The 144,179-nt window shown below is 37.7% G+C and overlaps 3 protein-coding genes across 6 annotated transcripts; all 3 read right to left on the bottom strand.

Moving 5' to 3' along the window:
- Positions 1-33,332: 33,332 nt before the first annotated feature.
- fgf24 (fibroblast growth factor 24) lies at positions 33,333-48,986 on the bottom strand. Of its 2 annotated transcripts, none has more exons than XM_007247455.4 (5): positions 48,162-48,986; positions 47,586-47,622; positions 40,606-40,768; positions 35,763-35,869; positions 33,333-33,804 (listed from the first exon to the last, which is right to left on the bottom strand). In XM_007247455.4, the coding sequence occupies exons 1-5, from the start codon at positions 48,191-48,193 to the stop codon at positions 33,526-33,528; spliced, it is 618 nt and encodes a 205-aa protein (XP_007247517.1). In that variant the 5' UTR covers positions 48,194-48,986; the 3' UTR covers positions 33,333-33,525. The 2 variants fall into 2 exon arrangements, with proteins under 2 accessions (XP_007247517.1, XP_007247516.1); XM_007247454.4 differs by having other exon boundaries at positions 40,597-40,768; positions 48,162-48,984.
- A 27,371-nt stretch (positions 48,987-76,357) lies between these two features.
- Positions 76,358-112,715, bottom strand: npm1b (nucleophosmin 1b). 2 transcript variants are annotated; one of them, XM_022683548.2, is made up of 11 exons: positions 112,620-112,715; positions 111,474-111,556; positions 109,877-109,996; positions 106,536-106,629; positions 106,319-106,413; positions 105,380-105,462; positions 105,200-105,254; positions 99,084-99,167; positions 87,102-87,209; positions 84,873-84,947; positions 76,358-81,603 (listed from the first exon to the last, which is right to left on the bottom strand). In XM_022683548.2, exons 1-11 carry the CDS (start codon positions 112,669-112,671, stop codon positions 81,559-81,561), a joined length of 894 nt encoding a protein of 297 aa, XP_022539269.1. In that variant the 5' UTR covers positions 112,672-112,715; the 3' UTR covers positions 76,358-81,558. The 2 variants fall into 2 exon arrangements, with proteins under 2 accessions (XP_022539269.1, XP_049340007.1); XM_049484050.1 differs by lacking the exon at positions 76,358-81,603 and adding an exon at positions 82,436-83,602.
- Positions 112,716-123,203: 10,488 nt separating this feature from the next.
- On the bottom strand, positions 123,204-139,349 carry tlx2 (T cell leukemia homeobox 2). 2 transcript variants are annotated; one of them, XM_015605371.3, is made up of 5 exons: positions 138,271-139,349; positions 133,864-133,917; positions 131,017-131,254; positions 124,157-124,337; positions 123,204-123,557 (listed from the first exon to the last, which is right to left on the bottom strand). In XM_015605371.3, the coding sequence occupies exons 1-5, from the start codon at positions 138,737-138,739 to the stop codon at positions 123,546-123,548; spliced, it is 954 nt and encodes a 317-aa protein (XP_015460857.3). In that variant the 5' UTR covers positions 138,740-139,349; the 3' UTR covers positions 123,204-123,545. The 2 variants fall into 2 exon arrangements, with proteins under 2 accessions (XP_015460857.3, XP_007247514.3); XM_007247452.4 differs by lacking the exon at positions 133,864-133,917 and having other exon boundaries at positions 123,204-124,337.
- Positions 139,350-144,179: the final 4,830 nt, after the last annotated feature.

Genomic DNA, 144,179 nt, shown 5'->3' with positions numbered 1-144,179 from the left:
GTTTAATGGATTGTGATTGTCCATCTTCCTTGTGATTATGTTCCAGAGGTTTTTAATTTGGTAAAATCAAAGAAACTCGTATTTTTTTAAGTGGTCTCTTATTTTTTTCCAGAGCTGTATCTTTTAAGTTATGTCAATAAGAATATTTGTAATAATTTGTTCCAAAAATATGTGGTAAATATTGTTGTCTATTGAACTAAAAGTGATTTTTTATTTAACGTAGTTTGAAGATTTTTTTTTTTTTTTTAAGAGCAAACAATAGATTTTTTTAATGGTAATCTATGCCTTTTTTCTCTCTCTCTCTCTCTCTCTCTCTCTCTCTCTCTCTCTCTCTCTCTCAGTCTGCTCAGTGATGCAGGACACTGCACACAAAAGCTACTGTGCATCAGTGTGATGTGGCAGTGCGCCGAAGAGCAGCTGCCATATCGTGCGTTTATATGAGAAGTGTACAAACATACGTAGAACCAGTTCAATCACCAGCCATGTCCAGAAAAGGAGCTCTGAGGATCTGCTGAGTCCTCCAGGATTCCTCTCCTTTCTTCCTCTGTATGAAAAATGTCTGAGCTCTGGTCTAAGTGCCTCGTTCAGATCAAAGGGGCACTCTCAAATTTATGCTAATGGAGGTCTGAACATTACATTAAAAGGTGGCTTTGTTATGGAGGGCCTTTCACCTTTCATTTTTTTCCTTTCTTCTCCCCTCCCTCAACCTCCCCCATTCTCCTTCTCCTTTCTTCAAGAATAAACTTAATGCTACACTGTAAAATAAAAGGCTAAAAAAGGTTATTTTATAGCAGTAGGGGTACCAGAAATAAATATTTAAAATTGTACATTTTCTTAGGTTATTAAGAAAGGATTTTTTTTTCTTTTGTTGGTCAGAATTGTTGCAAATACATCAATTTTTTGTTTAAAACAACAACAAAAGCGTTATTCAATACATTATTGAAATACACAATTTTTACAATACTTTACAATAATTTTAAAAATAAGGCTACACTCGTACGCCTTATAAAACATTAATAAGCCGTTATAACAAATAGAAAAGGGCAACAGTAAATAATAATGAATATTAATTTAGTAATAGAATAGGTTAATGTATCATTACTGATAAAGAGTTAAACTTAGTAGTTAAATAGCAGGTGACTGATGAAAAGGAAAAAGTAAGAAGAGAATCCAGAACAATCAGAAGTTTGACTGTAACTGAATGTGGACTCACTATTTTGCAAACAACACATTACTTTTGCCCTTTTTTTATTGTTGTGTTATAACTGCTTATTAATGTTTTTAAAGGAATTTACAAACTAATTAATAGCACAAAATAAACTTCTTTATAAACCATTTATAAACCATTTTTAAATGTAATCTTAATTTGAAGTAGTTCAATTTAAAAAAGGGAAATATTACAGTATGTCTCTGTTTCGTGCAAGACAGAAAGTGTAAAATTACATCTTACAATCTTACATTTATAAAAAAAAAAATACTTCATTTCCATAAACTTGCCTTAAAGAGGTACTTTACAAATTTCACTTGTACAGAATTTTTTTCTAGTTTTTTTCTTATTTAAGTTTATTTTTCAGAGAAAAAATGCTGGAAAATTTACTGCAAATAGCCTGTAAATTTTATTTACAATGTAGTATTTTTTTCTCTATTACCTATTTTTTATAATGTTACACTCACAGCTTGCTAATTGTATGCCATCACAACATCAGCAGACGTGAACAAAGAAAACAGGTAATTTACATACGGCACTTATACATTTTAAGAAATGACTGTAAAATATACCTTTAACCCTTGTGTGGTGTTCGGGTCTGTGGGACCCGTTTTCATTTTTCATCAAATGATACTAAAAATATTTTTTTTAACTCAAACTCATTGGCATTGGCTCATTTTTTGTGAAAAACATATATCAAAACACATTTTCGATAAACACACACTGTACACCCCCCCCCCCCCCCCCCCACACACACACACACATTTATATTACATACAGTATGTTTGGCCAAGGGCTAATAAACATTGCTTCATTTGTAATTTTGAACCTAAACAAATGTTCTACTCATATCTTGAGTTAAATTCATTTTCTTTTACATTTTATTAAAAAACTAATAAAAAAAAGAGTAGCACTTTTTGAAAGAAATGTAACATAAGAAAGTTAAAGGGCAAATATTAACCATGTAAGCTGTTTATATTGATTGCAATTTAGGTGAAGCAAGCATGTGTAAATCATTTTAATGTAAAATTGCTTAATTTTGCTGAATTAAATACAAGTAACAAAGTAAACGAGTAACAAACTATGAACACCACACAAGGGTTAAAAAGACTATAAAAACAACATTTCTTTTACAGTTGAATTATCTTTTCCCCTGTACTTATCTTTAGCTTTTTTTCTACGCACAGTTTGCTACTACTTGCTAGTACATCATCAAAAACATCAGCAGATGATTATAAAAGATACACACAGAATTCTCGTAAGGGGTAATGGGTGTGTAAAATATATGGCTCTGTTCCACTGATGGGACTTGAGCGGTTGAGATGCACGGGATGTCCTCGAAGCCTTTGATATGTGCAGAGAACTGTTTTCTAATTGAACTGAATGTTCTGGAAAGTTTATGTTGCTTTTAGGGACCCATTACTCTTCTAATCTCCGACCATAATCAGACAGTGTTTACGCTAGACACACAAAATCTGCTCCGCACTTTGAAGGGTGAGGATCTTCTCATCATTCAAAGCATGGAAAGATTAGTCTTCAGGAGAAGGCCAACCGCACAGCTAATCCTAAATTATTCCTGACCTTGACCTCCGCCCAAAAATCCTTCCACTTTCCTAGAACACCAATCACTTCTTTAATTCGAGGACCGTGTAACAAATCAGACGTTCGTGTTCATTAACCAATCAGAGGCGTTTCTCAGCTGACAGTTTCAGGTCGGGACAGGGTGGTAATTGTTGAATTGAAGGTAAAAGCTTGTCTGGCACAGTTTCAGAGACTGAACAATCTTATCTCTGTGATGTTTTAGGCCTCCCACCTAATGTTAATCCTGTTTCATTTTTTTTTTTACTTTTTTTCTTTTATCTGTTCTTTTGTTACTTATTGTTTAGTAACCTCATTTGGGAGCAGTGGAAATGCATCACAGGAATTACAGTTGAGATTGTGTGATTTCTTCCAGAGACAATTCTAACTAATTCTAACTTTTTTTTTTCAAATTTTAATCGATTTTATCCATCCTACTAAAAAATCTAACTACAGATGACAAACAAATGGTTAAGAACTAGGTTTATCTGTAAAAAAAAAATGAGTCACAGAAAAAAAGCGATGGTGCTCCAGTTGGTGCTCCAGTTTTTAGAAACCGGTAGGATTTATTTCTAGCTAAATATATTCTTTATCCCACTGGGTGTTTGTGTTGCAAGTGCTGGAACAGGGCTACTGAGCGGACTGTTATGTGCACGTTCGTCTGTGGGAGGCGTTGGGAACCAAGGTACAAAGGATAAACACATTAGAAATGAGTAGTGTTTCCGGATATTTTAGATTAAAAAGAAAAAATGTCTGTATGTAAAATCTTGATTACTTCATTTTGAAAATTGCATTAAAACTGTAATCCGAATTAACAGAATTAATCGTGAAAATCGTTCAGCACTACTACGATGTATTCCCACGTGATCCTGTGGATTGGTGAATGTTAAATATCTGCACAAATTTGGAAATAGAATGTCTTGGAAATAGGAATACATGAATACATTTGAATTTCTCCAGCAGCTCTTGTGCCTGCTATGTGATTAAGTGTTTGATTGTTTTTTTAATACTACACATCATTATTTAGATTTTATTATGGGGAAAGTGAGACAAAATATTCTACTGTATTTAACTAAGACTATAGTATTTAACAAGTGTAAATACATAATCTGTAATGCCTGTATTTAATTCATTTGTAACAATGCATAATTAACCAGTTGTTACACTGTTATTACATGCTTTATTAATGTGTAACTATACAGTTACTAGAGACTTTTATTATAAAGTTGGAAGCAGATCATTTCTGACCTAAAACACGTGTTGGCGGAATTGAGTGCATCGGGATACGTTAAGTACTAAACCAGGTTAATTTGGTTTGTTGCCAAGACTTCATATCGAAGCACATTTGTAAACCCAGAGCTTTTTGTACTTTAGCTTAAGTAGAAGTTTGAAAATAGCAGAAGCTTAAACAGGTGGCTTCTACTATTACTTGGGAAATATTTTACAACGGGCATCTGTAATTTCACTCAAGTACAGGATTTGTCCGACGCTGGTGAAATCGGACAAGCAATTCTTTGAAAGGCTTTATCTGCGTGAAATCCTAATACAAGTCCCTTTCAATTATTGCTCAGGTGAGTGAGTTTGCTGTTACCTCCAGCAGCCCACATGAGAGTTTATTTGTAGAGCAGGGATTAGACCTGTTGACGTGTGCTTTTTCTAGGAAAAAAAAAAATTAACGCACTGGAGCTGTCGGACCTGTGTGGCAAACACCACTCTAATTGTGAAACACATAATTTAGCCTCCTTACTGTGAATGCCACTCAACATCCTGCCATGTTCTCAACCAGCTCAGTCAACAAGCTACATGAGCTACATGGAGGTCAGTAGTTAAAAGCCTGGGTGACACTAGCCGTGCTAAGCCCTATCTTTTTACACTTGCTCACAAAATGCCCAGAAGGCAGCAGATCCTTTCCACAATGCGCCATTAATTTCATCTCGTATGGTGCCTTATCAAAATATTTTGCTCCAGCTTCCATCAAAATACCTCAGTAACCTTGGAATCTGTCAAAACATTGGGGTATTTTGCAGTTTACCTGACGGCGGCCGCCGATTTCCATCAGAAATGCTGCGAAATATTCTCCACATCACAGATTAGAGAGCTGTTTGCTTTGAACAAAGGCGGGTTTGATTGTGAGCAGAGCAGGCATGCGCTCCACCTCGCAGTGTTACATAAAGCATGAGCTTTCCACTTGGCATGGAGGAGCTGGAGCTGGAGAGGGTTGGGTGAGAACATGACAGAGCAACACTGGAGCCTCTGACCCGCCTCTTTCTTGTTTCTCTGATACGCTGTCACTCACGAAGGTTGATGGAAAATGCTTACAACATATCAGCTTAAGATAATACCGTGTTTTAATGCCATGGCTCTGGCATTTCCTTGAGTATACTCTCAGCAAAAAAAGTTTTGAGGTTTGAATTTAGACCAGAATAAGGTATCTGGGTTGTATACTTGGTGGTGCTACATATATTTATTTAAGTCATTTCCATACCTGTCAAGTCTCCCGTTTTGGCCGGGAAACTACCGTATTTTACTCCTCTTTCCCGCCGTCCTCCCGTATTAGTATTTTCCCGTAAATTTCCCGTATTATACTAAATAAAAAAATATATAGGCCACAGGCGACAATGCACTGACCGCTGTGTGTCTCTTAACCAATCGTGGTGCCGGTTCAAGTAGAAAGTCCCGCCTTTCAGGAGAAACAGCCAATCAGCTAGCGGGTTTTGCGGAGCGCAGTTTAGTGTGCGGGAAGCCCCGCCCCTCCCCTCGCTGTGAGTTCAGGCAGCTAGTCGGAGCAGCTGTCGTTAAAACTAATCTGGATATACGGAGATTTTTCTAAAAGAAAGGTAATTAACCATGTAAACTGTGATGAGATTGTTTCTGATAGCTGGTTAAAAAGACTCTTCTCTGAATCAAAACATAAATTAAACCCACTGTGTGTTTAATAAAATACAGCTTGTGACTCAGTTAGCTTAACTTTAGAATTAGCTAGATAGATATTCAGGGTTTGAGAAAAATCTACATATATATATATATAATGCCCTGCCCTGATGTGCCTGATCAGCCAATAACTATCATTTCCAAACTCTATTAGTTCAGGGCTAGTTTTAGGGTTTGTTAGAATTTGTTTAAATCTCAAGTATTGTGGTAATGTATTATAATGTAATGTAATGTATTATTTAGAAGGGGTAGAAGAGATGGTTGATCTGGAGAGAGAGAAAATGTGGAGAGGGCTGAAAGTAACTGAACTGATTAGGAGTGGGCTGAACGATAGAAAGAAGTATTAATGAAAGATTATTAATTGTGTAGGCCCCTTAGGACTATTATTTACTTATGGAATATATCTGATCCATGTCATTTTTGTAAATTTGTGCACCCTTCAATTTCAATTTTAAATCTATTAAATAAAAAAAAAAAATATATATATATATATATATATTTTTTTCCCTCGTTTGGGCTGTTGGGGCGGCGGAAAAAATCCCTTATTTTTAAGTCCAAAACTTGACAGGTATGGTCATTTCAGATTAATTTTCTTTGTCCATCTTATCAGCTCAACTGATCATACTATCGGAGCACTTTGTAGCTAATAATAATTATAGATAATTTAATATTTTAACACTCTCCTTTACACTGTTCTTTAAAGGTCAAGACCCCATAGGACCACCACAGATCTGACATTATTTGGGTGATGGCTCATTATTCTCAGCACTGCACACAGTAACACTGCCATGGTGGAGGTCAGTGGCGTGCACAGACATTTTGGGGGGCAAGTGCTCGGGGGTGGGGGGCTTGGTGGTTGCGCGCAGGTTGTCTTCATTTGTTGACGGGGCACGCAGTTCTTATTCAGTTCTTTAGGGCACTTTCGGTTTCAAAAGGGCACTTTGGTAATAAAGGGCAGAGTTGGTGGTGCTTTAGTGTCTATGTCTGCACGCCACTGGTGGAGGTGCGTTAGTGTGTTAGGGTGCTTTGCCATCTAGCCTGTTGGGTCCGAACTTTCAGATTCTTCAGTTTGGGTCCGAACCAAAGTAGCAGGTGGGAAAGGGGCAGCAAACTACATTTGATCCAACCAAATAAGGTGGTCTCAATATAGATCTACTTAATCATAATCCGGTTCATCTGAAGTGTGAAAGCACTTTTCTTGATAGTTTGGACTTTTAGACCAATTACAGGAAATTGAGTCTTTAAACAAACCAGAGAAAAAAAAAATAAATGTTGCGCTGAAATCGGACTTCCCATGGTGTGCAGTGCATCACGCAACAGTATGAACACAACTGGGAATTCATTTATTTCCTGTAACAGTAGATTAATCCTTATTTATAAACAGAAATGAAAGGAATCTGAGGAGAATATTTTACACTCATTCTGCTGCAGGACGAAAGTGTGTACGCATACCAGCACAATACTCACAAACACACTAATCACCACCATGTCAGTGTCACTGGAGTGCTAAGAATGATCCACCAATATCTGCTTTGTTTTGCTTAGTTTTGCTTAGTTTTTTGTTGGTCCTTCAAAATAACCAGTCATTTTTACAGTTCACATTATACCAAGGCTGTATACACTCTTTATGAAAAGCTTTATGTTCATCTGATTTACAGGGGTTGGGCAATGAAACGGAAAGACCTGTCATTTTAGTGCGGGAGGTTTCATGGCTAAATTGGAGCAGCCTGGTGGCCAATCTTCATTAATTGCACATTGCGCCAGTAAGAGCAGAGTGTGAAGGTTCAATTAGCAGGGTAAGAGCACAGTTCTGCTCTAAATATTGCAATTCACACAACATTATGGGTGACATAATAGAGTTCAAAAGAGGACAAATTGTTGGTGCACGTCTTGCTGGAGCATCTGTGACCAAGACAGCAAGTCTTTTTTTCTATGTATAAAGAGCCACGGTATCCAGGGTAATGTCAGCATACCACCAAGAAGGAGGAGCCACATCCAACAGGATTAACTGTGGACGCTGTAAGAGGAAGCTGTCTGAAAGGGATGTTCGGGTGCTAACCAGGATTGCATCCAAAAAACATAAAACCACGGCTGATCAAATCACGGCAGAATTCAATGTGCACCTCAACGCTCCTGTTTCCACCAGAACAGTACAATAAATTATTGTGGTCTAAAACCAGGTGTTTCAGTTTCGTTGTCCAACCCATGTGCATCTAATTTTTTTTTTATATTTTTTTTTGTTCCAGCAAAAAGTGCTTTTTCATTGTCCTTGTCACTGTCCAAAAACCACAGAGGGTTGATTTACATACTGTACATTAGGTAGTTAGAGCCAATAGAGTCAATAGAGTAGTTTGATTTGAATGTTCTATTGTTTAACAATCTCAATGTCTTTGATATAGCATGCAATTCCAAAGGGGCATGAGTTCAAACTTCTTGTTTTCTACCTCATGTCACTCCTCTATAGTAGCTTATCCTGCACTTCATCATTTCTCCGGCCACCTTGGTCAGTGAGCTTTGCCTTAGCACGCTTGTGTTTGGCTCTGAAGCAGCTGGTCCTTCTTAAACGTCGGAGAGGGATTTTCTTACAGTCCAGCTCTCCTGCGGGAACACCTCCGATCAATTTAAGATGGCCACACATCGAGCCAAAGCCACGAGCTCTCGTTTCAGCTTAGGATCTGACCGGGGAGGATTTTGCACTCTCCGCTCTTGAACTGCAGCCAGCGCAGCCGTTTCTTAGCTTAGGGCTGGCCGGTTCACTTAGGCCCTAAACCCGGCATCTCGCTACCTCCCCACCCTCCCCTCGGCTGCAGAGCGATCGCTGTCTGCAACTCAACTCAAGCTGCAGGGATTCTTTAGGGATAGAATAACCACAGGTGAGTTAGCAGTCTGACAGCAAAGTGAAATATCCCTATATTGTAAAAACATTACATCACTGGCCCTATAAGCTGCGCCTGGCAACGGGCCACGTGTTATTAGTTTTCCTGGTGTGCGAGAGAATGGGAATCAGCTTTTAACCTTAACGCTGACACTGTTCTCCTTCCTCTACAACAGCTGGCCATCACGAACAATGTACATGTACACGGTGTCCAACTGTAAACCGTGTGGGAAATCCGAAGGGGCTTGAGAATATGTTAAAGGAATAATTCCAGCGTTTTACAAGCTTAACTCTATCTGTCAGATTCGTATGGTCAAGTGTGGTCAAGCACCTGCCCTTTGGCTTCTGTTATGGAAGTCTGGTTTGGTGTCAGTAAGTTTTCTGATTTTTTACAAAGTAGAGACAAATGCATCCCCACAACCTCAAATCCGAAAAAGTTGGGAATATGATAGTGTGGAAAACTGGAAAAGAATAAAACAAACATTTTGTTAATTTGGAGATTTATTTCACTGTGGACATTAAGAACAGTATGAGCATTACGAAAGATATTTTATATTTTGTCCGCTTAACTTAAAAGCCTGCAGCACACTCCAAGACGTATTCCAAGAAGTAATGCTGCCATTCCTTCTCACAACACATAGAACATTGTTTGCATGTTTGGGCACAGATGATACCAAGTGATGATCTGTTGTTTAAGTGTTACTGTGTCCCCTTTGTCCAAGAAAAATCCATCTTAAGGTGTGCAACAGTACATCATTGTCACAATTTTTTGTTTATTCTTTATAAATTCTCTTTTGGGGACAGGTCAGAACAGTAGACAGGCCAGTCCGGTTCCCATACCCTGTTCTTTCACAGCCATGGATTTGTAATACAGTATGTGCAGCATAAGGTTTTGTATTGTCTTGTTAAAAACCCATAGCAAGACATTCAATGCTGCTTTTGATCTAAAACATGATTACAATCACCTGTTGATGTCACCTGTTTGAAATATACTGTATATGAAATATATATAAATATATATATATATATTTATATATATATATATAAATATTATATATATATATAATTACTATTGCTAAATTGCCCCTGTCCCAATGTATTTTGAAATGTGTTGCAGGGCTAAAATATAGGAATAGATGTATATTAATACTTGAAATGAATGAAAAAAAGTTGATCAGACAAAACATGAAACTTTTTTTTTATTTCTTTTTGTGATTTTGTGATTTTGTGATTGTTTTAAATACAGGTTTTGATTTTTTTTACTGTCATCTCAAACATTTATGAAATTATGAGATCACTTCATTCTAATAATTTGTGTCTAAATAGTCCATATAATATTATAGCACATTCATTTTCACTCTATACGCATGAACAGATCACCAGTGTACTCTGACTTTATATTTCCTTCAAAACTAGGTCAGCAGTAAAGAACACACAGCCCGAGAAAAATTCGGTAGACAGACGAGTTAATTTAACGACAGTCTGGGTGGTGACGTTTAGGATCTGTGAAATCAGGCCTGACGAATAACAGTTCAGCTCTGCTCTATTTTCACAGCCCAGAGCAAAGTGGTTTACTTTTCTTCTTTTGTTTTCTTTGTTGTCTGTTTCTTTACTGTATATGTCTCTTCTGTGACTAGACAATATTTTTTTTTATTGTAAAGGTGCCAAAAGATGCATTAATTCTGTATTTCAAGTTGTTCTTAAATAAGTAACTAACCAGTATGTGACAGTAGTTGGCATGAAAAAAATGGCAGAGTTGTGGAATAAAAACTGCTCTTATTGGCTGTTTACTTCAACGTTAAAACTTAAAGTTGCAATAGCATACACTAGCTTAGCGTACCCTTGCATTTGTTCCTATTCCTATATTTATAATTACATTTTACAGGATACTGTGCTGTTGCTGATTGGCTATGTTAGCTTTTAGTCTAGCATTTTATTCTAGCTTATTTTTACTGGACACCCCTTCTGTAATTACACTAGCATTAGCTTTTAGCACTATACAGCATTTTAAGCTTGTGATACAATGATTAGTTTCCCAAAGTAGCCCTTGTGTCAGTTGGCACAATTGACAGGTTGAAATTGGCACATTATGCCAACAAAAATATTGTGTAAAACCTTAAAACAACTTACTTAATCACTTACTTCTTTACTTTAAAACTTTAAGACCAAATGACCAGAGAAAGAAGCAGAAAAATGCCAGTGTAATTTGGTCTTCAGGTCGTTCAGACTGCAGCTGAGAAATAGCACATTTTTTGTTTATTCAGTGCATATGAATATAATCCAGACTTTATTAAATTGTGAACGTGGTGGGAAGTGAATCTGGAACAAAAGGCCTCGAGTTTCATGTTATGTCTTGGTTACAAATGACGCGGCTTAACCTAGACTGGAAGACAAAGGCATAAATTTCGTCCTGCCCCGAGCCCACCCCCCTCCCCCCCCTCGGCTCCCACCTCCTTAAGTGAAAGAAGAACACATCTGCAACACTCTTTTGACACGGTGAAATGATACTGCCTTACATCGTTACGGCTAGACTGACGCTCTAAGCCCGGGAACGGCCAAGAATTGATTTCAACTCTCCAGCTTCTCCTGCTTTGTTCACCGCGCTGCTCGAAAGGATATTACATCCTTGAGATGTTTTCTGTCATCCTTCAAGTCTATTACAACAGGCATCCGTGGTAATGTTTTGGAATGTGCATCATATAATGAAAAGGCATTAATATCTCAAGTTCCACCAATTCTGTTCCCACGCAAAGAGAGAGAGGAGTGATGTAACCTATCCGTCACCTTAAAACGCTAAGCTTTGTGTGCGTCTTATCGTTTAATTCATTAATAATTCTTACGCGTGATCTCACGTTGATATAAAAATGCATACGATAACAATTCCCAGATGTTGCTTCTTATCATGTCTGCCACTCCTATACAGAACATCTCTCTGCTTCAGGATCTCGGCAGCAAAAACCACAGCCCTGTATAAAATAAACAAAACCCAGAAATGTGTCATCATTAATCATTTCAGGCATAGCTACATGACGAAGCAACACCTACAAATTGGCTCCGGATTTCTAAATAGTGAAATCAGCGTTTTGGAGGGGGGCTGGGCAGTTTTGGGTCTTTTTTTTTTTTTTGCTTTTTGTGTTTTTTTTATCTCCGCAGGGCAAATCTGACGGCAGTCTTTTTGATGATGAGTTTAGCTTTGATTAATGAGTGTTGCTGCTAGAGTGGAAAGTCCCGATCGCGCGGAGGGGAGCAGCCTGCCTTTCAAAACACAATGCTCATCTAATCAAGCTAGAACTGAAAGAAAGCCTTCAGTCATTCAGCTTTTGCACAATTAGTTAACAAGGCTGTGTGAGTACTGAGAAAATATCTGTCTTTTTTCTCCGTCTGTTGCATAACCTGTATGGCATGTGCGCATTTAGATACGAACTGTAGATAGAAGAGCATATGGGAATTCTTTCTTTCACACACGGACATGTCAAGTCATGGGATACTAGTGTAAAAAAAAAATTGATCAGGAAGTCTTACCTCAGGGAAAGGCTAGGGAACACCCACACCTGTATGTGTTGTGAGATGTTATCATGTGAATGAGGCTCAACACTTGCCACTGTGCTCATGGCAAGACAGTTGGGAATTATTGGAGTCTGAGCGAGGCCTGATTGATAGTGGGTGCCAAATGGATGTGACGTTCCATTAAATTTAACCTACATTGATCCACAGCGTCAGTGTCAAGTACTGGGAAAACGTCATAGAATGAAAATTGTCATATTACCAGCCAGTGGTGGTAATGATTGTGACAGGCAACGTCTGGCTAGGATTGTCCATGTAAAATTCGTGATTCTGGTATAAAAAAAAAAAAAAAAAGAAAACACATCCACATTAAATGTAAGATGACCTGCACACATATCACACAGGTCAGAGTTTCCATGTTCTTTCATTGGACAGCGATTATATGCATATGGCCAAATATAATAGACAACTGATCACAATTGGCTGCAGCTTAGAAATTAGCATTCACCACCCCCCCCCCCCCCCCCTCCTTCCTTTAACATACACACAGCATTTTAACCGGAATAATTAAATGGCATTCTGTCAATTCTACCACTTATTTATACAACTGATATTTACAGTAAAATTTGCTTGGGAGATTTAATTTACTCAACTAAGTAAAGAAAAAATACATTAAGAAATCAAGGTCAGTCACTACAAAGTATCCTCAAGTGCATCAGGAAAAAAGAGCAAGGAAAGAAAGAGCAAGAGTTGTCTCTGTTGCATGATACAATTTCACCAGACTTACCAGCCTCAGAAACCACAAGTGTGTGTCCAAACTTTTGCCTGGTACTGTATATGCATATCGGACTGATAGTGTATACCGTCGCTGTCCTATGAAAAACACAAACAGACAAACTGTCCCTTACCCTGTGCCAAAATTTCTTGATGAACGGACCATTAGAAACTCTTCAAAATGACCTGAAATAAACTCTTTTTACATTGACTTCCATTGAACGTTTACAAAGTTTTTTTTCTCTCTCCTGTAAAGTTGCTGTTTTGGATATAAGAGTTTTTCATTGGACAGCGACGATAGGCATAATGTTGTACTATATGTATGATTTATGGTAGAGTGTATTGAGTAATTTTTCATGATGCACTATATATATTTTTTAGCAGTGCAGATATAATATTTAAAGTTTGTATTTCTCAGTACTTACTTAACTTACTCACTAAGTGCTGCTGTTATTCATTCCCATTCTGAACTGGCTTCCCTGGGCCTGATTTACTGGTGTGTAATTCACACAGAAACCCATTTCCAGCTTCTTCACCGAGGCAGCACAGGTGCTACTGATGAGTGACTTTGCTAAGTCACCTAGTTCAAAACGAGACAAAGACCTTGATCATCCTGGCAGGTGATACGCAGATCACTTGATCGTACGATAAAGATCGGAATTTCATTGTTTGTTATTATTTCATCTGAATCATCCACAAATCGACTGTTCCCACTCCAGGCTGGGCTCGATCATGCACGTCTGTGGTCTGATCACTTCAGAGCATTGAGTGTGATGATATTTGTACAGCAACACCTGTGGGTACTTCCCCAGACAGCACAAAAAAATCCTGCATTTTTCATTTTAGCTTATGATGAATGGGCCAAATGTGGACACCATAGTACTGTACACTGTAAGACTGGATTTTTTTTATATAGTCTTAAATATAAAAAATCTAAAATATTTACTTAAGTTGTTTTTTTAATACATATCAATTTCAATTTGCAAGATAATTCTATTTCAAATGGTATGTTCAGGTGAATAAAACTGATTTGTATTTAGTTTTTGATTTAATCTAAATCAAATTATGGTTTGAAAGAGTCAAGAAAAAAATTAAAGAACAGTTATATTTACAGTCTGTTTTATTACAGTTGAGAATTAAAATGCCATTTAATGCCATAAAATTCAATAGAACATTTAAATCCAGTTTCATCCTTTAATTGAATAATATTCACTATAGTATATGCCAAATACTAACAGAATAATTATGCTGTAAGAAATACAATGCGATAGAGAGTAAACATTATATTACACTACCAGCTCAAATTTGGCAGCTCAGAAAATGATAACGTGCTTTTATAGCAGTTCAATATTATACAGCTCTGAAAAAAAATAAGAGACAACTTAAAACAATGAGTTTCTTTGATTTTACCAAATTGAAAACCTCTGAATTATAATCAAGAGGAAGATTGATGATCACAAGCCATCAAACCAAACTGAACTGCTTAAATTTTTGCACCAGGAGTAAAGGCACACAGTTATCCAAAAGCAGTGTGTAAGACTGGTGGAGGAGAACATGCCAAGATGCATGAATACTGTGATTAAAAACCAGGGTTATTTCACCAAATACTGATTTCTGAACTCTTAAAACTTTATGAATATGAACTTGTTTTCTATGCATTATTTAAGGTCTGAAAGCTCTGCAAGCTCTTGTTATTTCAGCCATTTCTCATTTTCTGCAAATAAATGCTCTAAATGACAATATTTTTATTTGGAATTTGAAAGAAATGTTGCCAGAGTTTATAGAATAAAACAGCGATGATCATTTTATTAAAATATATACCTATAAAAAGCAAAATCGGAAAAAACTGATTTAGAAACTTGAGTGGTCTCTTAATTTTTTCCAGAGCTGTATATCACCCAAGAGTTTACATAAGATATCATGTGGAAATGACTTTACATGGACTGTACATGAAGTGTTAATGATTGAAGCCCACGCCCAGTATTCAAATAGATGATACCAGTAGCCAATAGAACAGAGGTTTCCAATGGAAATAAATTAAACTTAGTTATTATAAGTTAATTCATCTCATATCTAATTTGAGTATATAAAGCAACCACAAAATATCCTCTAACTCTTTACTGAAGTAGTTGAGTAATGTTTGGCAACATTTACATTTACATTCAACTGATTTAATGTATTTATTTGAGCTCAAACAAACTTGGGGTTTACGGTGTACAGTGGACTGTGGTAGATGGATTTTAGGCAGTTTTATGCAGGTTCCTCTGCTATCTGGAGAAGCTCTTGGTGTCCTAGCTGCCCTGATGCAGCAGATAATATCCGGAACAGCACACAGTGTCTGAATGCTATCTGCATCTCTCTGTACCAGCTGGAGGAATAGGGCTGTGTGGAGGATCATACCAGAGAAGTGAAGAAGAAGAAGGGGTAATCAAATCATTGATGGTGGTGGTGGTAGAGCTCAGCACTATCGTCACTGTCTGTAAATCAGTGTTAAATTCTGGTGCTGGTGGTCAATGGCCTGCTGATGAAAAGGGGCCCTTACTGTACTTCTGCAGAGTGATTCCAAAGAGGTTTACAATCTTCAGCGCTGAAGACGTCTAATTACATCTACGATAAGAACAGATTCTGATTTATGGTTCTGAAATGTTAAAATATTGCACATTTAAAGTGAAAGCTGAACATGATTTCAAATGGAATTTATGGGGACAGAATAAGCGCATTTAACTGTGGCAGTTAAATAAATATAACAATACAATTTAAAAAGTGCAAATTAAAAGTGCAAAAAAATTACATTTAAAGTGCACACGCACTTACTTTCATTTTTCGTTGTTTTTGTGTTTGTTTGTCACTCTTTTTGCATTAAACTTTACTGGAAGTTATTGTGTGTTTTGTAATTGTGTGTTTTGTAATTGTGTGTATTGTAATTGTGTGTATTGGGTATATTGTAAGGTTATCTGTATATTCTATTTTATTTTACTTTACTATCCTACTTGTTGTAAATACTGTTCTCTTCACACTAGTGGGAACCTGCACCCAAGTTTTTTTACTCACATGTACACCTGTACTCTGTGACGTACATAATATATTTATTCTTTCATTCTCTTATCACAGCTGTCTTCTTCATCTTGTCCTGATTCTGATTCAAATATCAAATTTGACCCTCAATTTTTGACACAAATTTTAAATCACAGATTGTACTTTTTACATACTCTTTCTGTACCTCCACCTCTCTCCCTCTCTCCCCCCTGCCCCCACCCCCCCTCTCCTCCAGCCCCCTCGCCGTCAACCCTGTAACCCAACCCAGCGTTTAAAACAAAAAGACAGACACTCTTCAACAAGCAAAGGGCCTTTATCGTCCTCCAGAGTGGTTTTGGGTATCAGCTTGTTGAGATAGCATCTCCCCTCCACTATTCACCAGTGTCACGGCTTCTTTCATTTGATCTTTATTTACACCGGCCATTGTGTGGCGGCGGCCATTTAAGGGAAGGTGGCCTGAATGGATGGGAAGCTGAGCAGAATGCCTCCGTCCTCCATTCACTCTCCTTCATTAGCGAGCTGTCCGCCGGTCGTGACGGATGAGCGAGGAGATGGAGAGAGAGAGAGAGAGAGGGAAGGATGAGACGGAGAGAAGAGGAGGACTGGGAGAGGCACAGCGAGGCAAGAAGGACGACACACCTCATCGAATACCATTCAAATCAAGACTTGAAGGCGAAGTCAAGCTCTGTTTCCCTCAGACAGAGACGGAGATGGCACAGCTCCATGTGGGGGAATGAAGTGTGTGTGTGTGTGTGTGTGTGTGTGTGTGTGTGTGTGTGTGTGTGTGTGTGTGTGTGTGTGTGTGTGTGTGTGTCTGTCTGAATGTGCACTTATGCTGGCCTTTCTACAAATTGCACGGGCTGTGGGAATTTCCCCCCTACTGTGATCTGTCTGTCAAAGTGTGACTCTGTGTGTAGTGTATGTGTGTGTGTGTGTGTGTGTGTGTGTGTGTGTGTGTGTGTGTGTGTGTGTGTGTGTGTGTGTGTGTGTGTGTGTGCAGCTGCTTCTTCAGTCTACTGATGTTGTTCAGCGTTTGCAAGTGATCATCATCTACAAATAATCACAAAATCCAGACCACTCTGTCCAGGTTGCCGCTAAATTGTTAGCATAACCCTCTGATGTCTACAGGTGTTATAAGGTGATTAGTGTTTTGCTAAACTCTTCAAGTCTTAGACACAAAAAATGTCTAAAACATTCAGCTTTTTCTTTAATAATATAACCAGGAAAAAAATCTGAATCATTGATATATTGAATTAAAATATTGTCATTCAAAGCAGAAAATGAGAAATAGCTGAAATAACAAAATGATGCAGATGTTTTCCTCCACCAGTCTTACACACTGCTTTTGGATAACTTTGTGCCACTTGATGGCTTGTGAACATTGCAATGAACTAATTTATTAAAAAGAAAAAAAAACACTGCAGCTGCATTAAACACAGCAACAAATAAGCATGACAGTGTGTTAACAGTGTGACACATAACAGTGTCATATAAAGATATAAATTCATGCATTCAACACAAAAAACCCCACATGCCACAACTACCCAGAATCCCTCCCCTTGCTCCAACTCTAAAAAAAACTGTCCAGTATTCAGCCTCACAAGATAACACCTCAAAACTTACCATACAGGTATGAGAATTCCCAATCATCTCCTTGTGATTTTTTTTTTACTGTAACTGTAGATAAGCTTTTATTTATAAACAGAATTAAAAGGAACCTGATTATAATCTGTTACACTCATTTTGATGTGTGCTGCTGAAATGACAACAAACTGCATTTTTTCATTTCATTTGTTTTAGTGTAATTTATTTAATCCCCCTTGTAACCTCATGTATCTTGGCATGTTCTCCTCCACCAGTCTTACACACTGCTTTTGAATAACTTTATGACATTCCTGGTGCAAAAATTCAAGCAGTTCAGTTTGGTTTGAAGGCTTGTGATCATCCATCTTCCTCTTGATTATATTTGAGAGGTTTTCAATTGGGTAAAATTACATAATATAGAAACTCATCGTTTTTAAGTGGTCTCTTATTTTTATTTCCAGAGCTGCATCATACCTTCACACTATCATACCTACTTGACCTGACTCCCAACCTCCAGAACTCGGAAGACCCTCTTTCATACATAGGTAAAAAGTAAAAAGAAGGTATTGCGTCCTCTAATGTTTGACAGTTTAGGGGTTTGTATGGGTACAGTCTTAAAAAATATAAATATATTTATTTATTTATTTATTTATTTATTTTGCCATAGAAGACCATTCTTGTTTCCAGGGTAAACCATTATTGGTAAAAGAGATGTGATGTTTGAGTCTGAAGTAATTTTCAAGAGGTTTTATCAAACTTATCTTGATGTGAAGACTCTTTACCAGTGTAACGGTTACCAGTGTAACGGTTTGACCAAAAGTGGTCCTTTTATGGCATAATTTAGATAACATTTTGTGTGTGAGTGTGTGAGTGTCTGTGTGTGCTTTGGGTCTGAGAATGTCACAGTGTGGAATCCATATCTGACGTTTGTGAAATGTTGGATGTGTGGACTCCCCGTCTCTTGGAGCTCACAGCGAGTATGGGGTCGGACGGCGCTTTGGTTGCTGACACATTCCAGTGTAGCAGTTGATAAGAGGCAGGGCAGCGAGCGAGGAAGTCAGCCAGCGGTGGGGTCTACAGCAGGACAATGATTAATCAGGCTGAATCATTAATGGCCCTAACGCTCCCAAAGACACACACACACACGCACACATGCTCAAATATACACACATGTAGACAGACAGACACACTTAAATAGATGAACTCCAGCTCTGGTCCAACACTGTAATGAATGTAACAAAAGAAAACAATGGAGTTCTCACCCCTGTAATTGCAGAACAAGCAGGGCAGGCTTTCTTGTTAGTGTTATCCACTACGCAATCACACTACTGTTCTTTTTTAAGTTTTATTATTTGTCCTCTTATTATTATTCCTTAATTTTTTTCGTCTGGTTTCTTCAGGCAATAATTTCAATATTTTGGTTCCAACTTTGATTTATATGTCATATTATTGAGAGGTAGAATTGTATACAGCTTTTGGATAAGTGCAATATTATATGTACAGTAAGCTCCCAAAACAAAATGATGTGGCCAATTGGCCGCCAGAAGCTAGAAGAGAAAGGTAGGGCTCCTCCCCTTTCATGACCTGGAAAAACATTTTGCTCAGGCTAATCCAGCACTTTCAACTTGCAGTTTGTGTTCTATCGATTTTTATTCTATTTTATTATATATGTTTGGCAAAAGTAGAGGGTGAATGTAATTTTGTTCCAGCTAACAAATAACATTATATGAATCTTAAGCAGCATTTTGAAACCATTAGCAAGAAGGTTAGCCTATAATATTGCAGAAATAATGTTCTCAATGCTTTCTGAAAACAAGACATTTTAATGGTTTGCGTCATTAAGTTATAATGTCATTAAGTTATAATGTTTCTTTTCAATAAATTCATACTGGTTTATACATTTAAACAGTGTCCAGTGTGACCGTAGACTGGGTCATAACATCATCCTATTTTTACTAAAATTTAACTCCTTCTCCACAGGTCATGCTTTTTTTTAGCTATGGACACCCAACAAAATTGGCACAATTATAGAACTATAGAATAGCATAGTTTCTGCTTTATGCTTTATAAACGGATCTGAAACACCAGCTAAGTACATACATGGCCACTGTTCTCTTCATTCTCAACCAGTTTTTGGGGTAAAGTATGGTATCCCGCATAGTAGCCAAGAGTTTGTGAACACAGCTCTATCAGCCAAATGCATTGGTATTCCACCATTTACCCAATTTTTATTTTTGGACCCTTTGTAAACCCTTTGGATCCACAGATGTAGAAGACAATTATAATTGTATTCCATCATTTTTTATCATTTTAAAAATTTTAAAAACTTTTAATATCTAACCACCTTCAGACAGTCTGTAGTTGTTTTAGTTAAGTTTTTCTTTTACCTTGTTATTTATTTTAATTATTTTGTCTTTTTATTAATCTATTTTTGTTTTATCCTTTAGCCTATTTATTTTATTTATTTTATTCATTTTACCATTTTATTTGTTTTATGACTGCTTTTACTTTTGGCCCTTTACCATTTTATTTCATTTATTTCTTCCTTTTATTTTTTACAATTATTTTTACTTATTATTGGTATTATTATTTATTTTAGTTTCATTATTTACTTTTTTATAGTTGTGGTTATTTTAGTCCTTTATTTCTTTAATTGTGTTTATATTTTATTATTCTACGTATTCATCGCTTTGTTTTATTGCTCTACATTTTAGCCTGTCTGCGTGTCCTTTTATTTGGATTTTTTAATTAAATCTTACATTGTTTGCTTGTTTTTATGATTTAAAGTTAATTTTCAATCCCTTTAATTTTGTGTGTGCTCAGCTGCATTGAAAATGAAGGTTACCCTCAATGTATTTACAGAGTGGAAATAAAGATTGATTGGTTGATTGATTTATTCATTTAAATGTTTCTGGACTTCAGAACTTAAACAAAAGTTTTAGCACAAAGCAAGTGCTTAGCAATGCCTAAGCAACCAACACTTGTACCACAGCAACACTGCTGAGTTGCGGTCATACGTGTGTAATTCTAGGTTACACCACTGATCTTTTCGATGGGGTTTTTCTACATTACTTTATTTATGAGCTTGAAATAATTTCTTCGTTCATCTGCAGGGTGTGTTAAATGCATTAAATGCAGTGTCTCAGTAATAAAGGTAGGGCTGAGCTGCAGATGAGGTTTGGAGGTTTGGAGCTTTTCCAGCGCACTGCCTGCAGGTTTGAGGGAAGGCAGCTGTAGAGGTACAGCAGGTCTCTGGTGGCGTCCTGCGCTGATGTGCTTTGATTAGCGCATGTTGATCGGTTTCATTAAGAGGAAACCTAATCTGAGCTATCGGTGAGCCGCTGATGGATTCCCCCGAGCGAACCGCTGCTGCCCGCAGGGGAAGCATGAGGTGGGTTGGTGTGTGGGCGGGGGGGAGATGGGGATTCCGGCTCAACATGAGAGGCCTGGTACCGTTTACTATAAACAGACATGGGCAGGAGTGTTTGCAAGGTCACACAGAGTGTGTGCTCGTGTGTGTGTCTGTGTGTGTGTGTGCATGTATGTGGGTGAGTGGTGGTCATGTGTGCATGCACACGCATATGGTACGGTATCCCAGACAGTCATTTGCAGTGCATGTGATAATTAGGGCCTCCCCTGTGTAAATGTCACATTCTGTTTACATAGAATAAACTTAAAATAAAAAAGCTGATACATTAGCTTTTTTAGCTATTACATTGGGGACTATATATTTTAATATACAGCTCTGAAAAAAATGTAACCAGACCACTTAAAAATGGTGATGTTTTTTGATTTTACCAAATTGAAAACCTCTGGAATATAATCAAAAAGAAGATGGATGATCACAAGCCATCAAACCAAACTGAACTGCTTAATGTTTTTTTTTTTTGCATCAGTAGTGAAATAAAGTTATCCAAAAGCAGTGTGTAAGACTGGTGGAGGAAAACATGGCAAGATGCATGAAAACTGTGATTAAAAACCAGGGTTATTGCACCAAATATTGATTTCTGAACTCTTTAAACTTTATCAATATGAACTTGTTTTCTTTGCATTATTTGAGGTCTGAAAGCTTTGGATCTTTTTTGGTATTTCAACCATTTCTCATTTTCTCCAAATAAATTTTCTAAATGACAATTTAGAAATCTAGAGAAATATAATATAAAAGAAATATAGAGAAATATAAATCAAGAAAATAAGTTACTGGTGCATTGCTGCTAAACTGAAAGCTCCGCGCAGGTTCTAGTGGAAAACTCGAAACCACGCCACTTTTCTCAGCCAATCACCAACTCCCACCTGTCCTTATAAGACCTCCCTCAGACCTGTTCTCCCCTGCTTGCAGACGCTGACATACGTTTCCACCCTCCTCCTTCCCCACCGCCTCCAGTTCGGTCCCAGCGGTTGCCCAGGAGATAGGCTCCGCCCCCGCCGTACCCGTACGGCAGGATCTGCGAGGTTCCAGACGCTGCGGACCTGGGCTTCGACGGGGCTTTGCCAAAGACTCTATATACACTATATTCACTATTACTAATTGTCATGCGTGTTTATTGGGATTAAATCTTTCTTGCTGCACTTTGTCTCTAGAGTTTTCCTACTAGAACTTTCTTTCTTTCCTTCTTCAGTGGGATAAATGTGTTGTATGTGGAAAAATCTACTATACTCAGCAAGGTGTGTGTGTGGCGTGAAGGTTTATTAAATGGGTGTGGACAGGTGAATTCAATATTCCGGCGACTGACTTCTTAGAGATGCAGGTGACGTGATTGTGTGAGGAAGTGATGTCAGTGTGTGGTGCTTTCTAGGTAACATAGTCCAGAGGCTGGAGATCAGCACCAGGCGTGACACTTGCTATGTTAACTTTAAAAAATATACTTTTTTTTTCAGATTTTGCAAATGTAATGAATTGCCATCCATAAATTCAGCGTTGGTAAGGCCAGTAGTACCACACAGCTCCAGGGGTCTGGGATTGTGGGTTCCATCCTCCATCCTTTGGGTGCTGCCTTTAAGGACTTTGGTGTGTTCTCCTTGTAACTGTGTGGGTTTCCTCTTGGTCTCCAATTTCCTTTCATAACCACACATGGTAGGTGAATTGGTTGCATTAAACTGCCTTTTAAAGTGATACTCTGTGATGGACTGAAGCCTCATCCAGAGGGTTTTTCTGCAATGTGCTCCAGGCCTATCACAACCCTGACCTGGAAGATGAATAGGTGGAAAAATATCGTATAGATGGTTGAATGAGAAACCTATTGACAGTGTTCTAATCATTAACATTCAGAACTGGGTCAGGACTGTTATTTCAGAAGGTGTAATTGAGCCAAACTCTGCTAAACTGCCAAACTATAAAACTCTAAGACCAGAGTTGGAGACATATTGTCATTAGAAGGACCTGTAGTAGAGTTTCATGAATCTGTAGGTTGGAAATGGAGCATGATGGGAACACCTGATCCTGTTACGAAACGTGTTCAGGTGGGTGTGGTGGAACCAAACTCTCCCGAGAGATAGAACTCCAACCAAGACCAGAGTTTGTGGCATCTGGTCTTTAGAAAAACCTGTAATTTGAAGTGGATGTTGAATCTGTAGATTGGAACTGGACAATACTGGGAACACCTAATCCATTTAGACAAGGATTTCAGAAGCATCCAAATATTACAACCAGGTGTGTTGGAACCAGTTTCTCCAGAACAGTAGATCTCCAAAACCAGAGGTGGACACACATGGTATTGGGTGTATTCTGTAGGGTGTAACTGGACTGTATTAGGAACGCCTGATTCATTTAAGCAGTGGAAGCAAATGGAGGTTTGAGGCAGGTGTTTTGGAACCAAACTCACTGAGAAGTGGTCTGCAGAAAAACCTGTAGTCCTGTAGTTGTTAGAGAGTTTTGGATCTCTATTTTGAATCTTAATTGAACTGGGAACACCTGATCCAGATAAGCAAGACATTCAGAAACATCTGGATATTACAGGCAAGTTGGGTTGGAACCAAATTCTCTAGAGAAGCAAAACTCCAAGACAAGAATTGAACAAATGTAGTCTTTAGAAAGGTCTGTAGATGGTAGAGTAAGTTGAATATTTAGTTTGTAACTGGACTATACTGATTACAACTGATCCAATAAAGCAAGACCTTCGTAAGCATCTAGATATTACAGACATTTGTGCTTAAAACAATTGTCCAGACAAGGTGAACTCCAGGACCAGAAGTGGACACAAGCAGTTTTTAGAAAGTTCTGTAGACAATGTCCAGACAAGGGGGACCAGACTTGGACACATACAGTCTTTACAAAAGCTTGTAATTGGTAGAAAGCATTGGATCTCTAGTTTTAAACTGTATTGAACTGGGAACACCTAATCTATTTAAGCAAGACCTTTGAAAGCATCTGGATTTTACAAGCAGGTGTGTTGGAACCAGATTGTTTAGAGAAGCAAAACCCCAAGAGGTGAATTATACACATGCAGACATTAGAATGGCCTGTAGTTGGTAGAAAGTGTTGCATGTCTAAACTGGATTCAACTGGGAACACCTGATCCATTTAAGCAAGACTTTGGAAGAATCTGGATAGATAACTCCAAGGCCTGTAGTTGATAATGTGTGGTTGGTCTATAGGTCTGAACCGGTTGACCTTGCTGGGCAGATCATGGGCGTGGGTCTGTATAGGAAGACTCGGGGCTACGTTGGGCTCTGCCGGGACTCCCTGCTGGTTTGTGCGGCATGCTGAGCAGTGGGGGGTTGTGCTGTGTTTGTTTAAAACTCACAGGAGTCCCATTAAGCCCTGATTCCTCTCATTTAGGACTTCCACTGGGACATGGAGCAGAGCCCCTGGGAAGCGGCACGTTGCAAGGGACACCAATTATCATCCCGAGGACACTGGCCCGCCTGTTCGTGTTCAGGGCAGCTGTCACGTCGCAGGACAGCCCTCCCCGTCAAACCCATTCAGCCGAGCGCACCAAGGGCCATCCTAATTGGTGTTGGGCAAACAGATTTTGTCACAAAGTTGCAAAGGAAGCTAAGTAGCTGAATGTTCACATTGTCCAACCCCTGACCTGCAGTTAGGGCCTGTTCCGAGACCTTCATTATGCTCCATTACGTTGATTAATCGCCTCTGACTCGTCCTTACAGGCGCGGGAAATCCAGGGCAGCAATTAAAAGCAATATTCTGGCAATAAGCAGTGGCGTAAATAAGAAGTGAGCCCTTTTCTCCCTGTGGAGTGATATGATAGTGGCGAGGGGTAGGACTTGGCATGGGCGGTAAAACCCGCCGGGGTCTTCGGGAGCACATCAAGTTCAGTTTGTCTTTGGCCTTTGTCTCCCCATTTGCGCTCCTCTTTTTTCTCAGCCGCCCACCCGCCCAGACCACCGAGCGCCCCTCCCTCCGTTCTCCTTCATCCCTCGCTCTCTCGCTGCCTCCCTCACACCACCCCCTCCCTCCACTTCCAGAGCTCTTTCATTCTTCTTTTTAAAAAGGGGATTTTGTTAGGGAATCACTTGACATCATTAGTTTTGGAGAGCGGCCACAATGACTGAATGCTTGTCTTGGCTTACGAAAACATATGTCGGATCAGCAGTCCTGAGGCTGTCTCTCGACCTCAGGTGAAAGGTCTGCCTGCCTTTGCACTTGCTTCTGTTCGGTTCGCCCCCTCTCTCTTGCTCTACGTATTGCTTTCGTGTTCTCGCTATATCTCTTTCTTCTTTTCTCAATGCCTCTTGCTCTCTTCTTAAGCACAACATTATGCTATCACCCATATTTTTGCAGTTCCATTAAAGCATGTACACACTAATACAATAAACACCACTACACCCATCCGTGTCACTACAGAGCTGAGAATGAATGAATGACGCACCACCCAAATAATACCTGCAAATGTCCGTATATATACTGTAAAACTGCTAAGTGCCCTATAGGCTCAGTGGAGCTAAAACAATGGATTATATGTGTAGAAACAAGGAGGTGTTCATAAAGTTGTGCTTGATCTGTGTACCGTATATCGAGAGAACTCCAGGAAGGCGAAATGTAGGGTGAAAGTGGATGCATAAGCAGTAGCTCAGTAATGCCATGAAAGCCTTGTTTTATGCCATTGTCAGCTCTTTATACTGCTCTTGTTGTATTATTTGGAATCCCAGAAAAGACATTCAAGCAATCTTTAACCACAACTACGCAACCGGACAATACATAATGCCTCGAAAATAGCCTAAACACAGCACTTTCACGTTAACAATGGGAACTCTAGATGCTCGATAAAACAAGCAGCTCATTGTTGGCCTTTTTAAACCCAGATTGAGATGATGAATGAAGTGTGTGTGCTGTGAAATGGAACCCTGTAATAAGAACTCACCGTAAAAACTCACAGTACCTCAAGTTTCATTGTCCAATTTGTTTTGCTTTTTCCCCTGTTTCGATTACACAAGTGATAAATGCCTACGACGTACGTGGCCCTTGTTCAAGCCCCTTTGATGGCGGCCCTCTTCTCCAGACCTTCCACGAAACGTCCGTCAAGACCCAAATGCTGACTGACGCAATGACATTTTTTGAACAAACAAAAGAAATTCCCTCAAAGGCTGTGTGGCCACTGCAGGGTGGTTATTAGAGGGGGCGGGGATGGGACCAGGCTCCTGAGAGGGGAGAGTCAAGGGGCTTTGGCCATCAGTGGGAAAAGGCTGATTAATTGTGAAGAGGCTCTGTGAGAAAAAACGCCCAACACACAGTCCACTAATTACAGGCCTGCACAACGCACAACAAAGAACCATCTCATATCTCAAGACAATGAGGAACCCACAGCGAGAGAGAGAGAGAGAGAGAGAGAGAGAGAGAGAGAGAGAGAGAGAGAGAGAGAGAGAGAGAGAGAGAATGAAATGAAAGCAAGAAAGAAAGAAAAAAAAACAGAGAGGGATTTTTTAAGTAAAAGTGATAAAAATAAGAATACATAATAGTGAGTTATTAATTTAAGCCATTTAGTGTAACCCAAATGAAGGGAATGCAGTTCAATTCATTTTGACTATTATTTCTTCATTTCATTCATTTCAACTCTGACCTCCATGTTCTTAAAAAGTGGTTGTTGCATTAATAATTACTTGTAATTTGACTTTTGAATCATTATTAAAAAAAAATACAATTTGGCCCTCATAACTTCAAAACAAAGACTAAAACTTAGACTATTTATCAAATCTTGAAAATGTCTCAATTGTTAAAAACCAGGCAGCACTGCTGACTTGCCAACAAAACAACCCCCATGTAAAAAGAAAACACTATATAAAATGTAAAAGCGGCTAAGCGGATATTATCCCTCAATATTCAGAGTTAATTACCATTTGCATAACATTGGTTAAACCCTTTTTAGTGCTGCATGAAACCTTTCACAAAAATGTCCCCAAAATCCTACATGATCTTACATAGAATGTCCACGTGTTGAAGCTGGATTGTACAATCCAAAATGTGACCTATTTGTTTGGTTTTGATTCATCCCATGGGAATGCAGTTAAGTGAATTACACAAAAACACTTACACAAGTGTCATGTACTCGAAGAAGAACTGATAATACAGCACTAACAAATAGCCAAATAGAGTAATTTTTTTTTTACATTTTAACAAATCCTTTAAGCATCCAAATATTTTGGAGTTTTAAATAGAACAACTTACTTGCACCCAAACCCTTGAGAAGCCTTTTGTTGAAAAAACAATGTTGCATACTAAATTTAATGTGCAGAAAAACTAATTTGGATTACAAGATAAAGAAGCATGAACACACTGTTGGTGAACTTAGGTGAACTTTCCCTAAAAAGATAAAAAATCAATCATGAGGAAAAATTGTTTAAAAGATTGAGAACTCACTTTTTTTTTAAACACAGATACATCAAAGACTGTAAAGAGAAACGATTTGCCAACATGATGTCAGATGGTTGAAGAACTCCTAAAGAAGTTAACCACTGACGTTTAAAAATGAATGAAAATCTTGGAGAACTTGTATCCACAGTGAAGGAATTATGAAAAGGGAAGTGTTGGTGATCCAAATTTCACCATGTCATCTGTGAAACATAATGGCAGGGGTGCCAGCAGAACCATCTCACTTTAGAATGGTTTTCTGTGACAAACAATTGAGGCTGTCTGGGAGCAAAATAGATGATTTCCAAGATTAAAAAAAAACTGAGTTAAATGCGATTTCCACTTGCTGAAGAAAGAGGGACCAAGAATACGTAGCCGCTTTATGGACCTGGCAGACCATCACCAAAGGACGACTTCGGTATCTGGCAAATAATTTAGGTTGAATTTACAACCTGATGCAAAACATCGTAAATGTTGTATGTTTATTAGATAACTTACAGTTTATTGAAATGGGACAAATATACACTATAAATAGCTCTTTGGTTATTTTATGACACAGTTGACATTCTGTCCTTTAACCTCAAGATTATTGTTTTATTTCAGATCCAATATGCTTGAGCGCAAAGCCAGAAGTTCTCCAGTCCAAGAGATATACATGAAGATCCAGAGCTTCTCTCCATCATCTCCTTCCAGAGGAGTCAAATTCTGTGGCTGCTGTTTGTTTTCTGTGCCTACATTCAGTCAGTCAGTCAGTCGTTCACATTTACTATGGAAAGTATCGGTTTAGGCCGTGGTAAATGTCAACCTATGCAAGACCAGAAAGACATTTAAGGCTCAAATTATCTTGCATTGAAAGTTGACAGCATAGTAAAGTAACTGAAGATAAAGTAACACAAACATCTAAGCCTTCATACCATCCATTATTTTCCCTCTATTCCCTCTGTTGTTCATATCTCTGTTCGGTCTCCTTGGGTGAACCCAAATCACATTTTGAATAGCTTTCAAACGCGACATTTAAACAGTTCTGTCATAATAATAATCGTCTGCTGGAACATAATGCAGTCCTCTAAAAACAGCCCTCAGCTAGTCGTAAAAAAGCAGGCGTGAATCACAAGCCAGCCTCTGTAGGTCCCGGAGTAAAAGCGTAGCAGCCCGGTGCGGTCGCACTTTTCACTGGGGAGACGAAAGCTTGCGGTTTGAGGGGGAAAAAAACATGGCGCACCGAGCTGTGACAGTCAGGATTATATTAGAGGTCAACCATTATTTTGGTTTTGCATGTTTCGTCTCCCTCAGAACCCCAAGGAGAAGTTAAGTAATATTTAAGGAGACAAAGGTTGTTCTGTGTGAGCAGCGGCTGGGCCACCAAATATCTGTTGACACGGCCCTTTCATTAAGTATGTGGTTGCTGAAGAGAGCACTCTGAGGGACTTTCTGGGCCCGAGTCCCTGCGCCACTCGCCCGGGCTGCTGACGGAGCCACCGAACCGACGAACGAACGCTTCGCGAACAAGACAGCGAACCGCCGTGCTATTACATACATGCGTGCACCTTATTTTCTGCCTGTCATTCAGCAGAAAAAACAAGTGATAACTGGTGTACTTTGGAGGAGGTCGGTGGAAAACTTTCCCTACGTTTTTTTTTTCTTTCTTTCTTTTTTTTTACGAGCTTTCCCAAACGCTGCCCTGGACGTTCGCATTGTTCTAAAAATACACCCGATACACAAGAGCGGCCTGCTTTAAGATAGCAAAGCTCAGGGTCCCCGCGCAACCTTTCAGTCCACTCCAACCTCCCGCCGTGGAGTCAGGGCCTCCTTTGCCTATGAATAGCCGTCCGTCGGCAGCGGTGAGTTCACAGAGGCTCGTCCTGAAAGGGAGGAGTGCCACGGAGGGATTTTATGTTTCATTTCAGCATACTGGGCCCGTTCCAGGGCCATCCTCCACTGATCAAAGGTTAAGCCAAAGGAGAGGAGCTGGCGGGAGCCCCGCGCTAAACGCTCTCTGTTCTTTAATTTTCAGATGTCTGGACTCTTAAAAGTCTGTTTATTCAAGTTTTTTAAGAGCTATCATTGTGGAATGGTTCCATCGACGTGGATATCAAACGCTTTCAGGGCTGCTCGTTACTCTCGGGACAAAGAACATTACTCTAAAACGAAGCTTGTTACGAAGCCGTTCTCCGTGAGTGCTCCGCGAGTCCAGTTTTGGAAGCATGAGGCATGGGTTTTATCTGATCCTGATCTAGAATGCGCGGTGCCACGAGGTCACACTGATGTGTACATATTTTGCAGAGATATTAGCAAATTTTTTTGTCTTATCAGCGCTCGCATCGGCCCTCCTTCTCACCCCCTACCGCCAAAAATGTGTTAAACCCGGTCACCCCCCCCCCCCTCTTTTCCAAAGATCTGCTGGAAAGAACAACTTTTGGACTTTTTTTCTAATGTTCTACTGAAAATAAAAAAAAATAAAAAAAAATTACACTTATACGGCTGTCTGTGCTTTGTGATCTGTGTGCTGTATCAAAAAGTGACAGGACTTGAATCACATTATTATTTTTATTTCAGTCTTTTCTGAGAAGAAAAAAAGAAAAAGAAAGATTGAACTGAATAATGGTCTCAATAATGAAGATATAATCTAAGGCCTAATCTGACCTCTACTTCGCTCTACCTCCACTGTATGTAAGGATAAAAAATAAAAAATAAAAAAAAGGCTGGGATGAACGAGGAAAAGACAGCCAGATCACAGACAGACAGATCACAGACAGACAGATCACAGACAAAGGGACAGACGTTTAACCTCAACCAGGTCCCGTACCCCAGCCCCAGTTATTGCCCGCTGTAGGTGGCTGTATAGAGCAAGGCCTGATAACATCAGTGGGAATTTAAACAAAAGGCATTTTTTCCTCAAAACGACCATCTTTCAGTCTGACTGCTACTGTAAACACCATTCCTGAACACAACATTATAAGACATGCTACCCTGCATTCCTCATCCTCCTCCTTTAAAGAGGGAGAAACAGCTTGACCAGGGCTGCCAAAAAGAAGTCGGGAAAGGAACAAAATACAGAGAAAGTGAGAGAAAGAGAGAGAGAATAAAAAAGAAAAGGCTTGACAACATTCCAAACGTTTGGTTGAGAGGTTTAAGTTTCGCACTTCAGTGGCAACCCAGATGTGTAAAGCGCGGCGGCGAGCATGCATCTGCGCTAATGCGCTAATGTCAGTTATTGACACATTGAAAAGCGGAATGAAGGTGCCTCTGGTGGCCAATGCAGTCGGTCTAATGAGCGCACTGTCATCCGCAAAAGTAATGTCTCCCAGAACAAGATTTCATACCAGAAGTTTTGGAAATCCATTTGGAAAAGGAATAGTTCCATTGACCTTAATACCTTTCCGAACATTCTCTTTGAACATTCTTCTACTCCCTCCGGTTCTAATTGATTTCATGAAAGAGGCAATATGTAAAAGCGAGGAGGGAATCTGTTGACATAACCTTGAGTCTAAACGATCCTCAAATTCTCTTGTTGTCTGAGAATCTCTTAGCTGTCTTTAAGCGCCTCATAACTTAATGATGACACATTTCCTGGACCTTGTTTCTCATTTCTAAAGTGCAATTCACCTTTTCATAGCCTGTCGGCAGTTGGGATGACAAAACGTGTCGGCCCTATCTAAACACATCCATTCCAGCGGCCGCCTCCTCGTAGGACGGGACTCGCGATGCACTTTGAGGTTTGAAATTTACCACGGCCGTCTACGAAAATCCACATTCTTCCTTTTGTCTCCTGACGGGTGGAAGATGTGTGGTTGGGAAAATAGTGGCGCGTAAATCAGGGACGTCTACACATGGGTGCCTGTTAAACCTTTAACTGCAGGGAGATTTTTTTTTTTAGTTCAGAACTGGGGCTCTTTAACACTTCTTACAAATAATACAAATAATAATCCTTCAGAAAGAATAAGATTCCCTCCTTTGGCACGGAGAAAGAAATAAATTAGAGAACCGTAGAAACTGGATTGAGTTCCATCCATTCAGAATTCCATTCCATTTCATTCAAAAACACAAGCATTTCTCTTCCTTTTTGTTTTTTAATATAGTCCTCATTTTTATTAAGAGGTCAAATAAATTCATCAGGTTGTATTTACAGAGAAAGGCAATAAATATTTTATAATAGTCATAAAATTATTATTACTTTTTTTTGCATACATTTCTTTTCCTTAAATCCATACATGTGTCATGTTTGTTAGTAGCATCTCATACAAAACCTGTCGTGTGACAAAGGAGTATATAGATTTGTTTACACTACAGCTTCACCCATTTGATTGATAGATATGGAGGGCGGACCTCGACAGGTGGGGGGGGTGGGAGTGGGAGTGGAAGCGGGAGTGGAAGGCCTTCTGCAGGAACTGTGCAGCAGAGCTCAGCAGCTCGGTTCAGAACGGTCCTGGATCTGTACGTAAAGCTTAAGTGAACGTATGCCATCGTGTGCAGACTAAATGTCTAAACCAACAGAGAGAGAGAGAAGAAGAAGAAGAAGAAGAAGAAGAAGAAGAAGAAGAAGAAGAAGGAGGAGGAGTTTATAAATAAAAATCTGCTGTAGACTGGCTGATCTGATTGGCCTGAGGGGTGGATGAGTCAAATTTACACCAAATTAGTTAAGTAAGGTAAATTGGCTGCAAAGTAGAGCTGGGCGATATGATGAAAATATTGTATCACAATATATAAAGAGTTTAAGTTTTCACGATACACAGTATTTATTGCTTTATGTTTTAAGCAATAAAATGCTCAAAAAAGTTGAAATGCTCTTTAATGCATAGCCCAGTAATTTTCATTCTGTTTTTAGCTGCATATCATCAAACTTAAACTGACTAATTACACTCTCTGTAATGAAATGCACATTTTTTTTTAAGCCTTGATATGTTTAAAAAAAAAAAAAAAAATCATGATATGATAAAACTTGATCATATTGCCCAGCTCTCCTGCAAATTTCCTTTTTAGGACACTTTTAGCACAGATCTTCAACTCTATAAACTACAATCTGGTGTGACATCTTGCAAACAAAAGCTGTAGAATTGTGTGAGTGTGTGTGTGTGTGTTAAGTGGGTGTTTGACAAAAGATCTGACATCAAGCCCACTGTCATCACAGAGCACTGTCGTAACCTTTGCACTATATTACAGCAAGAAGGGTCACAAGGTTCTTATCCAATCAACACGCTACGCTCTTCCAGTGCCTTCAACTCCAGGCTTCTCTTTTGTTTGTTTTAACAAGAACTAGCGCCACAGTCGATGTCGAGGCCTGGCTAGTCAAAGCATGTTGTGCTCTGCTGAATCACAGGTTGCACAAAAATGCAAAAGCAACCGTACAGTGCTCTGTGTAGTTTACGCACATTTTACACAGCCTGTGGGACCACAGGACTACAGGACTTCAGGACACGCTCTGAGCGAGGGCTGCTGAGAGAGAAGGGGAAAAGCATCCAGTGGCAAGAAGAAGGGAGCAAGAAAAAGATACAGAGAGAAAGAAATTAAGCAAAAGAAAGAAATAGAAAATAAAAAATGAAAGGGCCTTCAAAATATTGCACTCGAAGCTTCAAACGTTAAACCTGCAAAGGCCTGTGAGGGTGAAGTGATGGCTGTGATATCACTCTGTCGTTGCTCCCACCATCTCCCACCATGACCATGCCCATTCCAGTGGAAAATATTTAAAAAATATTGGAATATTAAAATTGCAACAAATAAAAAAGTTTTTCCTTATTTTTACGTTTTTCCTCAGTCGGTGTGGTCGAATCTCTCTTCGTTTCTTTTTTTTTTATCGTTTTCAACAGGATGCTTGCTGCTGTAAACTTGTCGCTGCAGGAGACAAAAGTTCCTTTTTTTGTCGTCCTTAGTTTATCCAGTATAAATAAAGTAACAGACACAAAATGACATAATAATAATAATGATAACCCAAAAACATTCAACACTTGGGAGATACTCAGAGCTCCTGAAATATAAAAATAAAACATCTTTGAACTTTCTTTTTTAAAAAAAGTCTTTTTTTTTCATATATATATGTCAAGTCTCTTTTTTTTTTTAAAGTCTCTCCTGTAGTCATCGTTGTTTCCTCCCCTTACTGCTGCTGCTGCTTTTCAGTTGCAATAAAAGTCTTTAGTCTTTTAAACGCTAGTTTAAGGCGAGAAGCTCAAGATGTCCATGAGAAAAAAAAAAATAAATAATAAAACAGTGCATGCCCAGTCTGCCGTCCCGTCCACCTCAGTTCGTTTTTGGGTTGGGCCTTAATCGGCGCGCCCTACGTGTCCGTTTTGTTACGGTGGTGAAACGGAACTCCTCCTGAGGGTCCACCTTCCCCTTGGGGTCTCTCTTCATGAAATGTACTTCCTGCTGCGTCTGTGTGGTCCGAGATCCTTTCTTGGGCCGGCCCTTGCGGTTGAAGCCCAGGTACCAGCCTTTGTACTTGGCAGACATTAACGCCGTATAGTTGTTTTCCAAGAACTCCTCCACGAACACACACTCCGGGTTACTCCCGTTGGGCTGCAGGGGAGAGAAAATAACATGTCAGACGAGGCCCACCTGTTGAGCAATTCTCCCCAGCTCTCGCCGGCTGAGGTACTTACAAGGTACTAAAGCCAAGCACAATAGAAAGGTGTTGGGAGGAAAGGTAAGAAAAATCTTCCCATAAGATCTTATTTGCAGCTCCTTGTTATCAGGGCAATTTGAGTGAACAATGGCATACCAGCTGGGTTGCAAAGGGGTGAGAAGGGATCCTCCTTCAGCTTGTACGTCTCAACAAATTTGCGAGCAGCGCAAGCCAAAAAAACATGGGCCTGCAGGGTAGAGCTGCCAAAAATATGGAAATCCCTCAAAGCAGCTCAAACTATGGTGGCCTTTGGCCTGGAGCCCCAGCTCACAGTCTGAACGTCTGGATTTGTCTTTTTTTAGTGCTTGATTTCAAATGAAAGTGGACAGTAAACTGTAACCAACGTGCTTTTTTTACGACTGGCTTCTCGCTCTACTGTACTGTACACACAAATCAGCAATAACCAACCAGAAAATACCATCAAACCAGCAGATCTCTCTCTGCCAAGATAAAACTGGCCCCGTGCCACGGCTGATGCATATGGTCGGTATCGAACAAGCCCCAAAGTAAGACAGAATGGAATGTCCTATTTCTGACTACATACAGTATATAAGGGCTGTGTTGCTCTTTCCATCTCCAACGTGTTTGCGGTATGGCAGCCACCAGAACGTGGAAAGCAAACAACGCATTTTCACCTTGACGCCAGACTGAAGCAAGGCATCTGCTTTGATTGTATCGGACATCGGTGAAACATTTGCTGAATCTGAATGGGGGGGAGAGGGGGCGGCAGTTGAGGTGGACTGGAAAGACTTGGTTCGTTACTCTGCCAGCGATGCAGCTGCAGCAGTGGTTTTTACAAAATGCATCGCAAAGCATGTCACTCAACAGCTTAAGTCAGCAACGTGACACGAAGTTTCTACACAAGATTCTACACAAAGTTCTAAACAACTTTCAGAATTTTAGAAACGATAATAAAAATCAGGAGTCCATGCCCTAATCCCTAAATTTATTTATTCAATCATTAATCCTTAAGTGTGGAGTGCCTCAGGGCTCTATTTTAGGGCCTATATCAAAGTGAATAACTTTTATATAAACTACTATTATTTTACACACTGTACTGTAGTGTAAAATTCCACAAAACTCTCAAAACCTAGACTGTTACATCCAGTCTATACAACATTAAGCTACTGTATGTGACACCTCCTAGTGATCACACAGCCAAAATGCTCCTGGCCTGTCTAAAAGTTTGCCTAATTGACACGGTAATGAGTTGCACTGATGAGTTAAGCTGCAAATGACGAGCGCACTGGTGGTCTGAGGTTCTTATGTAACAGCTTGCAGACAAAACATCAAAGCTGCTTTTTTTCTTTTAAGAGAATATCTGTCTTTCATTTTTAATGTATTATTATTATCATTTCAATCATTAACTCAATCAATTAACTTAATCTTTTAATGCACCATGACGTTTTAAACACCTTAAAGATGGATTATTCTGTAATTATTCTGAGTTTAGGAAGAAGTGTGTGGGTGGGTCTGTGGTAGACAGGAGCCAATCAGAATCAGCTTTTTCTGCTTTATAAATCGCCACAGTGAATATTTTGAGCTTCATTATTTGGAAAGCTACGATCTAACAGTGATAAAAATTCCCTCTATTTCATCATCGATTGAGGCGAAATTACAAAAGCAACAAAAATTGTTGTTTAACCAATAGGGGGCGCACAAACCAGGACAAAATTTTAGTTGTTAGTAGTTACGCAATTATGTAGTTATGCAGCGTTTACTCACACTTTAAATTGACACATTTTGTGATAAACCATGATGGACACAGTGATGGAGTTTTAGCTGCTAAATAACTGAGTAAGACATGATGATGGTAATGATTTTGTCTGCTTGTAATAATTCTTATTCTCACCTTGCCAACAATTTTGCCGTTTCTGTTCATGCAGATGTAGTAGCCACTCTCTTTTCCTTTAATTCGAACCTGACTGCCGAATGACTCCGTCTCCACCACGAGGAGAGCTGCAAAAAAGCAGAAGATACACTTAGTTAGTTTTGACTGAATGTGTAAACGCACAGATTTGAGAGTTTAATATCTACAATATGTATAACTGACTGAGCCTGTTTGATAAATCAATTAATGGTTAATGATGTTTGATCAGGTGAGCTGATGACGGAATAGAACAAATGTACACACTTGACGGGTGTCCGCTGATGTACAGTAGAACTTCTAAATATTTTGTGTGAATTTCATTTGTATTGTGTTTTTCTGAGAAAAAAAACTTTTGTTTTCTTATGGAGGGTTTCTATTTATTAAATATATGATGATAATACCAAACCACCATTGGAATAAAATGTAAATTTTATTCATTTATGAAATTCTACCACACGCAAAAACATTCAATGTTGAGAAGGTCCAGCATCACCACCCCCCTTGCACACCTCTCTCTCTCTCTCTCTCTCTCTCTCTCTCTCTCTCTTTCTCTGTGTTTAGCCACCTTTGTTCAGGCTCACCCCTCCCAGGGGGAGCTATCTGCCAAACCTCTTGGAGCAGTTAAGATCCCTGGGGATTGAGTTTCCAGTCGCCTTTAGTCCCTGCTCACTCAATCAAAAAGTTAAGATGATCCATTTGCTTAACACACAGAGCTATTCAGTGCAGCTCAAAGGCAGGGGGCTCTGAGGGCAATGCCGAAATTGTCCCCCCTTTAAAAACAGCTCCGAGTGCAACGAGCGGGGGAACCAGTTCAGGCAGAGCACTCTGTGAAGGAGCGAGAGAGAAATATCCCACTCCTTAGCTTAGACCAGCGGATAAGGAGGTGACGTTTTAAAAAGGGGGATCGTTGAAAAAAGCAGAGGAGAAGAAAACAACCAGGGGCAGATGGAATGTATGGAGGGTGGAGGGTGGAGAGTGGGGGGGGTGTAGGCGGTGTTTGGGGTAGAGTACACAAGAGTACACCTGTTTCCCTTGAACTGGATGATCTATACTTTTTTCTGCAGTGATAGATACAGCGTTTATTCCTAGACTGCTTAAGCAGGTCCTCCTGTATAATAGGCGTACGCTTGCTCAAGGCATTTTTGAAAAGCTGTCTGACATACTTCTTGTTTCTGAGGTCCATACATCTGTTGCACATGCTTGCCAGACCAGAACCAAACAGCAAAGGCTCAGAAGAAAAAAAAAAAAAAAACAGCACTCGCACATCTGTTACAGTTGTGCAATGTGTTCTGAAGCCGGTCGGTGCGCACAATCACCTATAATGTATAACGACAGAGAATTTAACCCGCCTGAAGACTTAATAATATTCACTTAACATGAGTTAACATTCAGTAACTACACTCTTAAAAATGGTTCTTTAAGAGAAAACATACTTTTGGTTTCATGAAGACCAAAAACTAATAGAGATGCAAAAAAAAAAAATTATAAAATCTAATGAATCTAAAGAGACGGCTCTATAGATCTTTAATATGATCCTCACACTCTCACCTGTATTTATGAGAAGCTGCTATGAATTATTCATTAACTACAATTAAAAAAAACTAAAGGTACTCTACTTTTTTTTACAGATCTGAAAGTGTTGAACTGAAGTCAAAACAGAATCTGTCATATACAGCATTAGATACCTGTACGAAAAAAACAGGTGTATATTTATGCTATGTTGTGAATATAAGTGAATATTCGTTTAGCTCCGGTGCTCATATATTCTTGTCAGATATATTAACCAACATGTAACCAAAATACTTTCATTTACATTTAGATTTACATTTATGGCTCTTAGCTATAGCTTTTATTCAGAGTGACTCACTTATTTCTGTCACAGAGGAAGGGCTGATGTAGTGTTAGGAGTCTTGCCCAAGGACTCGTATTTGTGTATCACAGCATTCAGTCACCCATATCTGGAACTGAACCCCTGTCTCACACATGGTAGCTCACTGGCAGGTGGTGGTGTTATCCACTGCACCACACAACACCACTTTTAGTAAGTGTACTTGCCTAATTGGCATATTCTGAATATTCTGCATACAGAAAACTCTACTTAATCTTTTTCTCTCTATATAATACAGAACATTAAAGTTCTTGTGTAGTTTTTTTAGCTTTTGGTTTATGGTGAGATACAGAGAGACTGCATGACACAAATTTAATAAACCTTTTAAGACTGAAATCACTTAGTCGTTATGGGCTGTGCTAATAAATATTATTAATATCAGTTAATAGTTTTCAAACTTTTAAGAAATATTATGTCAGTGTACCAGTTGGTCTCCCAAAAAGTACTGAAGTACTACACTACGTTATACTACACTATACTCTATAAATGTATAAACTGTATACTTTTTATACTCTATAAGTATACTTTTATAAAATACAATGTGGGTCAATTTAGTGTTAAAAGAATTTAAAAAGCACATTTACAGATACACACTTACTAAGTATATCACTGTTATACCTACAGTATATCAGTATAGTTACTACATAGAGTATACTTTAAAAATATACTTGAACTCAAGTTGGGTTAAATCAATAAACTAAAACTTTAAGAGGCAGGTAGCCAAATAGGAACTAAGCCTAGTCTAGGACTATACAGGATTCTGAATGAAGGGGGAGTTCTCATTAAAAGGCAAATGTAGTTTATGACTAGGCTTTAACACTTGTTTGGGAATTTGACCTTAATGTACTTTTTTGGTGATGGTTTAAAAAAAGGCCTTATTTTTTGATGTACCAAAAAATAATGCATTTACAAAAAGACTGTAATCTATAAATTTGGCCTATGGAGGTTCAGCTGTGCTTGTTTACTCCGAATTTATAAAAAAAAAAAGAATTTTGATTATTTTTCAATACATTTTAAGGCAAGAAAAAAACCCAGAACAGCTGCTTATAACAAACCACACAAATATCAGCTGTTAATAAGTGTCAAAAGACAAATACAATTATTATCTTTTATAAAATGATCTAATATAGGCCCTTTAAAGTTAAAGCTCTGACAAGTTTCTGCCTTCCTTGAGAACTTCATACTACAACCCCAAGCACTGCTAGTGAATTAGTGCGGTGTCTTTGTGTTTCTTTGAGAGGAAGAAAGCTCCCAGGTGTGGGGATTTACCTGGATCTGCCGTCTCACTCCTGCTCACACAAACACTAGTGAACCTGCATGACTTCCCCGTGCAGCACAATGCTCAATGCACAACTCACACTCTAAATAACAACAAATACTCTGAACTATATTCCCGTTTTTTTTTTTTCCCCTAATCACAGAGAAAACCCCTGCTCTGTTCCATCTATTTGCAGTGCAGCACACAAACTGCAGACGTGTAGCGCTCGATAACAACCCAACACTAGCATTTAGCCCTGCTGCACACACTCATCAAAGCATTTTGGCAATAAAACTCCCCAGTCTGACCCAAAACAGCAATCAGCGTTCACCTGATCGCCCAGACCCAGCACAGGCCGATTCCCCACCGTAATAAGGCATCGGCGCGCAGGCCCGGCTAAGCCCGACGAAGCTGGATCTGCTCGGGAGTTTCTGCTCTCGCACAACAGAGCAAGACTCTGGCTGACACGGTTGAAAACGAGGTCGGATGTAAACACACTTGTATCACTCAGCGCAGCTCAGTCTAGCGTTTACCGTGCTTATCTCTAGCCGCAAATCCCCCCTCCGAGACACTTGCTCGCAGTGGATGCTGCACTTTCCACTGACCTCAGAGCAGATCTGGCCTGGACATGGAATCAGCAATTAGACAGTAGCTTCCACTTTCATTTAGAACTAAGTAGCTGAGATTATGGCTTTTGGTTTTATTAGAACACCTGATCGCATTTTAAGCCAATCACAGCCTGTCCTAACACCTGTGGGTGGCTGTGATGGCATTACTCTCAACAATTGCATGCTTTTCTGCATGTAAGAAACCCTTAAAGAAACCTTAAGGTGAGGTGCAAACATAAACAAGCTAAAGCTAAGCTAAACCTCACTCACATACAGAACTAGACTAGACTATATCATTCACACTTCATGATGAATGCATGTTGATACACTCATCGTCAGAGACGTAGCTGCATACAAATAGAAGGAAGTATTTGCACCTAGAAGCCAGTGGCAGCTTGCAGTGCTATAAGTGCTTCATAAGAAAGAAGTAAGAAGTTACAAGGAACTATACATGATTAAAAATTTAAACCAAAATATGAGCAAATTTTGGTGATATTTAGTTAGCTACATGTATATACTGTACAGTAATTAGTGTGTAAGGCATGTGTAACAAAAAGTTGTAGAGGTTCCTAATAAAGTCCTGGGATAATCCACCCCATGTAGCTTGGGTATCCCAAACATTTTTAATCGAGTATAAGTCATGGCAATGCGGCAGTCTCCTTTTTTTTAAGGCAAATTTTCGAAATGTCAGCAGTTTGGTGGATGAGCCTTGCCAATAATGAATAATGAATAATGAACAAAATTGCACCAAACCCTGTGATACCAGGCCATGCTGGATATGTGACGTGTGACAGCAAACCTTCTCTCATCTTTGCACTGACCACAGTGTCTCCACACATGGATTTGTTGGTCATCTTCATCAATACAAAAGCAAGAGTCGTCACTGAAGACAACAAGCGACCACTAATGGCAGTCCGGTACAAATAATTCCTTCTGGGTGCAACTTTTTTTTCGTCTGACAATGAGTGCATGTGGTTGATACCCAGTATCGTTAGTTATTCTTCATGCATAATATCTCAGCATTGGCTAAAACAATGGAAAAGCACAGGAACACCCCCGTACCGTACTTGCCCCCATCGTCTCCATTGGCGTTGATCTTCTTGCCGAGGATCTGCACATGCTTCCCCGTGGTCCGGCTGTACAGCTGGTATATCCGCACCTGCTTCCGACTCACGTCGTCCCGAGTGTGGTTCTCGATGTAGAACCGGAAGTCTGCGGAACTCTGGTGAGCCTCCTGGATGCAGAAACAGAGGGAGAGAGTGATTGTCTATACGCACTTACTGTATAAAGCATGTACAATTACATATATGCAATATACTGTATGCATATTTTTGGGAATTTTATGAATATCAGTTCATCATTTGCTGCTCTTATCTCATAAAGTAACTAAAATGGAACTCAAAATCTAAATTTGACAGGCTAACACAAACAGCTGTATAAGTTGTGAGTGTTGTTGTGTTATCTTGTAAGTGAGGCTCAACAATAGCCATCAAGGCCTAATAGTGGGTTCCAAATGGATGGGACATTTCATTTCATTTCATTCCAAACTAATGACCAATGATATACCCAAAAGGGGGATGGTTTTCCAAACAGGGTTTTCGCCAAGTCATAGACTATATTTAACTTCTATAATGGAAAATCTCTTTTCTATTTAAAATGCAATAGGCTTAAACCATTCTTTGGAAAACTGCCACATAGAGTGCAACCTAATATTTCTCATCACATCTCATCCTAGCTTAGAGTGCAGGGTCAACCATATAGCTATAGCTATAGCACTCCTGAAGCAGAGATTTAGTTAGGTTAAAGGCTTTGTTCAAGGGACTGATGGCTGTAGCTTTACTGACCTTGTGATCACCAACCCAGCCCTGTAATCACTGTTCCACTTTTATGACAAATTGGCCATCCAGTCAATCAATGAACCAATGTATATCTGTGTATCAGAGTCTTACATGGCCAAATAAAATAAGACGTGATTGAGATGTCATCAATAACCAACAACCTAGTGATCAGTAACTCAGTAACCATTCTCCAATGTTTGAAACAACTGACCAAGCACCCAATAAACAAACCAATGTCTACATGTGCTCAAGAGTATTAGATTTCCAAATATGAACTGTATGGTATACAACTAATACATACACCAGGTTCTTAAACCAATAGCCATGTAATCAGTACTTCAGCCCTCTATTAATAATTTACCAACATTTTAACTATCAACCATTCAATCAACCAACCAACCAACCAATGTCTCCCTGTATTCCAGCGTATTAAACAAAACCATATTCTCAGCATTGAACCAAAAATTTTATAATCAATAACTTAGCTCTGACCATTCTCCAACATTTAAAATAATCTGACCAATCATTTAATTAGACAACCAATGTCTACCAGTGTTCAAGAGTATAACATTTCCAAAAATGAACTGCATGGTATATAGTTTAAATACAGACCAGGCACTTAAACCAACAACTATGTAATCAACACTTCAACCCTCTAACCATTCTCCAACATTTGAAATAAACTGATCAACCATTCAATCAACCAACCAATGTCTCCCTGTATTCCAGAGTATTAAATACAAGCATATTCTCTGTATTGAACCAACATCCTTGTGATCAATAACCCAGCCTTTTAAATGTAATCTAGTAAAATATACTATGCATGCCAATCAGCTATATACTTCAAATTCAAATGTGGAATACAGGATATAACCATTTTGATAGGAAATGTTGGTAAGGCAATCAGATGAAATCAGTTAGGAATCAATGTGTATTTTGTTCAAACCCATTTCAGAAGCCAAAACCAAAGACACATTTCAACAAGGCAAACTTACAGGCAGCTTGGGCTCAGTTCTCGTAAGCCTCCAGTAAGACAAAGCGTGATTCCAGCTTACTGTTCAGCCTCTCTGAGAAACGCAGATGAATACTATGCGCCTGGAGCGAAGCAGAAAGACCAAGTATTCCATTTCCACCAGTGAAGCAAGCCACTAGCAATTATCCACCTGAAGGATCGGGACCTGTTTCTCTGTCATCAAACAAATATCTGCCTGAGGTCAGAATTACTCTCATAAATCACACACACACACACACACACACACACCTGCAGACACGCTAACAGACATCCATGCTGACACATCTGCAGCGAGATATGAGTGTACACACCCACATACACTCATACACACACAGAGACGCACACAAAACAATACAATTTGACGGATCTTTCAATAAAGGCCATCCACAGGGTCAGTTATAGTTAAAGGCTTTGTTTAAAGGCACAGCATTGGCAGTTCAGCAGACCATGGGATTGAACCCACAACCTTGTGATCCTGAGATAACCTAGAACTCTCAGTGCTAGCGTCCAACTTTTGAAACAAACAAATATACTACATTTTAACCATATTAACTATTTGAAGTACAGTTTTAACACAGTCCTGGGTACTGAACCAACAAACATTTGACCAACAATAACTTAGTAATCTTACCACTGTCCCACAAAATGGACAAACAATCATCCAATGGCTTCTTGAGTTCCAATAAAACATATTTGCAATACAGTTTTAACCAAGACCTGGGTATTAAACCTTGTGATCAAACTGACCATCCAACCCATCAACCAAACAATGTCTACTACAGTTTTACACAGACATGAGAATTGAACCTACAATCTTGTGATCAACAACCTGTGACCTGTAACCAATGTCATTGTGTTCCAGACAACAAGACAACTTTGTACTGGGTATTGAACCAACAACCTTGTAATGAAAAACTATGTACCACAAATTCTAACACAAACCTTAGTATTGAACCAACAACCTTGTTTGTAATAACTCAGTTTTCTTACCACTGTCCTACTTACAAACTAATACAAACTGGCCAAACAATCACCCAATGTCTTCCAGAGTTTCAGAGTATAAAATGTCCATATACTGTAAAACATATTTGCAATATAGTATAACACATACCTGGGTATTAAACCCACAATCTTGTTATCAATAACCTGTGATTAATAACCAATGTCTACATGTGTTCCAAAGTATAAAATTCACAAATAAAACTACTGTATATGTAATAAACATTTTCACAGATGTGGGTATTGAACCAATAACCTTGTGATCAATAACCTGTAACCAATGTCTGTATGTGTTCCAGAGTATTAGATTCCCAAACAAAACTACTGTATATGTAATACAATTTTACACAGATGAGGGTATTGAACCAACAACCTTGTGATCAATAACCTGTAATTAATAACCAATGTCTACATGTGTTCCAGAGTATTATACAGTATTTCCAGATACAGTAAACACAAATGAAGTGGGTATTGGGTATTCAACCAACAAGCTTGTGATGAAAAACTATAGTGAGATATGAGTGTACACACCCACTCTCACATATACACAGACACACACAGACACACACACATACATATGTACACACACTCCACCTACAAAAAAAATCCAACCTGAGGGATCTTTCAATAAAGGGCGTTCATTTTCGTTCCCATAGTTTATACACTCTGCCAGTCACCTGAGGCTCAGAGCGCAAAAACAACACACACACACACACACACACACACACACACACACAAACACCCTATGAACAAACACCTTCACACACTCACACACACACACAAACTCATTCCTCTCTTCTCCAGCTTTCCTCTCTTGTGCTCTTCTGCTCTCATCTCCTGTCATTCGTCCATACGGGGGGGGGGGGGGGAAACGTATACTTTCGAAACCCCTGGAATCTCTCTGCCCCAGCCAAGCCTGCTCTCCCCAGCTGTATGAGTGGTAATTACCCAGTAATGGGCTTTTATGTGGCTGCTCTCAGGTGGCTAATTATATACACATTACATACTCCGACTCGCTGTTATTTTAACCTCAGCAAATTAATGACATTTAGAGCGTGCGAGGGGAAATGCACTCATGGCAGAACAAATCTTCGACGCTGAGATGAGAAACAAGGCACTTCCACTGGGCCGCGGGTGCACTCGACTGTGACATGCTTGGGAGCGAGCTCAGGGTTGAGTTTTTTGAGCAGGGGATGTAGGATATGCCATCACTTTTTAATGTTTGAGATCTTCTAAAAAAAAAAGCTGTTTTTTTTAGAAGCTGTTATGATCTGTTGATTGTATTAATCATTGAACAGTAAAATATATGTACTTACATACATTATACATATGCTTTGTTCTGTGATTTTTGGCCAGTCATTGTACTCGCTATATATAATACTCTGTATATTTTATATTTTATGCTATATAAGCATACAGCTTTTAAAATAAAACCTTTAAAAGCAGAAACAAATGTTTCTATGCCTATTTAAAACTGAAGAGTATAAAGTGTTTGTTGATATTGTATAAAATAATTTCTATAGGCAAGATCTTTTCATTCATAAAGAATAACTATATAAACAAGTTTTTTTTTTTGCTTATTTTGCTTATTATTGGCTTATAAAAGCAATGGCACAATATTATAGAAGGCATTACCACCTACAGTAGACAGTGCAGTATGTGTAGTTATGATAGTGAACAGCTGCATCTGGCTAGAATTGACCATTGCAAACGAAAAGACAAATGAAAATGAAAATAAAAAAATCATATCCACATTCAATGCAGAAGGTCCCACATGCAAATCCCACGGGTCAGTGCAGCATTCTTTAGCTTTACTGGGGGCATGGCAAATGTCATGGGACACAATATGATAAGATATGATTGATATGATTTTTGGCATGTATACTTAAGACTTAAACTATAACGTCTTAACAAGGTTTTATCTGAGTAAAACTTTTTGGTTCAGTTTTTGATTAAAAGGTGGGGAAAAACGTTTATACTATATAATTAGTTCTTTATAAAATCATTTAAATAAAGTATATAAGTGTATATATATATATATATATATATATATATATATATATATATATATATTAGATACAAAAGGTGTATTATTGTAGGTGGTTCTCTATATAGAATTGTCTTAAGCCCCAAACCTATACCCTGAGTTAATTAAAAGGTAGTAATCATTCTGTGTAAACTACAGATAGATAGGAAAAATTTGTACTATTTAGACTTTATGGAGTGCCTCAGAGGTCTATTTTAGGGCCTGTTTTAGGGCCTAAAAGTGATTTTAAAAAGTGATGAAGCATCAGTCTGCATACAGGCAACATTTACAGGTTAAAAAAAATCTGTGTTGCACCGAAAAAGTGATCTAAGAACCCTATGATTCCCTAAAGGTCTTCAATTTAAGGGTGTAATGCACAATATATAATATAACTGTATGCATGTGATTCCTAACTGTGTTATATAACCACATCATCAACATACTCACACAGCTTACGTGTCACAGAGTTTATCACAGAAAGAGGGTCGGACTCATCTACCAGAACAGTTCTGTAGTTCCTGACACAAAGCCCACACACACACCGTCCACATGAGGGAAAACATATACAAGCACACACACACACACACACACACACACACACACACACACACACTCCCACACTCATATACAGCCTATCCTTTGAGGGATTTGCTCTGAAATCTCTCCATCTCTAGTCAAACACTAAGGTGTGTTCTGCAGACAGTTGCATCTCAACGCGAGCAGGAAAGTGGGGCATGCCTCTACAGAGAGCCCGGGCTAAAGCCATGCAAAACTTTTCTTCTTTTTTTTTTTATCACGCTGCCTGTCTCCCTTCAAAGCCATCCTAGCGAAATGGATATCATTGAGACTTCAAAAGATCTGCACCATCCTCGCTAAGAAGCTGCGCACTCTTGCATGTCCAAAAGGCCGCTATCTACAGACACCATTCTCCACTGGAAGCTCAGGAAACAACGCATCAATGCACTGCCACTTCAGGCCTGCTCTTATAGACTCATCACTCCATTGATTTCACCAGCATTTCCGCAAAGACCAAGAAAAAAAAAAGGCACAACCCATTAAAAAACGCCACCCGACGGAATTAGAAAAGGAAAAGCAGGAAGCGTGCACACGCTCGCATGTGTCCAACCGTAGCCCGGCCTGCAATTAAAGCACTAGTATTGTAATTACTGACACAGAGGAATCAGACAGCCCTACACTATGGCCTTGTTTGCGCCAACTGCTTCGGAACAAAAACATGTAGGGTTATATAACCCACCAGGGTCTCTGATTCACATCAGTTGCTTTGGTTCACTTTTAGAAGGGCGTGTTTGTAGTGTAAAGGTTTATGATCGGAATCAGAATGCATTGGCCCATCCATTTGGAACTATCAAGACTTCCAGGGAATCTGCATATATATGTATATAGCTATTAACCCTATAAATAATAATAGTTCAATAATGATCAATAATGATTCAATCCTAAACTAAACATTTTTTGTAGTGTATAGCCATTTAGTATAGCAATTTTTTGGCATGCCACAAGGTTCTATTTTAGGGCCTATACAATGAGATCAATAAGGGCTGCACAAAATACTGTTTTAATATCACCATGACAACATGAACCTATGCAATGATCACAATCCAGGCAATTTCACTTAAAGCAAATAACAAATAAGATATGTAACGCTCTTTTATTCCAAAGGACATTTCTCCCAATATATATCGCAGAAAACAATATTGCAGTTTTTTTTTCCTCAATATCATGCAGCATTTTAATTATTTATAACATTAACAAACTATGGTCCAACATACAGGGTTTTAATAATATTTAAGGAGTTGAAATCAGCATGTATAGGCTATAAGCTATAACCTGGCTGGATTAGTTAAAGGACAGCATTTTTTAAAGATGTATGATATAACAATTAAGAAAGAACAATCCTTATATGCTCTAATGTTTCTGAGTGCGTCTGATAGATAGGGATTTTTAATTAAAGCATGAGAAAAATAACATTGACAAGAGAAGTGGCATTCCTACAGCAATCCTAATCCTGGCTCCTCTTGTGTGTCTGTGTTTTCTGCACTAATCTCACTTTTCAAACCGTATAAACTAAATTTGCGAATTTGTAGTAAATCCCTTTAATCCCTTACTTAATCCAGATTAACAGCCACCAACCACTGCAGCACAAAAAAACACTTACCTGTAGCTGGAAGTAGAGGACCAGAAAATTTAAACACCTGGAGAGAGAGAGAGAGAGAGAGAGAGAGAGAGAGAGAGAGAGAGAGAGAGAGAGAGAGAGAGAGAGAGAGAGAGAGAGACGGGTTTAAACAGCTGATTTTTAATACACACAGTAATGCTGCGGTTCTTTTTTTTTCAATGGAATTGTCAGTAGCGAGTGCATTAGTTTGAATTGACAGATATAAATATGTATATGATGTATGAATGTTTTAGAAACTTTATGTTAATTTCTGTCATTTTTACACTGAAATCGTTGCGTATTTTGCAATAATTGTTAGTTTTATTTCCCTGTATATATTTTGTTGTTATTGTTGCAATGATTAGACAACAAACTTCGACTCTTAAATATTGAGAGAGAGAGAGAGGGGAGAGAGAGAGAGGGAGAGAGAAAAGTACAGAAAATATATATCTAAAAGAAGCTCACTCTCAAGATCAATCTCAAAGACATTTACAATTCATTGCAATTAACCGGGTCTGAGATTGCGCGGCTCCGGTGCGGTAAGTATGTGAAGATCAAAGTGTAAAAAGAGCTTCTTACACGTAGAGGAACCGCGAGGGCAGTCCGGACATCTTGGTCAGATCCACCTGTTTCCACCGGTCGGCCGTCCCAGTAAAGCACGCGCGGCGGAGCCCCCCGCCACCTCAGCCAGCGAATCCCGGCGCAGAGCTGCGGTCCCGCTCAGAGAGACAGAGGGAGTGCGCGCGAGCCTCTGCGCGCACCATCAGGCTGGGTGAAAATGGACAGAATAATGGACAGTGCTCTCTTTTTTCCACAGAACCCTGCGCACCTTTTTCTCTCTCTTTCTTTCTGTCTCCTTCTTGATATCACTCAGTCAGTCTCTCTCTCTCTGACTCTCTCTCTCTCTGTCTGTCTCCCAAGTGCGGAAAGATTCACTTCACACTACGTGCGCGCCTTGACCGGGGTCGTCGTCTCTTCCTTCCGCGCGCACAAAAATCAACAAACCCAGCATCAGAAAGAAAAACTCCTTCCTTCAGATCTTCCTCCTGCTGCTCCTCACGCGCTGCTCCAGCACCGACCACCAGTTACATTCCGCTCGCGACTCGCGCGACTCATCCTAAACTCTCCGCGTGCGCGTGTTTCTCTGAGTGTATGATCGTGACCCCACCGCTCCAGTCCGTAACCGCGAGAAAAAATACAAATAATGATAAAAAAAAGACAAAAAAAGTGAAGACAAGAGACTGCACTGCTCTGTTATCCAGGAGGTGGCGGATCCGCGTGCGAGAGAGATTGCTGCGTGTGAGCGGTGCGCGTGGCGCGGAGGCTTTTTTTGCGCTCGCGCTGCGGCGGGGGCTTTTTGCTGGCGGTGGGTGGAAACCTGTCAGCGGTCTGCACCTGATAGGATGAGCTGAGCAGGCAGCAGGAGCGCGCGGGGGGAAAAAAGAGAGGGGGCTTGGCAGCGCGCGCTCCTGCCTGCCTGCCCATCTCAAAGCTCTGTAGCTGTGTGAGTGCTTTGGCGGTCTGTCTGTCTGCTTATCTGTCTGTCTGCTCGGAAACTCTTCACACTTTCCACAGATATGTGTGGGAATACAGCGCAGGTGCATTTCTGCACCAAATAAAAGCCAAGTACGCGCGCACACTCCCTCACACACACACACACACACACACACTGGTGATAGAGTGACAAGTGTGACTAAGCTATTTATCAAAGAAGTACAATAGTAAAAAGCTAATGATCTTCAAACAATGACAGCAAGAACAACAAAACAAGAGTATGAAATAAAATAATGTGCCTTTACAAGAATAATATTTCATATTAGTCACGATCATGATTATTATATTGATGATGTAAATGATATAAAGAGTAAATACTGTAAAATGTGTATTACTTAAAGCATAACATATTAATAACAATCATTCATGTATTATTCATCATAATATGCTTTATAATACATTACAACACTATAATACAATATGCAAGTAGCATAGCAAAAATATGTTGAAGCAATGTTAATTTTACCATGCATGACGTCAGAATTGATGCATTAGCGCACACTAATTTAAGGTTAATTGAACACTGATTCAGCGTTATGGTTTTATATGTATTGTTTGTATTATATTCTTATAGCTTGTACTGAGTCTTGTAGTGTATAATGGACATGACATTTAAATAGTAGCAATTCATATTATTATAATAACGAGTATTATTCTTATATGATGGGAAGCACCTTTCACATAAAAACGATTCAATGTCAACATTTCAACATTAACCGATGCATAGTACGCAATGCACATTTGACGGTTAATTTAACACAACAAAGTTACTGGATATATTATTTTGAACATAAATTAAAGTATAGTGTATATGCCTAATAAATATGTAATATTACCAGGTTGCATGCATTATTATTAAATATATTAAAAATGTATGTGTCTATTTTTTAGTTATTTTACTAATGTTGCGTAATTTCAAGTACTGGCCCAAAGTGTTGTGAAGTTCATCCAGTGCGTTTCTTCTACTGGGATGAAAAGCATTGAGCGTGCTGGTGTGAGCTGGCTGGCCCGCGCGCTTCCCCAGGACACTCGTTTTGTGGATTGCGCGCGGCGTTCTCAGACACTATTGACATGCAAGCGGCCCTCGAGCTGAGTTCTCCAATATCGCGCTATGAGTTATGTGGCATTGAAATGCGCGCGAGGTGTGAATGAGTGCGGCAGGCCTGTGAGCTCTGGCCCCCGCGTTTATTCCCTCATTACCCACTAAAGTGCTGGAGCTCAACAATGGAGCACATCTGAAAAGACAAACAGTTTACAGCTACAGATCTCTCTCTCTCTCTCTCTCTCTTTCTGAGAAAAAAAATGGTCAGTGACCACAGATGATCTGGGTCATTATCAGAACACTGTCCCTTTTTCACTTTCTCATACTTTTCATTGATTTCTTGTCATGCATGCATCCACCAGGTCACTTCAGTTTCTGATTCTCTGATTTTGCTATTTATAGGTATATGTTTGAGTAAAATGAACATTGTTGTTTTATTCTATAAACTACAGCCATTTCTACCAAATTCCAAATACAAATATTGTCATTTAGAGCATTTACTTGTAGAAAGTGAAATGCAAGAGAATTGTCTGAAATAAAAAATACCTCAAATAATGCAAAGAAAACATTTATATTCATAAAATTTAAGAGTTCAGAAATCAATATAAGGTGGAATAACCCTGGTGTTTAATCACAGTTTTAATGCATCTTGGCATGTTCTCCTCCACCAGTCTTACACACTGCTTTTGGATAACATTATGCCACTCCTAGACCAAAAATTCAAAAAGTTAATTGCTTGGTTTGACGGCTTGTGATCATCCAGCTTTCTCTTAATTATATTTCAGAGGTTTTCAGTGGTCTTTTATTTTCTTCCAGAACTGTATATTTGTATTTTCTTTTAAGAGAGTGATCAGTTTAAGCTTTATTTTGCAATTAAGTATGGAGAAAATAAAAGAAAATTATGTGATTTTGATATTATTAATTTCTGAATATACAGCAAGTGTCTTTAGTCTTTTAAAAAACACTTCTGAATATTAATACCACATAAAATATGTTTTCTGATAAATTCAGTGAGGAGCTTTTTTCTTTCTTTTTGAGGGCACATGCCTGTAAGCATTTTAAGGCTAAACTTCCTGATCTAAAACAAATGACAACTATTTTATAACCTGTATTTTAACATTTTGTTCTAGAAATTATGTCAGAACTACTTATTTAGAAAGCAAAACATTTAATTAAAGCGTTTGAATGGTTGAATCAGACCTGTAGAAGCTAAAATATACTTTTTAAAGGAGTTAGTTTTATCTCACTCACTAAACCAACAGACCTATACATTCTGTAAATAAGGTCAGATGAGCAAAAATAGATTCACACAGTGTCCTGTGATGCTCTGAGGATGTTCAGTAGCTATACTGTATGTTGCTTAGGGACTTCATGAGTTATAATGACATACAAAATGCTGTAGGGAACTTTCTACAACTTTAACATCACCATGGACTGTTTTAAAGGGTTAAATAGCTTGATTTTTTTATTTAAAAAAACTGCTAAGTGATTAATTTAAAATCATAAATGCATAAATGAAACTCACCCTCACATCAAAGGAAACTGTATAAAATGTACAAAAATACTATAAAGTGGAGGTTAACATAAATCCTCTATATTTGTATTCATGTATTAAATTTACTCACATACATCTTGACATAAAGTTTGCATGAAATTTAGCTATACTCCAAAAATGCATGTTATATTGATATTAAGCCATATACTTTAAATTCCCTTCAATAAAACCCCCTTTATTTCTGCATCTGTCAGCCTAATCCTTTACATAAGAGAAAGGGTAGGCTGTTGTTGGCTTATATAAACAAATACTGGGACATGTTCCTGACTGCTGTGTATGCCTACTCTCACCCAATGTCCCGGGGCCCCAGGCTTCTTCTCATCATCAGCCTAATGCAATTAAAGTGTAAGAGATGTGCGGCAGGACAGGAGAGGCCGTGCATCGGGCATTAAACATTAATTAAAGCAGTAATGATAGCGCAGTACAGTCTCTCAGCACTCACTCAGGTTTAAACCTCAGCGAGGGAGGTGAACCGTGCCCACACGTCTTTGATGTGTGCGCATCACCTGGTGCTTGTGGTCGGCCTCAGAGAACAGCCAAAACAAAAGCAGTGAAGATGTGACTTCACCGCACAAAGGCACGTCCCTCAACACTCCACTGAGATGAGGTCAGCTGTGGGCACTCAGAGCTGATATGTCTCAATAGGTTGAGCTGTTACTATATGCTACAATAGGTGCCCCTCGGCCATAGGGCTGCAACTAATGATTATTTTGTTAGTGACTAATCTGACGATTCTTTTTTTGATTAGTCGATAAGTCTATCTATCTATCTATCTATCTATCTATCTATCTATCTATCTATCTATCTATCTATCTATCTATCTATCTATCTATCTAATTACTGTTTTAACACCACACAGTACATTACTGCCTACTGCAGCATACAAAGTTCCTCTTAAACAGCATTTGTACATCAAGTTACATCAATAAAAGTGTAAATATTATTTATGAACTTAAATGCACATTTTCTTTTTTTTTTAGCTCTAAATAATTCCAAAGTCTGAGTAAATAATAAAAAGCTTTTTCGTTGTTGTGCAATCTAGTGTTTTAACAGTGTATGTAAAGTGATTGTAAGGTAATTAAAACAAGAAATAAACAAAGCAGTCTGTCCTTTTTTTTTTTTGCTGTAAATTGGCGGAGGTCATTTGCATAAACAGTAGTTACTTGGAAAAGAAAGCTTTAGGAAGTGATCAAAAGTGCTAGATTCCAAAGATGTTTGTCGGGAGAGGTCAAGGCTTTAGTTTAGGAGCTTTTGTTTGTTCAACACAGAACAATTAGCTTGTTATGTATATAGGTAAGCAAATAAATTAGCAGAAAAGAGAATAAACAAACGGAATAGAAAAAAGGGAAAACATCCGAAGTGTGAAAATGCTAAAAAAAGAATATATATATATATATATATATATATATATATATATATATATATATATATATATATATATATATATTATATATATATAGAGTACTGTGCAAAGTTTTAGGCACCAAAGCAAATTACACTAATCCATTTATCTCAGCAATAGGAGTGTTTCTACCTGAAAAAAGCACCTCACATGATTTGAACAGATTCAAATAAAAATAATTACAGTAAGATGTGACAAGGAATTCTTATTTTTAACTAAGTATGTTATATCCTGTGAGGCAAGCTGAAGAACAAAATGTAGTTCTAGATTTCTCCTGGATGCTCCTCAGCCAGCATGTGTATATTATGTTCAGTTCCATCAGCAGCTCACCTGATTTACCAAATTTACCAATTTACCAAACCAGGTGTTGATTAATATGATGAGAACTAGAAATAACTCTATTAAACTCAGATGAGGAGAGATTAGGAGATGTTTAAGGTAAACAGGGCTGTAAAAGCTGCACTGCTTTTTGTAAAATTGCTGTTTGTATTTATTGTAATACTAGTAGTGTTTTACTGAGCTAATAAACACTTAATTTACAGATAAGACATTTATTATTTACTGAAATTCCCACAGGTGCCTAAAACATTTATACAATACTGTATATAATATTATATATTAATATTTTTCTACTTTTTTTTTTCAATGAGGTGGAAAAGTTGTGGCTTGTTCTTCTTTGGGTCGCCTATTCTTCAGTGAATCGGTGTGCTGACCATCAGGAATGCTGTGAGATTGGCGCTTCTGAAGTTGAATGGAGGAGGAGGAGGAGGAGGAGGGAAAAAAGAGGTTAAAAAAAATCTTTGAGGGCGGTCACACACAGTTGTTCAAAGGGTTATAAGACCTTTTAAACCTGACAAAAGAACTTCACAGTTCTATAAGTAAAGCCCAATATACTATGTTAGTGTCAGAGCTCTCCCCCACCACACACATTGCTTCCCACCTATTTCCTCTTTCATCTCTGACACGAACATATCGAGTGCGAGGGGGGGGCCGGGCCGGGGGGGGGTGGCATCTGCATCTTATTGAATCGGAAGGTGAGGCAGAGGCCTTGCTGGATAGGCCACGTCCAGAAATCTGTTAGGGAGTCGGAGACGTCGACTTTTCTCTCCTCATTTTCTCCGGGTCTCGTCACACCCACTCTGCCGGGGCTGTGGGGCCGGACTCCCGGGGAGAGCTACACCTACTTACCTCGCTGTTAGTGGGGCTGGTAGTGCGGGACGCCCAAAGCGTCCACGTGTAGGTGATGTGATGGGTCACGCAGGGGTCGAGCTGGCTCTCTGGAGCGTGACAGAGAAGGTGTGCGAGAGGGAAGGTCATGCTACTTTATTTTCAGCTTCTTCTGAAGGCGATGTGTCTGAACTCTGTTCAAAAATCAGTGCTGATAAGGATTATTTGGAGCGATGCTTCAGAAGAGGCAAAGGCTAAGAGCCAGAGCATAACAACCACGGCAACAAACTCCTACAACCTGGGTGATTTAGTATAATAGCACACCTGTGTTGCACTGCAGGAAAAATAGATACTAGATAATTGTCTTCTATCCACTTTGGCTTTGGCTTTCTATCCACTTTGACAAACTTAAGAAAAAAAAAAGAATTTTAAAAGTTTTTTGAAAAGTTTTGCATAATTCAGGTGTTAACATGTTTTTTGTGTATTTTTTTTTCTATTTTTCTTTGCTTTTGTTTTATAGGTAAAACAATACAGTTATATTGTATGTAGTGCTGGTTTACCACCTTCTTAAAAAGCGGTAACACCTTACAATAAAAGTCACAAATAACAGTACTCATGACTTATTAGTAATAAACTTTGTTAAATGATTAAGTAATATCTGAATTAATTATAAATTGCTACTAGTTAAAACATTATTAAACATTTATATTTAATACACCTGAAAGCTTTAGAATGTTAATAATAATAATAAATTAATACATTTGTTAAATTATTTAAAAATGGTGAATAATGTCTTACCTAATGTCAATTAATAATTAGTTGAGATGTTCTGTAGTAAGTAAGTAAGTAAGTAAGTAAGTACTGTTAATTACTGTACCCTTATGGTACAGTGTTACCAAACAAAAAAACATCTAATGTGAACATTATAGGCTTATTTTTTTTTATTATTATTATTATTTTGCTTTAGGACTATGTCAGACATTTGTTTGTTTCATGATGATGACAATATTTCTGGTCTATTTTAGAATCATCATTGTTAGAGCCTAAAAGTGTAACACACATTACAATCTACATATGTAATACTCTTTTTTTATTAGATTAATTCAAGTAAAGGCAGCTTGATTGCTTTAATTACAGCCAACCTAAGCTTTTATGATTGTGTTGCTGGAGTTTTACTGTTAACGTGCAATTGTTTACAGCAAGTGCTTACACTAAAAAGATATGGATATGATCTGTTATCATCTGATAATGGTTAAGAATAAATGGTTTTGAAAGACACATTTTGGTCTTAAATGTATTAATAAGCGTAGGTGGTATTGGTAAAATATGTTCCTAAGTTGAGAAACTTGAGAAAAGTCTACATCGTATTGATGATACGTTCAAAAACTGTGGAAAAGGAAGACATTTAAGAAGACATTTATCTTTATTACTAAACTATTACCATCAGCATATCATCAAAATAGATTGATACAATCTTTTGGACAGTAGATAAAATACTACAAATAATCCAGATTTATAAAAATCGGAACTTTTCATTAAGCTTCAAAGAACAGAGAGCTCTTTTTGTAAAAAATAAGGTAATAAAATGTACAAAGAGCATTTTAAAAGACACAAAACACACCAGGTAAAGTTTCTGTATCAATTAAATCCTTTTTTTGTCTGAACCATTTACTTAAAAGTTAAAGCCTGAAAACTTTTTTTTTTAATCATTTATTTAAGAGCACAAGCCTAATCTGTCCCTGTCAGATGTCACCTGCATGGAATCACTTAGTGCTAAATGCAAGGGCTCTGCTTGGTGGGTGTAGATCTATGTGTGTGTGTGGGAATGGTTGAGTGTGTGGGGTTTAAGTGTGTGTGAAGGAGTAAGTAGGTGCGGGTGGGTGGGTGTAGTGGTGACTCTGTGGAGTGTTTGCATGGAATAGGTGAATGTGGAAGTGAGTGTGTGAGGAGGTACAAATAAGAGCAAAAAAGGGGTTGCCAGCGATCCAGATCTACCAGTGTGTGTGTGCATTTGTGTGTGTATGTGGGCCTGGGGGGGGGGGGGGGGATGGGGGTGAAGGTGGGGGTTCTATTCTGAGACTGCTTTGGCAGCTGACTTTGATAATTGTCCTGTCAGTCCAGTGCAAATACTGGCGTCCGTATAGAATGCATTAGCGGGGCTGCGCTGAGCGGGGAGCGCAGCATGCTGCTAATGATGATATTTCCCCTCCTGCTCTCCCAACGCCGTCCAACATCATAAACACTCGCTACGGCTCCCTCGCCGCTCACCGTTAACATGTGTTTTTATTTTCGGCCCTGCATCAATTTGCACGCCTCGCCGCACCTCTCGTTCCTTAATTATTCTGCAGCCGTTCGGGGAGAGCGGTTCTGCTGTGGAGGTTAATAGATTTTAAAGAGCCTGGCTGTCAGAGTCTGTCACAATAGAGGACAGGCCTGAAATCGAGGGCGAGTAATTGGTCGGGGAAAGGTTGCTTTGCTGGTGCGTTTGGCCGGTGTGACGGACCGGGGCCGGAGAGCCTGGGCTCCACAATCGTTCGTCTCATTGGACCTGCTGCTGAAAGATGAGGTCTGTGTTATAATTCAGATGTGGGTGGATCTGACCAGATGGCGGGGAGGGTTAATATGAGTGATGTAAGACTACCCGTGTCGATGTCTTAAACTTATGTCTGGTTCACATTACAAGATTTTATCCCAGTTTTTCAGTTGCCGAAAGTTTTTCGTTGATCACCGACAAAAACTCGGGAAAGCTCGGCGCTCGCACAGTCGCGCAGTGTGAACTACTGAAAGACGCTGGCCGAGCCGTCGCTAATCGATTGCCAACTAGTCGCAGATGCCCGGCAAATATTCAACATGTTTAACATCTGACTCAGTCAGCGACTGGGAGTCAGGAGCAGCGGCTACATACAGCCAATGAGATCGCAGAACACACCACAGCTGTTTATGGAGAGTCTGACCTCTTTCTGTCCCCCCTGTTATATCAGTAAATGACTGTTAAACTCAAGAGGGAGCCCATGAGTGAGTCCTATATGAATGGGGTTAATGTTGCTAAAAGCTAAAACTTGAAATTAAAAAATATTAATGAACTACTTGTTCTGAGTGTTTCATTAATGTTAGAAAGTAGAATAATGTACACTGCTCAAAAAAATAAAGGGAACACTCAAATAACACAATATAACTCCAAGTAAATCAAACTTCTGTGAAATTAAACTGTCCACTTAGGAAGCAACACTGATTGACAATCAATTTCACCTGCTGTTGTGCAAATGGAATAGACAACAGGTGGAAATTATTGGCAATTAGCAAGACACACTCAATAAAGGAGTGGTTCTGCAGGTGGGGACCACAGACCACTTCTCAGAACCTATGTTGTATGGCTGATGTTTTGGTCAGTTTTGAATGTTGGTGGTGCTTTCACACTCGTGGTAGCATAAGACGGACACTACAACACACACAAGTGGCTCAGGTAGTGCAGCTCATCCAGGATGGCACATCAATGCGAGCTGTGGCAAGAAGGTTTGCTGTGTCTGTCAGCGTAGTGTCCAGAGGCTGGAGGCGCTACCAGGGGACAGGCCAGTACACCAGGAGACGTGGAGGAGGCCGTAGGAGGGCAACAACCCAGCAGCAGGACCGCTACCTCCGCCTTTGTGCAAGAAGGAACAGGAGGAGCACTGCCAGAGCCCTGCAAAATGACCTCCAGCAGGCCACAAATGTGCATGTGTCTGCACAAATGGTTAGAAACCGACTCCATGAGGATGGTATGAGGGCCCGACGTCCACAGATGGGGGTTGTGCTCACAGCCCAACACCGTGCAGGACGCTTGGCATTTGCCAGAGAACACCAGGATTGGCAAATTCGCCACTGGCGCCTTGTGCTCTTCACAGATGAAAGCAGGTTCACACTGAGCACATGACAGACGTGACAGAGTCTGGAGACGCCGTGGAGAGCGGTCTGCTGCCTGCAACATCCTTCAGCATGACCGGTTTGGCAGTGGGTCAGTAATGGTGTGGGGTGGCATTTCTTTGGAGGGCCGCACAGCCCTCCATGTGCTCACCAGAGGTAGCCTGACTGCCATTAGGTACCGAGATGAGATCCTCAGACCCCTTGTGAGACCATATGCTGGTGCGGTTGGCCCTGGGTTCCTCCTAATGCAGGACAATGCTAGACCTCATATGGCTGGAGTGTGTCAGCAGTTCCTGCAAGATGAAGGCATTGAAGCTATGGACTGGCCCACCCGTTCCCCAGACCTGAATCCGATTGAGCACATCTGGGACATCATGTCTCGCTCCATCCACCAACGTCACGTTGCACCACAGACTGTCCAGGAGTTGGCGGATGCTTTAGTCCAGGTCTGGGAGGAGATCCCTCAGGAGACCATCCGCCACCTCATCAGGAGCATGCCCAGGCGTTGTAGGGAGGTCATACAGGCACGTGGAGGCCACACACAATACTGAGCCTCATTTTGACTTGTTTTAAGGACATTACATTAAAGTTGGATCAGCCTGTAGTGTGTTTTTTCACTTTAATTTTGTGTGTGGCTCCAAATCCAGGCCTCCATTGGTTAATAAATTTGATTTCCATTGATGATTTTTGTGTGATTTTGTTGTCAGCACATTCAACTTTGTACAGAACAAAGTATTCAATGAGAATATTTCATTCATTCAGATCTAGGATGTGTTATTTGAGTGTTCCCTTTATTTTTTTGAGCAGTGTATTTTACTAAAAGAGGGCAAACAAAGCGTGCCTGAATATTTAATTTTTTCACCAGAAATCAGGTTTTACACTGTAAAGCCATTAGCATTACTGCTACTGTGAGCTGATTGGTTGGCGAGCAGATCCTGGAGATACAGGTAGAGCATCTTTAAAAGGTTTAAAACTAGTGTTCAAAACGATAAAAATGATCTCTACAGTACTGAAACATTTGATATACAGTGCCCTCCATAATTATTGGCACCCCCTGGTTAAGATGTGTTCTTTAGCTTCTCATAAATTGAGTTTTGTTCAAAATAATATAGGACCACGATGGGAAAAAAAAGTAAAGTCCAACTCAAGTAAATTTTAAGGGGGAAATAAAATCCCTGACTAAGAAATAATTATTCTTCATAAAATCACCTGTTCCACAATTATTGGCACCCCTAACAATTCTTAGGAAATAAATTTAATAAAAGTAATTCTGTCACTTCTACAGTAGTTTACGAAGTTGATCAGAGTATGTAGGAACATTTAATTAGTAATTCACAACTTCCTGTTTCCCTGGGGTATAAATATGACGTGACACAGAGGCCATTTATCTTCAACATGGGAAAGACAAAGGAACATACCATTCAAGTGAGGCAGATGTGTGTTGACCTTCACAAGTCAGGCAATGGCTACAAGAAAATCTCTACTCGCCTACACCTGTCCATATCTACTGTCAGAGGAATTATTAAGAAGTTTAAAACAACTGGAACAGTGGTAAACAAGCCTGGACGAGGACGCAAGTTTATTTTGCCACCACGCACAGTGAGGAGGATGATAAGAGAAATAAAAAGTTCTCCAAAGCTCACTGTAACAGAATTGCAACAAATGGTAGCTTCTTGGGGTCACAAAGTCTCCAAAACAACCATCAGGCGCTATCTACATGCCAACAAGCTGTTTGGGAGGCATGCACGGAAGAAACCATTTCTCACTCACAATCATAAACGCAAACGTTTGGAGTTTGCTAAGCGGTACTGGGACTTCAACTGGGACCGTGTGCTTTGGTCAGATGAAACAAAGATAGAGCTTTTTGGCAACAAATGCTCTAAGTGGGTCTGGCGTAACACAAGAGCTGAGTATGCAGAAAAGCACCTCATGCCCACTGTGAAATACGGCGGGGGATCAGTGATGCTGTGGGCCTGTTTCTCTTCTAAAGGCCCTGGGAACCTTGTTAGGGTGCATGGCATCATGAATGCTCTAAAATACCAGGACATTTTAAAACAAAATCTGGTGGCTTCTGCCCGAAAGCTGAAGATGGGTCGTCACTGGGTCTTTCAGCAAGATAATGACCCTAAACATGTGGCCAAATCTACACAGAAATGGTTCACCGCACACAGAATCAAGCTCCTCCCATGGCCATCTCAGTCCCCAGACCTCAACCCCATTGAAAACCTGTGGGGTGAGCTGAAGAGGAGAGTGCAGAGGAGAGGACCCAGGTCGTTGGATGATTTAGAGAGAATGTGCAAAGAGGAATGGTCAAAGATCCCTCTTTCTGTATTCTCCCATCTTGTGAAACATTACAGGAGAAGATTAGGTGCTGTTTTGTTGGCAAAAGGGGGTTGTACAAAGTATTAACATCAGGGGTGCTAATAATTGTGGCACACATGATTTGATGTTAAATAATTATTTCTTAATGTGGGATTTTTTTCCTACTGAATAAATTCACTTGAGTTAAAGGTTGTATTTTACTCTTTTTTTCCATCGTGGTCCTATATTATTTTGAACAAAACTCAATTTATGAGAAGCTAAAGAACACATCTAAACCAGGGGTGCCAATAATTATGGAGGGCACTGTACAGTAGTTCTGTGTTGAGGACATAAGTACATATTTCAGTATAAAACTGAACAGACATTTATAAACTCTTTAAAATATTTTATTCAGTTGCTTCATATGAACACATTCATGTTGGATTCATTGCTAAAGTGCATATTCTCCTTATAGAGATTCTCTGGCATGGCATCACTAGTTCTCAAGTGTGTTTAGTTTTGGGGTGTTCTCCTGATGAAACATGTTTCAGATTTCCCTCGACGAGAAATCATGTAATTTGTGACCCCGTGTCGCTGATCAGTCGTGTAGTGTGAAAGTCTCAACAATGCAGCACAACCAGTCATGTAGAGTGAACAGCACAACGACTGATGACTGAAAAAGTCGTGTAGGGTGAACCTGGCATTAGGGTACGCTACATGATTTATAGAGCCGGAGCAGATTTTAAACAGATTTGGAATCTCACACTTGCCACCATGAGATTTTCAGATTTGGAGAATGGAGAATAAATTTGATTTAACTAAAATAAAATGCATTAATATAGAACGTTTCGCAATGAATGTTGTCATAAAGGAGCTTTACAAGGTTCTGGGTCCAAACTTTAGAAGGGTCCAAGCTGGGGAGCACGGCGAGTGATTAATGATTAGAACCTTCACATCTCAGCACTGGGGTCCTGGGTTCAAGTCCCTATCTGGGGGTTCTTCTGCCAGATACCTAGGGACTCGTAGGTGTTCCATGTTCTCCCCAAGTCCAGGTGGGGAGTTCCTCCACGAACTAAGGCTTCTGTCCACTCAGGCGTGACATACAGAATGACCGTATGACCACATATAAGGTAAAAGATGGACAGTTGTTTCTGGTTGAGAGTATGCTCAGTGTGATTTGCTAAAACCAGGGCTAAAATCAGTGCAAACAACCTATAGTGCAAGCACAGCTTTACAAAACACAGCTGCACTCAACTGATCAACTAAAAACAATATTTCTACACTCCTAAGCGATGAGCATACTGTACTTTAAAGAAGGTAGACAGCCAACAAATGCCAACACCAACAGCAAAAGCTCTGGCCAGTGCTCTTCAAAAGTACAGCTGCACAAAAAACGGCATAAATCCCAACCCCACCTTCTCCAGTCCTACACTTCTCAGTTTTTACCTGCTCCCAACACACCTGATCCAACTGATCAGCCAATTAACAAGCTCCTCCCAAGTTCAAAGGCTTAAGTTACAAGAGGAAACCACTAAAATGTGTAGGTGTAGAGCAGATAGTCCTCCAGGTCCAGGGTTGGGAACCACTGCCATAGAAGAGAATCTTCTCTTGACTTCCACACTTCCCCTGAACAACTTTTCTTAAAAACCTGTTAGACCACTGTAGACTAGACATGTTGTGCACACAAAAATTAGCACATCTTTGGAACCAATGGGTGCAACCTACGTGAGGTAGCTGAATGTATTCATTAGAAGGGACGGCAAAAGTAGTTTCTCTATGGAATCGCTAAAAGAACTATTTAAAGCACCATCATTTTGATCTGCCCTTAACTTCACCCCATTTACTTTATCTGTACACAATGGACACACACACACAGCAGTTTGAAAACTAAAACTAAGCATTTAAAAAATGATCCCATGGTATAAAATTCTCAAATAACAGTTAACACAATGCTGCCAAAACATTAGAGCCGTTCACGGTTCAGCTCCAATCATATTCTGCACTACAACAGACAAGCTTTGTTCCTACAGAAATCACCCTAGTCAGGATTGAATGGGTTCTGGTTCTCCAGTTGAATTTGATATGCTTTCTCTCTCTCGCCTTCTCTCACTCCCTCCCTCACACACACTCTCACACACACACAGACCGGTAAGCAGCCGTTCTTGCAGGTGGAGTGTGGTCGTGGTGTTAAATGCGTCCCTCCAGCTAGTTCCAACTTGTTGGCCCAACTCCGGCCCAGTGGGCTAATCCATTCCCCCTCTCTAACACCTAATGGCTCGGTCCAATCCATTCCCCTGTCTAACACCTCCTTAGAGCCTGCGCTTCCTTTGTTCTGACAATACACAAACTTCCATTCACATGGCCACTCTGTAATCAGTGAAATACTAGCCTCTGGGCCTTCTGGAAGGAGAGCGAGCGAGAGAGCGACAGAGAGAAAGAGAGAGAGAGAGAGAGAGAGAGAGAGAGAGAGAAAGAGATTCAGCCATGACCAATCCACCTTAACTACCTGTCTGGCTTCTAGCTGCAGATGTTATTTGAAAGAGAAAGACAAAAAGTGCCTCAACCAGCTGTAAAATTCAAATATCAAAGGAAGAGATGCTGGCAACGCCACTTGAGCAACTCGCACGGTTCCAAAACATCATACTTTGACTAGTAAAACCAGGACAAATCTCTAAAAACTGTGACATATTGTATTATACAGCTTTGATTTAGTTCAGACTACTGTTCCGGAACTTCTTGAGACTGGTGGCTGTACCTGAGCTGTGAAAATATTTGAAATTGTGAGTTTTTGTGATCAGATTATGAAGGTAGCTTGGGTTTCTATTTAATTATGTATAAAATTATATATTTTTTTCAACACTTCCAGGGAAAGATGATGAGTTTTGCTTATTTCTGCAGGAGCAGTGGTGACTCGGGGGTTAGAGCACCAGTGATGGTTATTGGTAACAAGGTTGTTGCTTTAATACTCTTTGAGCAAGGACCTTAACACTCACTGATGTCTACATAGATAGATAGATGGCTAGATAAGCATCCAGTAGAAGATTCACACTGCATAAGAAAATAGAACATTAATAACAATAAAAAAGGGGATAAAAAGAGAGCAAACTCTCTCTGTATTTATGTACATTTTACAGTGATGCATAAATATTATAGGCATAGTCATAAAAGTATATTAAAGTATGCATGACATATATAATATCATATACATAATGTACATATAAGTATATGCTTTTAAAATAAAATAAAAATAGTAACAGATAAACAAAATAATGAATAAAATAAAATCTAAATTCCCTAAATTTCCTTCAGGATAAATAAAGTATCTATCTATCTATCTATCTATCTATCTATCTATCTATCTATCTATCTATCTATCTATCTATCTATCTATCTATCTATCTAAAAAATGAATAAGTGTTTGAAAAATGTTTTCTGAAGTATACTGTGATGCATGGGACCTGGGTGTTGTGTTTAAAAAGAGCTCAAACATCATGACCATCAAGTCTTAGGCAGGCAGGTTAAAGATGATCACGTCATTAGAGTAGGGAAACAAGCTGTAAATTGGACTCTTACCTTGCCTCACTCTTCATCTGTTTCTTTCTGGGTGAACCTTTTGATCTGTCAATGTATTATATTTTGCTTTGACTTACTGATATAATCATTCTCTATTTTAATCCATGTTTTTATATGCTGTGTTAAAACAAATTATATAAAAATATTTATTTTACTATATTTTGAATTGTAGCCTTTTACTTATGGTAGTCATCAAGACTAGGATTTCTAGCATAGCTTTACCAAGTCTTGCTGTGGCAAATTTACCTAAAATGTTTATAAAAATAAATACATGCAAAAAAAGATTGGTCAACTTTCGCCTACAATTATAATTCCAAGCCACAAACTGCTAATATGACATTACTGCCCAATTCACATTTCTGAGCTTCTCCAGTACTGTACTGTTGCAAGTTTGGACAAACACACATCTGTTGTCTGAATCGGCCTGGCCGAGGCCAGACGATAGACAGAGGCGATCGCATTGGCACAAAAAGGCTGTAAATCACACGGCTTGTCACAGCCCATTTAGCCGCAAATGGGTCCAATTCATCTTGATAAGAAGCTCCAGAACACACTCACGAGTGCAGAGAAGAAGAAGAAGGAAAAAGAAATCACGGCCCACGCCCAATCATTCTCGCCGGGCTACAGGTGCCCCACGCCAGCCTGGCCGGAGAATGCGTTTGAAGTGCAGTACTGCAGTAAACCTCAGGGGTAACAATCTGCTCGAAAATCCTTTTTTTCCTCCACTCAGGGGATGTTTAGAAGTGACAAATTGTGCTTTTTAGCTTCTCCGTTTCATAAGAGGTACATTAGCTAAAGGTCTGTGTATGAAACACGACCCCGAAGCTGAGGCCACAATGCGGGGAGAGCTTCAGACAGCGGGGAGAGGAACTGGGGAGAACAAAAGGAGATCTTTAGAAGGTAAATAAGTGTTCTTTTCCCTCGTTTCCCAACCCCAATTACTGCTCATTATAGAGGCCGATTGCCCGCCTCTCCTGTGTTCATGAGGACCATGACTAACCCAGTCAGATTATTAGCATGATAATGTAGCTACTTTGCCGGTCAATGGTGGCTGAAGTGACATTGTGAGTTTAAATAACAGCTTCATAGAAGAACCCAGAGCTAAACACACAACCAGAACAAATAGAGGACAACTATCAAAACAGATAGAAAACTACAGTAACTAACAATTTAATAACTTTATGTTTGCTACGCTTTTCCAGATGAGGAATTGAACCGGAGTCTCCAGCAAAAAGGACAGCAGCAGTAGCTAGTTATCCTTCTTTCAGGACTTTGAGGACTTTTAAACATATATCAAAATGTTTTTGGCAAAGTTATCAGGAATAAATAGAGAGAAAAATATACCTCAAACTCCAAACCAAAAAAGTAAATAAGGTATAGAAAATGGGTACCACTTTAAAATAAGGCTCATTTATAAAGGGTTTATAAATAGTTTATAAAGAGGTTTGTTATTATTATAATTAATTAGGTTATAAACCATTAACAAGCAGTTTCAACACATAAATAGGAAGGTCAAACGTGGCCTGTCATTTGCCAAATAATAGTGCTTCCACATTTATTCATACTGTTAAACTTTAGATCTTACTAGATGCTTATCTTACTTTGTCATTTCTATCAGTCATTATTAACACTTCTGTTAATAAAATATTTCTGTTTATTCATTTAACTATAATAACATTAAACAACTAAACTGACTTTCAATATTATTTTATTAGATAGGTTAAAACAATTCACTGCTATACGTATATATACATATATATATAATGCTTGCCAAACAAAGGTTCTTGACGCAATGCTGTCTGAGGGATCTGAGCTTACTGGCTTTTTATGCATAAAACTTACTCCTGATTCCTTGAATTGTTTATAATAATAATACTGACGCTGTGCTAAGTATGGAGTGGGGGTGGTGGCTGCAGGATTAGGCGCTCACAGGGGAGCTCCCAGCATGCTCTGTGGTCCTCCTTTTTTGTGTATTGGGGTTGTGTTATGGATGTTTGTGTGTTTGTTTAAATAATTCTGTAAGTAGGATTTGTTTAGTTGTGTTATTTAATCCTCCTGGTGTTATAGTTGAGGGTGAATAAGGGTCTATGGGTTTATTGATCATTCACATTCTCTTCTGCTCTAAATAAAGTGTGTTCAGTGAGACTTTGGCCTTGGCTCATTACTTCACCCCATGGTGATGCTACAATGCTACACAATAGTAGGCAGTGTAGAAAAAGAAATATGAAAATGACTTTATTTTCTTTTGTGGAACTTTGCTTTTATAAAACAAATACTTTTGAGCCCGAGGACTATGTATGGGCCAAAAGTTTGGACACATTCAGTGTTTTTTCACTATTTTAAAATGTTCTGCATTGTAGATTATTACTAAAAGTCATCCTAACTATGAAGAAAAAATACATGAATAGCCCTATTTGAGTAATGTTTTAATCCATATTAAGCCAAAAAACTACTCAACTAAGTAAAGGAAAAAACACTATAATAAACAAAGGTCAGTCAATCTGAAAAAAAAAAAAAAAAAAAAACAAGAACTTTGAAAGTATACTAATTTGCAGCTGCAAAGACCCTCAAAAACATTATGATGAAACTCTCTCTCATCAGGACCGTCCCAAGAAAAGGAAGAGCAAGAGTTCCCTCTGTTGCACAGGGTATGTTCATCAGAGTTACCAGCCTCAGAAGTACAGAGTATTTTGGTTTATGTAACACTTTTAAGCTACTACATGATTCCTTATGTGTTTCTTCATATTCCGGATGACTTATTAATTAGTATTAATTTACAATGTAGAAAATAAATAAAAACATTAAATTGGTAGTGTAAAAGATATACTGGAAAAATTATTGTATAAGATTGCTGCACTTCAAATCTGCTGGAGTTCAGAACAGTGATGTAGAGACAAAAACCTGTTACTGTCCACATACTTCAGAAAGGTCAGAGGGTTTACTCTGCATCCCCTAACAGTCCTCTGTGTTCTGTCCCATTCCGTCAGTCGTAGAGCAGGACCTCTGCCTTATTCCGGTTGGGCTGGGCGGTGATAAGTTAGCCCAGGGAGTTTTGTGGGTCGTGGAATGCAGCACACATCTTTGCCATAGCCAGCCGCGGAGGTAATGTGCTCGCGTGTTGGCACATGTCGAGGGAAGCGCACCTTCTCTCATATTAATAGAGGCAGCAGTGGCGTACCAGCACTCGGTGCTTATCTGTTCCAGCAGTGTGAGAGAGGACACTGCACACCGCAACCTGCAATCACCGCTCTACAGCTGTCCTACACTGATGTTTAGCTGATGATGACAGGGGATCTTTCAAAATATATCTTTTAAAATCATGTTTTTTTTTTTGTCCCTGCCTCTTTCCTTCTTTCTTTCCTTCTCAGGCCCTGCTGCTTTAATGTGAAGGAAATCTCGAGCTGTGTGATTGACGGTCCTGTGCGTCTTCCTAACAGATTAGAACAGGCCGGGCTGCCAGAGAGCTGAGCCCTGAAAAAAAGAAGACGAAGGAGAAGAAGAAGAAATCCCTGACAATGACAATGATGGCTTCCTCTCCGACTAATATAAACATACCAGCGTGATCACTTCTTTCCCCCTCAGGCTGCAGTATTGTTCCACTTCCATTCGGAAAGCTCTAAACAAATGTTTGAAATGTTTCCTTGCTTTCTGTTACTGCGCCATGTCTAGGCAATGTGTTAACGTGTCTTTTCAGACGTTTTTGTCTGCTAACAACTAAACACACAGAGCACTTTGAGTCTAAAGAAAGAGAAACACCTCTACTGTTTACAGTGTCCAAACATAGAATAGAGTACACAGGTTTTTAAAAAGCTGCTGGTGAAAAGCTTGTATTCTGTATTCTTTACTAATATAACATACAGATTCTACATGGCAACCTGTAGCACATTTCCCCACATACTTTGCAGCTGGGTTTGTAGATCCTGCACAATGATTGGTTGCTAAAGCTGGTGGAGACATTCCCAGGAAACTCTTGCTGTGTGTGGATGAGCATTATCCTGCTGTCATACTTGGTGCTAAAAGCGCTCTTATCTCTCTTACACTCAGCTCTGCAAACTCTGGACTACATTGCCCATGATGCACCACACAATGATACACATCACACCCCAGGAAGCAGGTCACCTGAATACTAGCCCTAGTGTTCTTAATCTTCGCTGAGTATTGATGGTTTATCTTCGTACAACACGTTTTTATTTTGCCTGGGTAACTCACCTCTTTTGACCTTTTGACTTGGTTCGTATTATGAAGCTTGTTTTTCTGACCTCTGGATTGTTCATCTACCCTGGTATGTTATCTCCTTGTTGCTGCTGTTTACCGGTATCGACCTTGCTTTGTCTGACCATCCCTTTGTCTTATACTTTATTTAATAAAGCATATTTTGATTTGCATCTGAGAGGGGTGTCACAAGGGGTGTCCAACTGTGATATGTAGTGGCTCCCCAGATTTTTTACTAGAGGTGTGGCTAGTGTAACACTCTACAGTAAAGACAGAATGCAAAGGCAAAAATGTCTTTGAGTGTGTTATGTCCAGTAGTCAACAATTTCTCACTAAGAGGTACACTGCCCAAAAGTAGACTTCTGAGAACCTCTTTATATGTCTATGTAATAATTATGGGCAGTCTCTGAAAACCAACCAATTCGAGAACTTATGTTTTTATATCTCTACAAAGCCACCACCAAATGACAGGGTGGTAAATGAGCTTTTCATAGCTTTTCTGAGAATCTGAAAATTGTCCAAACAAAGTTGTATATTTGCTACTTATAAATAAAAGCGTACAATTGTAAGTTAACTAAATAGTAATTTCCATATTTAGACTGGTGTCTAAAAGTACATTTGCAATTTCAACCTCTACTATTCTTAGAAGAATGACTTTTTGTTCTTAATGCAAGTATTACACACATTCTAAAATTGAAACTCTACTGAAATACCAGTTTTTCCAAAACATTTCTCACAGAACTCCACACCCAAGCCAAATTCCTGTTAGAAACCTTCATTTCTAAGCATGCACTAAAGCCAGAAGCTTCAGTGGTACAGCTGCATGACTTTTTTGACAAATTTGTATTTATTACATGGCCCAACAAGTGCAAAACCACTATTTAGCGCAGTTGTGCCTGAACCACACACCTCCCTCAGGGTAATATATAGAACATTTGAAGTATTTCATTCATGCTTCGTCACTTAGACTTCGCTGAGGAAAAAAGGATTCTGGTAAAACCGTCAAACCCCAACAACAAGCCAACTAAGACCGAAACCAAGTCCTCTGCTAGCTCTTGATAGGTCGTGGTAGGGTGGGATGCACACAGACATGAAAGATTTGCTTCAGTGCATTCAGGGCCGGCTGCCCAGACTGTGAAGAAAAGTCTGAAAGCATATCCTACCTATGCCTCATATACTGCACGGCCTTCTCCAGAAGCAACAAACGGGACCTTCACTGGGTCCATCACCACAACGTCGTGTTAATACTGTCCAGCTGTTCGGCCAGTACTGGCTTTCCCACAGTCCTGTGCTGGTGTGAACTCTCTCAGGTAGCGTGGGGCTCTGGAGGAGGAGATTGCATAATCCTTTCCCCGCCAGCAAAAAAGAGAAAAAAAAAGAAAAGAAAGCCCAGAGAACGAGACGGATGGACTAATTATTCTGTACATATTGCACTGGAAGCGGCACAGAGGCAAAGTTGGGTCAAGCTCTGAATCAAAAGACTTGGAATCCAGACAGATTGTGGCACCGGTTCATCACTTCACAACCTATTTACAACTTAAAAATTAGTTCCAGAGTAATTCACATTCATTATCTTCACAGTTCACCTAGGCAACTATCTTGTTATGCATAGATCATACAAACTGCGGGATTTTCATTATCATTTGAGAAGTTACTTCAAAAGTAATAAAGCTCATGCTGTCGACAAAAGAATCTCTCTGGCCAGGTACAATTCCAACACGATTAAGGTGTATTAATGACTGTTTCCAAATGTTTCATGCAGGATAACATGGCCAGTGTTAAAACTACACTAAGAAAAATGTGGAACTATTTTTGGTGCCATATAGATTTTTTTTTTTAAAGGGATCATCTATAAAAGGATTTTCTTGTATTTGAGAACCATTTATCAAGTTAAAACTGTGTTAATAAGAGAGTCATCACAGTTTTAGTCAGTACTTCAGTCAGTAATCTCTTCTGTCATCGTCATGGCTTTGTAATGTGTGCAGCATTTGGTTTTGCACTGTCTTGTTAAAAAATGCATGGCTCTCCCTGAAAAAAAAAAAAAAACTGCATATGTTGCTCTAAGATCTGTACTGCAGTTTTTTCCACATCACAGAAGTGTGCTGACACAACTCCATAGCTTGTTGGTAGTACAGCACACAGTGTCAATTTCTTCCAAAAAAAGATCTGGAATACTGATTCTTCGGACCACAATACAAGCTTCCACTGTATGATGGTCAATTCCAAATGTCTTAGAGCCCAGTTGATACCATTTCTGGGTAGGGTTAACATAAGGCTTCTGTTTTGCACAGTAAGGTTTAGGTGCATTTCTGAACGCAATTCAGAATTAAAGAACCCTTTATATAGTTCAAAGAGTTCTTTTAAATGGTTCTGTACAGAACTGCTGCCTTCAAGAAGTTATACTAAGAGCAACTGCCATCAAACATTTCCCCTAAAACAAATTACCAAATTCTCCAGACCAATCCTAATCCTAAACTCCACATCAGTGCAACAGTGCAACACTCTGCCCAATCCTCCACTGTGTTAAAAAAATGACAGACTAGTAACACATCTTACTGACTGATGTCTACAGGCAGAAAATCTAGGAGACTAAACTGTATCTAAAGTCCTCGCAGGCTTTCTAGTCATTTCCGCATTCAGTACTCCAGCCAGCGTCTCATTGCTACACATAGCTCACATTTCACCCACATACTGCCTGTGGACAGGTAGCAGGTCAGAGCCCGGTGACCCAGACTCCTTTCTTTTCCTCTAGCACACTAGCAGAGAAGTGGGTCAGTGATGGAGGCCATCTTACATTCTTTGTGGTCTGATGGAGATTTTAAAGATACAGTTCAGGATCGATCCGGTTTGTAAGACAGGAGACCAACTAAGTTAACTTGTTTCTTTGGTTTTGCTCTTAAGCTACTGAGCACCAGTTAGCACTGTGTGAAATGAATCCTCAAACTTTCTAGTAGTAATGCACCAATTGTGCAAAACTGGCAACCAAAAATGGAACAATGGCAAAAAAAAGCTATTTAGGTGTTAGGCCAAATTAGATAAATGTTGTAAAAATGTATACTAAACAACTACAGATGGATGAAGGATTTTGCAGTAACAGCAGGCAGTGATCAAAGTGCTAATATATACAGAGTTTATGTTTTTATTCTTTACTCACATATATTAAATTAAATAAAATGTTCAGCATCACTTATGTTTAGTATCAGTTAATTACCCTTCAAGAAATTGTCTGTTTTCCAGGACTAGGATAGTAATATAGTAGTTGAGCTTCCCTTGCCTGAGCATTAGCACTGCTGCAAAATATTACTGATAAGAATTGCACTGCTGAGGTAAATGTATTGTGCTTTGTTTGTCTGCTAGGATATTAGAAAGCTTGTGTTCAATAAATATTTTTTATGCAAGAAATAGTTTTGAAAGTTTCAATTTTAGCCAAAAATCTTAATTTTTAAGGTTGTTAGGAAATTTCAGACTACTGCAACTCTAAAGCATATCTACAGTTGTGGTCAAAAGTTTACATACACTTGTAAAAAAACATAATGTTATGGCTGTCTTGAGTTTTCAATAAGTTCTACAACTCTTATTTTTCTGTGATAGAGTGATCGGAACACATACATGTTTGTCACAAAAAACAGTCATAAAATTTGGTTCTTTCATAAATTTATTATGGGTCTGCTGAAAATGTCACCAAATCTGCTGGGTCAAAAATATACATACAGCAACATTAGTATTTGGTTACATGTCCCTTGGCCATTTTCACGGCAACTAGGCGCTTTTGGTAGCCATCCACAAGCTCCTGGCAAGCTTCAGGTCGAATGTTTGACCACTCTTCTTGACAGAATTGGTGCAGTTCAGCTAAATGTGATGGTTTTCTTGCATGAACCCGTTTCTTTAGCACTGTCCACATGTTCTCAATGGGGTTTAAGTCAGGACTTTGGGAAGGCCATTCTAAAACCTTAATTCTAGCCTGGTTTAGCCATTCCTTTACCACTTTTGATGTGTGTTTTGGGTCATTGTCTTGTTGGAACACCCAACTGCGCCCAAGACCCAACCTTCGGGCTGATGGTTTTAAGTTTTCCTGCAGAATTTGGAGGTAATCCTCCTTCTTCATTATCCCATTTACTTTCTGCAAAGAACCAGTTCCACTGGCAGCAAAACATCCCCAGAGCATAATACTACCACCACCATGCTTGACAGTAGGCATGGTGTTCCTGGGATTAAAGGCCTCACCTTTTCTCCTCCAAACATATTGCTGGGTGTTGTGGCCAAACAGCTCAATTTTTGTTTCGTCTGACCAGAGAACTTTCCTCCAGAAGGCTTTATCTTTGTCCATGTGATCAGCAGCAAACTTCAGCCGAGTCTTAAGGTGCCTTTTCTGGAGCAAGGGCTTCTTTCTTGCACGGCAGCCTCTCAGTCCATGGCGATGTAAAACACGCTTGACTGTGGAGACTGACACCTGTGTTCCATCAGCTTCCAAATCCTTGCAGACCTGCTTCTTGGTGATTCTTGGTTGACTCTTGACCATCCTGACCAATCTCCTCTCGGCAGCATGTGATAGCTTGCGTTTTCTTCCTGATCGTGGCAGTGACACAACTGTTCCATGCACTTTATACTTGCGTATAATTGTCTGCACAGTTGCCCTTGGGACCTGTAGCTGCTTTGAAATGGCTCCAAGTGACTTCCCTGACTTGTTCAAGTCAATAATTCGCTTTTTCAGATCCACACTGAGTTCCTTTGACTTTCCCATTGTAGCTTTTGTAGCTGAGTCTAATCACTGGGTCAAATGAGCCCTATTTAAATGGGCTCATGAGAAGTCAACAGCTGTAGTCAATCAGAATCACTTACAAGAAGTGAAGAGGCCATGACATGAAGCTAATTTGATTGACACAACTCGCTACATCACCAAAATTGACAAATTTTGTTGCTGTATGTATATTTTTGACCCAGCAGATTTGGTGACATTTTCAGCAGACCCATAATAAATTTATGAAAGAACCAAATTTTATGACTGTTTTTTGTGACAAACATGTATGTGTTCCGATCACTCTATCACAGAAAAATAAGAGTTGTAGAACTTATTGAAAACTCAAGACAGCCATAACATTATGTTTTTTTACAAGTGTATGTAAACTTTTGACCACAACTGTAACAGGGGTACCAGCAGCCACCTGGATGCCGGAAAATCTTCCATACTTTTGGAAAATTGTGTTGGTGTTGATCTGGGAGATGCATCTCTCTTATCTCCAGCCAGTAGCTCTGACTTTCTACTATGCCAGTTATCAGACGTATCAATTAAACTCTCTCAAACTTAACTCTGTTCAATTCCCACAGAGTGCAAACCTGCAGCACCAGGTGAGTCAGACTTACTCCAGCTTTGATGTTTCCCAGAGCTCTGTTATACAGTCCCCCCGTCCCAGGAAAGAGGGGAAATTCCGCACACCTCGCGGCCTCATACAGAGTCATGTCCTTACACACAACCCAGTGCACCACCTGCTGAGCTCACTTCCTGTACTTTGAGATACAGGAAATGGGTGTGTAGGCCCTGTTAACAGAACATTAGGCATATTACAGAGGGGCAGAAGGTGCATTCAGGTAAAGGGTGATTAATTGACTTTAAGCTTTAATAGGAGAGTATAAATCATATCCCACCAACCTTTACAAGCTATTACCGCCATCATGTGGTGACTCCAAGATGGACCTCCAAGATGAGGTACTTGATCTCAATTAGCATGGTACCTCAATTTGTCCTATTTGAGGTTCATCTGAGGAAAAAAGCAACTAAATACTTTATTAATTTCCTCACTGAAAAAAATAAGTAGAGGTCTACAGAAACTGCGAATACAAAATAAACATCAGATTAATATTATGGTAGACATCATGGTTTGATACAAGTTCCGAACAGCGACGAAAAAGCAACAAAATCTAAACATTTATAAGTTTAGCTTTAGCTCAGCTTAGCATAGCATGTTGCTAACTTGCTAACAGCTTAAGGCATCTGTATCCACTTTCACTCAGTGTGCTGCTCTTTCTCTTAACAATAAATGATTACAAAACAATAAAGATTGATATTTTATCTATGTTTGACACTAAAATATATCAGTCATATTTACACACATTTTGCTTAAACAGTGCTAACAGACTGCTAATATATGCACTTTGGAAGTTTGGAAGGTTATCAAATTTTGTGGAACCATACTTACCTTATAATTTGGGAGATCCACCACCTTGTCCCAGACCAAAGTTTCCCTGGATACCAAGTTTGTATAACAGGAGAAGTGCAGTCAATCTAAGTCTTTCTAGCTACTCTTCAACTCCATTTCATGAACAGAAAGGATTCAATGCAGGTTTAACCTCACCTTGCTACAATATACTGTATCAGGACATAATACAGTATTTACAGGACATTTATAGATATAATAAATAATAAGTGTAAAAATGGGCAATTAACAAGACACAATGTCTTCGAGTTGTATATCTAGCAGTGAACAATCATTCACCAAGAGGTAGACTAAGCAAAATGCCTCTGAGAGCCTTTTGACATGGCAGTAATCTTTTTGGAGAGTCCAGGGGCTGGGGCTGGATTGAATCCAATTGCTTCTACGTCATGTTTTAATTGGTCTGAAGCAGACTGGACCCTATCCCTAACCCTAATTCAAATGCTAACCCCACCTCTCATATCCAGCCCCACCACCTGGACGAGTGGTATTTGGCCTTTTTGTGGCAAGATCAAACCTGTAATCGTTTAAATATCTGCCTGAGACTTCATGCTGCGTTCAGCGGCCATGTGTGGAGCACATCATTTGTTATTTTTCTATAAGCATACTTCTTAAAATAAGGTAGTACATTAAGAAAAGGCTTTTGAAGAAGATTTTTTAAATTATCTTTTTGCAAACTAAAGGGCTAGATTTTCACTGTGGACAGTGCAACTCCTGGTTCCCATCAATTCCAATAAAATGTGTAGTAAGCAGTTACGTTTCTTTAATAAGGGTGGGAATCACATGGCATCTCAAAATATATTATATCCCAATACATTGCCCACATTAACAATATCACAATACTGTGGTTCGATATATCGTAAGACAATTCTCAATGACACTTCACAGCATCTGTTTTAATGAAGAGGATTAAAAAAAACCCTCCTTATTAAGCAAATATATGGAATTATGGATTTATTGGTTTCAGTTTCAAAGAATTCGACAACAAAACGGCCGAAATGATATAGGACTATATAAGATGATAAAAGATTAGCACCACCAAATGGAGTAATGAAGCTGTAACGTAAATATTAAGGGTGAGTCTTATGGCGTTTCGAGTTTGAGTTCCTGTCTTTTAATAAAAATACTGATATTTTACGCCTTGCATTGTTTCGACACATGTAAGTGCAGCTCTGCAATTACACTGCAAAGGTGGAAATGTCAAGGCAGGAATACAATGCTCAGCAGACCGTCACTGCAACGCAGTTACTTTTTTGGACTATAACGTAGGCTAAAGTGTAAGCTATGCATTTCTACAAAATGCTTCACTAAAAAGCTCAAAATAACTGTTTATACAGTATCTTCACATTCAAATTCTACAGAAAAGTAACGCAGAAAAAGCAGGATACCTCTTAAAGAAGCGATTGAGACAGTCCTAACTGTGGAACTGAACGTCAGGCAGGTCACTTTTCTTCGGAACATCTACATGCGAACAAGAGTTGCACCTCTGTTTATCAATCTCCAGGAAGGCACATGAGAAATTGCTTAATAAAAATATACGTCGACCTAAACATAACTCAGGCTGGCCGAGTTCTGCTGCAGTATGTATTGCACGTTCATTGCTTCATTTGAGTAATGAACTGTATATTTAGGCAGGTATACGTAAAAGGAGTTTCAGCACATTAAGGAAGTAATCTTCATCCCAATCTGGATCCATCATCGTCATCCTGAATGAGGGTTTCTGTTGTGCGTGTGGTGCACATGGTGCGAGCCAGGTGCCAGGGCAGACAAGCCGAGGGTGGTGGTGCAGTGGCTGCGTCTGCTCTATAAAAACCCGCTTTGTGCAAGGCTAACATGTTGAAGACAAGGTACGGCACGAAGTCTGGGTCAGTTTCATTTTTATTCCTTTCGTTCCAGGGACATTAATATACAAAAATCAACAGGCATGGATACGCTGAACCAATTTAGCTCATGCAAAACTTCAAACTAAGTAGTTAATACTGTAATAGTAATAAAGAAAATAAACAAAACAAAACTCAACAGAACACAATGTATACTTTATGTGGAGGACTGGCTGTTGAGATGATTTCAGTCATTAATGAAATTTGCTTAGGCCATCTCTTAACTGGACTACCTACATCTGGACTCAGTCAGTAAACGCCGATTTATACTTTTGTGTTGAGTCAACGTAGAGTCTACACTAGCGGTGTGCCATATCATATCGTACACGATAATATTGCCAACATTTTTGAATATCGTGAACGTTATTATACTCTAAAAAATATCGTGCCATATCACCCACCCCCACTTATTACATCAGGGTAATACTTTTTTCCACTGTTTTCATTTTCCATTATATATCTACTAGAATAGTACTAGATTATGTCTGTCCAGTATCATTTATTTTACTTTAATACTGGTTACATGGAGATATTTAGAGTGCATTATAAGTCATCATGACATTTTGGATCCTTGACTTCTGTTACAAATCTGATCAAATTCTTGTATTTTTTAAATATCTCAGGTAAGGGTGTGGCATAAATCGTATGCAATAAAAAAAATAAAATTTCATTTTGTTGCAGTAGTGTATTCTTGAAAAAAAAAAAAATAATTTATATCGCCACGATAATACCATGAAATATCGTGATTTTATTTTGATGCCATATCGCCCACCTCTACTCTACACCGCTTTAAGCATTTGTACCTATGTAAAGATAGTAAGTGTATCTCTGCCGACCAAACAAACCTTCTGCGGTCTGCGCACAGGACACATTTATGCATTTAGGGTATATGTAGGCTATGGCGTAGATTTGACACAAAAGCATAAATCTGCTTTTAGGTTGTGTCCAGATGCTAAGTTCTGTGTGCACACTTTAAAGAGAAATGAGAACTTATCAGGTAACATATTAAATGTTATTTACCATTTTAGTGTCACAATTGAAAACATTAACTCTTCAGTTAGACACAGTAGCTATAGTTGGGTACATATGTTTTCCATGACTCTTATAGAATACAAGCTATTTCACTTGTTAACTCTTAAAAACACATTAAAACAAAGATCACTCATGTTTAAAATCTTCTTGAAACTTCCCGAGTAATGCTGCATTTCATTTTTTTCTGAAGTCAGATGTTGGAGCTGGGAATGACATCAAACCCAAATTTAATTCTTTACATTTCATCATTCAGCCAATTTTACCAAAAGTTAGAAAAATACTTCGGTGTTTCCCACAACTGATTTAGTAATTATTTATCTGTGTTTCAAGGCAAATCTATTCCACTTTAAGTCCCATATTGCCATTGTTAGCTTTGTACCAAGTTAGCATTGTTAGTGATACCAGTTAGCAGTAACATCCAATATTTTGGGCATCCAAACTCAATGAAATCATATCCACTTGGACCTGTTAATGTGCAAAGCAGCCATCTTGGATTTTGTACTATGGGTTGGTGAGTTTCTTCCAGTTATTTCTAAGCAGGAAATCTGATTTCCTGTTGAAATTTCCTAATTTTGATCATTCTGACATCAGAGTTAAAATGGAATGCAGCATTAGTACCACAACACTTATAATACAATACAATTACAGTTTGAACTGTAGAACTAAGAATTAAGAACTGAATGAACAAAATCAAACTTAAAAAAAAAAAAGGACAAAGTAAAAGATCAGCACATTAGCTAAACTGCTGCGAATCCAAGCACTACAGAAACAACTTAAACCAATATAACCATCATTCACTGTCACAGTGGGGTAACGGAACCATCTAAAATGATCACTTTTTATGACTCCAGTTTGTACGTAGAGAGAGGGGCTCAGCTTGCCGTCACTTCCAATTTTCAGCCTGTAAAAGACAGGGGAGCTATGGAAGCTCAGCCAGACGACATCCTCACAGCTACAAGGCCCACTGTGAGGCAGACGGAATCCTCAGTCAGACGGAACACTTTTCAAGCCAGACGGAATGCGCGGGACCAGACAGAATCTTCGGCAATCTTTCAGCTGCCATGTTTGCACATTAAAATGAATAGCACTATTTACAGAAAATGAGCATAACCTGAAAAAAAAAATCATTGGGGGTGGGGGGGTGGGGAAGAGAAAAACACCAAAACAAGCTGGCCAGAAACAGGTACTGTAGTGCAAAATGCTAACCTGCTTAGATACACCAGGACTTTTTTCCAGAACAAAATATAAGCACACTGGCCAGTAGGGGTGTAAGACAATATTGATATATCGAAGTATCGCAATATTCCGTTTTGTAATACTGTACTGATTCTCAAAAAAAAAAAACAAAAAAAAAACAACAGTATCTATTCTTAATTATTAGTTCACATGTAAAGATTGTTGTCAGACAGTTTTCCACCTTTATTGTGTTTAAACCCCGCCCACTACAGAGTCGCCTTACTATAATCGCCTTACGTACAGTATTAGAATATTTTGCAATATATTGCAAAATGTAGTTTCTTGTAAATGAACAGCTCTATTGGCCAGTCTCAAACTCAACTCAAGCTTACCTATCTCATGACCAATAACTGAACAGATGCCTTTTATTAATTAGAACTTATTTTCTACTCAGCATTTTTATATAGCTGTCTTACCACACAGACCAACACTGTGGAGAGCTTTAGCTGCAGAGATCAGGTTAATTGATGATTATTGTAATATCTAACATTTGATTAAGACAGTATCCCAATATATCATTACATATTGAATATCGCAATATACAGTTGAGGACGATATTATTAGCCCCCTTACAAAATAGTCCTTGTTTTCTAAGGATTTTCCAAGTGATGTTAACCAGAGCAAAATAAACTAAACACAGCTTTTTTAGACATCATAGTTTTATTTTGAATGCTTACACTATATTGTATTCCACTCAGAAATGAAGATATTACACAAAACACAAAAACTATCAGGGTCAAAATTATTAGCCCCCCACATCCTAATAGTTAATTGTGTATCCTTTTTGCTGGATTACTGCCTGCAGACGTTTGTTGTAGTTTACAACAAGTCTCTCACACTTCATTTGAGGAATCCTGGCCCATTCTTCTTTGGCAAATCTCTCAAGTTCCTCTAGATTCGATGGTTGTCTTGCATGGACATTTTTCTTTAGGTCACCCCACAGATTTTCTATTGGATTTAAGTCAGGGCTTTGTGCAGGCCATTCAATGACATTCACTTTGGTCATCTGGAGATAGTTCTTCACCAGAAGGGATGTGTGTTTAGGATCATTGTCATGTTGGAAAATGAAGTGACCTCTCAGACCCAGTTTCACAGCTGACTGCTTAAGGTTCTCTTTCAAAATAGTCACATATTTTTCTTTATTCATGATTCCATCCACCTTGACAAGATTTCCAGTTCCAGATGCACTGAAGCATCCCCATAGCATAATACTCCCACCACCATGCTTCACTGTGGGGATGGTGTTCTTTGGGTTGAATGCCTGTCCTTTTTTTCTCCAAACATAAGCAGTGTCCCTGTGGCCAAAGAGCTCTAGTTTAGTCTCATCAGACCATAAGACAAGCTTCCAGTATGAATAATTTTTCTCCAGGTTGTCCCGAGCATACTTAAGTCTTGCTTGAAGGTGCCTCTTCCTCAAAAGTGGAGTTTTTCTTGGTCTGCACGCTCACAGGTCATTCCTGTGCAGAGTTCTAGTGATGGTCTTCTTAGAGACTATGATTCCTGATGTGGCCAAGTCATTTGCCAGTGCCTTGGAAGTTAATCTGGGGTCTCTAGACACATTTCTCACTAGTATTCTTTCCAGTCTCTCTGAAATATTTCTCTTTCTACCTCTGCCAGGCTTGTTCTGCACTGTGTTGCTGTCTTTGAATCTCTGAATGATGCCTCTCACTCCAGTTCTTGACACTTGGAAACGCTTGGATATCTTTGTATATGCCTCTCCTGCTTTGTGTGCATCAGTAATTCTTTTTCTCAGGTCCAAACTGATTTCCTTTTTTTTTGGCATGTTGCTTCCTCAACTGCCAGCTCCATAATGAGGCTTTTATACCATGTTTTAACTTAAATAAGTTAATTAACTTAACTTAATTCAGTGCAGTCATCTGTTTCACCTGATCACCTTTATGCACATCACCTGAGAAGGTAAAGCACATCACTGCACAAAAGTGGCTTGTGTGATGACTTAATAAATGTTAATTTCTTAAAGGGGGCTAATAATAATGTCCCTGGTCATTTTAGCTTATTCTTACATAATAATATTTTGGTGCACAAATATAAATATTTTGGTCCTTCAAATGAAAAATTGTATGTTCAGAAATGCTCTGTTAGAACTGCCTTGCTCTGCTAAAAAGGATCTTGCCAGAATCTTGAGGAGACTTAAAATTTCATAGGGGGGCTAATAATATCGTCCTCAACTGTACCTCTGTATGGTCATACAGATTGTATTGTATTCTTGCCAATACACAGCCCTACTAGCCAGTTTCAATTTGATTCCTTTAGAAATACTATTCCTATTTCTAACTGAACAGATGCATTTAACATCAGATAACTCAACTCAAATCAAAAACTACCTCTAATAATTCTTACTATCTTGCTTACAACATTAACCACCAATGAATTACTTACAGTATCCCAACATATTGCGATATATTGAATCATAGTCACTTTATAGTGATACACATTATATTGTATCACCAAGTTCTTGGCAATACACAGCCCTACTGGCTGGTCTGGATTTGCCAGTGTTCTTATACTATACTATTCCTATAACTGGACAGATGCATTTCATTCATTTGAACTCAATTTCAACTCAGCACAAAAAAAAAAAAAAAAAAAATCACCCTTAATAATATTTTTATATAGCTGTCTTACCACACTGACCACCACTGTGGAGAGCTTCAGCTGCAGATCAGGTTAAACGATGATCATGATCTCCCTGTCACTAGTCTGTGTTTTTCTACTCTAAACTGTCTCATTATGCGCCGAGCAGAGTGGACGGATTCCATTCGAGTTGGAAGAGGCCAGAATTCACAGCTGAAGGCAGTCACTGGATATCCTTAGTCTTCTGGTACATCGGGGGGTGTGGGGGGGACTCGGAGAGGGGAGGGGGAAAGAAGGGAGAGCTGGAAAATGCTGCCATTACTTTTTCAGTGTTTGCACATAGTTCCAAAGGTCTTTGATCACCTGCAAGGAGAGAAATGGAGAGGGAAAGGGAGAGAAGGGGGCGAGGGAGAGAGAAAGAGGGAGAAAGAGGGGGATGGGGTAGAAAAAGAGAGAGCGAGAAAGAGAAAGAAAGGATGAGTTAGCGGGACTGGAAAAGAGTCCCTCTCATGTGGCGAGTCATTAAGATGCTTAATAATTAGAGCAGCATGACTCAGTTTTGACTAAAAAGATCCACATTAGCGCTGGCCTGGGGGATAGCAGGGGCCGCGCGAGAGCGAGGGAGAGAAGGGCGGGCGAGCGAGACTCGTACATACCAGAACGTATGACTAGTGCCTCTCTCTGAGAGACATGTCTCATATCTCTGCCTGCTGCCTGGACCAAAGTGCTTCCAGAGCTGGGTCCACACACATACACACACACACGCACACACACACACACACACAAATACAAATACACACTCTCTCTCTCTCGCGCACACACACACACCACCCGTTCTCCATCAGAGAGTACACCTGCTCGGCTCCGGGTTTGGAATGACACGGTCCTGCTGCACTAATCGATGCTCTGTTACACTGAGGCCGCAATGCATCATCACACGAACCTCATTATAGATGGAGCTGACACAGTGTGTGTGCCCCTCCTTAAACACGTGCATACACACACATTCACATTCAGATGCATGCAAACGTACAAATTGTACACACACACACACGGTTACATACATTACTGGTACAAGTCAATTTATGTATGCGTAGACATATACATATTTTAAATTCTGCACAATGTGTGAACAATGTGTGTTAAAGAATAGGATACAGAGGCAAGACAGACTAATAATGAATGACCTGAATGATGTTATTTCCTCAGGTTTAATGAAATCGTTAATAGTTTAACATCTAAATAACTCGAAGGGGGGTCAGGAATGAAGAAGTTTTTTTTGACTGAAATGAAGGCATGGTGGTCTGGTGGTGAGAAAGTTTGCCTCTTGGTTCTAGGGTCTTGGTTCAAGTCTCTATCTGAGTCAAGTTTCTTTGTTCTTCCCATGTCTTAGTGTCAAACAATTATTCAATAACTAAGATGCCATACAACCATTGTGGACTGCAGGAGGTAAAGAAAAAAGTAAATATTTCCATCTGGGAAAAACATAAGAGACCACTTAAAAGTGATGGTTTTCTCTGATTTGACCAAATTGAAAACCTCTGGAATATAATCAAGAGGAAGATGGATGATCACAAGCCATTAAAACCAGGAGTGGCATAAAGTTATCCAAAAGCAGTGTGTAAGACTGGAGGAGAACATGCCAAGATTAATGAAAACTGTTATTAAATCAAATATTGATTTCTGAACTCTTAAAACTTTATGAATATGAATATACTTTTTTCTTTGTATTATTTGAGGTCTGAAAGCTCTGCATCTTTGTTATTTCAGCCATTTCTCATTTTCTGCAAATAAATGCTCTAAATGACTATTTTTATTTGGCATTTGGGAGAAATTTTGTCCATAGTTCATAGAATAAAACAACAATGTTCATTTTGCTCAAACATATACCTATAAATAGCAAAATCAGAGAAACTAATTCAGAAACTGAAGTTGTCTCTTCATTTTTTTCCAAAGCTGTATGTAGTCCACAAAAAAGTGTTATTGTGACAAGCCTCAGCCAAGTAAACAAATGCAAAGTTTTAAATGGCTTGTTTTATTAATATAATTATTCAGTGAGAGCAAATGAAAAAAAAAAAAAAAACAAAACAAAAAACACAGCATGGGCTTCAATTATAACTCCTCTTGCGTAATACTAACCCCAACAAAACGAAAAAGATTAAAAGATTCTGGGGTTTTACTGCAGGTCTAGCTGCCAGCTTGGTGCAGTGCTTCAGTCTGCACTAAAGAAACTCATCTTCATTTTTCGCCCTGAAGTGGGAAAGCCCATCCAAATACTGATTATCTCTGATCTAGCAGTAAGTCGGAGAGGCCTTGAAGCTGCTGGAGTGCCTGGTACCAACAGCATACCTCCATCCAGTTCCTTCATTAGGGAGCACAAGAAACACTTTACAAAGTACAGAGAACAGAGAGAGAGAGACGGAGAGACAGACAGAGAGAGGGAGATAGAGAGAAAGAGAGAGGCCACTAAATCATGAATAGAGATGTTAGCCTTGGCAGCTCCCTCCTCCCTTCTCTCTGTGCTGTGAGAGGGGAAGCCTTGGGCATATTTCATCCACCGCTCTGCAGGCACTGAACTGCTCTGGAGAAATGAACAGACGAGGAGAACGGACAGAGGGAGGAACGGGCGCTGTCAGACGCTCTTTAGCGCGTGGCCCCACTGACTGCAAAAAGTCAAGATGCACTCTGGTCTGAGAGCCTACTCTCAACTTTAGTGCAGAAGGACGTGTGATCTTTCAAGTGGAGCGAGTTTGGTCGCTTCATCAATAGAGACATCTTTACTATGATGATGTCCAAAACTACAAGAGGTATGCACATAGCGCCATAGGATAATTCATCATCAATATACATCAGAATACATATCAATAATGGTGATGTGGTTTTTAAGCACCTATATCAATATGTTTGTTTCATTCATTACCTGGCTGAGACTCACACTGTATCAGCAGCTACAGGCTGGTGTAGCATATCAAACAGCAAAACTCATCCTATCTAATCAGTGCAGTTCAATCAATCTGCCATCAACTTTTAGGGAGTAACGCAGCTCAGAAAAAAGTTAGCAAAAAGTTAGCAAAAAAGTTAGCAAAAAAGTAGCAGCTAACACACTTCAAGCCTCCCGAGGCCAACTGTAAGCAACTTTAGCTAGAGTCCAGCTGTTGGCATTACGACTAACCCACTATTCCTGGCTTCATATTACGGGTTCACCAATCTGAGTTCGTCTGAATCGAACAAAAGTTCATATTTCAAAATAAAGAGTCCTCAGTATTAAATAATGACTGTATATTTCAATATGTATATATCTTTCCTCTTTATTTGGAAATACAAACTTTAGTTTGATGACATTTTTGTTTGGCTAAGTAAACCTTCAAAAAAAAAAAAAAAAGCCAGATTTGTAATTTTCTTGTATTTATGTCTTTAATTAAGATACATTTTGGTAGACCCCCTAGAAATAACATTCTACATGTGTGACTTCCTTATTAATACTTCACAATATGTATTACATTATAGACTATAACAAAATAAAATGCTGTAATTTACATGTTGGCCATATAATTCAGCTCTACACATATGTATCTCTACTACGAAATGGGAACAGATCAACCAGAAGAACCTGGGAGGAAGGTGATACTTACTTGTTTGTCTACGATCTTGAAAGAACTTCTAGCGAAGTTCTCAAACTTCTGTTCCGTCTTTGGAAGTGGCTTGCCCTGTTCATAAAAAAGGAAAGAAGCGTTAAATAGGTTAATTTTCAACACCTCTGTTCCGCCGCTGAGCTTTGAGATCTGGCTGAATTACAGCCAAGTCATCACTCTGCTGATGAATAGGGTCAACCGCGGGGTGCTGGACTGCCCGTACTGAGTTCATATTCTTGCTGTATCTAAAGTCTAATTCAGCTCCCTTATCTATGACTGCTGACGTAAACAACTTAAAACATCCGTATCTACATACACTTCCATCAGCCCAACTCAATCTAATGCTGAATTCCTAATCCAAACATCTTCATTGTTTATTACTGTTATGATGTACAGAAAGCAGCGCATGGTTGTGGGAACGAACACATTTTCAGCTCATGTTCAGATAATCAGCTCACGCTGTGATATTCTCCAGAGTAGCACTGCTGCTGGTAGATAAAATCAGTACGGTCCTTTAGAATCAGGATTCTCTAATGCCTAAAGAATCAGCCGCACTCCAGAGGATCAAGGTGGTGGATGACTGCCATGATTACAAGGATCTCCGTGTGCAGTTGTCATCGTCAACATCACTTTGATCCTCTCAGGAGATCCTCTCATTCGGCCAGGGGCATCAACGCCCAACTGCGTGTGTGCTTAGTGGTCAATGGAGGTCAGCGCTGATCAGTGTGTGGTGGGTTGATTGAGGAAGTGAGCTGGCTGGCCCACGCTGGTGGCTAATCCCGAAGCAGGCCCAACGGAATGATGCGATTTGGATAGCATGAGCACAAAACAGGACTGTGCTAATAGGAAGCATTATTTCCATTTGCTAACACTTTGAGAGAGAGATAACCTACTCACTAGGGAGGTCCCGGTCACTTTTTTTTTTTACCCTAAGTCCGAGTCATTTGATTTTGAGTATCTGCCGATACCGTGTCCCGATCGGATACTTTCCTTTAAGGTTATTGGTTTGTTTTTTATTTTTAATTATTATTAAAACAATGGTATCAAAACATACCATTTTTATCATAAATTACTAAATCATAAAGTACTAAAAATGTCACAACAGAAATTCTGTGGTTAATCATAATTAAAATATGATTTGTTTAGTTTTTTCATGCTGGTAGTTCCCTGTATTTTGACAAGGATATAGTATTAATAGTGTACTGTATTTTAAGGCGCACCATACTATAAGGCTCACCGGATTATAAGGCGCACTATCAATAAACGTATATTTTCTGGTCTATTTTCATAGATTAGGCGACCCGGTTAATAAGACACATTTTAACTAGAAGTAGGAACAGGGGTGTCACAATATTTTCCTTCTAATTCAGCAGGTCAGTTGTAAAGCTAAGCTAAGTTAAGTAAACAAAACTGTAAAAACAAATGAGCAATGGATGTTAATCTACACAGATTTCTCTCTTGAAAACTGTATATTTGGGTGAGTAAAGTGCTTTTGTTTATTTACAGTAAGCTCAGATTTACAGATTGCCACTAAAGCTGGAGTATTAGCATGTAAGCGGTTAGCCGCTACTTACCTCTGAATGGCCAAAGCGCTCAGTGCAGTTAGTGGCTAATGCTAATGCTGCTCCAGCAGTGCTAGATAGGGTAAGTAGGACTGGTATGTTTCATTACTTTAAGGAACACATTTCAGCTATTAATGAAAAAATATGGTTTAGGGTTTAGTGTCTCTTTAAGAACGTGTGTATATGTATAACATGTAACATAACTTCATGCCAGTTGGTTTCACATGTTCAGACGAATCTGAAGAAATATATATATCTTCAGTCTTCTTCAAAAATAGTTCTGGGAACGCCTTATCTCTGATCTTTCTTTTTTTTTTGTGACACAGCATTATGGTATTTTCGATGACTAAAATGCATCCGATGAGTAATCTGACTGGCAATTTTTAATTAACTAACCACATCTACGACATGCAGTCAGAAAGGTTAAAAGGCTAAGGGGGTACGAAACCATGTTAAAAAAAAAAAGACACACAAAAGCCATTTTAAATCTAAAATCCTGTGATAACTACTATCAGTAAAAACACCAGTTAGCTTTGAATAGTACTTTTTCAGGGGAAATAAACAGCTTCAGGGGAGACAGTCATTGTTAACCTGTCGTAATTACAGGTGAACGCTGCCAGTCTCGAGTCAGAGGAAGCAGAGTATGAATGGGTAAATTTCTGCGCACCTCTTTAAATGCTGTTTCTAGTCTGTTCTTGACTTCACTTGTGCTGAGCTTGGTGGAGGGTTTTCCAGAAGGCCCTGCTCCGGACTTGTCTTTCCCTTTCCCTGGAACCTGCAAATAAAGAAATATACAGTTATACCTCAGTGCAGAGCTCACAATCACACAAGCAGGACTTGTCTAGACATATTGTGTCAGATACCCATTCAGTTATGTGCCCAAAACCTATAATGTAGTAGATAGATCAAATAATAAAATGAGGGATACACCAAAATAAAAACTTTTGGCTGAAAAGAAAAATAAAACAATGCAACAATATTTTTTAAAGATTTGATTAAAGACTTAAATCCACTTTTTCACCACTGGATTAACACCATATATATATATTTTTAGACCCTTTAAAAGAAAAAATCAATTACAAAACTACCATTTAATTGAAGTAAACATTCTTAATAAGCCAGCAGACAAACCAACAAATTACAATACAACGCAATACCTCAGCAGGGCTGTTCTAATCATGAATTTATTTCAGCAGTGCCATTTTACTCACATATCGAGCTAGCTTCCTCTGCAGTGCCATTCTAATCAAACATGTACCTCAGCAGTGAAATTATAGTCATATATTTACCTCAGTTGTGCTGTTCTAATCAGAAATTTACTTTAGCAGTGCAATTGTAGACATACATTTACCTCAGCAGTGGTTAACTTCCAATGACAATACTAGAGCCATCAGATGATCCAGAATGCAGCAGCACATCTAGTCTTCAACCAGCCAAAACGGGCACATGTCACCCCGCTGCTCATTGAGCTCCACTGGCTACCAGTTGCTGCTCGTATCAAATTTAAAGCTCTTATAATCGCCTACAAGGTGATGACAGAACAGCTCCTTCCTACCTGCACTGATCACTCCTGAAGGCTTACGCTACCTCCCGGCCGCTGCGCTCCTCCAATGAACGTCGCTTTGCTTTACCAAACAAACATTCACACAAAGCAATCCAGACTGTTCTCATACAGAGTTCCCCAATGGTGGAACAAACTACCTTCCAGATCAGGAGGATCTCTTGCTATACTTAAGAAACTCCTGAAGACAGAGCACCTACTCTCCTAACACCTCTAACAAACTAACTACTTCTAACCTCATTTCCTTCTTCCCCTCCTTTCCTCCTCTATCCCATTATTTACCTTTGACCCAGTTTAGGCATTGTTTAAAGATGCTTTTACCTTTAACTTCCATTACTTTTGTACTTCACTATTTTAAATCGCTTTGGACAAAAGCGTCTGCCAAATGTAATGTAATGGACAAAGCAGAATGACTGGATAGCAGTTGAAATCTGAAAAACATTAACACGACACTAATGATCAGTTATCTGTCCTCTTCTCAACATCAACAACAAGCTGATTCCAGATCTATATTAAGATAACCTCATAGCAGAGACTGTGTGTGAGCTGGAATGCAGGGCATCATTCACAAGACCCAATCTAAGCCTAACAGCACTGTTTACCATTCAGTTCTATTAACTAATGGCCCAGTCAGCCCCAGCAAGGAAACTGGAGTCGGATTAAAGCAAAAAAAGGGGCACTGAATTCTCCACTAATGACATGACAGCACCTTCTGATAAATATGGCGGGGTACAAATTATCCTTTTATTGCTTCCAAGCAAGAGAGGACAAGCCTAAACCGTTGAGCAGCAGAGTGGGGAAGGGACTCTCTGCCAAGAGAAGGAATAAAGGGGTTGTTTTTCCAGTGTCGGCATCCTCATTTCCCAATGCCACAGTGTGTGAAAGGGGTCAAGACTCATATAATCAGAACTTTAACAGGACAAAAATAGAGAGCGGCAGCGGTGCACATCGCTACGCTTCACATACTTTTACTATTACTGTGGACACTCTTATTCTAGAGTATCAGATGTGATCAGAATATAAGAAAACCCTGTATGTCTCTGTTTTAGGGTGTCTCGATTGGGGCTGGGATGACTTGTTTAAATAAAATTTCTTATCAAAATATAGCAATTTGCATTATGTGCACTGATGAAAAGACAGCAGCTGAAAACACTCCCAACACTAGATAGATAGATAGATAGATAGATAGATAGATAGATAGATAGATAGATAGATAGATAGATAGATAGATAGATAGATAGATAGATAGATAGATAGATAGATAGATAGATAGATAGATAGATAGATAGATACTTTATTTATCCCGAAGGAAATTTAGGAATCAGTAGGGATTCAGTTAACATTTGGCAACTCAATAACTAAAAAACTGAATATTTTATACAGAACAATGATGAATTTATTTTACATCATATTGCAGTGTTACCTCTAACGTTCTTATTCATCATTTTAAGTAGCAATGGCAGGCCCACACTCCATCCCCTGTTTTCCAGACGTTAGATGCAAGCCATACAGTGGCCAGGATAGGAATGTTAGCTAAAGTTGTACTAGCTAGCGAGCTAACTTAGCCTTAGCATTTGGTTGTTTAACAAAGACAGGCTGCTTTTCTCTGTGTTAGTTCTGTGTAAATTACAAGTTAAACTGCAGTAGCACTGCTGAGGCAAATGTAGGGCTAAAATAGCACTGCTGGGGTACAAGTGTGGTTACAATAGCATTGCTGAAATAAGTTTATGATTAGTACTGCTATAGTAAGCGCATGATTAGAATTGCACTGCTGAATCAAATTAAGGAATAGAGTAGCATCAATGAGGGTAATGTACAGTGCTTTCTTGGTATGTCTGTTGGGATGTTAATGTTTAGTGTTTAACAGATATTTTTAATAAGTTCTTTTGCATTTGTATTGTTTTACATATAAATGGTGGAAAATTAATGATAACTTGTGAGAAAAAAATGCAGTATTCTGCCTTTAGAAAAATGTTTAATTTTTTTCTATTTCGGACAAACACCACCAACAGCACAATAAGTCTTCATCGCCCAAAGATAAAAGTAATTTCAGCACCTCTGCTAACTTAATTTTGCACGATGCACTCTTACACTGTTATTTATAAGTATTATATTTCTATGTTTAATGTTTTACTTTGTTAGCTGCAATCGTAAGCTGCATAGGAAAATGCTTCCATCAGTATTAACAGGTTTTCATCTCTAGACAGAATCTACACACAGTAACTTGCTGTTACAGTAAATTACCGTTAAATCCTGGGTACAAACGCATGTCTGACAGGAGTTTATACAACCAATAGAACAAACAATGACAAGTTCGTAAAAAGGTGGTTGTTATTTAAAGGCTATGCATAATTCTGTTAAAACACATGATTTTCTTTTTTTTTAAGATGTTTTAGTTTTAGATTTTCTTTAAAAAATAAAATAAATTATTTTGCACACGGCCCAGCTTCTCACATGAGCTGACATATAATCTGCGTGTGGCAGAGGTTCACAGACACAAGTGCTGTGTATTACACAAGCGATAGCCTGTCCATACATGCTACCCAGCCTGGAATCCACTCTGATTGCAGGGTGATGGACAGAGTCTTGTTTTTCCAACAGCGAGATGAGGGGATTGGAGGAGAAAGAGCATGAGAATCGATTATGGGGAAGCAACTCAAGCCCTAATGTCTTCACTTGCTTTCCTAAACCAACATAATAACCAGGCATTCGGTTTTAAAGCAAAGCGCAAACTTGAAGGAACGTCTAGAACATCAGTGTCCTGCCCTCTTTTTCCTCTTTAAAGATTGACGTGTGTGTCACAGATCAAAAGGTATCAAATTAAAGGACAAATGTGTGTGTGCGCACACATACACACACACACACACACAGGCAGACATATGCTCTCTGAATGCTGGCTATAGGCCATGGGCCCAGTGTGGTGTAGTCATTATAAAGCTGGGTGTTTTTTTTTTTTCTTGGGAGAGGACAGCTGTGGACCAGAGACAGCTGATAGGCAGAGAGTGCAGCCAGCTTTTTAATCTGCAGCAGACGCTGATTACAGATGCCATGGGACAACACTTAATGACTAGCACGCCACCATTTGATGTAATCGTCCATTCTCAGTGCGTGCGCACACACACACACACACATAGCTGAGACACGTCAGTGTCTCCTCTTTGACACTGCTGGATGCCAATTTATGTAGGCGTTCTGGAAGTCAGAACTTTGCTCAAACACAACTTTAGCGTCTAAACAGTGTTTATTATTTTCAACCTAGCAATCAGAATCATTAACTGGAAGGACCCAAGAAAAAAAATACACTTTTCAAGCATCACCTGATTCAACCAGCATCAACACCATGCTGTGCCTGGGTGTACTGTAGGAAAACATAAATAGGTTCAACAGCGGTGGCCAAAAGGCCCGTCACAATAATTACATAAACTTATTGTACAATATATGTATATGACCTCAATTATTTATGATGACCTCAATTTCACCACTTTTACTATTTAACATTAACATAAATGAACGGGTATGTCAAATTTGTTTTATTTTATTATCTTTTTTTATATATATTTAAACAGAATCCTTATGACCAAATTCCAATTTCTTAATAATTATAAATGTAAGCAAAGGTTTATCTGTAAAGAAAAAAAGTGAAATATTTCATGAAAAGAACACCTCACCAAATGTTAAACATGGGGGTGGATGGATCATGATTTAGGATTGTGTTGCACCCAGTGGCGTTTAATTAAACACTAGCAAATTCTGAAAGCAATGGTTACACTGTCTGTAAAAACAAAAGATTAAAGAATTGGTGAATAATGAGGAATGGAAAGCGCGAAAAAAAAGTGTTTTGAGGAATAAAAAAAATTAATAAAAGAAAAGAGGCAACTGCTAAGCATGGTGGTGGTAGCTATTCTTTTTTCTTCACTGCAGCATTTCAGCTTTTTTGGGATGTGGCAAAAGTCATGGTATGATTACTTTTGATGGCAGTTTCTGTCCCATTTTGATAGTAGACATGATTGTAGTTTCTGTCTCATGGTATGTGGCATGTCAGCATACATTTTTGACCTTGTTTGGTTAATTTAAACTAAATTTCACCCAATTACTATACCACAATGAGTGTCTGTAACCATCCAATCACTTGTGGGTTTAGCTTGTAGATTTACATTTAACTGAAATACTGTGACTTCCCTGTAGAGGAAGAGTTGAAGAGTTTTCAGCCACCTTCTGTAATGCTTGTTAAAGGTGGTGTTGCACTGTTGCTTTGGGCGCTTTTTACTTTTTTGTTGTTTTTAAACTTAAAATAAGGAAGATTTTAATTTTAAAATGAAAAAATATAATATTCCTGCTTAAATATTTCCCCAAATAATTTATTTTTTACTTTATGCTTTTGCAAGTCAGGCCATTTTTACACGTGTAGCAAAAATTCTCGCCCGAATGTTTGCATGCCACTGTACAATTTACAGTGCACAAAGATATTTCCCACATGCTGTATGCTAAGCACTAAGCACTGTGTTTTATTTTTTTTTAGCAGGGGCACAGAATGCTGTTGATTAGACCATTTGAAAACCATCCTGCCAGTTGCAGAGAGTCCTGATTTCAATTAGCCAGAAGTGTTGCAATCACCAGACAGCAGATGATACGCATTTTACAAGCCTCCCACCTGTTTAGAAACAGAGACATCATGCCTCATCTGCTACGCATCACTCTCTGCAAACTCAAACCCAGCTCCACTTGGAAAGCGAGAGAGAGAGGCCCTGTAAACTGAGCACGATGCTTCAGATCTTTCTGAAATGTGTTCCACAGGCTCACAAGCTGTGGCACTGAACTGCGTGTCCAAACTGCTGAGATTACATGTTTTGCTTAAATGCGGCACCTGCAGGACGCTGAGCTCCGTGATTATTCGCGGAATCTGGTGTAGCTGTCCTGCAGTGCTCTAAACAATGATCCAGCTCAGTGGTCTGATAGGTCATGCAGCAGAGGGTGTTGAGTGTTGAGGAAAAGGTCGTCTGTCGCTCGATAATCACAGAGCACTTCGTTTCCGTTCTGCTTAAGGCCTGAAGCAACATCAAACACCGAGCGCTAATGAGGACTAATGGCAGAGGAGTGGCCCACCGGATATAGGGGGGTGTCTTAAGTGTGTGTGTGTGCATAGTGGAGGTTCAGATGTGGATGAAGTTTCTAATCTTTGGGGGAAGGAGAAAAAAAGACTTACATTAAAATTAAGTATTATATTACAGTCAACATAACATTCCACAGGTGTGTACACTAGAGCTGTAATACATTAATATATCATCCCGTTATTTCAGGTTATTTTTGTAATATCAATATTCTTGGTGATATGACAAAACACAGAAGAATACTTTAGAATTACTTATTTCAAGAATATACTCCTGCATCAAATAATAAACTTTTATTTAGTTTAACACATTAAAATGTTCAGTATGATATGATAAGTAAATTATCTTTTGACTTTGAGGCAACTAATGATTATTTATATTATTAGTTAGAATATTACATTTAGAATATTATTAGTCGATTAGTTAATGATTATTTCTGTTTCCAGTGGGTACAGCTCCTGTTCCTAGATTTCTCTAGACATATCTCTATAAACTTTGTTTTAATAACTATTTTATTGATTTATTTTAACATTTTATAGATACAACCATTCATAATCTCACCTTATTTTATTTGCCCCTTTTGCAGTTTTACATTGCATTTCTACACAGCTTATTAGCATTTTATTATTTTGTTATTTTTTTAATGTGTCTTATTTTTATTGTTAATTTTAATTTACTTGTTTATCTTATCTGTTTGTATGAACAGCACTGTGAGCTGCATTTTTATGTATGAAAGGTGCTATACAAATAAATATGTTTATTATTGTGTCATCATTATTACTGCTTCAAAACAAACACAAAAAAACTTTTAAGTGTGAAATTTGTTTGTCAATTAATCGTTATGGCCCTATGAAATTTATCCAGACTCAGATGTTGTACAAAATGATAATATAACAAAATAATGTGACAAAAGTAACATAACCCGAAAAACTACCATAATACTGAAAATACAGAATATTTAATGCATAAATAAAAACAGCAAATATAACCAATTAATAAACTAATACCACTTTAGAATACTGCTATTATAATTACATGAATATTTTTTTCAACAAGTATAACCATGTAAGATATCATGTAAGATATGATATGGCACATTCCTAGTGAATACATGAGTGTGCATACACTCACATACACTAACACACATACACACCTATATGTGCACATACACATTTAGACTGCCCCAGGCCGTACCAGGTGATTAGCACTCCTCACGACAAGCATCTCTTAAGCTAATAATGTGCTAACTTGGCCTTTTTTTTCGTTAGGTCAAGTGAACTGACACCAGGAACAAAAGGAGGCCAGATTAGTTCAGAAAGAGGAGTGTGCACGCATATACACACACATATAAAGAGGTCAAGTCTGCCCTGAGGGGGTGATTTCCACAGGTAAAATCTGTTTATCTAGGAGGAAAATGTGTAGTCTTTGTTTGGGCTGGTTGTTCTGCCATCACTGTGAATTAACTGCCTATTTCAGGTAATTGGTGACGAGGTTCATTTAACAGCTTCAGCCTGTTTAACACAAAAAGCCTGAAGGACATCAAGACAACTTTTCTGACCTTTCTCACAGTTCTTAAAAGATTGCTAGGGCCTTTATTATAGTGTGCATCTGCTCAGACTGTCCACTAAAATGTACCAATGCCACCAATTTCAGGTAATAACAAACACTACTCAATACATACAGAGTTAAATAAAACACTGTAGCCTGTATACAGTGTCTACCAAGGTCAATAAAGCTTAAAATTCTGACAAGAATAACAAAATAAATTGCAAAATGTATAACAAGTGACTGCATAAATATTCCACTTTTTATTTATTCAATATTTATAAGATGCACCATTGGCTACAAAAAAAGCACTCTGTCTGTGTAGATAGGTTATTGGCTCAGCCACTCTAGAATATGCATCTTGTTTTTTTGGTCTACGCTTTGAGTCACTGTCGAGCTAGAAAATGAAAAGGAGGTGCATTTCTCTAGCAGGCTGAATCAGATTGTCCTCCAGGATTTCTCTGCAGTGTTTTTCTGCATTTAACTTACACTCTACCTTTCATCCTTTCAGGGGCCTGCTGCCAACAACGTGATGCTGCCACCACCATGCTTCACTGTGTAGCGTGGTGTGGTGGTTTAATGTGTCTGGTATTCCTCACTAGTCTTATTATTTCACGGCTTTGGCCAATTTGTGATTCTGTGTTACAATAAATCTATGCCAAAGCCGATCTTGCATATGCATATCTTACACAGAACAGTGTACCCTATGCTATAGATCAAGGGTTAGCAACCTTTTGTCCACAACTCATGGCACACTTTACCCAGCACAAAACTTTCCTTGGCTTCCCAAAATATTTTATTTGCAGCTTAAAACCAAATAAAATGTCTAATCTTGTGATAGGCACTCACTGTTTTTTTTTTCTCATTTTGATTTATGCTGCTTTTCTCTGTTCTCTCAGTTAAGAGTAACAGTGGCTGCTTCACTTGTAAATGGTCCAGCTTCAGCATCTTCTGTTGTCACAGAGCCTATTTTTATCTATTTATCTGAGACATAAACATGTTTTGCTTTGTAATAAATTAACCAAAAGATCTGACATCTTACATTTTTGCTGAACTAACTACAGCCCCATTGCAGTACCTACCACAGGTTAAAAACACTGCTATACAGTATTTTAACCTGACATTCGCCTCCCCAGAAATGTCATAGTGAAGCAGCAATTGTGATTGGTCGTATAAGCCTTGAGGTCACGACTACACATTCTGGTGTCAATGCTTAAATGCAGAGCAGCACAAAGAGGAGAATGCACAAGAATAAATGCACACAGCAGAATAGTCCACATGCACAAGCTACATTGTAGGCATAGACGTTGTGTTGACTCAAGATTTAAACAAGTCATATTTCTTTCATTTTTAATGACTGATTTAACTGAATTGCAGTGGGTGTTCAATGACTCTCCGAGTTGTGTGGAGTATTCTTTTGTCTTAATAGTTAATTTTTTTAGCAAGATCCAGTAACTGGACCTTCCAGGCAGGTGTCTTAATTCTACAAATCACTTGATTAACTGTTTGACCACTTCCATTAACTGAATGGACCGCTGTCACTTTAAAGAGGAGAATATTACTGTCACTTATAAGAAGATAGGAGGGATTACTTTTATAGGCACTATAAATGCATATATATTGTATATATACACACTTCATACACACGCGCACACAAATACACTTCAGATCCAGACAGTCAGTCACTCTGCCAGAGCTCTGGGGCTCACAGACGAGTTTGTTTTTAATAGCGAGCCGCAAACGACCCTTTAAATTGGATGTTTTGGGATCTGAGCCACCAGCAGCTCTTTAGAACGCTTTGCGATTTCCTTGCCTGGGAAAACAGTGCGGGATAGCTTCAGCCTTTTCCATGCTCTTTCCATGCACTGAACGCTCTTTGTGCCTGAAATGTCAAGGCAGTTTCTGTTTAGTACCCCTGATTATTAAAAGTGTACTAAGGTATTTTGGGCCCACTATCATCAGGACACATGAATAACAGCTCTGTGGATTTGGGACCTCCCATGTCTTTAAAGGATTGATTGGGTTGATGTTCACTAATCAGCCTGAGCTTTGAAAGTTGTATTCATTATTATTTTCAAAGCCATTCCTATCATTACTTAGCTGCTCCTTTTAGTGCTTTTACACTAAATGCTAACAGACACTGGAGAACAAGGGTATCATAAATTTCAGACATTTGTACAGCTGGGGCACATTCACAAATGAAAAGACTTTTAAGATACAAACTAATATGTTCATATGCTGGAAAAAGTGAAAACCTAAAAGCAACTGAATTGGCTTTCATAAACAGTCACACCTTAAAAAAAAGGCGTCTAGTAACTGTGTAGTTACACATTAGCCATCCATGTAACAACTGGTAAATTATGCACTGATACAGATTTATTGCATGTTATGTAATTACACGTCAGTCCCAGTTAGACACAGCAAAATATGAACAATGATATTTACTACTGAAAAACAACAACAGCCCTAATTATATTGCAGACAAGAGCTACTGGAGAAATGTTATGTATTATTATGTATTATGTAATATGTATTTATTGGTTACACTTTACTTGGATGGTCCATTTGATGATGCTCAACTGACATTCAACTGAATGTCTAATAAATGCAATTAAACTGAAAGGTGTAAGTAAATGAATCTCTATTGAATGTAACCCAACATCCAACTCTAACCCAAACTCTAATCTTAACATTTTAGCATTGGGTTTAGAGTTAGATTAAAAGGTAAGGTTTAGGTTAGGGTTAGGTGTAGGGTTATGGTCTATGTTTTATTATTTACATTCGACATATGTTTAAGTTGCAGTTAATAGACATTCAGTTAATTGTTATTTGAATGTCAGTTAAGCATCAACAAAGCCATCAAATGGACCATCCAAGTAAAGTGTTACCTATTTATTTATTCCAAACACACTATTACATGTGACAATTTACACACATCACAACATGTAATTACTTGCGCTATTACACATAAGCAGACTTTAAAAACTTTTGCAATTATATAACCTGTACAACTGTAATAAATCTGTAATCTGTGTACCAATAGATACACTGTTATTATATGGATTGTTAATGTGTAACTACACAGTTATTAGAGACACGTATTATAAAGTGGGAACTATTGACCTTAATTAATCCAATAATTTAATTTAAGAAATAATCCAATAATAATAAATAAAAAATATAGAGCAAGAATGTTCTTACATACACTTGTTGAATAATCATTTTGGGAATATTAGAGAATTTTTTTTAAATAAATCTTGAAAAATTCTTAAATTCTTTCTGCTGCCAGAGTTTTAACCAAGACTACGAGAACAAAGCACATCACTACAGTCCTAAAATCTCAACACTGGCTTCCAGTTAGTTACAGAATAGACTTTAAAGTGCTGCTGAAAGTCTATAAATCACTAAACAGTTGTTGCCCGGAATACATTGCAGATCTGTTTAGAGAATATAAACCCAATAGATCTCTTAGATCCACGGACTCGGGTCAGTTAGCTGAACCCAGAGTTCAGTCTAAACATAGAGAAGCAACTTTTAGTGATTATGCTGCATGTAACTGGAACAGACTAACTGAAAATCGTAGAAATGCCCAAAATGTGGAATTGTTTAAATCCAGGTTAAAGACTGTACTCTTTCTTGTGCTTTGTGCTTTTAAGTAAAGCACTTTATTTCATTGCACTTTTTATTTTTTACCCTATTATATTATCTCGGCTTATTTTGTACAGATTTTCCTAAATTTTCTTTTTAATGCACTTTTTTTAACAATGGTTATTTTAATTTGAACAGTTTTTATTTCTTATTTCTTTTATTTCTTATGTAAAGCAGTTTGGACTGCCATTGTGTATGAAAGTTGCTATAAAAATAAACCTGCCTTGCCTTAAAGATTTCAGACACCCGTCATGTTTTTTTTGTTTGTTTTTTTTAAGTGGCTGTTTGTACTGTAGGCATTTATTCTGAATTTGGCAGCTTTTCCTAAACAATATGTGCCATGTCTGTCATTATTGAATTAAATCTGTGCAGTACAAAGAGAAAAAAATAAGAGAAAACTAAATCTAATCTAAATCTAAGTTTATAAAAAAATTGATAAAACCTTTAAGTAATGTTGGAGGAAACAATTGACAAAAGACAATTGAGCTTATTTATGTAAATATACAGCTCTGCTTTAAGAAGAATATCCACTTTTAAAATGCAAGATTAGACATTAATTCCAGCAACTTAAATATTTAAACTCATCTTCTCTACTTTTACAAGTGTGATGCTATTATGAAGTTAAGAAAATATTTAAAACAATTCATATTTATAGTAACATTTTATATTACAACAATTGACTAGAGCAATTACTGTAGCTGAGCTACACACATACTACTTATATAAACATTTAAAATCACACAATGTATAATCATTTCAGAATCATTAGATCTTGTTGTTCACTCACCTGGTTATTGGGCTTCTCAGGTTTGCCGTCTTTTTTCCCAGGAGAACCATTCTGTTTATCTGCACTCTTGCTTTTCTCTGTGGCCTGAGAAGAAAGAAAGAGAACTTCACAACCTGTCTATCCTGGACTATCACAAGGAAGAAACAGGAAAACCTGCATTAGATACGGTTACAAAGCTACGGTGATTATGGAAATAAGGCAATGTATTTAATTAAGAATATGACTACTGCTTTGTAATGTTTAAATGACCCATGTGGTCAGACTGCAATACATCACTTGATAGACTGTAGGCCACATAATACGTCTTATTTTTAATGTACCATAAAAGAAGCTTTAAATGGTAGCAGAAGGCATTTTTTTAACTATTTAATTGCAATGAGAATTTATTACAATAAAAAATATAATTGTCATTTTAAAACATAGATGATATAATAACAATGCAGTAGATTGTTCATATTAATGGCCTCTCCTCGATAAATAAATGGGTAGTCATGTCATGATAATTATATTATTGATTCATTGTATAATATATGGATGATGACCTCAATCATTTTTGCTTTCCTTAACAATGAGAGAACAAAAATGAGGATGAGCCAGTTTGTTAAGTTTTATTTTAAACAACATGTTACCCACATTTTAATTAATTAGGCTATTTAAAAAATGCTCCATACTCAAACAAATACTATTTTACGCTATATAGAATATTTTTAATTGCATTAATATTTTCCCCTTACATCACTTACAAAAATGGGTCTTAAAATGTCAAGATAGTTTGTTTTAAATCAGTAATTTTTTGTCAATGTTGTATACAACATTGACGCACTAAGACTGTGATTCTGTATAAAAACGATAAAATGTATCAAAAATAATCTAGCAAATTCCTAAATTGTACAATACTTAATGCATGCATATAAATATAAAACAATTATACAAAAAAGTTGATAGCAAAACAAACACAAAACATACAGAACACTGCTATTACCTAGATACAGACTGTTCAAAATCATGATATTACTGTGTTACAAATACTGTGTAGAATACACAATATATCGTCACTGTCCAATGAAAAACAGGTATCTCCAAAACAGCAAGGGAAAAAACCTTCTAAACTTTCAGTGGAAGTCAACGTATTTTAGGTAATTTTAAAGTTCTTCTATTGGTCCGTTCATCAAGAAAGGTTGGCACAGTGTAAGGGACAGTTTGTCTGTTCAAATTATGTAGTAAACTAAAAATCGACAAAAATGGAGAAACTTGTTTTTCATTGGACAGCGACGATTATTTCATAAGTAGATATCATTTGTGAAGAGCAAATATTTTTAAATATTAATTAATTTAAATATTTCCAGTTTAAATATAGAACAAACTACTTTTTACAGAGCAAGAATGTTCTTACATACACTTGTTGAATAATCCTTTAGGGAATATTAGAGAATTTTCTTTAAATAAATCTTGAAAAATTCTTAAATTCTTGCTGCTGCTGTTTTAACCAAGACTAAGAGAACAGAGCACATCACTACAGTCCTAAAATCTCGACACTGGCTTCCAGTTAGTTACAGAATAGACTACAGAATAGACTACAGAATAGAATAGACTTTTTCAGCAGTGCTGCTGAAAAAAAAAGTAAAGCACTTTATTTCATTGCACTTTTCATTTTTTACCCTATTATATTATCTTGGCTTATTTTGTATAAATATTTACAAAATCTTCTGTTTAATGCACTTTTTTAACGATGGTTCCTTTAATTTGAACTGTTTTAATGCTTTTATTTCTCTTCTCATATAAGTAGATAACATTTCTTGTGAGAGGCCTAAATTGTGAAGAGCAAAACAAGAACATTTTGATTAGTCAAACAATCAAACAGTCAACATAATATAATATAATGTAAGTCAACAGAATATAATGTTTAGCTACAGGCTTCGCCCCTCGGCCGTCCTGCGTGTTGCCTGTCGGACAGTGCCTGTGACACAGGCCGTAATTTCCTGTGCTTCTGATTGACTCGTGCTTTATCTGTGTAACTGAACACTCTCTTATGATCTTTTTAGGGAGGTTGTCAGTGAGGAGTGATAAAAGTGTTGGGTAATTTGTGGAGTGTGTAGCCTGTCGAGTCATGGCCTGGAGGGGCCTTACACAATACTGTCACTCCTCAGCCCTGCGGAGGACCATAGAGTGTGAGTAAGTAAGTGAGTGAGAGAGAGAGAGAGAGAGAGAGAGAGAAAGAGAGAAAGAAAAGATAGATGAGTGAATAAAAGTAAAAAAAAAAAAAGAGTCTAAAAGAGACAAAATTAAAAAAAAGACAAATTAGGAGAGAAAAGTGGAGAGAATGCCAGATAAGGAAAGAAGGGATCAGAAAAAAATAAGAGAAAGAATGTGTTAAATGAGTGTGTGACAGCAGCGTTTAGCTGTCATCCCCCTCAGGGTAGGAGGGAGAACTCACAAAGCAGGTATGCACTTCCAAGCCTTTGATCTCCCCTCTCTCTTACACACACACACACACACACACACACAAACAAACTTTAACAACATTACAAAACATATACTCCATTAAATCCTTATATGCCCATATACTGCATATAGAGCCTGAATACATGCCCAATCACACACATTAATAACATAATAGTAACACGGACACAAATATTTTATACAATATTCAGAAATGGGACTATTTACATATCAGCACATATTCCTACAATTAATTGATTTTTTTATTCTTATCGCAATATTACTGTTCACTTTAAACACACTAAGAGCTGAGATAGCGCCTTGAATAACAGTGAACACAAACTGCATTACCCACGTGCAGCAAAAGAGTGAGCTCTTCATGCTGCAGACTGTGCTTAAGTGACCTGAAGAGACCAAAATACGTCTTAGCCTATGAACATTAGTGTAGTTAAGCAAGCTTAGAACCAGTCAGTTGAAGTCAACTTCTGTCAACTATTATAAGCAACTGTCTAAAGCTTTATTAGAGTGGAGTTTAAGCTGAGATTCGAAAGACCACAAAAACATAGAGAGAGCTGCTTGTATGCTAATAAGAATAGCAAATAATATGGCAAACCCCCCATATGACTATCAAGATAAGCTAAGTATGGCACTATTCCACTGTGCAGCACTGCTAGAAGAAACAATTGTCAAATAAGAAGGAGAAAATGTATCTATCTACAAATCTCAACATTTAAAGAATCTGCCATGCTAGACAAGTGCTGTGTACTGACAAACTCAACATAAAACTTCATGAGTGCCTTGAAAACTCTTAAGCATGAGGGTGGATGCATCACTCATTGGGGCTGTGTTGCTGCCAGTGGCACTAGCAATATTATGCGGGTAAACAGAATAATGAGTCCACAGAAAAGGAGGATGGTTTCTGCAACAAGAAAATAATCCAAAACATAACCTAAAATTCACTCTAGACTACCTTACTACCTGAAGATTTAGAGGAAGAGTTCACAGTTTTCATGTATCTTGGCATCATGTTCTCCTCCACCAGTCTTACCAGTGGCGCAAAAAGGGGGTATGCAGCCTATGCGATGCATATGGGCGCTGCACTGGAGGGGACGCCAAATCCAAGCCCCAAATAAATTTGCGGAGCGCGGTGGGAAAGTAATGACAGGACGCTGAGAATTTTAAAACGCATCTCACCACCAACCCCCCACCCACCCCCGGTGACAATTTTGAAACGCATCCCACACTGCCCCATTTTAAAACGTGTCTCTCCCCCCAGGTGCGCAGATATTACTTTGGCATACACCCCAAAAAGTATGTAGTTGTGCCCCTGAGTCTTACACACAGCTTTTGGATAAAAAAAAAAAAAACACCACTCCTGGTGCACAAATTCAAGCAGTTCAGCTTGGTTTAATGGCTTGTGATCATCCATCTTTCTCTTGATTTTCAATTTGGTAAAATTAAAGAAACTCATCATTTTTAAGTGGTCTCATTTTTTTTCCAGAGCTGTATAGTCTTACTAATGCAATGGTCAGAAAGTAATGTTTTTTTTTGTTTTTGTTTTAAACTGACACTATGCGTGATATGACCCAGAAAAGGAAAATATCATTATATTACTGACCCCTTAACATAATTTAACAACATTTCTAATTTTTAGACCCCTTTCATTTTTAAACAACAATATATGCAGCTTTTCTGAAGGCATTTTGCAAAGTCTGGACCACATTTAGGCCACACAAACTCAACTCCTAAAATTTACATTAACACATCGCCTGCACACAAAGGCCAGGCGCTGAAAGAGCTCAGGTGACAAGAAGGAATGAACAGAGAGGAGAGAATGGACAGAGTGAGAGAGTGAGAGAGATGACAAGAAAGGGTGTTGAGTAGTCTCAGGCCGTGCTGGGTGAGTGGCTCTCGTACAGTATGAAGTGCAGATACCTGCTGCATGTGTCTGGCTGGCCAGCAGGCATGTAGCCAGATTATAGAGTAGTGCAGTTGTTATGCTCTAGACAGAACACTTACAGCTCTAAAAACAGATGGGTGCAGGGGCTGCATCAAAAGTATGCCATCCCGCTAAACACACAGCTCTGATGAGGCTCCAAGTGGTTGTAAAGTTAACTCAACTTCATATAGATGAATATTACACACACTTCATCATCTCAGAGCTCACATAACTGAGCAGAGAAAAAAAATAAAGGTCTGCAGTCTGATGTGCATGACTTACTACACTGGACGCTGCGCTGAGAGCAATCAAATGGGCGTAGGGATCAAGCATGGTGCGTTAATGGAACGATTATGAGTTTATAATGGGCGTGTTGAAATGGTAAGAATGAGTCTCTCACAAACTCCATTCTTAGTTACACTTACTCTCTCCTTTAGCTCTCATCTTTCTCTCCTTCTCTCTGGTTCAATGCTGATACTGGCACCTACTGGCCACCTCTTACAATTCTCCTTTTCTCACAGAAAATGCACAGAGCACAACCAGTACAACTTCCCCACCCCTGTTTTTCTGACAAGTGTAAATTAGGTGTGTGTCATATTGTATTGTACACAGCAATATCTTGATTTAAAAATATATATATTATGATAACAGCCATATTTAATAGTCTTGAAAGCAGTCTGTTTGGCTGTGTTCACATTACAAGCCACATTGCACAAATCCGATTTTTTGCTCAGATCAGATTTGACCATTTTGACGGCTCACATTCACAAATGTAAGTGACCTGTATCTGTGGAATGTGAACGAATCTGTCCCTGAAACGTCTCATATGCGCACATTGATACCTGTTTAAACATCGCCTACTCTACAAACAACAGAAAAAACTCATATTTGAGAGGCGACTCATAGCTTTATAAAGGAAAATGGATGTGTTAACAGCTCATATGTGGAGCATCTTTTGCTGGAGTGGAGAGAAAAGATGAAAGGTTGAGGAGGTGAAAAAAGGCCAGGCTGCTTGCTTTTGTTGTTTTTGCAGCTAAAGAGAGAAGAAGCATGTAGCGCATGCGCAAAAAGCAAAAACATGCATAATTTCTGATTGATTTGACAGTTCACATTCATGTCCCATGTCCATGGATCGATTATGAATCCAATTTAGGACCACATATGAAAATTATTTAAATCTGATTTGAACAAAATCAGATTTGGCTCATTTAAACAGACAGGAAAAACTCAGATCTGAGCCACATTGAGCAAAAATGCATTGAGCAGATTTGTGTCACTTAAGCCTGGTAATAACAGCCTTATTTACTGTGCTTATTTATCTTTAAGGGTATTTTTGTATAATTGTTCATTTTGCAGTTTATATGCATGCATTAATATTCTGCACTCAAGTTTTTGGTAGTTTTCTTTGCTAAATATTATTTGATTTTTTTTTGGTTCGTTTTAGATTATTATCATTTGTACAACTGTTGGTAAGTTCATGTTTTTCACAAAAATGACAAATGTTTACAAGACAAATATTTTATTTGTTTTTACTAAATGTTTAAAAACATTACAGTTTATAATACTTTATTTTGCTGCAGTAGCACTTTCTTGAAATTAATAAAATATTTTTCAGTGTTTTTCATATCTCCAAGAAGACAGTTACAGCAAAATACCCTGAACCTATTGTGCTAATATTTTAGTGTTATATTGTCCACACTGAGTGTATATAAAAAAAAAATAAAAAAAATCCACTTACTTTCTTTGGGGTTATAATGGGGCTCTTCGCAACTGCCTTTTCATCTTCATCATCACTAAAAACACACAAAATATATTGTACACATTTATGTAAATTGATTAATCAGATTACTGACAAAGTCTGATGTCCTTCACTAATTCAAACCGCATTACTTCCTTTAAAAAATATAAATATTCTCACTCATCATCGTCATCATCATCTTCACTGTCATCATCATCATCTTCATCCGAGTCGTCCTCATCTGAGTCCATTTTTAGTTTTTTCTGCATAAAGAGGAGAAAGTAACCAACACTGGACCAACACAGAATCATTAACATTCACAAAATCATGCATTATTTACCTAACAATAATTATCCTGATAAATACAATAATTAGAAAAAAGAACAATGATAAGAAAAAAAAAACATAACTTGCAAAACTATTGTTTTAGTAACCCATTTTTGTCCATATAATATATACATATTTTTGGCCACATCTTAACACTTTAAACCCTACTGGGCCCATCCTCCCATCCCTCTCCCCCACTTAAATCACATGTTACAAACCATTTATATCAGTTACTACATCACTTACAGTAGATAAATTATTTAGAGTTAGTGAAAACGGCAACTGAATCATTTGGAGCAGACACTACATAATTTAGAACCTGTACTGAATCATTTAGAACGGATACTGAATCATTTAGAGCAGATACTGATACGATTCTTGCTTATCAGACAGTGATTCATGTCTAGTAGATAATGGATTCTATCTGTTGTACAATCATTTATAATAGACACTGAATGATTTATAGCAGAAACTGAACCATTTCTATCAGTTACTGAATTGTTTCTAGAAGATGGTGAGCCATTTCTATCAATTACTGAATCTTTTAAAGTAGATACTTATGAGTTTGAGTTGTTAATGGATCATTTATATTCAAATCTGAATCTTTATAGCAGATACAGAATAATTTACAGTAGACACTGACGCTGATTATTCTCTGGAATAATAATGCTTTATCTGGTGGTTTTGGGATGCTTGGAAAGTTAATGTGACTAAAGCTCTTGTTGCTGAATGATATCAAATTATCTCAAGATTCTGTTGTGGTTTGCACCAAAAGCTAAACTACGTTCATACCTGTTTTACTTTGCCAGGGGCCAAGCTGGACGGTCTCTTTACTGGTGATGAGTTGTTCTCCTCTTCCTCTTCCTCATCATCAGACTCTTTCACACCTACACACCACAGGGAGAGAATGGATAAAGAAAGTGTACATAGTCACAATGCTATTAACGTTTGTTTACCATGTTTGGGAAGTTCCTTAATTAACAAAACTGGTGGAGAAGCAAGAACTTACTAACAAAATGTTGTCCGCTTATGTAGACTGGGCCAGCTCCGGACTGCAGACGGAACGAGACAGGAGGAGTAACTTCAAAACCTCCTAAACTTAACTACAGAATACACACAAAAAGAAAGAACCCCTCATTAGCCAACTAAAGCCTTTTTAATTTAGAACCATGGCATCTGAATTTTATCTGGATAAGAACAATCCACATAATATTCAGTCTAAACACAAAAGTGTCGGTTTCACAAAATTTGACAACCAATATTTTTTTTTACCACAGGTTTACCCTATTCATTTAATCAGCGCTACCATGTGGAATCAAGTCAAATTGGGGTTTAGTTGTTACCCTGTTCACACTGACCATTTATTCACCCTGTGGACTCGATTTGTAGGCATGACATGACAACAAGCGGCCATGGACAAAGCGACAGAGTGACAAATAGAGTTTGAAGCAACATTGAACACAGGGGGAACCGAGTGGTCCAGCAGTCTAAAGCGCTGCCACTATCGCTGGTTCGAATCCCGGTCATGTAGCCTGCCATCAGCTGCCGGAGCCCTGTGAGAGCACAATTGGCCTCGCTCTCTCTGAGTGGGTAGATGGCGCTCTTTTCCCTCATCACAGAAAAACCCATATAATGATGAGATTTGCATATTATGGTCCAAGCAGCAGTGGCATTTCTGTTTAACTAAGAACTTTAATGTATTTGACTTCCATGTGTAAAAACATGTAGCTAAAATCTTATCAGAATACAATCCAAATACCCTTTCATAAGAAGTGACCAAGTGTAAACAGGATCTAAGGGACATAATGTCATCAATTTTAATTTTTTGAAACACAGTGTCTTAAATCCGATCCAGACGGGATTAGTTTCTCAGGGGGACATTTGTGAAAAAATGTTTTACACTGTTGGACTGCAATAAAAAAAAAACAGGAGTTTTTAGGTCACGTTTTTTTCTCGGTTACGTGGCATGACGTTCAGTAGCTCCTCCATTTCCACTCGGTGTTGTGTTAACATGGATCCTCATGGAAACGTGCACTCAAAGTGTAATTACGGTTCTGGGCGGATAATAAAATCACAGAGGACCACCATACAAGATCAAATTAACCCAGGACCCCCTAAAAAATTAATCCCGTCCAGATAGGGCTTTAGATTCTTTCTATATTGTTATTTTTTCATACAGAGATCACATAATCCAAATGTCCAGCGAAGACCACATTACCTAACACCAAAATTATCTGCAGCTTTCACGCTTAGTTTTCAGTTTTACATACCTGAGGGATTCGCTTCCAGAACTGATTGGACACAGTGCATTCTGAACATAACATACCCGTAATTCTCAGATAGGCTTAAAGCTAAACAAACTTCTCCTCAGAACATTGTTGCGCAATCTTGGAATTTCGAGGCGCAGCCAGATTATGAATGAACATTCCGCAGTGTCAAGTATTAGTATTTGTGTCCATAGCAACCGGATGTAAACAGCTGATGGCATGTGAGGATGTTCTGTTTAATGTTTAAATGACAGCTGTGTAATTACATTAAACTGCAAGACACCCAGAGCTATCGTCCAAAATCAGCACATAATATGTTTCAACAGAAAGGAACTAACTGTTTCCTGAGCGAGGGCTGGAGAGAAGCTTGTAATTTAGGTTTATTACACTATTACACATTCAGCGTTTGATTCTTCTTTTAAAACATGCCCAACAGACATGTTCCCTCACAGAATGATATGTTCAATGTTACATTTTCTTACTTCATATGTACCAAGTTACAAAAGGTCATTTTGCACAGTTCCAGGGTTAGACCATGTGTTCAAAATTAATATCACAAAGTGTTTTAATTTCAGTCGACACAATATAATTCCAATATTAATATGAACAATATAAGAATTAGAGAAAAAAAGTTTAAGAGTATGTCCAATGGATTTTTGTACCTTCTATTAAAATAAATAAATAAATAAATAAAAAAAATAAAGAATTTTTCAGTTTATGTAATGCACCCTGTAACGAAAGTCTGTCAGTGGCAGATGCTGTAAATAATAAACAGGGTGATTCAAAAGTCGCAGGACATCCTTTTATTTTAGAACAGAAATAAAGCGGCTTTCAAATGGCTGCCATGTTCCAGACATATCCTAAAAGATAAGCCCTCTCAATATTTGGCTGCTGGAGTATTCAGATATATCATATTCATTCATGAATTAAAATGGTGTTCTGCCACTTTTGACTCAAATATTGAAAAAGGAATTGGAAATGTGTTCAAAAATAATTATAGAAACATTTTTGATGGTAACACATACTGATATTGAAGTAGTTTTTAGCCCTATGTACAGTAGAATAAACCAAAAACTCAGTAACTCTGAAATTCTGTCCCGTGCACAAAGACTTATTGTACTAACCAAGCACTCCTTCACTCATCCCCACAAACAGACAGATGAGTGTGCAATGTAAACCCTGCTTTGTTAGCACAGAGCCAGAAAGCATTACATTCCTTCCAGATATGGAATCGGTCATATTTTCCAGAGATGTTGAATAGGGGTGCGATTAATGACGTCAGGGAGAGATTTTGCTCGTTGTCCGGATGATGCAACAGTGTCCTAACCCAGCCCTGAAACAATCTGTCAATCAAGACTCGACCAGCTTCTGCAAAGCAGGAATTTTTATGAGGCACATACTTCCAGCACTATAAAAAAACACACATCTCAACAAGCAGATATGGCCTCGCAATAACAGAAATTGAATTTCTGCTTAGAAGGAAAATGATAACAGTGTAATACAAATGTAATAAAGCCTCATAGCTGACATTTAGGAGTTAATGATTTCAATATTTCAAATGCTGCAAACCTGACAAAACATAAACTTGCACTTCAGATTGCCATTTTGAACCAACATATGTATAAAGTATGTATAATAAAAATAAACATTTGTTTTTTCTTCTAAAACACTGTAAGTAAGCATGTAAGTCTAGTCTACTTCTAGTTACAATAATTGTTTTTTTATAGATTATAATTTTGTTTTTATAGATGGGACAATTTCTGCACATACTAGTGATAAAATTACTGTTTCTGCTTATTCTGATGAGATTTTCTAATGTCCTTCACACATTCAGAGGGGAAATCACACATTTTAAGTTTCTTCTCATTAGTTTTTGAGCCTAAATGTGAAAGTTTTGTGTTAAAGCCAACAGAGGGCACTTACTGTTATAATTACTATATAGTTAATACATTAAATTATAAAGTCAGAATAGTCAAAAGATCATTAACAGAAGGATTATTATATCTAAATCTATTATGTTTTTTTTTTCAGTATGTACTCACTTGTCACTCTAGTGATCACTACTGCAGAATAAAGCACTTACAGAAGGGAGAATAGAAGGCTTCAATACAGCAAGTGGGATTTTGGTCGTCTTGCCATCGTACGTCACTCCTTCTATCTCCACTGTATGGAACTTATCCTCTGCTTCTGCTCCCAGACACACCTGAGATGAGCAAAGAATGCAAATGAAAGATATCACACGCTAAAAAAAAATAAATTTCTTGTGCAATCCATAATATCAATAAAGTCAACAATTTAGATCTGCCATGATCTCCATCTCTTGCTCCTGTCACTAGCTTTCTTTGGCTTTATTTCAAAACAATAGAAAAGCTGAAAAAGTGATTTATATGCCCTTTAAATGCACAGAAGACAAGTGAACTGATCTGATATTTAGTGAATAAATATGTAATCTGTTGTGTCTGTCAATTTTGGTGACCAAGCTAAGTGTAAAGTGAGTGAGCAAGCAGCCCTCAACCCTTTCACTTTGTGCAGAGCAATGCATTTACAAATTAATCGTTAGTTGACAGGCGACACATTTTTCTAATCAACATTGTCAATTATGTCGACTGATCATTGCAGCCTTATTGGTAACTAGTTGGTTTTGCCTGTGGAGTTCCACTGGTGCAGCTAAGAAACTGGCAGTAATCATTATAGTACTGGAGGTTTGAGAGTAAAAACTTCATAAAATGTAGAATTAAATGTGTGTATGAATTATGCAGAAAATATAATATAATATTGTGGCCTCCACAACTTGGCACCTCCAGTAACTTCTTTAAGACGCTGAAAAAAACTATTCCAGGTGACTCTCCCTCATGAAGACACTGGGATTAAAATACCAAGAGTGTGAAGATCTGTCCTCAAAGATAAATGTGGCTACTGAGAAGAATCTAAAGCATATATAATAATCTTGTATGTGTTCCTTTATAGCATTAATGTAGGTCTTTCCTCTTTTTTTGTGGACGATATATCATCCTAGAAGTTATTGCGATAAACATTATTATTATTATTATTATTATTATTATTATTATTATTATTATTATTATTATTGTTATTATTTTAATTTCAATCATAGCTTGGGAAATATATACTTTTTTTCACCTACTGTACACTGTGTGTATTGAGATACGATTACTGAAGCACTGGTCAGGACTGTTTACACTGTTCACTGTTATATATGTGAACAAACATACAATTAAACACAATAAATCATATCCCAATTTTCAATTTATTGCACAATAAGTTGGTAATGTAATTACTGTGGCAGGTCTACTTTAATGTCTTTGGTATCAAACATACAATGTAAAAAAATATACAAATAAAGAAAACATATTAAATAAAAAGAGATGTGTCCAAACCCTTGACCCTATTACAATGTTATGCAAATTACACATGGCAACATTCCTGAGATCATCTGGCATACCAATATTGAGATGCTTCACATACCACAGTATAAAAAAAAAAAACAATGGTATATAGCTTAGGACTTCTGCTGAAGTATGTTCACAGGTAGCACTACATCATAATCATAGCAAACAAGGAGTAACATAGCTAACATTCAGTGCACCGTGCAAGTGCTGAAATGGTCTCTCTAAAAAACAGAGCACAAAAATATTCACAATAACAACAGATAGTTAACCTACCGCTTTGAGTGACAGCTGGTGATCAGCTTCATCATCGTCTACCTCCACTTTGTGCTCCTTCTTATCAGACCTCAGCACACACCCTGTAAACCAGGGAGAACATCAGATACAGCTCTGAAAATAAGAGACCACTTAAAAATGATGAGTTTCTTTGATTTTACCAAATTGAAAACCTCTGGAATATAATCAAGAGGAAGATGGATGATCACAAGCCACCAAACCAAACTGAACTGCTTGATTTTTGCACCAGGAGTAAAGGCATAAAGTTATCCAAAAGCAGTGTGTAAGACTGGTGGAGGAGAACATGCCAAGGTGCATGAAAACTGTGATTAAAAAACAGGGTTATTCCACCAAATATTGATTTCTGAACTCTTAAAACTTTATGAATATGAACTTGTTTTCTTTGCATTATTTGAGGTCTGAAAGCTCTGGATCTTTTTGTTACTTCATTTTTGTTATATTACATTTTCTGCAAATAAATGCTCTAAATGGCAATGTTTTTATTTGGAATTTGGGAGAAATACTGGCCGTAGTTTATAGAATAAAGCAACAATTCAATTTAACCTAACATAAACCTATAAATAACAAAATTAGAGAAAATGATTCAATAACTGAAGTGGTCCCTTATTTTTTTTCCAGAGCTGTAATACATCTAATAAATCCAACACATACAAAATATATCTGGGCTGCAGGTTTAGTTAACGAGTTAGTTTAGTTAATTAGTTAGCTGTATTATAGTTAGTGCTACAACAATAAAGCACACAGAGTTAGCTAACCTAACTAGCTTACCTAGCAAGGACCTGCATGTGTATGGTAAACCTACTGCAATGTAGGCATTGTAGTTAACTAGTAAATTAAATAAACTGCCAGCAGAAACAGTGTAAGTACGAAAACATGTTTTAAGAAAAATGCAATGTAACCTAGCTAAACGAGATAAACTAGCAGACTCTGGATAAATAACAAAGACACACATTAAGCTAGCTAGAACTGACTGGCTAAGGCTAACAGGCTAAGCACCGTGCTAGAGCTAACGCTCCCGCGGTCTTTATTATTTAAAACATGTCTAATTAATATGGAAACTACGTTATCTAAATGTTTGGTCATTTATATGGTTGTGCAACATGCAGTGCGCTGTGGAAAGCTCACCGAATAAAAACATCTGAGGTCTGCTGGGATCTGGGATGCTGTCCTCTGCCATTTTTGCGCCACAAATGATGACTCGAAAATGGTCAGGGCTGACATCGTGACGGAAGGGTGCGCGAACCAATCAGATGGCAGAAAAGAAACAGTTAATATATTGTTGTCCAATAGGATAGCGCGTTACTTATGACGACTGAGTTGGAAACGCCCCTACGTTTAATTTTATTTTATAAAATAATTTTATTTGATATGTTTTTTATTCTTCATTAGAAATTATGCATCACTCACTTTGTAGAAAAATGACTTCTTTATTTAATAACAACTATTACATAAGGAACCTTTCAGATGAAGAATCATTTTTGAAGCACCTTTTTTCTCGCTGTTGATACTTATTTTTTAACATTTTATTGATGCAATTGAGGAAAAACTAATTAGAAGTGTGCATTATTCAAAAAATCAAAAAATCCCTTTAGGGCATGACTTTTATGTTTTTGTTTAAAAAAAAACACTGCTTTATTAGTATTACTCCCGTAACAAATGTGTTCTAACCGGATTTTTTTTGGTATATAATTTTCATTAAATAGTGACAGATTTTCCTTTTTTTTATATTAAATTGGCATTGACTCCTACAAGGACTTCTCCACCTTTAAAGTATAATCTCAAAACAGATTCTACATCCAAACATTATTAGATGGAGACATGTATTGCGACATTATAATTAAAAAAATAACATTCTGAAATTAAATGGGTGGCGAAATAACCAAAAAAGTCTATTTTTAAAATGAATTAATGTGGTGTTGCAGGAATGATAACACTGATGTCATTTTTATAATAGTTTGCCCACTCCTCACTTAGAAACACTTTTTAATTGCAATTTGAAATGCACACAAAAACGATTATTATTATTATTATTATTATTATTATTATTATTATTATTATTATTAGTAGTAGTAGTAGTAGTAGTAGTAGTAGTAGTAGTGTTATTATTGTATGAAGTACTTATATAACCACACCAACAATTTAATACATAATATATATCAACACACACAAAAAAAAAACATTAATTTAAATAAGTTTGGGAATGAATTTAAGGCTATTACAAATGTATTTAAAATGTATTAACTAAATTAGAGTTATTGTGCTAAATTAATTTATTAAAAAGTATTATACGCTTTAATAACTTAATCAACTATATTTGTATTCCGTTACCATGTGTGTAGTATTATATCGGTCCACTAGATGGAGATAGTAAAGTGTGAATGCTCTTTAAGATTTTCTACTACATTTAGCGCCACAACCTAATGCGCATGCTCTCTGCTGTTTTGTAGCATCATTTATATGTTTAGTTTAAAATAAAAAGGTCTAAATAGTTGTATATAAAGAAGTCTGCACTGCTATTTAAATGTGGGCCATGATTAATTATTAATTAATTATGTAATTTACAGGTTGTGTTATTGTTTTTGCTATAATAATTAAACAGCAGGTAGTTAGCAGGTTTTGTCTCTGTTAGTAGGAATTGTGAGTTTGGTGTTTACTGGCTGAGATGTGTGCTCTGTGCTGCCATGCTGGTGATAAAAGGTGATAAAAGCTCAGCTCTAAAAGTAAAGGTTAGTGGCCTCTATCAGCCGCAGCTCTCAGCACAGACATGTCAGTACTGTGATACACTGGAAACAGCAGGTCATGCATGACCTGCCCAGAGTCTGAGACCTGTTTGTGCAGGTGTAGAGAAACACACACACAGCCCTGTGTGAATCACAGACAGACAGACATTTTTGCTAATTGTATGTGATTTTGAGTTTTTTTTTTACTCAATTAAATAAACTCTAAATATCAAGTATAAAATAAAAATTTTCAACAGAGGCTTCCAATAAGGTCTAAATAATAATAATAATAAAATATATATATATATATATATATATATATATATATATATATATATATATATATATATATATATATATATATATATATATATTATATTAACGTATTAAATTCTTCTTTTGTTTGCATTACAGGCAGAAAACATACTTTTTATTTAACTATATGTATATAACTCAGGTCTGAAATGGTTAATGTGTATGAAGCTCCTAGAGTGAATTAATAGAGGCAACATTAAAGTGACAGTCTGTAAATAGAGATCACTCCTGAGGAAAAGTAGTTTTAAAGCATGCATTGTGGTGCTGTCTCTTTTCAGAGTCGATGAATGTGGTGATTTGAGTGATTTGAGTAAGGGATGATTGCAAATGCATACTGATGCCATTTATTAGATTATTTTGCCCCCTTTCCATTTAGGATTACTACTGCTTTCAATTAAAACAAAAAAAACCTTAAGAACTGCTGCTTTAACGAACATAATTGACATAAAATATGCGGCTCAAAATACTGTGCCTTTCGGGTTCTCATCTCTTTTTAAAAAATGAATTTTATTGACACATTTTCATATTTATAAGACTTTAGAATACATAAATTATAATTTTCCAGCATAATCAATTGTTTTAGGTGCACGCTAAAACACTTGGCCTGTTGTGTATATTTTCTTTTTTGTTGTTATTTAAACACTTAAACACTTTGGATATGGCCAGTGCAAATATATTTTGTATTAAAAAGCTATAGCATGAAGTGTATGTTCACATTGTGTTGACAATTGTAACATTATTTTAATTTAAAGCCTGTATGGTTTTATATTTCTTTTGATCTATTTAAAAGTATTAGACCAATTCTGTAGTGTTAGTTTGCTATAAAAGCAATGAGAAACCATAAGATACAAACTTTAAGACAGAAAGGAGATGATGATAGTGATGATGATGATGATGATGATGATGATGATAATGATGATGACTTTTCCAAAATAATACCTCTAAATATCTTTTATACCTGTTTTCTCAGGCTGTTGTTGTGAATGAAGTCTTTGGTTATATCTCTGTCTGGAAAAAAAACACACAATACAGATCGTAATCTCTTCAGACGTCTGTTAACATGAGAGTGACTATCTGTTCCTGGATCAGACACGGATATCAAACCACTGTGAACTTTACTTCCACAGTTTTGGAAACAGGTCCGTAACGTAATTCACTGATAGACTTGTAGCAGCTGTGAAAGGAATTTCCAGATATATATTTAAATGCATTTGGATTGACCCATGTATTTTATGGGGACAACCGTGATGACATCACTCACAAGGAGAGTCAGTACACTGCCCAGACTACAGGTTAAATAAGGATGAACACAAAGTGATGTAATCTCAGGAATTCTGTTGCCCATAAGACGCAACAGTCTCTTGCCGTTGTGTTTGTTTTAGATATATCTCCAGCTCATGATCTGAACAGTAAAAAATGTTTGGACACCCCAATCAAATGACATGTAAAGGGACTATAGAATTAAAAAAAAAAAAATCACTATCGCGGACTCTATAATTTAACATATTTTCAGTTTTTTTTAATGTTTATTCTCTATACCTCTTTCTCAAAAATGCACCAGAACTAACCAGAGGCATTTTAATAAGGAAAAATGGTGTAGTCAGGCATACCACACTACACCGTGTAAAATTTAGATCATGATTGCTATCATAATTAATCACAGAATATTGCTGAAATTAATTTGTTTTTTTGGCACCAAATATAGCAACATGACTCTACTCTCTGTGAGCCTCAGCAGTAAGCAGGTATTATTAGATTAGGCTGTGATTTTTATAAGCCTGTCCCCACTGCAGCCTCCACTTTCTGTTCTTGGCTGACAGAAATACAACCCAACAAGTTGTTTGTTGTAGCCCATCTGCCAAAGGCCTTGCTATGTTGTGCTTTTTGAGTTTTTTTTTCTTCTCATCCTAATTGTGCAGAGTGGTTACTGCAGTCTTTATATCAGGTCAAACCATTTTTTGTTGACCTGTCTCACAAGAAATTAACTTCTGCAGAACTTCTGAACACCAAATGCCTTTTTTTTTACTATACTGATCACTGATGTGAAGAATAGTTAAATCTGTTTGGATGTTGTATCATAGTTTTTTTTTATGTGAAATAAACACCAATTATTGTCATTTTAAGCCAGTAATATATTGATTAAAAATAGTATAATAATAAAGTTACTCCCTGTTGGCCTTGACCTGCATGAATTACACATTACATTGCTGCCACTTGATTGGTTGATTAATGTTATAGGTAAATGCTGTAAAACATTTGATGTAGAAAATGCCATATATACTTTGCACGTTGTCTGTAAATGTGTTTAGTTTGTATAATTTTAAAACCAGCAACACTGCACAGGCATCACAGTAGTTTAGCATTAGCTGAATAATTGGCTCAATTTTAAGGATTAAAAAAAGGTTTTATTGACAGTTTCCCAAACAGAGTTTAGGCCTAATCTTGGACTACACAGCATCTTGTATTACATGTTCTATTGAAAGGAGAATATAGTCTAGTCTCTGTCTAGGAAAAATCCTAGTCCTACTTCTAATCCTCTGGAAAACTGCCCTTTAATGAACGAATGAATGAATAAATTAATCAATCAATTAATAGTTAGTCTAGTTTTAGAGTTTAAAGTAGGCTAGAAAATTTGTTTACTTATTTTAAATATATATTTTTTTAGACATGTAATTTGAATGTGGGCATACAGTATTTGCCCATTTCCTCATATGCATATCTCACTGAGGCGTGCCTATGAATTGCTCACTGACCCATGACAGCCTGGTCTGGTTAACACTGTGTGTTTTTGCATTCTTTCTGTATCTCGTTTTCCTCCTAGATCAGGAAATCAGCTGGGCTGTGTTCTGTTAAATGGCTGATGAAAGCCATCGTACACAAACCCATTAGCAGAAGCATCAGCAGCAGCAGCAGCACAGGTCGGACTGATTTACTCTCGCCGGCCGAGAGTCTGTCTGCAAACATAAAGTGAGATAGGAAGTCTGATACAGGCTTACTCTAAACCTCCAGCTTCATGTGTGGTGACATTTTATGGGAAAATGTGGAGGCCCTCAGGTACGCAGAGAAGAAAAAAACAAAAAACAAAGATGGAGACGTTCCTAGCACCTGTAGCCAAACACAATAGTGGGTTTTGAAAACAGTGGGCGAGAGGAATTTTAGTAAAAAGGAGCCAAGTCACGTCGACGCAGCGGCAGAGATGACGAGATGAAAGGCGTTCAAGGGCTGGCGGAGGAAATAGGGGTGAAGGAGGCGTTACTGGGGCAGCCGGCTCAAACTGACAGGATCTAAACCAGGCGAGACTCCGTCAAACCTGAGTAAACCAAACAGGAGCTCGGGTGGAGCTAAAGCCAGACAACTGCTTTGCATTCAGATTCACAGTTGAATCCATGTAAATCACTGTGTACTCAGACTGAACAGAAATAGGCTTCTTAAAAAACGGAATTAAGAAAGTTTATATTATTTTAGTCATGCCAGAATCTTTGACCCTGAACACTGACGTAGCTCAGAGCTCAGAATTTATACATTCTGTCATTTACACAGTGCTGTTGTGACAGGGGTCTGATGCACTAAGCAGCCGTTATAATAAAAAAAACACACACTTTTCAGCACCTGCTAACACACTGCTGTGTTTTGAGGTAGAACCAAAAGTGCTGAGCACCACTGTATCCAGTGTTGTCAACATCATCAAAGACACTATTTGGCACGTCCACATTACAGAAGTGATTCTGCAATAAACCCTGCTCGTCATATGCTTGAAATATACTTGGAATTAGGCCTGTACGATAAATATTATTTTATCGTAATTGAGATATGTGTTTCTACAATAAACACATGGACAGAGCTGTGATAATATTGTGAATAACAGTAAACTCAAGCTGTGTTACCCCAACAATCATTTTTATGTCATATGGACAAACATGAAGAAATCTTTTGTAAAATATTGATTTATGTCCAATTATCACCCAGCCCAGGTTACAGTTAGTCAGGTAGCAGACGTAAAATATAATTAATAAAATAATCAAAAATGTATTTATTTTAGTAATTCAATTTAAAAAGTGAAACTCTACTAATTCTGATGATTAGCTGGCTTGTAGCTAAGTAAAACCTACAGCTACAGAAAACACTCTTAACTTTCAATAAAAGTTAATGTAAAAAGATTTTAATCCAATTATTCTAGATCATAAAATTTTGACAACATGTAAAAAACAACTGCCAGATTTAAATGAAGTCAAAAAGCAAAACATCTAAAACAATTTACAGAGAGTGTTTAAGTGAAGTGTGTTTAAATTTAATTTAATAAAAGACTCTAACCTGAACTTTACACAGTTTGCAGTGAAATACCATATATAAGTTTGTTCCCTACAGATATTTTTTATTAGTAAAGCAACAGAAAATCAAATTTAAATAGAGGTGCTCAAACCTTTGCATACAAACTGAAACTAAAAATACATTCACTAAATTCACCAAAGAAATCTTAAGTTATGGTGTACTGCACACTTCTAACACAAATCAGTGTGAACACAAAAACTGGAATATTAATATTTACATTAAGAAAAAAACTAATGAAAGAATCAGACTGAACTGAAAAGATATATGTATCAAACTCATCATATCTTAACATCTACTGGATATTTTCTCTGTAATAAAGTATGTGATATTTTAATGGAATTGGTCCCAATTTAGAATGTGTAAATGTGTAATTACAAATTAATAATCTGTATAATAACAGTGTAATTACTGTGGAAGAACTTATTCTCACAGCTTTTTTACAGTTGTACAGATAATATAATTACATAAGTGTCAACATCATTTTTGACTTGTGTGTAATAGAGTGAGCGTAGCTACAAATGTAATAGGGAAAGTGTAATTAAGTTGTGTTGTGTATACATTTAGACATCTCCAACAGCTCTTGTCTGGTATGTAATGAGGGCTGTGATTTATTTGAATAGTAAAAATCAATATTCAGATTCCATTTTGCTATATCTAACTGACCTTTATACCCATTTGTAATTACACAACCTGTAATTAATCTGTAACAGTTCTTACTTCACTAGTACTTTCATTATTTTCTTATTACATGGATTGTTAATGTGTAACTACAGCTTTACTAGAGATACTTATTATGAAGTGGGACCAATAGTATTTATTTTACAAAGCAGTAATTACTACTCATTTTACTTGACTAAATTTACTTGTTTATATTGTTCATATACGAATAAGCCCTCAGCACAGTTTGCTAAATGAGGTGGTGTGTCAAATATATTTTAAAACAGTGGTATTTCATTATGTATGTTGTAATTATCTGGGACATGAACACATATTTATATTCCGATGTCAAATTATGATGTCAAAATAGTTATCATAATTAACAGTTTATTGCTCCTTAAAGTGTATAGAGAATATCAGTGGAAAAAAATTGTCTTAAAATGACAATAGTATAATTTATTGTAATTGTTTTTAAGGGAGAATATATTATCCAAACAAAATATATATATATATATATATATATATATATATATATATATATATATATATATATATATATATATATATTTATGACGACTGGTGTAGGCTAAAGTATAAAGGTTTTTTTGGTGTCCAGCATCAACTGGGGATGATGCTGTTAATATTCACAATAAAACAAGCATGTTTTCCGACTCAAACAGCGTCCCATGATTTATGGCGCTGTGGATTCTCTGGTGGGGCCAGGGGCTGCACAACACTCTAATCAGTTTACTTCTTCAGCGCTTCCTGGGAGAGGCAGCCATGTGTACTGAGGAGTGTGAAGGCTCATTTAGTGCAGAGAACAGAGCCATGCGTCTACACCCCTGTACTGCAGATTAACCCTGATAGTGCTGCGGCATCCAGAGAGAACAGAGTTTATTATTTGTTTTGACTCAACTCTCTTTCTCTTTCTCTTCCCCTCTTTCTTTCTCTCTCTTTTTTTTTAAACTGTGAAGATAACACTTGTTTACACAACTTCGGTCTTCTGTCTGGATGGGCAAAAAAAAAAAAAAAACACCCTGACATATCAGGTTTTATACCACCCTTCATTCAGAGCCTCAAAACTACAAACCATGGGAAAAAACAAGGTGTGCTGGTTGAAATAACTTTGGTCATTATTGTGTGTGTGAGAACATTTGATACATTTGATTAAACATGAAACGAGCGACTTTGTCAAACTGTCAAATGCAGATATGACCAAATCTACACTGCCTGGCCAAAAAAAAAAAAAAAAAACTATAAGTAAATGATGTGGGGTTGATGTTGCAGTTGGTCAGGTCTAGGTTCAGCAACAGTATGTGCTGAAAGAATGAGGTCAGCTGACTACCTGAATATACTGAATATAGACCAGGTTATTCCATCAATGGATTTTTTCTTTCCTGATGGCACGGGCATATTCCAAGATGACAATGCCAGAATTCATGGGGCTGGAATTGTGAAAGAGTTTTAGGTTCAGGGAGCATAAGATCATTATTTTTCACACATTGATTGAGAAAGTTCACCACAGAGTCCAGACCTTAACCTTATTGAGAATCTTTGGGATGTGCTGGATGGAGAAGACTTTGTGCAGAGGTCAGAGGTTTTTTGGCCAGGCATTGTATGCTTACAGGGTATCTGCAGATCTTCAAAAATCCTTACATTTTTTTTACTTAAGAAAAGTCTGTGAATTGTCTTAAAATATTGTAAATGCATCTCCCAAAGGTCTTAAAAAAGCCAGTAAAAATGACATTTGCATTTTGCAGTTTCAAAATTGTATATGCAAGATAGATTTCTGATTTAACAGACGAATGAATTAAGTGGAACCAGTGAAATCATTTATGGATCTGAAGGGTGCTATTTTCACATATTTAGGTATTGTTTGTTCATTTGTTGCATTTACCTAGCAGAAATTGTACTGTAGGCAAGGGACAGTGTAAATGTAACCAGATCAGTGAACAAATACTTTGATTTCTGTTAATATTCAAGTTAATATCGATGTTGCATGCTTTTTTGCCAATTTGTTGGAAGATTGTTGTAAGTTGTCCTATTTTTGACTCTGAGTGATATTTAAATGTCTTTAAAAGTCCTACATTTAGTTTTTACATACCTGCAGATACCCTGTAATTCAAATAGGTTCTTCACTGTCTGAGCCTATTCTAAATTCAAAAATTTTGATTGTTTTTATGTTTTATTATTTAGGTCGATTAAATTGATGACAAATTGTCTTTTATAAATTGCATATGCAGCTTTTATTACAGACAGACTACAGCCTTAACTAAAATTTTATTAGAGCCATAAGGAATAAATATATATTTGTATCAAAAAGGAAGATGGGGAATGCTGCCTTTTTGCCTGTTATTGGTTAAGGAAATTAGTTATATGTAAATTCTACTGGTCAGCGTCTGATATGTCAGGAAGTTAGTATCATGAATTATGATCCTCTTACTCATCACAGTGTGCTGTTTCCAGTTAAAATTCAGTTCTAAAAATGAACAGGTCTTTCATAGGTGTGAGCCGTCTTGGTCACTTGTACGTTTCTATTCATTAGGCTATTCTTGTAACAGCACGTTTTTTTTTTTTGCTTTAAATATGAAGCATGTAAATCACAGTTTTATGGTCACAATGGGTTGTAATTGGTTGTTCTCAAATACTAAAGACTGAATTGGGAAAGACAGCATTTAGTTTTCTGCACTTTTAATCTGGAAAAAAACTTTGAATTATTTGAAAGTTAAGATTTTACAGTTAAAACAGATTTAAAATTGCAGTTTTAGGGCTACAGTGAAGTTAATTGTATGGTCAAAATGGTCAAAATAATATATCAAGATATTCAAAAACATTTTCATCATAAACAATATTTATCTTGATACACATGATAGCAGTCAGAATGCATCAGTAGCAGTGACAGATCCCTTAAAACACCATTTAAATACTATGCTATTCTGAGTACAGTGTTGTTTTTATTAAAATTGCCCTGTCCCATATTCAATTAAACTGAGTAATTACTACTATCTCTCTCTCTCTCTCTCTCTCTCTCTCTCTCTCTCTCTCTCTCTCTCTCTCTCTCTCTTTCTCTCTCTATCTCTCTTATTCTCTCTCTCTCACACTCTCTGGGTCAGTGTTCTTTGAGCACTGATTATATCCTTGATGTGCTTTAAAAAGTGTATTATTGATATGACATGAGAAAATGTGTCTTAATACAATGTTGTTTTATTGCCCACCTATAGTAGATGTTCTTCTTTTATGTAACTGACTATGTAAATGGTTGTAGTGGATAATTGGTGTATGAATTAGTGTTTGGATGGAGGGAAGGTCAGGTGATTTGTTTGGATTGAATGTTGCTAATTGCTGTTAGGTGTCAGATCTTTCTTTTCTACTGTCCTATAGTTAAAGGTGGGTGAATGGGAGAGTAGAGTATAGGAGAAGGGAATGGGCCCTATCTATAACCCCAGTTGATTCTATTCTATGACCCCAGGATTTATCATCTTCCTGAATTGGGTTACTTGTTTATGTATAAATTCATTTTTGTAACTGTTGTAACTCTTATTGTTGCTGGTCTCCCCTCAATGAGATTAATCTGGTTAAATAAATGGTGAAAAAGCAATAAATAGAAATAAAAAAAAATAAAATGTAAAGATTTTAGTGGTTTAACCAGAAGCTGACTCAAAAGTAGCATGAATTCAACATGATAGCCTTTTGTTAGAAGTCACAATCATGTTTAATATAAAACGACTTTAAATGTCATGAAGGTATACATAGGGATCGCGTCCGTAATTGCTTGCAAAGTTCAGGTGAGGAGGAAAGACTCCTGCAAGTCTTCAGTCCCGGTGTATGCGCAGGAGACGCGGTCAACATGCATCACAAACACATCTTACAGAGTTCAAAGCAAAACAACAAGAACAAACGAGTCAGTGGCTGCGTGGATCTCGCCGGTGCCACGCGGCACGTAGACAAACGGCCGTCTTGATTGGTGAAATTCATCGTACTGCTCCGCGGGGTTTCGGGTCGCAAGGGACAACGCGGTCCCGCCCCTCTGTTAGACAGGCAGCTGAAGGAAGAGGAGCGAAAACGGAGGGTAAGGGTTGGAACACATGACCGGATTCAGGTGGGAACAACAACATTTATGAGCAAAGGTTGTGTGTGTTTGTTTTGTTTTGCCTTTTTTATGTGGGTTTATTTCTTTTTCAACTTCTGTTACAGTCCATTTGGGAATGAAGAAATGCACAACATACTCATTTGTCACTGACCTCCCCCACAATTCTTCCCAGACAGAATTATCTCATTAAGAAGAGGAAGTCAAATCCACACCCTCATAGAAAATAAAGCCTGTAAATAACTAGATTCTTTCCATATATAATAGATATATATGACTGGAAAAAGAACACGAGGATCAGGACTGTGTGAACTGAGATCCCAGCTAGAGCTCAGCAAAATAAATAGCTTTAAATTATGGCTTAGAATAAAGGCTCTGGAAACCAGTCCGAATAAATGAGTGTGTCTGAGATCCACCCAAAATGTTCCCTTAATCCTATTAAACCCTGATTATAAAATCCATCTTTTTCTCTTTTTTTTGCCTTTCTCATTAAAAAAAACACAAATGGCAGGCGTGGGTCAGACCACGGATGCGACAGAGGTGACGGAGGTCACCTTGTTGTCCTCTGCCCAGGGCTGTAAGTTTTGCAGGGCGTAGAGGGACGAGTTGTGGAGGCAGAGGGGGTCCGGCTGGAGGGGTTGGCTCAGCGTCTTCTGGAAGGCCTCCTGCTGGAGCTGAAGCATTAAACGGTTGGCCTGCTGCCTCTCCGCCTCTCGCTCCTCCGCCGTCTGTCTCCTGGAGAAGAAGAAAGAGAAGATGAGAAGGACGTGTCACTGTAATAATACCTCATTACAGTGAAAGAAAAATCATGTTAACCATGCTATTAAAACGTAAGAGGTGCATAAAAAGTTTTTTTGGGTTTGACACTTCTGTGAAAGAACCACTACTGCTTCAGTAAATGGTTCTAAAGAGGAAGGTTCTATAAAGAAATATCATACAATATACTGTTGATCTCCAAAACAGCAACTTCACAGGAGAGAGAAAGAATTTGGTAAACTTTCAATGGAAGTCAAGGGGGAACATCTCAGGTCATTTTTGTTTCTTTTGGTCCGTTCATCAAGAAAATTTGGCACAGTATAAGGGACAGTTTGTCTGTTCAAATTATGTAGTAAACTAAAAATCAACAAAAATAAAGATAAGTGTTTTTCATAGGACGACGTTATGGACATTACCTTAATAATAAGGTTATTTTTTTTAAAGCTATTTAAACATGTTTTATTTCTTAATAAACCAACGGCAACTGCTTTGTAAAAGGGTTTACTTGCATTATTATTATTTCAGTGGCATAGAGGGGTTATAAAAGGATAATAATATTGTCTATCACAATTATTTCTGTGACAGTAGATCGTAACAGACCTGATGTGGGGGTTCTACAGTTCTTCGCAAATGTTTAAGGGCTTAGGGCTCAAAAACCTTATTTTTATTCATAGTTCTTCTAGTTTAAAACTGATCCCAAGTTCTAACCATAATAAACTGCTCAAGCTTAAATTCCAATGTTTTAGCAGCTTTTTCTGAGATAATTGTTGTAATTATTAATCCACCATCAAAACCTAACATTTCAGAGAAAGGATGATCAGAGTTTGAGTAAAAAGTTGATAATGGGATGAAGATGTGTGGGCATTAATCGTTCTTCAATAGTCACAGTGTCACATGTGTACTGGCAATACATCATAGAAGGAATTACAGCCCACAGTGGACAGTGCAGTGGGTGCTAATGATTGTGACTGGCGGCTTCTGGCTAGAATTGTCCATGTATGCAGACAAACAACTCCGACACTCCGAACAGCTACTTCCATTGCAATTCATGACACTAAACATGATACTACTTCCTGTTCAATGACTCCTGGCATACCAAAGTAAATATGAGTGTAGTAGTCAATGAACTATTTCAGAAAGGAACAGCCCCTGCATGAAGTATTAGGCAATCCTCATTTCACCATACTGAACTGAACAGTCAATGGAAGGTGTGTGCTGAAAGCATTTGCAACGAACCATGTGGCATAAAGGCATTTTTTGTTGTTGTGTGTTTGCCTGTTTTAAATCCTGTTTGTACATGTACACGGAGGGCACAGTCTGTGCCCACTCGGCCTGTCACACTAATTACGTTATTCTAGTTTTATAGTGTGATAGATAGAGATGACCTCAATCATTTTACTGCCCTTAATATGGGCCATTGTGTGTACTTAGCAAGAAAAGCTGGTAACTCTTCCTATGAATTCTGTATTTTTTATGAATTATGCATGCATTTATAATGCATTACACGACATACATAATACATTATAACGATCATCATAAGCTTGTGTAATTGTACTAGTAAGTACTTTCAGCGACATACTGTACATTACATATTATAAAATGTTATAATGTACAAGTATGTCTCTTTATAAAGACAGGTTTATAATGTCTTTATTGTATTTGTTTAAAAAAATGTTCTTATGAACGGATAGTTTAAGGCATTATACAACTCTTTAATCTTGTTATAAAGTCACATACTTTTATTTTATAATGTATATCACAAGTATGTGACTTTATAAAGAGATTATGTCACTGTTATACAGGCATACAAGGTATTATGTATGCATACATACAATGCATTATAATTGTATTTGTAATACATTAAGACTACAGGATTTATGGGAAGTGTTACTGAAATATCTATTAACCTGTATAAGACGGTACGTCAACCTAAAAAAAGTGATTTAATATTATTTATATAATATAATTTGCTTTTATTTAATTTAAACATTTTATTTCATTTTTAAGTAATTGGCTCTTTAAAAGTAATGTGTAAATACATTATTATGCTATCTGATTTAATTCTAATCAATATTTTAGTGCCATAAAATTGTCTTAAAATGACAATAATGTTGTTTATTCCAGTTATTTCTGGGACAACACACTGCCAAAAAAGTTAGTTATATGCTTATGTACATAATTATTTGTAAATTGCTTTGGATAAAAGCGTCCTCTAAATCCTATGTAATACTGTATAATGTAATGTATCGTATTAATATCTTATCGTGAGATGCTCTGTGATTCTTTAGTCATAGTCAAAGACTCCATGCCAGAGTTCATTAAGCTAACTAGCTAACAGCATCACTGAAATGTGATTGCACACTACTGCTTTGATGGCAGGGCGATTGCTCATGAAGTACATAAATACATGTTTTATTCTTACTCTTTCTGATAAGTAAATATGGTGAAACTAATCATTGCTTGATTATCAGTTTATGTAATGGTTCCAAGGTTTTGACACTCTGGGAAATGATGTGGAATTTGGAATTTATCAGTTGGCACACAGTACAGGTGTGCAATATTATATCACCCACAATACATTGAGATACAGCAATATCATTATATATAAAAAAATAAAATAATACATATTGCGATAAAAGCAAAATTTAAGAAAAATAAAACTTTAACATTTTGTTGAAATTATAATCATATTTTTAGTGTTTTGTCACTTTACCAAAAATATTGTTAGTGCAATAATAACCTACAGCAATAGTAATATTATTTTAGGGTCATATCAATCACCCTCTATGTGAGAAGCAGATTAGTCAGTAGTCTAGTCAAATGCAGCTCTGGAAAAAGATTAAGAGACCACTTCAGTTTCTGAATCAGTTTCTCTGATTTTGCTATTTAAGTAATTGTTTGCGTAAAATAAACATTGCTGTTTTTTTTCTACAGACAACATTTCTCCCAAATTCCAAATAAAAATATTGTCATTTAGATAATTTATTTGCAGAAAATGAGAAATGGCTGAAATAACAAAAAAGATGCAGAACTTTCAGACCTCAAATAATGCAAAGAAAACAAGTTCAAATTCATAAAGTTTTAAGAGACCAGAAATCAAAATTTGGTGGAACAACCCTGGTTTTTAATCACAGTTTTCATGCATCTTGGCATGTTTTCCTCCACTAGTCTTACATACTGCTTTTGGATAACTTTATGCCACTTCTGGAGCAAAAATTCAAGCAGCTCAGCTTGTTTTGATGGCTTGTGATCATCCATCTTCCTCTTGATTATATTTCAAAGTTTTTTAATTTGGTAAACGCGAAGAAACACAAAAATGTTAGGTGGTCTCTTGTTTTTTTCCAGAGCTGTATGTAGTACCTCATATTCCCCTATAGCCATGTAAATTATCCAAAGTGATGTAGACTTTAATATAAAAAAGGTAGAGAAATGAGCAGCTTTAAAAATATCATGTTGTGGTGATGTCACATTGTCATACGTTACGCTGGACTTTTGGAATATTAAAAAAGTTTGGGTCTTGGGTGATGTCATGCTCCAGTTAATGCTATAAATGCTTAATAACATGTTTTGAGTGGTTTATAAATTGTATTTAAATAGTATTAAACATACACACCATATTGAGGTGTAATAACAGCCAAGGGTTCCTATGCATGCAAATAAATAACCAATGCAAAATAAAAAATATATTGTTTAGTCTCTTGTTCACAACAACTTATTAATTCAATTCCATTCGAGGGAAAACAATGACCGTGCTAATTTTAAAACACTAACACCTAATCCTGCTTCTGGTTCACTGAAGTAGAAAAAGGAGATGTTATTGAGTTGACACATCAAAATGACCTTAATCTATTTAAATTCCTTAAAGGCCATGACTCAGCTTCATTATAAATACATCAACTTCAGCAGCAAGTATCCTGCCCGCTGCTGCTCGTTGATAAAAACCGAGGTAAGTAAGGCCGTCCTTAATTAGATTGCACACTCATTTGTTCTAAAAGAGCCAACAGCAACAGGTATATTGGATTAAAGAGAAAGGATGGACATGCACTCAATTATTCAGACCTATGGGCTCCATAATGCACTAGAAAGCAAGTTTCGACACAAGCTTTTAAAAGCTGCGGCACTTCTGCTTGGTCAAGGAAATTGGTGTCCAAAGAAAATGAAGGAAAATGTTTTTAGCAGAGCTAAGCAAAACCAAAGTGTTGTTTTACCAGGAGGCTCAAAACACCCACCTCAATGAATCTCACTCTGGGCTGAGTTAGTAGGCATGGTGCGAAAAATACAAACATTTACTGCCAACAGGAGATCAATCTGATACATCTCAAATTTTAACAAACGTGTGCAGCCTAAAAGCTCTGCTTCTTTATCGGTCTCAGGATGGGCTATATTTGTGTGCTGCAATCCTGTTTCCATGCGTCAGGTAATTTTTTTTTATAAGGCAGCATTTTGCTGATTTTTAAAGTGTTTCACATCACAGCAAACTCTCGGCAGATGTTAGGGGTTTCTCTGGAGGGTCTCCCTATCATTGAGAGCCTGATACATTAAGACCCCAAACAAATAAATAGTGGTTTTGTGGTTATCACTGAATCTTACGGTTTACCTAAAGCTGCGGAATGTGCAGGTCTGAAAAAATAACAGACTATTTAATGATGATGCTTTTCCTTGATTTCACCAAATTGAAAACCTCTGGAATATAATCAAGAAAAGGATGGATGATCACAACCATCAAACCAAGCTGAACTGCTCAAATTATTGCAGGAGAAGTTACAGCAAAGTTATCCAAAAGCAGTGTGTATGACTGGTGGAGGGAAACATGCCAAGATGCATGAAAACTGTGATTAAAAAACAGGGTTATTCCACTAAATATTGATTTCTGAACTCTTACAACTTTATGAATATGAAGTTGTTTTCTTTGCATTATTTGAGGTCTAAAAGCTCTGCATATTTTTCGTTATTTCAGGCATTTCTCATTTTCTGCAAATAAATGACAGGTATTTATTTAGAATTGGGAGAAATGTTGTCAGCAGTTTATAGAATAAAACAACAATTTTCATTTTGCTCAAACATAAACCTATTAATAGCTAAATCAGAAAAACTTCAAAGTCAAGAGCAGGGCCACAACTCTGCTGTTTACACAGTCATCTGGCACCACAGTAGTTCTAACTATATGAAATAAAATCTTAAAAGACTGCATATGAAGAGCAGTATTACTGCCCAACAGATTGCAAAGAGGTGCCGAATGAGGTCCAAATCTGAATGTACATAAACTCTGTCGCACGTCTATTTACACCAGTATGTCTGGCAGCACTGCATGTACTGTCTGTCACATTATTCAGTGATGCAGTAAAAAAAGGCATCCGATCTCTAAGCCCTGTTTAGAAATACTCAGGTTAAAATATCATAGGTATTTATTTCACACACAATAATAAATTAATCCCTTGATTCAGCGTAGCCATAGCTTGACATTACCCAAGAGACAACCTTTACAGACTGTCTCGTTTTCCTTCATCACAATGCAGTTAACTATTACACAAAACAAAACAAAAAATTTTAGATCTGATTAGTGCTGTCTACTGTTACTAATTACTATTTTAATGTCTTGTTTTAAGATTATAAAAGCAGGTTCTTACTTAGGTAGGAAAATTGTGAATATATTTCTATATAGGCAAATTATTTAGAGAAATTATTGATTATTTGCATAGTAAAAGACTAATATTTGAATAAATAGTAACATTCATATAAAAATGAGTGATTTGTCAATCTCTCCTCATTGGGAGTGTGGTATTGTGTATAGTGATCCAGAAACTCATAAATCAGTGTTTAATGAGGTTAAATACGGTGATTTGGGAATGGAAGTGAACACAACTGTCTATATGGGACATCCAGGAGAGATCTAGAACCAAGTTTGACCTGTATTCACCCTAATGATATGATATTTTACAAGCTAAAACATTCTACTTCATAACTCATTCAGAATAGTAAAAATAGTAATATAGCTAATAAATACCAACATACAAAAAAGGCTAAATACTTAATAATAAATAATGATAATGTCACTGTTAGAATTTCTCCAATATGTTTCAATAGACACTTACATATTGTGTTTAGTCAAATAAACAGTATCTTTATTTAAATGCATGCATGTAAACACCCTTAGCTTTCAAATTGTGAAATGTACAATATATTGTACATGTACATATATCAGCTCTGAAAAAAGACCAAATTGAAAATCTCTGGAATATAATCAAGAGGAAGAAGGATGATCACAAGCCACAAACCAAGCCGAACTGCTTGAATTTTTGCACCAGAAGTGGCATAAAGTTATCCAAAAGCAGTGTGTAAGACTGGTGGAGGAGAACATGCCAAGATACATGAACACTGTGATTAAAAAACAGTTTTTTTCTACCAAATATTGATTTCTGAACTTTATAAATTTGAACTTGTTTTCTTTGCATTATTTGAAGTCTGAAACTTTGCATATTTTTGTTATTTCAGACATTTCTCATTTTCAATATTTTTATTTGGATTTTGGGAGAAATGTTGTCTGTAGTTTCTAGAATAAAAAAAAAACAATATTCGTTTTACTCAAACATATACCTATAAATTGCAAAATCAGATGTTTTTTTTTACAGTAAAATAATGATCTTGATCTGTCAGCTACCTCCATTTTGTCCTTCTGTTCTGGAACCAGGTCTTAACCTGCGCGTCCGTCATCTTCAGCGCTTTAGCGAGCGTGGCTCTCTCCGCGGACGCCAGATACTTCTGCCGGTGGAAGCGCTTCTCCAGCTCGCAGATCTGCACGCGGCTGAAGGAGGTGCGCGGCTTTTTCCGCTTGGGCGGAGTGCGGTTCTGGTAAGGGTGACCGATCCGCCGCGTGACGGAGAACGGAGAGAGCGCAGCTGCAAAGACAAGACAGGCCCCGTAAGTGATCACTGATCTCTATAATACCTCATCAAATTGAAATTAACCAGTATCATCAATAAACTGCAGAACAAAAAACTCTATTCAGATTACAGAAATACTACACTACTTTCTAAAATATAAAAAAAAAAACAATCCTGACTTCGCAAAAACGATTAATGTCATGTTTATATATATTGTATGATTACTCGATAATGTAATTATCGTGACAAGCCTATTTACAATATATGGTGAACAGTAATAATTTAATATTTAAAACTTAAATTAATCTGTGTGATAATAGAATTATCTCGTCTTGAAAGCAGTCTATTTTATCTCTTTTCCTATTTAGGAAAAACCTTTTCATGCAATTTATTTATTTTAACTATTTTGTCATATCGCCAAGAATATTATTATCCTGAAATATAGTGATATTTGGGCAGGTTATTTTAGGGCAGTAACGCCCACTTTCTAATATGAAGCCATTTATCTCAACAACAAGAGTGTTTATGTTTGCAAACATTGATCAATCCACATTAATCAGGTCTCAAAAGACATAAGTAAAAATAAATACAGCACAATATCTCATGTATAAGAAAATATTTAATATATTTACCTTAAATATGGAATTTGTTCAATTCAATTTAACATTAACAATTATTTAACATTAAATACTCATTTACCAAACCAGCTACTCATTTAAGGATACTTTAAATTAAAACGTTCACAAGTAGGTAAATTTTGTACAATTTAACAATAAAACAACTTTTGCTTTTTTGAACCCGATCTTATTTCTGGCAACAATTAGTTTTTTTTTTTTTATCATAGACCAACTTTATCAACATATTTTGACATAAAGACACAATCAAATACTAAGTAACATGGATAATATATTAATTAAAATAGAGTAGTTTTGTAAAAAAAAATGTAAATAAAAATAGCAATGTGTATAGTGTGTCTAATTTTCTATATAATATGAAAATTTCAGAAAGTGTCATGCTATTTGATGACTGCTATCTCTAGATCACTGTTAGTCACTGTAGCATGTTTGTAAAAATGTTCTTTAACAGTGCTTAGAGGGGACCCTCCAATATGAGGGTATGAGACCATGAAGATACTTTATAAAGCACCATGCTTGAACAGGCCTTCAAGGTGTGTGTGTGTGTGTGTGTGTGTGCTCTGCAGCTGACATGGGCACACAGTAAGGGCATGCAGGGTAACTGATATGAGCTTAACTACGTCTCAGACTAGTGACCAGTTCACACCATTCTACATGTACAGGGATGTGTTTGTGTGTGTGTATGTGTGTGTGTGTTTGTGTGTTTGTGTGTGTATATGTAAGGGTAATCTTACAGAAAAAGCCTCTTCTTGCACTGATATGATCATTCTGAACAGATTTCCATTGTTAACTTTTTCTATATTTATTGATATTTCTATAGTAGGTTTTAATACAATCACTTTACAATCATTTTTAAAAAATCATCCCTATGGGCAACACAGAATATTTACCATCACCGTTAAACAAAAAATGTGTATCTCAAAATACCCACTTCACAGTGAAAAGAACTTAATTCACATGTTTTTGAAACAGCAAAAATGGAGATACAAAGTTTTTGCATGAAAGCAATGATATACACATGTGCACTAGCTTCCCATTTAGACTACAGTCTTTCCGAACACTGCTTTTTGTTGATTTTCTAAATATTTAAACTAAAAATCCATGTGGAAGAAAAATAAATACAGTATTTCCCTCAGCATATGTTTAGGCACAAACCACTCTTCCAATGTAACTTTATTTCTGCACGTGTCATGTTTGAGTTGTTTATTTATTTATACATGTATGTATTGTTAGATTATACACATAAGCAAATTAATTTTCACTTCACTTGCAATTGTTTGCATTTTGTATATAAAATGTGAATAACACTTAAAAAATCTAAAGATTTTTTTAACAAATGTTTTCCATGAACTATATGTCAGGAAACAAATAGCTTATTTGTGGCTTTTAATTTTATGAGTATATTGTCAGTGTCAAGAAAAATATTGTTTCTTCCAAAACGTAACTTGACAGGAGAAGAAAAACCTTCTTAATATTATTATTCAAAATCTATTTTTCCATGCATGGCAACATTGGAGCACATTGTAAAGCTTCATGGTAAGATATACATTATGTCAAAAAGTAAAAATGGCAAAAATTTACACATTTTTTGCAAGAACACCAATCAACATTACATTCTCACTTTGATGTTGACAAAAAGCATTTACCAGTACATTTACCAGTTACTGGTCTCTAAAATGTTTATTCTGGAAATTTCATTAGCTTATGTTCTACTGCAAAAACTGTAATTGGAATTAGAAATAAGGCAAGCAGATTTACAGATTTATATCCAGTAATAAAAAGGTGGTATCAGAAGCCAGCCATACACCAAAACATCTGCAGAAAAGCCTGCTAAGACTGCAATAAGCTAACAATAAAGTATGTCCTTTTAATACATCTAACTGCCATATCCAGATGTTGCATGAAAAAGAAAATTTGGCTCTTCAAACCAAGCTAATGACCTTCATCCTGAACCCACCCTCAGGGTTTAGTAATTTGAGCGCAACTGACCTGAAGCTGTGAGTTGTCCATGTGGGCAGAGATAGTGTGTCTGGGTTGGTCCCACTGGCAAGCAAGCGTACAAATAATACCGTGTTAGACTTCTGTAAATGTCTTTTCATAGAGACACCATGGTTTCTCTACATTCAAGCACGCTCCTGTGTAACACAAGGACTGAGCGCAAGCCCCTGTAGGCAGTCAGTGGAATTCATTGGCGACCTTTCACGTGTTCACACTGGTGAAAATAGGAAGGACATGACGGCAGACACTGGATCTGTTTTGCTTATACGAAGAAATTGAGTCAGGTGTCCAACTATTGCAGTCAGACTGTGCAATCTAAATTTAAAGAGGAATAAAATCATTCCTTTATCCCATTTTCCCTGGAAGGCCTATTGATTGCGCTTTCACCTCCATCATGACATTATAGTGTCCTCGTTAGCTCATCGTCCACCTTAGTGGAAAAGCAAGTCAACAGGCTTGTGATGTAATTAAAGACACAGTCTCTTCATTCCTGTGCGTAATTGCGCCTGATTGCTTTTAATTACAGATGAGCATGAGTGACAGGCTGTCAAGGTCATGACATAATCAATCTGATATGAGACTAATGTCTTACTGCAGTGAAAATGGAATCAAAGGATGGTCTTTAAGACATAAAAGCTGTGATGACAATAATATGAATAAAATAATTTAAAAAGAATAAAAGTAATGTAATATACAAGGGTGCCTTACCAAAAGGTTCTTAGTACAAAGATGATTCTTTGATGGTCGAGCGAGCTTCACTTAACATGTTAAGATATTCCTAATTCTAAGATGCTTTTGGGAAACTGGGCTCAGTAAAAAACGGAAGTGCCGTTGAAAATTTTGAATTCATTTAATTGTTTGTGTACTCCATTTTTTTTTCAACAATAAATGTGTACTGCTAAATCTCATGACACAAAGCAGGGCATAATAGTATGATGTCTTATTGCTCAAATGCAGAAAACAGCAAGCAAAAATGGCCAGATTAACAATTCAAAACAGTCTAAAATTCGTACTCTGATCTTTATCAGAGTGAAATTTATGAAATTTGTCTGTCCTGAAAAATCGAAATTTAGTTTTCCAAAAACGGACAAAATGCATTTTTTCTTTTAACGTGTTGTTCTATCCGTAGCATTTAAAACGTGCTACTGAGTCGTCGAGAAGCCCTCACTTGCCCCACATAAACATAGAACAACCAAAAAAAAAACACGAGCCCTTTCCGCCCGAGCCAGCAGGGACATTTCTAAATCACATGTCCCTGTAATAGAATTTAGCGTGGGCACATCAAAAAATCAGCCTCTGCCTCGGAGAATATGCGGACAGCAATAAAATCATTTATACGTGATATCACCTTCAGACGACAGTGGCTGCCTTCCCCGCTGCGAATATTACCTTGGCAGCAATCTAATAAATATACATATAATGGATGCAATGGAGGAGGATATTGAAATATAACATGGGCATTTATCGCTATTTATGCTCGGTGAGGCAAAACAGAATGCGCTTTTAAATTTTCCCCCAGACTGGGGAATTGAAACATCGAATCAAATAAAATAATTGCCAGAGAAGGAAAAGGCATAAAACGTCCGCGAGCGCACAGCGGTTCCCCCTTTACAAACGGTGTCACCATGACTACACGGTCTGCTCCCCCCTTCACCAGCATCTGTATTTATGGCTGTTGAAGATGATTATTGTCGTTTCAGATAGAGCGCCGTCCACATGCAATTTCACCCCTACCCGAGTCCCCTACAAAGCCTTTCCCCTTCCCGGGTGTATCTGCTTGTAAATATCGCCTCCACTCTCTTTGGATGCTTATCCTAGTTCGGGAGGGTCATATTTACAGCCGCAAAATTTGTTATCTTACAAAGATGTTGCAAACTATATGGTGCACAAACAACAGCGCCCGAAAACAACGTGAAGGGCCGCTGTGACAGGTGGAGTTAGTGTAAAATGCTCGCACCCCTGGCGATGCGTATCTCCGTGCTGTTTCTATTTTAAAGATGTTTAGAGCTCATCCCATGATCTAGCCTATTAACACGTAGCTACCAAATGACGGCTAAAGGGATAAAGGTCACTGTGAGTTTGAGACCACCCCGTTTTATTGAGTGGAAAAGAGGCTGTTCTGTTTATGCATTTCTACGTCTTAATAAACTCGCAAACTGCCGGGGAGTCAATTAACAAAAAAGGCGAGTGGTGTTGCATTTCAGTCCCCGTACAGCAACCGACACGGCTGGCATGTCTGGCTGGACTGTGTTGAATATGAGGTCTCAGACTGCAGGCCTTTACCCTAACACATAATGGGAAATGCAGGCACGAGATTAAAACAAATGGAGAACACACTGCTGGGGAAAAAATCCTACCAACTTCAAGCGTCCTGAAGGTTAATTGGAGAATGTTTGGAAAGGAGAAAAGAAAATGTGAAATAAATACGCATTGAAATGACACAGATTTGCCCAAGAGGTTTCATATTAAAAAAGGCAAGTGCAAAAACAAACAATTGCTGTTTTACGTTTTATGTCTTCTTTTGGCTAAATAGACAAAATATATATTTTTAAATGAACTACTTAACACATCAAATGGCACATAATGTAATTGTGTTGAACAACTTAAATATAAGGGACTATAAGAAAATATTTAGAAGAATTAGGCCTATAGTACTTATGGACTCACTAAGGAATGATATAGGCGAGGTGTACCTAAACGTACCTGCAATGTTATTTTTATTTAGGAAAACGAGCCCTAAAAATAAGAATGCGAATTAAAATCACACGTCAAAACCTAATGTAGAAAACAGATGCTCACCACCCTGCACAGTAGTTGAGAAAGGAAAAAAAAAACAATAACAAACGGCCATTGCGCAACTACAAAGCCATTCATACACACGGCAAAGATAAAACATATTAAACGAGTGGCCCAAAGTGACTATGAGTAAAATTGATAAGCATATTTACAAAAGAGCTTTTCCAGTTGACATATCATTCTCTCATTTGAATAATTAATGAGAATAGAGCGGCTTTGTGAATATTTAATGTGGACAAATCCATATTGGTCTTCATGTTCATCTTCATATGGGTGACGTCATTGCTGTAGTGAAGCCGTGCTGCCCAAATGGAGATTGAAGCCGTAAAAGCTTACATTCAGTTATTAGGGATTATCGCACTCTTATTTTCTTTTTTTCTGTCGTTTGTATTATTACAAACAACAAACCATACTAATTGCAAACGAGCTGTTTTTTATATGGTCCTGTGCAAAAATGGGGTCAATTAGATGGCTTTATTATGAGGACTGGATAAATAACTATTTTCTCATATTGTAAACAATCAGCAACTAACTAAAAGAAATATCAGAATAATTTTGAATTAATATTAATTATAATTTGAATTATTATAATGACAACAATCGAATTATTATTATTATTATTATTATTATTATTATTATTATTATTATTATTATTATTATTATTATTACTACAGGTACCGATCTGCGTACTGCAATAAAAAATAAAATGTATATAAAATATCCCACAAAAAGTCTGCATCACATTGTATTTATTAAGATGGTCTCTGAATTATTTATTTTTTGCAATGTTTCTTCATATATTTTTGTTACATGCATTGCCGAAGAAGCTTATTTGCCTTCAGTGTAAACAACGCCTATTCAGAAGCGTTTCAGCTACTTAGTGTGATCAGAGTGCAGAATATTATTTAAATAAATCTGCAGATAACCTGCAGCTGACCTGATTTAGACAGATTGAAATACTATATGACTGCTTTGGGCTACAGCTCATCAACAACGACGCAGATAATCAAGTAAAACCGACAAGGATAAAAATGCTTAGTAGGGACATGGCAGGGGTTTAACAATGGTTAAATAAAAATAAATAGAAAGAAAAAGAAAAAGATCATATGAACCAGGTTACATTTCAAATGAAATTGCAAGCAGGAATTGTGTAAATTATATATGTAAATGTAATGAATATTTTTTTGTCTAAAACAAATGTGCTTAAAATGTTTATTTACAATATAATAGTGCACTAAGAAATACACACTTTCTGTTTTACATGAATGTGCCTTAAAATAATTATTGTTAACACTGTTTTTGTTAACAGAACTAGTAGTAGTAGTAGTACTAGTAGTAGTAGTAGTAGTAGTAGTATAGACTGACATTTCTTAAATTCATATTATGTTTGAACTGTATTATTATTATTATTATTATTATTATTATTATTATTATATTATTTTTTTTTAACCGTTGTTGTTATTGTGTAGTAGGAGTTGATGCTATGGCTAATCTGGACTTTTGCTCAAATATTATATATTATCACTTGTAATCTCTATCTCTCTTTTTGAATGAAATTTTGCATAAAACATGTTAAATTCAACTACCGGTAACAATTCTTACCGGTGAGTCTGTCCTTGGCGAATCTCCTGCTACTCTCCATCCAGGGGAACGTGAAGCTGGACGGGCTGCCCATGCTGGGCACTGTGGGCACGGTGGGCAGTCCGGCCGCGAGACCGGCTGGGTGTGCGGACGGTGGATGGTGAGGCGCGGGGGGCATGGGCCTGTGCGCGGGCACGCGGATCACTCCCCCCGCGTTCCCCGAGCTAACGTTCACGTTCATGTTCATGCTCACGTTCATGTTCATATTGACGTTGTAGGAGCCGGCCAGGCCCGGCGCCATGGAGCAGGCCGGGCTGTACACACCGTTGTAGCCGTTGGCGTAGAGCGGGTAGTCCGGCTCGCTGGCACGGCTCGGCACCATGCAGCTGCTCGGCTGCTCCGTGTTGTTAAGTATCTGATCGATCCCGAAGCTGATGGGCTCGTGCTGCTGGTGGGTTTGGTTCACCTCTTCGATGCCCGTGTGCTCCATAGTTGCGCGGCTCTCTGTCCATACACAGCGCACACAAATAACCAACAAGCGAGGTGAAGTTTTTTTTGTTGTTGTTGGTTTATTAAAATTATTATTCCTCACCTTTAGCCTTGGAGATAATCCCCTCCGTATAAAATAGCTTCAGCAAATAGTTTTCCTGGGAATGTTCGCAAGCCTCGAAACGCCTGTCGCAGCCATTCGCCGAGGGAAAACTGCTGGATCGGGCTGGACTGGATTGGAAAATCAGCAATCAGAGCAAATCCATAGCGCGTCTATATGGACACAATCATCCAGGGCGAACCGTTCAGTTTGCGTTATCCACCACCTTCGTGCATGTCGTCTGAAGCGAGGTTTAAAGCCTCGTTAGCACCTGAAAGAACATAATACAGTCGTATGGGGAAACCCGGACGTTTCACTGACCGTTAAATCCGTGTGATGAGTTGTTAAGTTGGACAGCAGAGCCGTTCGTTATTGCGCACCAGCACACCAGCAGAGCGCATGGCCCCTCCGGCGCAGTCTGATTAGCAAGGCTATCTAAAGTGAACTGTTAGCTGTAGCCTATCATGCGTGTGTATTAATTGCGGAAAGCTACACTGTCCTGTTCTCGCGCCTCCTGAAGTGATTTTCTGCAGGTGAGACTCGCCTCCTGCCCAAACTGTGTCGCGCGCTCGCTCATTGGCTCCCGCACTGCACCGCAGCCCGCACCCTTCTCTTAAAGGGGCCGCTGTCGTTTTGAACAACGCTTCTCAAACATATTATTTTCTATTCTGTAGCGGCCTGAAAGGAGATCCAGAGAAAGGATTCAGACAACATAGAGTGAGGAAATAAACATTTTAAGTGCATTTAGATATTTTAGTTTAGATTTGTATTTCAGATATTTTAGTCGTCAACTGGTAGGCGTTTAATAAATACACACACGCTAGCTCATACATAGGCCTATGAGAATTCTCAGTAGATAAACGCCGTAGAAACATGCAGTAGAAATAATACATAAACAGCTAGCCACCAATTCTAACAGACACTGCTGTCAAGTTGGATGTAGGTTGGGACTTTACTTTTTGAAACGTAGAATAGTGACAACAACTGACGTTGATTATTTTGTTCATTTTAAATTGTGATGTTGACTAGACAAAATCTAAGCTATCAAAATAAAAGGTATGACCTATGTTAGAGCATGATATCAAATTAATGTATATTTTGTCGAAAATGTGACTTTCTTTAAGCATCTGTAAAAAGTTTGATGATGTTGTTAATGTTAATGTTGTTTATTTTTGAGGAATATATGTATTTGTAAAAATACAATTGTAAAAATACAATTTTTATGTCAAAGTGTTGGATTTTAAGTGATATGTGATATTGATTTTCAAAACCAACACTAAAAACTATGTTTTGATGCCAATCTATTTTCTCGTTTTTAGAGTAAAATGTCTTTCTGACACCAGGTGCCTGCTGAAACATGGAAACTGGTCTTCATTTATACATCTTAGTTTGACAGCGGGAGAAGAAAGCTGCTGTAAAAAAACATTTGGATAATCCACATTCTGTAAAATATGTGAAGCCTTTATGCGAAGCTCGGCACGCGCTGGTTAAATCAAATGAAAGTGAATTGCGCTGATCTATGTACTGGCCTATGGGCTGTAAAAGCAAGGGGCTAAAACTGCAGCGCAGCCTCAGTGGCCTTCAGTGATGCACGCGCTGATTGGCACAAATAATTTAACCTTTCTGCGCCTCGAGCAACGCGGAGGATCCTCCGCTTTCAATTCAATAAAAATGAAAAATGACGCATAATAAAAGCTCAACACGGGGGAAACGAATTTAATATATCATCGTTTTATTACACACTTATTTCAGCTTTCGCGCGAATAAAAATATTTCTCCGCAGCAAAAACTGGCTAGGGGGAAGCATAAAAATCAATTTTGTGAATTCGAGGCTGTATCAATAATAAGCGTTCCGGTGTGTCTCAATAGGAGGAGAACATGTTGGATCCTCAGTACGACAGAATGGGTGGTAGGGGGGCTTTTATCAACACCAGGCGATATTCTGCATCTGCAGCGTGGTGGCTATCAGACCAGGCCTCATGCCATGTCCTGTTTGGTTTAGATTATTATGGATGTGTGCGTTGCAGGGTTATGCATGCGTAACCCGTCTATTGCTTTGACAGAATCTTCAGGTTCTAAATCAGACAGAAGTCTGATTGTATAGGTGTTTTTTTTTTTTTTTTTTTTTTCATAAACAGCAATGGCCAGAATTTGACTGTTTCAATTCAGAGGCCCATTTTAGTATGATTTTATACCTGCTGCGCCCCTGTACACATGCAAGACCGTGCGTAACCGAACACCCAATTTCCCTTCACAATTATTATTAACACTGTTTCAGCCGCCACTTCCCTCCTGCTTGCTGTATTTTAACTTGATTATTATCTGACTAAATGAAATGCAGAAAAGAAGAGCGGGCCTATTTTAATCGCGTCTCTCTCTCTCTCGTGCTCTGTTATTGACTTCAATTCAATTTCAGCAGAACTGTACACTCCACGTTCTGGAGATGTTTTTCGACATCAGTGGATGCTAAACACAATCCATTTTTTTCTCAGGGAGGCAAATGCTATCGACTAATTCGTTTACTTTGCAATTATTTTGAATACTAAGGAGCGCTTGCATTATTGAAACTGACAATTCTCGCCTACCTAACTTGTTTCATTTCATTAGGTGACGAGCACCGAACAGTCTGTTCTAAAATCTGACTAATTACTGCCCTGTTTGTTCATCACTTACAGCAGTTCAGGAATCAGAAGTGTTTGTTAATGGCATGTTCATGCTTTATGCATTAACCAAATCGGACAAAAACAACGTATTAAGGTCTGTAATAATGAACTGCGGTTCTTTCTTAATGAACACTGGTGCTTGTCTGAGCGATCCACTATATTAGTTGGACTATTTCCCATACGTTTTCAACACACCTCTCCCTCACCATCACTCCTAAAAGCCCTCAGCCAGCCGCCCGCAGGCCGAATGTAGGCCGGCTGGTGGCGGGTGGAGAGGCTGGTGATGAATCGCTCTCTCCAGGCGCTGAGGCTCGTCTGTGTAATAAAGTGTGGGCAAAGCAGAGACAATGGGAATTTGTCACAGTTTTCTTTCCGTCATTCAGTGACCCTCCGCCCCCCAGTCAGATCATGGCTTCTGCATTGTGTTTTTGGTGTGGGTCAGAGGGTGTGTGCGGATCTTTGAGGGGAAGGCGACACGGACCCATGTCGATTAAGACGTCGCATGAAGTCTGCAATGAATCTGCCTGGCAAAGTGCTTAAGAGCTAAACTGCGGATTGAAAGAAAAACACAACCTTCATCGCTATTGGAGTGAAACAGACGAAACACCTGGTTCACTCTGCTGTGGACACGTGGAGATGAGAAGGAGCCCACCAGCTGCAGCGATGACATGAATTAATATAGTGTAATATAGTTTAAACAGAAAAAATGAAATATTTTGCTTACTGGATTTAAAAAGTCTCCGTTATGTATATAAAAAAAACTCTTACGATCTATTACTTATACTTATAATTATTTAAAACACATCAATATAATAATAATAATAATAATAATAATAATAATAATAATAATAATAATAATATAATGAGGGTAAACTATACAAACTATACAAATGCAAATATGTCATTTTTAATATATGTTTTAACATAGGAATTAATTGTATTTAATAATGTAATCATATAATTTTATATTATTAGACTAATTATTAATAGTATCATTATGACCACTATTAGTATTTGTTATTTTTATGTTAGTTTTAATTATTATGTAGTAATTATGTAATAATATTTACGTAGTCTTGTGTTATTGTATATTAATATAGAATTTAATACACCTTTTATTACAGCTTTTCTACGGAATAAAAGGCTGAGTGTGTGCTGTGTTGTCTGTCTTGCCCCTCCTCTCGTCCTTCTTGTGTCACCCATCCTCTTTCCCTGCATTTCCTCTCTCTGAGCCTGTGGAGGCAACTGCTTGGCCTCCTGCTTTGTGTGTATCAGTGTGTGTGTGTGTGTGTGCATCAGTGTGTGTGTGTATCAGTGTGTGTGTGTGTGTGTGTGTGTGTGTGTGTGTCAGTGAGTGAGTGAAAGATGTGGATAACGCTGATGAGCCTGTCAAGCCCCCTCGACCACCCCCTCCCCAAGCCTGTTGTGCTTTCTCCTGTAATTAGGTTGAATTCAGAGCAGATTGAATTACTGTATTGTGCAGCGCGCGCTGCAGTCCTTGACTGTGGCGTTCCCCCGGGATGAGCTGGCGCCTCCTCGGCCGATCAGGCGCGCGGTGAGACGGTGAGGAGGAAAAGCGCTGAGGCGCGCGCGCGGCACCTCCAATACGTCACTGTGTAACGCGGCCCGAGAGGAAGGTGCGCGAGGGGCTGGCGGGAGAGCGGCGCATCCACAGCTCGGGTGTGACTGATCATAGATACAGTGCTGGATTAATGAATTGTTTTATTCAGTCTGTCGATATGAATTTCGCTCGCGGAGAGGACGTTGGGGAAAGGAAGAAGGAGGCGGGAAAAAAGAAAGAGAAGAATCAAACCTGCCACTGATGATGTAGACTAGTCTGTCATTTCAGGTCTTATTATTATTATTATTATTATTATTATTATTATTATTATTATTATTATTATTATTATTATTATTATTATTATTATTATTATTATTATCATTTTGTATTATTATTATTATTATTATTATTATTATTATTATTATTATTATTATTATATACTGTTATTTGCTCTTATTAGTACAATCTGTGTTAAATAAACTACGTTTTTATTCTGAATTAGAATTAGAACATATATTAGCATTTACTTGTTATTAAAATATCTAGAAAATACCGTGTTTTCTCATTTATTTTTTGTTTTGTTTGTTTAAATTAATTTAATTACATTATTTTAGCACAGCTGTTTACAATGTAAATATTTTTGATTGATTAACAATCATTTTTAGACCGTAAAAATGACGGCGTAGATTTTCGTATTGAATTAAATTATAATGTCGATCTTTTTTTTTCTTTTTGTCGGTCAGACAAAAATATATATATATTGTCTGGCAGTGAATGCTAAAACTAAGCTTGTTTTCATGATTTGCAATACATGTTAAATTTTGTAAAACGTATATGATGGTAAAAGGAGATGTACTCATTATTTAAAAAATAAATATACTTACTAAACGTTTTCAAATTAATAAACTGTCCCTTAAAGTACTCATTTCTAATCAAATTAGTCTATTTTTTAAATAAACTCAAATTAAAATTAAATTAGGTAGAATAAAATGCATATAAAACAAACAAAATGCTTTTTTGTTTTGTTTTTACATGCAATAATTCAATGTTGTTTGAAATGTATGCAAATGTAGGCTTCACTATCACTGTTGTTTGGCTGGCATGTTCTAAATATTTG

The sequence above is a fragment of the Astyanax mexicanus genome, chromosome 10 (assembly GCF_023375975.1).
Source record: "Astyanax mexicanus isolate ESR-SI-001 chromosome 10, AstMex3_surface, whole genome shotgun sequence".
Lineage (NCBI taxonomy): Eukaryota > Metazoa > Chordata > Actinopteri > Characiformes > Acestrorhamphidae > Astyanax > Astyanax mexicanus.
Note: the sequence above shows the minus strand (reverse complement) of the source record. Positions and strands in the feature narration are given on the sequence as shown.

Excerpts from the sequence above, each read along its gene's own strand:
- npm1b (XM_049484050.1), bottom strand. The coding sequence starts at position 112,671 with ATGGCAGAGGACAGCATCCCAGATCCCAGCAGACCTCAGATGTTTTTA. Across the intron at positions 105,463-106,318 it reads CCCCTGGCAAAGTAAAACAG|AAAAAACTAAAAATGGACTC; the intron begins GTATGAACGTAG and ends CTCTTTATGCAG. Across the intron at positions 99,168-105,199 it reads CCATTATAACCCCAAAGAAA|GCCACAGAGAAAAGCAAGAG; the intron begins GTAAGTGGATTT and ends CTTTCTTCTCAG.
- tlx2 (XM_015605371.3), bottom strand. The coding sequence starts at position 138,739 with ATGGAGCACACGGGCATCGAAGAGGTGAACCAAACCCACCAGCAGCAC. Across the intron at positions 133,918-138,270 it reads CGCCAAGGACAGACTCACCG|TGGGACCAACCCAGACACAC; the intron begins GTAAGAATTGTT and ends CTTGCTTGCCAG. Across the intron at positions 124,338-131,016 it reads AACAGAAGGACAAAATGGAG|GAGACAGACGGCGGAGGAGC; the intron begins GTAGCTGACAGA and ends CTTCTTCTCCAG.
- fgf24 (XM_007247454.4), bottom strand. The coding sequence starts at position 48,193 with ATGTCCGGACTGCCCTCGCGGTTCCTCTACGT. Across the intron at positions 47,623-48,161 it reads CCCTCGCGGTTCCTCTACGT|GTGTTTAAATTTTCTGGTCC; the intron begins GTAAGAAGCTCT and ends CTCTCTCTCCAG. Across the intron at positions 33,805-35,762 it reads ACGGCAAAATTGTTGGCAAG|CCCAACGGGAGTAACCCGGA; the intron begins GTGAGAATAAGA and ends TCTCCCCTGCAG.